Below are 119,833 nucleotides of genomic sequence, written 5' to 3' on the forward strand. Positions count from 1 at the left end.
ATGGTCGCGGGTTCGATTCCTCGTATGGTGCAAACATTTGTATTCACGAGTGTTATTTTTTTTTCTATCGGTCTAGGTTTTTTTTATGTATATTATGTATATATTTACAAAAAAAATATTTAAGTGTTTATATCAGTTTTCTAGTACCCTTAACACAAGCTCAGCTTGCCGTGGGACTAGATGGCGCTGTGTTCATTGTCCAAGGTTATTTATTTATAAGACTAACTACGAAGTCCTTTATGTAATTATAAAATTATTTAAAAGAGCAACACGCAAGTTTCTTGCTCGTTCTTCTTGTGATGAGACAGCTTTCCGAACGAGCGGTAGATAAAAAAATGTAATGACTATTCAAAAGTGCTTCAATGTAAGTTTATTTGAATAAATGATTTTCTATTCTATTCTATTCTATTTTTTAAACGCGTACAGACCTATCTTACCTTTAATAATATTGATAAAGGTATCCTTCAAACTCGCAGCCACTCAAGTGTTTTACTCGCTGACGTCGATTCCAGAAATACCTATCAAGATATTGAATCCTAATTAATATGCCAATAAGTTATTTTTTCTTACTAAATAGCGCGTTTAAGTACCTACATATAATTATAACGATATTAACAATTGTATATATTGCATTGTATATTATATTTTCTAAATAGGTAGACGCCACGGATACGTACGTGCGTATACGTGGCGGTGACCTCGAAACATCTGATAAACTTAAGATGAAAATCGATACAACAAACTTGAGAGTCAACTTTGCAATCGAGTAAAATGCCACATACGTTGTTGAACTCTGGCTTAACTTTAACCCACATAACAAAGTTCAATGTAAACACAATACGGCAAAAGTTTTCAAAGTTTGAGTTCACGGCCGCGCCGCGTCGCCGCCGCCCTCCTCCCGCACCGCGCCGGTCTCACCCTCTCACCCCCGGCGGTGGCACCCCGCCGGCCCACCACTGCGCCTGTGGCCGCCATGCGACAGCTCACTCCCTTTATTGCCTCCGACTTCTTTGCCTCTTTTCAATGATACGTGGCTACAACTTTCACTATGCAACAATTGAAATGGAACGCTTATTGCCAGGACTCGATTCATATTACACATTCCGCCTTATATCCTACTTTCAACTAACCAGTTTTGTTGTAAGTTTGCGACAATTTTTATTAGTAATTCCCTATTTCAAGTAGGCATTCTCAATCCCTGTAATGGATCGGTGGACTGTATGGGTGTCTAAATGATGAAAACATGTAGTTTGCAATAATATAATATATTAATGTGTGTAGTTGCGAAACTATGAAAAGACAATAAGAGAATAATACAATAAATTGAAGTATATCAACTAACATGACATATAAAAAATAACTCTTCAAAAATATAAATTTAAAAATAATAAAAATATCAAAAGAGTTCGGCGGTCGGTCACCCACAATCCCTTTAAATAAATTTATTATATTCACCAATTTTTTTAAATAGGTCAGAATTCAGAATGTATCTTCATTTCTATTCCAAAATATGTAATGAAGCTACCCCATAGTAATAGTAGCGAGTGCGTACCGATTTCTATGTTGTTTATCGCATGCCTCTTTCTTGTTAGACTGTGATTATTTATATAAAAAAAATATCTCTTCAAAAGAGCAACACACAAGTTTCTTGCTCATTCTTCTTGTGATGAATCAGCGTTCCGAATGAGTGGTAGAATCAAAATATGACTATTCAAAAGTGCTTTTACAGAGTTTATTTGAATAAAGATTATTTCTATTTTTTAAAACGGAACAAACATACGCCTTGACAATCTGTAATCACTGTAAAAAGAATAGGCACAGTATGCAGTCGTAGGTAGCTAATTAGGTTTCTCTGATAGGTGTACTCTTTGTAGGTTTTTCTGTGATAATATAAAAGTTTACCAATTAATACCTATGCCTGATCAGCCAATTATATATTCAGAATTGTAATAAAATATTATCTATTTTTTTTATCTACTACCTACTGAAGTGAGAGTTTCGTAGAATAATTTTGCAGTAGGTATAGTCTGTTATAATGCATCAATATTATAGTTTAAGTAGTAATCTCAATTTATTTATTTAAATAAATTAAAAATCATATTTACTGAGCAAAACTATCACTAAACGAATACTCGAATGACGAGCGTGTATGGCAATAGTTGTTAATGCACGGGATTTTCATTTAATGTTAGACATAGTCAGTATAAATACATATATGTTGTAAATAAACTGGGTTTTAAAAAAAAGTAATTCAATTGAGTTTCTTGCCAGTTCTTCTCAATTGGATATATACCGAACTGGACGGTAGAAAAAAATTATAATGTAAAAACTTGACGTTCATAAGCGGTTAAAGTGTCCTACATGAATAAATGATTTTTGAATTTGAATTTCAATCTGTTTTTAGAATTCTATTCTAGAATCAGCCGAAATAAAAACGAAGAAAGGAAACAATAAAACCAGGGAAGGTTTCATTTAGTTCAATCAATCAGTCAATTTAAAAAATATCAAAATCCTTTCTTAGGGGATGCCTTCGTCATAGTAGCTTTATGCATGCAAAGTCTCAGCCCGATCGGTTTAAAATTTACAAAGTTTCATACAAACTTTCATCCCCTATTTTATCCCCTTGGGGGTAGAATTAATCAAAATCCTTTCTTAACCTACGTCATAACATCTACCTGCATGCCCAATTTTAGCCCGATCCGTCCAGTGGTTTAGGCTGTGCGTTGATAGATCACTATGTCAGACAGTCACCTTTGAGTTATATATATTTAGAAAGGTGATATGACCATGTATTATTTCTGTAGTAATAGTACTATAGTAATAGTCGGCACTTTTAGGATATATTCATTTTCGTATATTATTATTTAGGTGCCTCCATTTACAAAACCAGGGAAGTGTAGATTAATTACCAGAGATACATAGATTGTAAAAAGTCGCCTGAGTTGGTACCTCAGTCTCACCTATTTCCGGCGCCAAGCAGTTTGATTTTGTAGGCTGTGTTTTGGTTGTAGGGTGGGATTGGGCAATGAATTACGGGATAAATTTCATGATACCATATTACTCTGGAATGACAACTAATAAGTACATAGGTGGCACACGATAAAAAATTTAAAGTGCTGTTCATGTACACGAGTATGGGTGACTTACCTTTAGGTAGGCAGCCCTCAGGTGGCCCCTTAAATCCCAGGCTATAGTGCCACAGGGCTCACTGGGCACGGGCCCAGGGCCCCGCGATTGTTTGGGGCCCCCTAGTCTAGTCTAGTCCCAACTCCATTACTAAAAGATAACCGACAGCTACTCTACTCTCGCCAGAAAATCAGTCTTAATAAATGCTTGTTTTTGCCTGGTTTGTTTTGAAGGTAGGCATCCTTATATATCTCTCAAGAGTTATGTTAAAAAATAACTTTGTCTATTCTATGAATGAGTAATGAGTAATATTTGAGTAATATGGTGAATGAGTAATATTTAGAATTTATAATGACTTGATTGATTTAATATTTGTACGCTGGAAACAGCAGAATATGATGAAACATATATTATATATACTTACCACCATTGTACATACCATATTCTGACAAATAAATATATTATTATTATTATTCTAACAAAATAGTGCTTTATTACTATGGTCATAGGGGCCCCCTTATTCTAACGTGCCCAGGACCTCTAATAGGTGAAAGACGGCCCTGGGTGGGGTTTCAATTTATTAGGCAGTTTAATTATTTAAAAAAAAGTACTGAGCAGTAACAGTTGTTTGTTTTGTAATAACAATATCTGTTGATTCATTTAATACTTGCTGTACTCGCGTTACTCCTTATTACATCAGCTACCGGGTCGGTAGCTTATTACGGGACTTTTATTGGTAGTCCCGTCAAAATCGGTCCAGTCATTTCAGAGATTAGCCGGAACAAACAGACAGACAGACGAAAAATGTAATAAAATATTTTGGCGTAAGTACCGTGTTTAAATTCATATGTACGTAGTAAAAAACGGTTATTTCAATTTTACAAACAGACACTTCATCATATCACATCACGATACAGATCATAAGTAACGATACTCTACCATTATAGAGAGCACCGAGTTGTCGAGATCTAATCCAACTGAATAATAGCTATATGATGTTAAAATAGTGCTTATATGTTATAAGCACCCCGACTTCACATGTAGATGTATTATATATAATTATCTTTCATACGTTGAATAATAATGTATGTAACCTGCTAGTTGCGCAGGTGCAATGATCAGCATTGCCACAGCACTAAATATACGTAATTACCTAAGTTTATCAGTATTTCTTATATTATACATGTATTATACATATAAACCTTCCTCTTGAATCACCTATCTACTTCGCAAAATCCGTTGCGTAGTTTTAAAGATTTAAGCAAACATGTTTTATATATATATTACTGTAAAGTTTTATTGAAATCTGTTCAGTAGTTTTTGCGTGAAAGAGTAACAAATATCCATACATCATCTATCCATACATACTTAGATATAAACTTAGGCGTTTATAATATTTGTAATAAGTAGAATGGTATGAATTTTATTTAGTCACTTCTACAGCTTAATTGGTTACTTTTTACCATTAGGGGCCCACCTAATGGTAAACCAAATGGTAAATCAGCTTACCATTCAAATACAAATTAAAAAATAATTCATTCATGTAGGACATTTTAGCCGCTTATGAAAGTCAAAGATGAAATTCTAATTATAATATACTAGCTACTCGCCCGGCTTCGCACGAGTTCGCAAAACTTCCTCTTGAATTACTCTAACTATAGAAAAAACCGCTTCAAAATCCGTTGCATAGTTTTAAAGATTTAAGCATACATTGGGACAGACAGCGACAGCGACTTTATTTTATACTATATAATGATGATAAAAAATTATAAAAATATCTATGACTTGACTTCAATTTATATTTAGGAGTATTTTTATAGTTATCAGAAAAATGTGATATGGCGTTTTGTAAAATGAGGTGTTAGACAGAAACATGGCATCCCTGCCACTTCAATATAGGTTGTTTATTCTGCAAAACTATTTGTGTCAATTAGTTAGAAATCTATATGTTTAAGTTTCACATTATCTACGCGAGTTGTCCACCTGTCTGTACGTGTGTATTCCAGAAAGCGCACACCTCTACTCTTATCACTTATCGTGTGACACCGTTTGATACGCGCCTTTTGTCACCTTATCAAGGTGTATCATGTCGAAATTCTTCCACGTATCACGGCTTATAGCTAAAAGTAAATTAAATATAACATTTATTTATAGCCACACATAAAATTTAGATATATTTGTAACTGTATTTCAACATTGTTAGAAAGCAAAATTAGTACTGCGGAAAGCTGTGATTTTTCTTTTAAATGAATTTATAATAAAGACTGTATTATTAAAGTATATTATAACTTTAAATCTTTTTGATATAATTGTTTTTTAATTTTGTATTACATAACAGTGTATAGCTGTAATAGGTAAAGTAATTATCTGTCAGCGAATAGATATAAAGTAGGCAATAAAGGTGTATCTCTACTGTAAACAAATAGCATGTCATGGTTGTGGCAGCGTCGTCTGCAGATAGCGGTGCGATGGCGGCAGCCCCGCACGGCTGCGCTGCCGCCCGACGTCCCGCCAGAGCCCCGGACTCCGGCGCCGGCTCCTGCAGCCCCGCGCCGCCGACTGCGCTCCACATCACCGAACCAATTTGTCAACGCGTCGCCGCTTATCTACGACACCTTACCGATTGGTTGAGTGAAGTGTTTGCGGCTCTGATACGGGCCGCGAGGACCAATCGATTTTCTATAATATCAAATCTTATCATAGCCATGGTGGACATTAATACTTCTGAGTCAGTTCCCTGATATCGTATCTGGAGATATGATCGAAACTATAAATATGAAGCGATCGATCGATCGGATCTCTATCGAAGTGTGAGCCGTGTATTCAATTGACTGTGGTGTCGAGCTCCGCGTGGTTCAGTGCCTCCCACCGCCACTGGCCAGGAACGGGACTTCACTCCTCTGGTAATTAGCGCATACACGTACGTACCTACTGGTTTATGTATCGTTCCACTATACTATTTTATAATCTGCTGCGTTGCTTTCAAATATTTGTCCGTAAATATGGTTGACGTGGCAGCGTACTGGTACCGGCATGGCCGCTGATAACACGACCGACATACCACACAAGTGATGTGAATCTCTCTGTATCCAACAGCTAAAAAGTATATTTAGTGTCTCGTATCAAACTAGTTATAGTTAGTATTATAGTGATTACGTAACAACATATGGTGTTTCGAGGCACATGTGTTTTCTGGTCCCATGTGATGTGCTCGTCGGAGTAAATTATTGAAATAATTGCTCTTAACACGTTTAAATATCACGCTTAGTGATAATTGTAACAGAATAGGTAGGACAGGGAAAAGCGTCGCTCTTATCAAAAGTACGTTAGCCGCACCTTTTAGATAGCGTGCGCGACTCCATAGTACCATATGCAACGCGTGCCTTCAACTGTGACACCACACCAACAGTTATTAAATAGCAAATATATATTTGGTCCATCTTCTTGAAGTGTTTTCAATTTATTTTTCAGGGTACATCGAGGTGACTACAACGCACTTGGCTATACGTCTGAGTTGGACAGGGGATCTTGACAGTTTAATCTAATGCTGCCAGATCTATCTTTCCAGCTCACGCGTGAAGCTATATCACGTCATCACACTCGCTTACCAGATTTACTACAAGTTTCTGTTCAAGTTCAAGATAATAAAGCGTAAAAGATTAAGTGGAGGTGTGATCTCTTCACTTTTTTTGTTTAAAGTGAGATTCAACTCCTCCAACTTAACCCTGAAGCGCAAATACAACAGTGACAAGAGTTTTATGAAACCGTCTGTAAAATATATTTCGTAAAGTGTCTAATTTTAATATATATTATAAATGAATATTATAAATGTTGCACGAAGGATGTCCATAGTGAATATTAAATTATTACCCTAATTTTTTGTTTTATTTGATACCTGTTACGCCTTCTCGCTCGCCAGTTATCTTCTGATATCGTGGGAATTTATACCATTATTTAGTATTTTAGTAAGTATCTATAGAAAACTTATGCAAAATTTCATGTTACAATATTTTTATTTTCGCCCGTCAGTTAATAAGTTGTTAATTGTTTGATTATAAAAATACTATTTTTTTAAATAATTATCATATTATTCTTATTATTAATACATGTATATATACATCTATATACACCCGTAAAATTAAGGTTTAACTATTCTCACAATGAATAATAAACTACAAGGAAAATACACTCTCAGAAAATCGAAAGTTGTCGTCACTCGCCGCGCGTATTACAAACTTAAATGTTGGCGCCACTGAGCAAGCCACGTTGGAGTATTATGGAGGACCTAACGGCACAGACTAGTACGAAGTGCATCACAAATCACAAAAAAAAAATCACAACAGCCAAAACAAAAAATGGGCAAAAAAATGTTGGTAACACCGGTGCGCTAAAAAAGCTTGCAAACTTCACGCACCTAACCTGCGCTGGACATCGACTCGTCCGTATCTCTAAACTCGGGGAAAATGTATATTGATTTTTCAAAGAAAAGTCAACCGATGTAACAAAACACCGTTCGCGAAGTGTTTATACGCGTATAGAAGCGTCGCGGTCAATGTGTAGTGTCGTCGAGATGGTGCGACGGTGTTTCTCGTCGCGTTTCGAGTGAGATCGGAGAGAGTGTCGCGTCGCTCGGCCGACGGCCCGGAGCCCGGCCGCGGCCAGGGCCTGGGCGCGCCATGGACGCCGGCGCTGCTGACCCGCTGCGAGCGGCCAGGCCGTGAGTATCGAGTCTCGACTGCAGTTCTGCACCCGCTTCCCGCAGCCCGCGGCGGCCGTTCCGCCCGCGGACTTACGTCGTGGATTATTTCGGTCTCCGTGAGCCCATCCGAGGTTGCGAAACGTCCCGTCCGCGTTCGGTTCTCGCTCGCAGCGGACATTCTCTCGCTCGTGCAGCGTCACGGCCTCCGTCGCGTTGCGCCATTTCGAAACGGTCGCATCGTCCGCGAGGCGAAGCGAGCGAGGACACGGCGACGTCGTGCGTCGCGGCAGCGCGGCCAGGGCGCCGCCGCCGTCCGATAGCGATCTCAGCGCGGCGGCCGAGCGTGACCGCCTCCGCTCCACGGCCCCGGTGCCACCCGTGTATGAATGACTCGGACCGCCGGGATCGTAAATCAGAATCGTGTTTACAGTTTTTGCGGGGCGCACGAAACCTGTCGCGCTGCCCTTTGTCTCGGGGGCGGTGCGAGAGGCGCGCGATCCGTCTCCGGCTCGGGCTCGTCGTGGCGCTCACGAAACGCCCGAGTCCGAGTGAGTTATGGCTAGGTGCATATATGCCTCGCTTTACACATGCATAACGTACGCGCGTACGTAGCTATAGTCAGTAGTGCAGTGCAGTGAAGGCTGCTAGTACCTAACTACTCAAACAAAGCATTTTGCCCACAAATCCATACTGCCAGTCTGCCGTGGCTAGCCGCTCGGTTCTTTGTGAAATTTCGCGACAAACGACGGTGGGAGTGATGTCACGTTGTGAATATTGTATCTCATAACATCTGTGATTGTCAATTTCAATTTTTATGTGTAACCACTTTGAGGTTAGGTTGAGAGATTTTAAAACTATTGTTACTCAAACACAGTAAATGTGACAAAACCGTGATAAGGATCATTCCAAGTGGACAGTTTGGTGTGCAGAGTGTGTTCATAACAGTGGCAGTGTGGAGATTCTGAGAGTGTCCACGGCAGTATCTTGACAGTGTATTGTGTGATGTCACTTAGCTGCTGTCAGCGGGGCTTGTTATATTCTTTAACGGTTTTGTTTAGTGTTAAATGTGATTGTGGAGTGCAGTGAGTTGTGGGACAGTGTGGCGCTCCATGTAACAGGCGGCCCCATGATCAGGTGAAGTCACTGCATACAATGTCTTAGTTGCTACTTAGTCCTTGTTGCTCGGTTCTATGAGCACACTCATCTGTGTTACCTGACAACAATGGCATTTAACACTATTCCAACTATATACATACACCGTCAACTTTTAAATATATTTTGTTAGGTATATCTGATAAATTAGATTATTTATGATGATGATTGACTTTGTTGAATATTATCTTCTAAACAGTAAACAAAAACTGCTCTCTGACAGATCCCAGGCAGCAAATATCTCTCACTGAAGATTTTGAAACCTGTCTTTGTTCTATCCATTGAATATCTGCATTTATTTACTAATATTCACTGAGATCTTAGTGTTTATACTTTGTGCACAAGTCCAGTATATATTACATTGATTTGATAATATTCTTAAGTATACAGTGGTTTTAGAGTACTACATTAACTTCGATTTGGAGTCCCTTAACACTTCCGATAACATCTGTGCATGCATTGGTTCCTGAATGTAGTTGCGAAACCAAATCTCATTGGTATTTAGTGACAATAATATTATTAAGTGGGATATTATTAATGTTCCTGTATCTCTGAGCAAGATAGTATTAATAGTGTCAATTATATATTGAAGTATACAGGAAAATGGCTTATTTTTGACTTTGGCATAAATAACATACCTACTTGTGTATAATAGGAGGAATGACTATTAACAACATATTAAGTCACTGCTCAAACTGTCTGTGGTGGACTGATAATAGGCTTGCAGGAAATCTACACTAATCACATGCCAAATAATCTTTTACTCTTCTACAGCACAAAATCATTAGCACAGCGGTTAAGCAGTTTTACAGCCTTACTATCTCAGCTTGTTTACCATTCTAATAACATAAACTACATATTATTATTGATGAATTTGAAAACTTTGTCAATAAATTTTAATAATCAAGTTCATTTAAAAATTTTCTTCACATTGTTAGGATAGTCCATAGTCTAATTATAAGATGGACATCACTGTAAAACTTGTACATACTTGTAAAAGGATGTGGGCACAACACTAGTCATGTCACACATAAACTGTAGATTCACATTTCTAACATTTTTGTGATAACTTATTAAATATAACTTATTAAATATACTAACCCATAACACAAGCTTTAGCTAGCTTATCTTGGGTCTAGACAGTGCCACTGTGTGAATTGTCCTGAGATTATTATTATTATTGTTATATCTTACTAGTGTCAATCAGAAAAGTATATTATTTGGCCAAACTACACACACATAGAGCAACAAACAAGTTTTTTGTTCATTCTTGTGATGAGTTTGTATTCTGAATGAGTAGGAGAATAAAAAAATCTGACTATTCAAAGGTGCTTATATTAAGTTTATTTGAATAAGGATTATTTCTATTTCTATATCACTACCCGTGCCACCTGCCTATGAATCTGTCATCATCATCTGCTTCTTCCTTATCCCATTTATTTGTGCCTGTTGTAATATGTTTTTCTCTTCCATTCATCTCTGTTCGCAGTCATCTTGTTATTTACTCTCTTTCTTACCATATCATCTATCACACAGTCCATCTTTTTTTCGGCCTTCCTCTGCCCTTATAACCATCCACATTCATATGTAGCACCTTCCACTCCTCTATGAACTACAATCCTTCTCTATGAAACTGCCTAGACTACAATTATTTATTATTTTGTTATACAAATAATTACAATTGTGACATAATTTATGTAACTGATAACGATCACATCTACTCAGTGGCCTATAAAAACCTAACAGTGCAACAATTTACAAAACTGTTGAATGTATTTAAAACATATATTTTCTTTTACATTTGTAATGCATGTTCATGACATGTGATGTATGAGAGAATAAACTTAAATCTTATAGTTTCTTACTGAGTTGTTAAACACTGTTGAGTATTGACAATAAGTTTGTGTTACTATAACATCCATATACAGACAGATTTTTTGAGATCATAATCCTATAGGACTCTGTTGTAAACATACATTGAAAAACAAGCTTTACACAATTATTACTATACATTATGCTTATGTACTGAACTCAGCTGTAATTTATAAATAGCTTTTTTTTTCATGATATTGAAATTGTGGTCCTACCTACTCTAATGGTATATGTTTGTGATTCATCAGTAGGATGAGAATGAGGCCAGGTCATTCAATCCATAATCCTGTCCATGACCATGCCTGTTTAATTCATAAAGGCTTGTAGAGGTGATAGCATGAAATCACACTAGCAATAAACCAGTCCCTATTGGTAATAAAGAGTAAAAATTCATGAAAATAATAGAGATGCCTGTATAGACGGTTATTATAGCAGAGTGCAGTGACATAAGTAATAATAAAACAATTGTATAAAAAGAACTCTCATATTTTAAATATGGTTAAGCGAATATAACAACTGCCAGTGACATAAAGCCCTCATCAGTGTATTTTTTAATTGATGATGATAACCACTCTCGTGACCAGCCACCAGTGAGGTCTGTAAGCCGTTAACGCAAAGTTTAGTGGAGGTTGTTAGGATGAACATGAGGTCATCACGATAGATTCACCAGGAATTTATCATGATGATATCAAGAGGAACACTTTAATGTAACATGGTACATAGCTAGCAATGAGATTGTTAGTCCCATCACTTACAATCACTTTCCCCACTATAATTAGGTGTTACCTACTCATTTCCCCAGCAGTGATTAGTATAAAATGTGCACACTCAAGTGTAGTACCTGATATCTGATATAATACAATTAGAAACAAAAATAATTAACATAAAATATGATTCTTAGAATAGATTAGAAATAATCGTTATTCAAATAAACTAATTTTTAGCATTCTTCTTGTGATGAATCTGCATTCTGAATGAGTGGTAGAATCAAAATATGACTATTCAAAAGTGCTTGTAATGAGTTTATTTGAATAAAGATTATTTCTATTTCTATTTTTATTAATATTGAGTATATTTAATTTAACATTTAAACATCCATACAAACTTATTTTTTTTATATTAATGTCAGAAATATGATTATTATTATCAAATACGTGGGTTATTGACCTTCATTGAAATTGCATTGTACTCAATAACCAAACATTCAAGTATTGGGACCCTGACATATTGAACCCAAATGTCCTATGATAAGGAAGCCTCTGATAATATTGTTATTATCTAAAAAAATTATGATCAATTATTACAATTGTATTTTTTTATTATAATATTCTGTTTTGATATATAAAATACTAGCTATGCCCGCGGTTTCAGCTGCAAGAAATTTATAGCCTATGTGTTAATCTGATGTATAAGTTTCATACAAAGTCGTTCAGATGTTTTTGGATATATCCTATCCATCCATACATTCATACTCACAAACTTTCATATTTTTATAAATACGATTATATTAATAGAATTTATTTTAATAAAATAAATTTATATATAATACAAACTTATTTATGTATACAATCATAAGTAACTTGTTAATGGACAAATAACCTCTTAATGAGTAACCCTCCAATTTTTTGAGTAGTTTCTGACTAACTCTCTGATGATGGAGACAGTGATAACAGGCTAATGCTATGCTGGAGTGAAATATACTCAACATATTATTTGAATTACTTGTATATTGATTGTTTGTTTGTTGATGTCTCTGACTAAGCCTTTAATGATATAGTCGTGAAGTTATTTGTCAATAAATTATTTAATAATAATAGTAAAACATATTTGAATTGAAGGAGCACACTCTTTGTTAGTTAGTCTTTTGTTGTAGTCCTGCAGTTGACTCTCTTATTTGCAATATACCTACTGATTTTCTTTACTGATATAATATTTTTTTGTTTAGATATACATCTTTATCTAGATTTAATCTTTGTTTATGAGCTAAATGTAGCTATTTGTAATATTATTAAAGCTGTTTCTTTATCACTTCTTCAGTCACTATGTTTTGAACTAACTTGTTCTTGCGATTTTCTGCTCCCTCCTCTATTTCACCCCTTTACAGATTATTTCTTTAAGATGAAAGATAACTTATGTTGGTCTTCGTCCACGTCCTCGTCCTTCCCTCCCCTGTTTCACCCCTTTCCAGAATATTTTTTAAGATAAAAGATAACCTATGCTTATTTTCGTCCTTGTCCTTGTGATATAGTGATGTAGTTGTGATATGGTTACAAATAGACATACACACATTCACATTCTTCTCTAATGTCAATAGCAACTTAAATATACTCTTTCAAGTTTGGGGTGTTTATGGCGTTTTCGGTCGCATTAAGGAAAGGAAGGAAGATCTCCTTTGACAGGAGGGTAGGTGGCCCGTATTTGGTAACTTTGACATTTATAATTTTAGTATGGAAGTAATTGAATTGGCGATAGATTTGACTTATAAGAGTCATGACGGCCTAGCGGTTTAATCACAGCCTTACTTGCGATGGTCTCAGGTTCGATTCCTCGCACGATACAAACATTATATTTATGAGTATGATTGTTTGTATCGGTTTCGGTGTTTTTTATGTATATTATGTATATATTTACATCAGTTGTCTAGTACCCATAAGACAAGCTCCCCTTAACTTGGGACTGCGTGAATTGTCTTGAGATATTATTATTCTTATCATAGGAGTCAACAGCTTAGATCATGGTTAGGTACATAATCAACAAACATTAAGAATCATCTATACATATAAATAAAATTGGAGTGTCTGTTTGTAATATTGAAATAACCGTTTTTTACTACACGCATATGAATATAAATAAATACGGTATGGTACGGTAAATATACCAAAATAACATTTTTTACAATTTTTGTCTGTCTGTCTGTTCCGGCTAATCCCTGAAATGGCTGGACTGATTGTGACGGGATTTTTATTGGCAGGTAGCTGATGTAATAAGGAGTAACTTAGACTACTTTTATTTTAGAAAGATGAAGTAAAAACCAAGTGGACGAAGTCGCGGGTACAGCTAGTAGTTGTATAAGAATGATCATAAAATGGTTGGTACACAAATTATAATGTTCATAGATGATATCAGTTTATTGGTACCATAACATTTTAAAGGAATTCTCTGAACTGTTATCAGTGAGATGATCACGCTACATTTGTTTGTGATAAATGTTATCAATCAATATGTATCAGGATCAGTTGTGTCGCTAGATCTGATAATGACCCACGTGACTGACATCTGGGATGAGTGTGTCAGTTTCGTTTAACCGACTTCAAAATTAAATAGTACTTGTTTGTGTGTAAAGCATTTTAGTCACGCATTTTTTTTATTATTTATTTAAATCATAAATCTCGCGTATGTATAATATTATGTCCAGTCCTATTTAGCTAGCTAACTACTAACTAGCTGTACGCGCGACTAGGTCCGCGTGGAATTTAACTTTATTTTTCTGATATAAAAGTAGCCTAAGTTACTCCTTATTACATCAGCTACCAGCCAAAAAGAATCCTGTCTTAATCGGTCCAGTCATATCAGAGATTAGCCGGAACAAACAGACAGACATACTAAAATTGTAAAAAATGACATTTTGGTATACGTACCGTATTTATATTCATGTGTATGTAGCAAAGAACGGTTATTTCAATATTACAAACAGACACTCCAATTTTATTTATATGTATAGATGATGATTATATAATTAGTTTTAGTCAGCATGTGACGCACATAACATCTGTCTAGTATTTTAATATAATATATGCAAAAGTAAAAATCGGCGGGAAATTTGACAGTTTTGTATTACACGTCCTAATTATTCAAACTACAATATGGATGCCAGTTAAAGGTCGCAGGTCAATGTCTAAGCGCGGGGACACACTGTTTGCTTCTTTTTTTTTAATATTTACGGCCCTGGCAATTAAGTATCTTTACGGGCTTGGAAATTCCCGTTCAGCCAAACAATTACATTATACACATATCTGTGTATGACGACATCGGTGGTCTAGCGGTCTTGCACACCGCTTTACGACCGATGGTCGCGGGTTCGATTCCTTGCACGGCACAAACATTTGTATTCATGAGTATGATTGTTTGTAGCTGTCTGGGTGTTTTCTATGTATAATATGTATGTATTTACAAAAAAATATTTAAGTATATGGATCAGTTATCTTACTGTTGAAGACTACCTACTTCATCAGGGTTATGTGTTTTAATTTTGGTATATATATCACTAACTCAACACAAGATTTACTGTTAATTACTTCTTCATACTTAACACTTCATTATAAAACTAAGCCGTAGTCGCTGTCTGTTTGTTTGTATATTTAAATTACGCAACGGATTTTAATACACTTTTCAGCAATAGATAGAGTGTTCGAAGAAGTTTTGTATGTACAATACATGTATACCCACCCGTGCCAACCCGCCGTGCCAACCCGCGGCTAAAGAACTAAAACTTATTTTGTTCGTCTTAATTTATTAGTTCCATTAGGTACTGATAGGTTCAAACTAATACATTTACATTCTACATCATCCCTTATTTTATCCCCGTACGTGGGTACCTAGTTACTAATAAATGCGAAAGTATCTCTGTCTGTCTGTCTGTCTGTTGTATAGCACCAAAACTACTTAACCGATTAATGAAATTTCGTACCCAGATATTCTAAACCCTGAAAGGACACAGACTTTAACGCAAAAAGGGATCAAAGGGAGATGAAAGATAGTCTAGACCCCGAGAAAGGACATAGGCTTCTTTTTAATGCGAACAAAGGGTTTTAAGGGGTTGAAAGGGGAGTTGAAAGGTTGTATGGAAGTATCGTAATTTGTAAAGCAAGCTGGGAATTTATTTTTAAAGCAATTGAGATACTATGGCTGTCACAAATTCATTTCGTCCGCGTAGAATTTAACGTTATTTTCCTAAAATACCAGTAGCCGACGTTACTCCTTATTACATTAGCTATCTGACTATAAAAGTCCAGTCAAAATCGGTCCACCCATTTCAGAGATTAGCCCGAACAAACAGACAGAAAATAACATTTTTTACAATTTTTGTCCGTCTGTCTGTTTGTTCCGGTTATTTGAAATACAAACAGACATTGCAATTTTATTTATATGTATAGATGTATAGATTTACGATCGTGTCTACTAAAATATAATGATGTTATAAAACGGTCTCGTTTGTTTGTAAACACTGGCACAATGGTATGACACAGTGATTTAATACACGAGAAAGACTTATTACCTCGCTCTCGCTCTTACATATAAATAAAATTGGAGTGTCTGTTTGTAATATTGAAATAAACGCTTTTTTACTACATGCATATGAATATAAATACCGTACATACACCAAAATAGCATTTTTTACAATTTTTGTCCGTCTGTCTGTTTGTTGATCTCGGTTCGGTTTCGTTTTTATTATGTAAAGCTAACTACACACGACATCGTCCGCATGGAATTTTATTTTATTTTTCTAAAGTAAAAGAATTTTTCTAATGAAACGGTCTCGTTTGTTTGTAAACACTGGCCGATTTTGCACACAATGTGTATGACACAGTAATTCTTAGTCTTAGCTATAATTTCCGTTGTACTTACACGAGACACACTCATTACCTCGCTCTCGTTCTGGTACTCGAGATACGCATGTGTTTTTACGATTTTAGGGTTCTGTAGGTTCCGTATACGGCAGTTATATTGTGCATACATTGCGATGGGGGGTTTGACAGCTCCTAGCTGAGCAAAAAATATGAGAATATAATAGAAAATAATTTATTCAAATAACCTTACATTGAAGCACTTTTGAATAGTCACATTTTGTTTTGTGTTTGATCACAAGAAGAACGAGCAAGAAACTTGCGTGTTGCTCTTTTAAATAATTTTATTATTACTTTACATTTTATGTTGAAGTGTGTGAATACAAACTACCAATTACCACTAATTAAATTCAATACTCAAATAGAAGAAATATTAAATATACAATCAACTGGTTAAGCAACCAAATAAGAGAAAATCAGTCGTAGTGATTAGAGATATATAGGGTGCATACATTGTAATGGGGGGTTTGACAGCTCCTAGCTGAGAAAAAAATATGGGAATAGAATAGAAAATAATTTATTCAAATAAACTTACATTGAAGCACTTTTGAATAGTTACATTTTTTTTTAATCTACCGCTCATTCGGAATGTCTCATCACAAGAACTTTTATACTATGTAATAATAAGATATACTCAACAACATCGTCTGCTTTTTTAGCGTATGTCAGTCCTCGTATTACAATCTATATTTAGTCATGAAGAGGTACCAGTCAGACAGACATACACTTTCATGATATATTAGTATAGATACAGATTGTGTAGTTACTATCCATATCTATATATATAAGCTAGTAAAACTGGCATAGTCTTCTTATTCTTCTTCCGGCCTTATCCCATTTTCATTTGAGGTCGAGAACTTTTCTCATCAAGTATAGTCAAACAACTAAGTATATATCTGGCCGGTATAGTCAAAATAAAAAAAGTAAAAAATTATAAAGTGGATAAGTGACCAAAAAAGTACTTTCACTATTATGAACGTTCTGTTATGTATTATCCAATTGCAAATATCAATTAATTAGTAAATTAATTCAGTTACAAAAAGTAGGATCTAGATTACCAGTCACCTAGGTCTTGATTATATAATATAGTTACAAAAATTGATAACAGTTCATACATACGTCCGCACAATATATGTCGCGTCAGCACAATTTATAGTTTACTATTTAACGCCCAGGTTTCGCACGGGTGTACATTTTTTTCGGACTACTCTAATGCTGGTGGCCGCAGCTGGCCTTAACAGCTTCGTCGGACGATAGGGGGCGTGTGCAGATGGCACTCCAAACCAAAGGAAGGACTTATGCAACGGCTGAAGATCTACTCCCGCCTGACGGATACGACTTTAGTCTGAGGGCACCGCTAGAGGTTAGAACCTCGGGTCAGGCCGTCGTAATATCGATCTCCGTTTGAATTGGACGGGGAATCGATCGGAGGGGGCGGGTGTACTCTTTACTTATGTATGACGTGCATTAAAGTTATTTAAATTAAAAAATATATATATAACATCTCAGAACAATTCACACAGCGCCATCTAGTCCCAAGCTAAGCAGGGCTTGTGTTATGGGTACTAGACAATTGATATAAATACATGGAAACATTTTTTTCGAAAATAATTACATATTATACATAGAAAACACCCTGACCGATACAATCATACTCATGAATACAAATGTTTGTACCGAGCTAGGAATCGAACCCACGACCATCGGATAGTAAAGCGGTGTATTAAACCACTAGACCACCGAGGCTGTCAAATGTTTAAGTAATTTAATTTATTTTAATTATGTAAGATAGGTTGTTAAATAAATGCTATTATTATTATTATGATTTGACATAAAATGTAAATTTGCAACAATTATTGAAATGAGTAACACGCAAGTTTCCTGCTCATTCTTCGTGTGATGAGTGTGAGTATGTGAGTGAGATAGACAGCATTCAGAATTAGTGGTAGATTAAAATTATAAGTTTACTAGCTGTTCCCGCGACTTCGTCCGCGTGGATTTTACATTTTGCGCATTTACATTCTGCATCATCCCTTATTTTATTCCCATGGGGTTGAATTTATGAAAATTCTATTTAAGCGAACGTCTTCATCATAGTATCTCCAATATTTAATTTCAATTTAATCAGTCGAAATCTAAGAAGATTTATACAAACTTTCATTCTCTATTTTATCCCCTTGGAGATAGAATTAATCAAAATCCTTTCTTAGCGGATAGCCACGTCATAACATCTACCTGCATGCCGAATTTCAGCCCGATCCGTCAGTGGTTTGGGCTGTGCGTTGATAGATCACTATATCAGTCAGTCACCTTTGAGTTATATATATTTAGATTTGAATAAAGAATTTACTATTTATCTGTAATCCGTAGTATATATAGTTACCGTGTGAAAGTACAGATTTTTTTGGCGTCGTTTGGTAGTAGCAACAAAGTTAATTGAAACTAATAACTTTCGGCGTCGTCCTTGAACAAGTGGGACGTACCTGCCGGTGCACGGATGTGTGGTAACCCCAGCCTTGACGTCTGACATCTTTGTCAGGCCATAGAGTTTTAACATGTCTCTATGCCACACTCGTTAGCCACAAATTCATGTTGGCAAATAACTGTAATGACCCTGAACAATTCACACAGCGCCATCTAGTCCCAAGCTAAGCAGAGCTTGTGTTGTGAATACTAGACAACTGATGAATATGCTTAAATACTTTTTTTTAATGCATACATTACGTAGCTTAGAAAGATTCAAATTCAAAATATCTTTATTCATGTAGGTCTATTACAGACTCTTGACATATTATAAGACACTGTAATAGACCTACATGAATAAAGATATTTTGAATTCAATTTGAATCTTTATTCAAATAAACTTAAGCACATTTTTAAAACAGTAAACCACCGGTTTAGTAGTTTTAGTATGAAAGCGAGACAGACAGACAGTGTTACTTTCGCATTTATAGGGTAATTAGTAAGAAAGTATTAATAGGTTTATAATACCTATATAAAATTATACTATTACGTTTTGTTTGTCACATAGAATTGATTACAACAAAAGTTAGTAAGTTACGCGGTCGTTATTTAATCATATATAAATAATAAATAAATGAATAACACTGGATAATTAACACAGCGCCATCTAGTCCCACGGTAAGCAAAGCTTGTGTTATGGGTACTAGACAACTGAAAAAAATATTTCCATATATTTTCTTTTGTAAATCATATACATAGAAAACTCCCAGACATATAGAAACAGTCACACTTATGAATAAAAATATTAATACCGTGCGAGGAATCGAACCCGCGATATTCTGAAGTAATGCGGTGTGCTTGACAGAGTTCGTCAAATAATACAAATATTTGTATTGTTTCGGAATCGAATCCGCAACTATCAAAACGTGAAGCGGCGTGTTAAACCGCTACACCAATGTCATCAATATGCATTAATACTGCACGAGTTAATCTACCATACTAATTACAGGTTTCGCTCGGTTTCGAGACGTGGCCTAACTAGTCTAACTGTAGGTACGTTATATATATGTGTATATATATATATAGAAGGCACGTAGCAACATCGATTTTGCTCGGTTGTAGGATGATAGGAGAGTTTTTAGGCAAGCCGGCGTCGAGATAGCGAGAATTTCGGTTAAACGATGTTGGTTCGCAGGTTTTAATCCCTCGTCGCCTTTTTACTGGGATGCTGTGGCGAGTACGCCTAGTATATATATGTAGGTACATCTCTAACACTTACGATCAAGTACTTGTACTATAACTAATACTAGCAACTCGCCCTGGCTTCGCACTGGTGTACATCTATACATATAAATAAAATTGGAGTGTCTGTTTGTAATATTGAAATAACCGTTTTTTACTACATGCATATGAATATATACACATACCAAAATATATTTTTTTATAATTGTTGTCTGTCTCTCGGTCTGTTTGTTCCGGCTAATCTCTGAAATGGCTGGACAGATTTTGAGGGTACTTTTTTTGGCAGGTGGTTGATGTAATAAGGAGTAACTTAGGCTACTTTTATTTTAGAAAAGTAAAGTTAAATTCCACGCGGACGAAGTCACGGGAACTGCTAGTGTATTGTATAAACCTTCTCTTAAATCACTTTATCTATTAAAAAAAACCGCTTCAAAATCCGTTCCGCAGTTTTAAAGATATAAGCATTCATAGGGACAGACAGCGACAGCGACTTTATTTGATACTATGTAATGATTATAAACTCGAAAGTTTGTGAGTATGGATGGAGTGAGTTACTCTTTCACGCAAAAAACTACTGAACGGATTTTGTTGAAACTTTACTGTAATATAGCTTATACATGAGAATAACATATAGGCAGGTTATATATATAGGTTTGCAGGGGAGACCGCGTGGATTATCTATGTCAAAACGTTGTTTAGTTTTAGTTGTTATGAATAAAAAGGGGGTGAAAAGTGAGACGCTATCCAGTTTATTCCTCGTTATTCAGAATGCTAGTAGTTGTGAATAAATAACTACGTTCTTGGATATTGCCCAACAAAACTTTCGGTTTCCGCCGGCCCCGGCGCTTGGTTTTGGTTTCGATAATAAATTAATTGGCTTTACTACATAAACTGGTATCTTTGGAGGAGGCCTGTACCCAAAGTGGGGTTCTTGCTAAATATATGTAAATATACAAATACATATAGTAAATAATAATAATAATAAATGAAAAACTAACAAAGTATACAGATCTAGTAATAGAATTAAAAAACAATGGAAAGCACGCACCATCCATATAGTACCAATAGTTCTGTCATCCACAGGAATTAGATCCTCTACAATAGAACTATTACAAAAAGCAGTCATTCTCAACACATGTCGTATAGTAAGAAAATTTCTTTCTTCATCATATAACTCATCCATTCTTGGCTAAGGCCGCGTGTTTAGAATAGATTAGAAATAATCTTTATTCAAATAAACTTAATATAAGTACTTTTGAATAGTCAAGTTTTTTTATTCTACCGTTCGAAGGTATTACCCCCGTAAAATAGAATAGAATAAAATAGAATAGAATAGAAAATCATTTATTCAAATAAACTTAATTTAAGCACTTTTGAATAGTTATAACAATTTGTTTTTTATCTACCACTCGTTCGGAAAGCTGTCTCATCACAAGACAAAATCAAAATAGGAGATATATAAAATATATAATAATAATAAAAATACTTGAATAATTATAAATTAACAAATAGAGATAAAATATATTTCTAAGTTACTAACACCATAATTTTGTAATAAGCAAGGCTTTTTTCTTTTATTTTACTTAAACTGGTGATATACTTAATATCGATTTTTAGTTTAAAACGGTTGTCTGTCTATCACAATTATTATTATTATTAATAGATAGAGTGGTTCAAGAGGAAGGTTTATATATATATAATACAGGTACACACGTGCGAAGTCGAGGCGAGTAGCTAGTAATATAATAATATGAAGGAACAATAATACGCTACAAAAAAAATGTATTGAAAAGTGCAGAAAGGCTTTTTTTATACCTAGTGTATCTCAGAGCTCAGACGTAGTACAACTTTTGCCTACACTATGTACTATAATATATATGTAGGGCCTCCTTCAAATGGCGACCTCGTCTGGGACGAGATATATAAAACATTCTACATATACAAGCTGAGTTGTAGCGGTGAAAAAATATTAAATAGATGAGAGTCCAAACAAGCTATCACCACCAGGGCACCACTGCAAATCCGTTTGCTTTTTTTTTTTAACCAATAACACACTATCCTAGATATAAATTGAGCATTGTATATTGAAGTAGCTTTTGCCTGCGGCTTCGCTCGCGTTAATTTATCTCCTTAGAGGTGAAATTTATGAAAATCCTTTCTATGGGGATGCCTACGTCATAGTACCTTTATGCATGTAAAATCTCAGCGCGATCGGTTTAAAATTGACAGTTTCATACCAACTTTTATCCTCTATTTTATCCCCTTGGGGGTAGAATTAATCAAAATCTTTTCTTAGCGGATGCCTACGTCATAACATCTACCTGTATGCCAAATTTCAGCCCGATCCGTCCAGTGGTTTGGACTGTGCGTTGATAGATCACTATGTCAGTCACCTTTGAGTTATATATATTTAGATTGTATACAATGCTCTGGAGATGGGCGCAAATAACTGCATCACAGTTTTTCATAAACTAATGTAGTTGTTTACGTTTAACATGTTATTGTTATAACTTTGTTTTTTTTTTGTCTAAATAAATTCTTTAATTCTTTAAACTTCATGCTTTTTTATATTAATTAATTTACTAATTTATACTGTTTACAATTTTTATCGTACCTAATAATTGCTATTTAAAAACATACAGACTATTTAATAAAGGGTATTTATATATTTTTTGGTTTTTTTATTTTTCTTGTACAATTAAATATTTAACAATCTTATTTTAATACTATTTACATATTTTTTTGGTTTGTGTTCTTGTAATACATCTGAATAAATTCGCCGTCTTAGATACATCTATACATATAAATAAAATTGGAGTGTCTGTTTGTAATACTGAAATAACCGTTTACCAAAATAACATTTTTTGCAATTTTTGTCTGTCTGTCTGTTTGTTCCGGCTAATCTCTGAAATGGCTGGACCTATTTTGACGCGACCTTTATTGGCAGGTAGTTGATGTAATAAGGAGTAACTTATTACATTTATTTTAGAAAATGAAGTTAAATTCCACGTAAACGAAGTCGCGTGTACAGCTAGTCTTTCATAAGTATGAGGCCTGAAGTATATGATTGAAACAAAATGATCTAAACTCTAGCGAAGCGGTTTAGTCAGTACGCACAGCTCATGGCACGAATGTAAAACGAGTTTTCCTTATATCTATAAACTTTCGTCATCAACAACAATATCGGCAGCTATTCTTATGCTAATTATTGCATTTTGAGTATCAAACTGTATTGTGATCGAAGACGCGGAATTACAAACCGAACCTGTATAGATAAATGTGTAATTTGCATATCTAGAGAACCTAGTGAGTAGAATAGCTACGTCTACAAACCATGTGGATTCGGCAGGGCCTTTACCAATCGGGGCCTTGAGAAATGCTAATAAACTTGAGATAAAACGTACCATTCTACTGATGGCCGGTGCTTGGCATAGAGCTTTAATTTCGTTGATTGCGATTCATTTAGTTCAGCCATGACACTAACATTCTAGTGTTCACTATAATAATAATAGCCTCGGGACAATTCACACAGCGCCATCTAGACCCAAGTTAAACTAGTTGAAGCTTGTGTTATTGGTACTAGATAACTGATACAAATACATAGATATTTTTTTTTCGTAAATACATACATATTGTACATAGAAAACACCCAGATACAAACAATCATACTCATGAATACAAATGTTTGTGCTGTGCGAGGAATCGAAACTGCGACCATTGGAAGTAAGGTGTGCTAAACCGCTAGACCACCGAGGGCGTCAATCATATTCTAAATGTTTTACTATCAATGTTTTGAACTAAATTTGTGCTGTATGTAAGATATATGTTGTATATAAGAGATTGCTTTAAGCGATAAGGCCGCCTTTTGTTTGAATATCTTTTTTTTGTAATCATTTGTTTCTTTTATGCACAATACAGAGTTATTATTATTGTTATTATTAAGTGCAAATTAATTAGTGCTAATTCAATCGCAAACATTGCGTCACAACTGAAATCAAGTTATCAGCGCCGTCCTTGGGATGAGACCACAATCCGGAGTTCACTAATGACACGTCCGCTAAAACCGCAGGCTCTTTTAAATATATCCCCAACGGCGTTAGAATCATATTTACGTCAATACACGATGGTGCGGCCGCTAAATGTCAACACGACAAATCGCCGGTTGACTGTACCGCGGGACAATTAAGTGGACAATTCAAAGCAACACAACTGGCCGGTACAGTCAACGCGCGATTATTAATTGGACAATGTCATTCGCACTTGATAAAGTTATTATAAGCAATTAGGCATAAATTTGAGTTTATAAACAAAGCGTTGTGGTACAGTGGTTTACTACCACGACCGTGACCGTGTGTTCAAAATTCTTTATTTAGGTAACACAATTTTACAACTACATTCTACAGTTGTTGAAGATTGCTTTTAAGCATAAAGATGCCTGTGCCAGGAGGCTCCAATCTTCCATAGCTTATCATCATCTGCTTCTTCCTTATCCCATTTATTTGGGGTCGGCGTAATATGTTTTTCTCTTCCATTCAACCCTGTTCGCAGTCATCCCGTTATTTAGTCCCTTTCTCACCATATCATCTTTCACACAGTCCATCCATCTCTTTTTCGGTCTTCCTCTACCCTTATAACCATCCACATTCATATGTAACACCGTCCTTAGGATATGATCTTCATTCCTACGCATTACATGCCCATACCATAATAAAAAACAAATGTGCCTAAAAATTATTTACTATCAAATACTATAGAAAAAGATGTTTTTCGTTGGAAATTCTAGAATAGAACGGAATAAATCTTTATTGCTGTCTGGTTTAATTGATTACTATTAAAAGCGGTTTTCTATAATAATAATAATCGTCCTTAGGATATGATTATATCAAACATTTTTTTTTATTCTTTATTGCACTTTTAAAAATTGTACATTTTGACGAGCTTAATGCCATACGGCATTTTCTACTTGCAAACCATTGGGTAAGAACAGGAAGCGGTTGATGGGCAGCGGTGGGAAAGGAGTAACCTATAATTTTACCTAACATAGGTAAATAGGTCTTTAAAACTACTTACAAATATACATACGTAAATATATACCTACTATATACGATACATTTATACACCAATAAAAATTAATAAAAGAGATATTTACATATATATTATGACAACTATAGATAATTAAAAAGCGTTTTGTTTCATTCAAGAGATAATCAAAACTTTTCCGTTTGAAAACAGGCTTACTCTGTGCTGTAAAATGTTTCTAGTTTATTATACTATAATTAAAGTTATATAATTCAATTTTAAAATGCATTATATCAAAATGAATTTCTATTTGTATCTTAGAATACAGGTTGAATTACAAGTAGTATAAATTATAAAAAAATTAGATCATTACTTTTGAATTATTAATAATTGAATATGGGTAAATCTGCATGCGTGTCACAGCAATACAAAATGGCTTATAGCTAAGTATGGAGAAACACTAAATGAGCAAAACACAACTAACTGATTAACTCTTCTACTGCTTTTTCGACTGACTAACTCTTGGATGAAAGAAACTCCGTTAACAAACTACATTGATCCAAGAGACGGCCGCAAGCTCACTTGCTCCCTACCTCACTTGCCACATAGCTTTTATTAGATATATACTTAGAAAACGTATCAAGTACAGTGTTCTCCGACGTCGATAGTTGATAATGTCTCTGACTACCCCCTCTAACATATCAGTCGTGAATATATATTATTAAAAGTTGTGATACACTTTCTAACTAATCAGATTACGATAAAGTTTTCCAGCTAACCTTAGATGTTATTTTTTTTAAACACAAAATACCAGAGTCTGGGTTAAATCTACCTGAAAAAAGATTTAAATGTCGTATAAAACAATTCCTTTGTAAATAATTAAAAAAGCGTAAAATTCATAAAAATATTATCTGATTGCACTAGAATGAAGCGATTTCTATGTTGATTATCGCATGCCTCTTATAAAAAAATATCTATTCAAAAGAGCAACACACAAGTTTTTTGCTCATTCTTGTGATGAATCTGCGTTCCGAATGAGTGGTAGAATGAAACATATGACTATTCAAAAGTGCTTGTAATGAGTTTATTTGAATAAAGATTATTTCTATTTCACAAAATATAGTACCTAGATATTTGTTGATTTATGAAATCCTACGCATTCGTTAACATTACAAACAGATAGATATGTGGGTAATGTAGGTGTACTCATATAGATGAAGCCCTATCTAATTATTATTATAATAAACGTAGTCCGTCCCTGAGCATCCCTGTTTCTACACCGTTTCCGAAGGCACTGCAAAATGGCAGCTATAAGGGCGGTTCCACAGCACGCGGATTTCTACTTCTTATGTTTATTATAACATTTTTTTTACTAAGAATAGATAATATTTATAACTAATTGTTCATCAACAGCGACATCGACCGTGTAGAATTTAACTTTATTTTTCTAAAATAAAAGTAGCCTAAGTTACACCCTATTACATCAGCTACCTGCCTAAAAAAGTCCCGTCAAAATCGGTTCAGCCATTTCAGAGATTAGCTTGAACAAACAGACAGACAGACAAAAATTGTAAAAAATGTTATTTTGGTGTATGTACCGTATTTATATTCATATGCGTGTAGTAAAAACGGTAATTTCAATATTACAAACAGACACTCCAATTTTATTTATAAATATAGATATGGATAAACGAATATAAAAACTGCCAGTGACTCTCGTTTTATGTCTAACATAAAATAATTAGTTATATTTTTTATAATATGTTTTATAATAATAATAATAATAATCTACTATCTAACACAGCGCACATCTAGACCCAAGTTAAGCCAGCTAAAGCGTGTGTTATGGGTACTAGACAACTGATACAAATATTATTTTTTGATAATTATTTTTTGGTTAATACATACATATATACATAGAAAACACCCAGACCGATACAAACAATCATACTCACTAGCTTACCCCGCGCAACTTCGACCGAAGTCGCGGGAACAGCTAGTTTCAAATATTATAAGCGTATATTCAGAGCGCTTGATCTAACCGTACTCGAGATATTGTTAACTAGTACCAAAAGTTTTGTTTTTATAAAATCAGACTGATCACTAGAGATCAGCTGATTTCGCTATTTTGTACCCCTAGAACAGTTTTGTTTATAGTCCTATTGGTATAATACAAACAATAGATTTTAAGTGAAGCTTAGCACAATATATTAGTTAAAACCGCATCCAAATCCGTTAATCCGTTTCTGAGATTATCTCACACCAACGCACAGACAAAAATTGTTTTAGTTTCTATTATGTATAGACCCCCAATTATAGTTTTTTTTCATTTAGCTATTGCTATTTGTGAAAACCTGTGAGTGGCTTAGTTTGTTTCATCAATTGTCTGAATATATACTGTTTTATACCATAGACTATATATTACTAGCTGTTCGCTCTGGCATCGCACGTGTATACACATATTATACATACAAACCTTCTTCTTGAATTACTCTATCGACTACTAAAACGATATTAAAATCCGTTGCGTATTTTAAGAGATCTAAGCCAACAGACAGCAGAAGTCAATTCTTTTTATACTATACTAGCTACTCGTCACGGCTTCGTCCGGGTGTACATGTATTATCCATATAAACCTTCCACTTGAATCAGTCTATCTATTAAAAAAAAGCTCATCAAAATCCATTGCGTAGTTTTAAAGATTTAAGCATACATAGGGACGGACAGACAGCGACAGCGACTTTGTAATGACTAGGTGTGCTCGCGGTTTCACTCGCGTTAAATTTCAATAAAAAATATAGCTATGTTATTCTGATGCATAAGCTATATTACTGTACACTGTAGTTTTTGCGTGAAAGAGTAACAAACATCCATACTCGCGATCTTTCGCTTTTATAATATTACTAGCTACTAGAATCACTCTGTCTATTTAAAAAATACGGTCAAAATCCGTAGCGTAGTTTTAAAGATTTAAGCATACATAGGGACAGACAGCGACAGCGACTTTTTTATACTATGTAATCATTAAGATAAAGATTAATTAGATGGTTTCGTTGATTATAAGTTACAAATACGATCCAGGATTGTTAAATTCGTTGCTGTTGTGATTCATTTACAAGCATTTCATATCTATACATTAATACTTATAAAATTGGAGTGTCTGTTTGTAATATTGAAATAGCCGTTTTTTACTACCTATATTTGAATATAAATACAGCATACCAAAATAATACTTTTTACAATTTTTATCTGTCTGTCTGTTTGTTCCAGCTAATCTCTGAAACGGCTGGACCGATTTAACGGGACTTTTATTAGAAGCTAGCTGATGTAATAAGGAGTAACTTAAACTTAGGCTACTTTTGTTTAAGAAAAATAAACTTAAATTCCATGCAGCAGATGGTTTCGTAGATATAATAATCATCATCATCATCAGCCCACTGCAGTCCACTGCTGGACATAAGCCTATATATATATAGCCCTATATATAATAATATAAGTTACAAATACGATCTCGGATTGTTAAATTCGTTGCCGTTGTGATGGGAGCTTTATGTTCGTCAAAGACGAGTGCGCAATGCAGGCAGGGCGATGTGAACTCGCCCCAAGACTAGTTTGTGCGTCGCTCACGGGCCTGCCCGCCCCCAGCCCCGGCCGGGCCCGACACTCCTACGTACAAACATATATACATACAACCGCTACGTATAGACGTGGCGCTCGATAAATTATGTGCATGCTTCCAAAAGCACCTCTAGTTTTTGCCCGACCACGGCGAAATTAGAGGTTCTGTGTTTAGTCATTGTTTTGGTGAACTGAAGAACTGTATAGTAATAGAAATAGAAATAGAAGTCATCTTTATCATTGCATAGTATAAAATAAAGTCGCTGTCGCTGTCTGTCCGTATGTATGCGTAAATCTTTAAAATTACGTAACGGAACTTGAAGCGGTTTTTTTGATAGATAGAGTGATTCAAGAGGAAGGTTTATATATATGTAATACATGGTACATTTGAATAAATAGAGTGATTCTAAAGGAAGTTTGATATGTATAATACATGTACACCCGTGCGAAGCCGGGGCGAGTAGCTAGTATACTATAAAATAAAGTCGCTGTCGCTGTCTCTCCCTATGTATGCTTAAATCTTTAAAATCACACAACGGATTTTGAAGCGGTTTTTTTTAATAGATAGAGTGTTTCAAGAGGTAGGTTTATATATATAATACATGTACACCCGGGCGAAGCCGGGGCGAGTAGTTATTATTCAAATAAACTCATTACAAACACTATTATCATATTTTGATTCTTCCACTCATTCGGAACGCAGATTCATCACAAGAAGAATGAGCAAGAAACTTGTGTGTTGCTCTTTTGAATATATGTTTTTTTATATAAATAATAATTACATAATAACAAGTAAGAGGCATGCGATAATCAACACAGAAATCGCTACGCTAAGAATGAGCTTCTTAGTGCAATCAGATAATATTGTCAGCGGTATGGATTTTAAGGTTTTCTTTTGTTTAAGAAATATAAAGTTAAATTCCACGCGGACGAAGTCGCGGGAATAGCTAGTTCATCTATAAAAAAGTATCGTAAGTTGTTAGGTTTATATTATTATTGTTTATTTGTTTTTATAAGTGTTTTTGTTATAGACGTTGGTGGTTTAACAATTTGGCATACTACCTTACTTTCGTTTGGTTCCGAGTTCGTTTCCTGCATAACGCAAACATTTGTATTCATAAGGGATCTGGGTGTTTCTCTATTATGATGTTTCTCTATTCTATATATATATATATATATATATAGAGCCCGCGACTTCGTTTGCGCAGTGCACGCAACGGAAGCCCTCAAATCTGAATAATTTTCCCGTTTTTGCAACATTTTTCACTGATGCTTCGCTCCTATTGGTCGTAGCGTAAGGTTATATAGCTTAAAGCCTTCCTGGACAAATGGACTATCCAACACAAAAATAATTTTTCAATTCGAACCATTAGTTCCTGAGATTAGCGCGTTCAAACAAACAAACTCTTCAGCTTTATAATATTGGTGTATATGTAATAATTGTTTACTACCCATAGTATAAGTTTTGCATAGTTTTGGACTAGATGGCGCTGTGGTTCAATTCCCGGTTGTTTATTATTATTACTTACAGAAAGTAGTTTAAAACTTCCGTAACTTGCTTTGCATGCAAGTTCTGATCTGAACGTAAGTGACAAGTGACGTTAAATTAATTACAAAAGTTACATTCGAAATCGAACCCGTATACCGTTATTACAGTACAGTAAAGTAGATTGCATTCAGAAACGAGTTGAAATGGCGACACACTTAAACAGTTCAAAGTTCATTTTAAGTAAGATTTCAAGTTTCAGGTAGGTACAAGTCATCCGTCATACTCGAGAACGGGTGCTTGTGGGGACTGGTCTGTTCAGGTTGCGAACACTGATTACATTTTTTGTTTTTTGCAATAGCATATGCTGGTGATCACTCTATCGTCCCAAATTTGACTTTAAATGAATCTGTATTATGGTAAATATGTACAACATTTATTAAAAAAAAAAATACGAGCTGAGTTTCTTGTCAGCTTGTCAGTTCTTCTCATCTCGATATCATTCCGAACTGACGGTAGATTTGACATATCATAAGAGTCTGTAATATACCTACATGAATAAAGATATTTTGAATTTGAATTTGAAGTGTTCCTGTGTAGGTTTTACCAAGAAGGTATTTATTTATTCTTTTACACACAAATTTGTAGGTATACAGGGTGGACTGCCTGATGGCATTCTCTACCAGTCAACCCTCGCGTTCATCAGAGATAGTAAGGCTAAGAATATGATGATTATAGAAACTAGAGATGTGTCAACTCGAGTTAACTCGAATTGCGCATAATTCGAGTTAAGTCGAGTTGATTTCTGCCAACTCGAGTTGGAAGAATTCAACTGGTAAATGAATAAATCAAGTGAAAGAGCAAGAGCATGATTCTGTCATCGAACTGACAATGACATGAAATTTTCTGATCATTTCATATCATACAATTTTCACTCGTCACAAATATTTCAACATTGATTTGAGGTTTTTATTTTTTTTTTCGCATATTCGTCCGATTATGTTATCATTAAAATGATTATGCGTTCTATAAGTCCTTCCGCGGCTTTAAAGTGCCATTTCTACTCGCCCCCTAAAGTTCGGTGAAGCTTTCAAGGCTAGCTGCGCCCAAAAACATTAGAATTGTTCGAAAAAACAAAATAAAAAGAGTTTACTCGAGTTAACTCGAGTTACCTGAATTATAACTCGAGTGATGTTTATTACGAGTTAGCACATCTCTAATAGAAACCACAGTTATTTACATACCTACTCATCTTTATCCTGGAGTCATAGTACTAAAATAAGTTAGGAAGGGAATTGTTAGAATTATAAACTAATAACATATCTCTCACTGTACCATGTTGACCTCAACTGATAAATTCCTGGTGAATTTGTCACGATGGCCTAACTGACCTGACCTCATGCTCATCTTATCATCCTCCACTCATCTGCCCCGTCAGCGTATATCTTCACCGGGTGCACCATTCTATTATCAGACAATAAAAAAAATAGTGTAATCAATATCAAAGCTGTCCGGAAGAATGAATTGTTTTTTTTAGAAATTTTACTCTGTTGGTAATATGTAAAGTTAAATATTAACGATTTTTAAGCTCTGGAATTAGAATCTGGGCGACCTTTCTAATTCTTGTAGAGGAAAAACAAATCACGTCGTCAGTTAAGAATGTCGAAATATTATTTATTAACTGTATTTTTTTCATCACAATTAGTTCAGTTGTTTTTAACTAAAATGCTGACATAGATGATGGTTTCCAAAACCTTTGTTTTCTGTTTACTATAGACTATACTAAAAACAGATACATACACACATGATCTGACGAACCACCATGGATCCACACATGATCTCGAAAATGATTCTAATGATTTCTATGAAAATTTATACTTTGATATTAGTTTGTTCTAGTTATCTTCCTGGAAAACTGTGATAGTACGAAAAAAACGCAGTTCAAAGCTCAGTCGCCCAGGTACTATAAGGGTTATACATACTCCATAGAGTTTATTACGTATCTCTCGCTGAGGGAGGAATATGTAATGGAATACTCACGTTTACCGGATAACCGGTATATATGTACCGGATGACTATGTTTACCGTTAGCGGAAAATATAAGTAAATTGGTAAATAAAGCGAATTCAATACAATGATATATAATTATGTATATCATAGTTTTTTTAGATACTTTATACATAAGATATAAGGATATTTCAATATTATTATATTACTAGCTACTCGCCCCGGCTTCGCCCGAGTGTACATGTATTATACATATAAACCTTCCTCTAGAATCACTATCTATAAAAAAAACCGCTTCAAAATCCGTTGCGTAGTTTTAAAGATGTAAGCATACATAGGGACGGACAGACAGCGACAGCGACTTTGTTTTATACTGTGTAATGAAGGCGAGAAGCAAAAAGTTCGTACCTGTTTTTTAAGAAAATTGCGGTTTTATTGATGCGTGTATGCAATTTGGCAACCACCCACGGAAATTTGTAGCCTATATGTTATTCTTTTAATACTGTAAAGTTTAATCAAAATCCGTTTAGTAGTTTCTGCGTGAAGGTTTAACAAACATCCATACTTATAAACTTTCGCATCTATAATATTACTAGATATAGGGAAGGAGTGCAGAAGGCTAATATTTATTCAATATTATACATAAAAAATACATTATATGAATAACAAACATTACACATTACACACACATAGAAATATTGTCTCTCATAATAGAACCTTAATAATTTTCAAACTTAATTACAGTTAATTATGGTTGAATTTCGAACATAATAATAATAATCTCAGGACAATTCACACAGCGCCATCTAGACTCAAGTTAAGCTAGCTAGAGCTTGTGTTATGGATACTAGATAACTGACACATATACATAGATATTTTTTTGACACCCAGACCGATACAAGCAATCATACTCATGAATACAAAACATCGGGCTACTTCTAGTTAATTGTTTTTTATTACAATATCTAAAAATTTCTCGACTGTATTTTCACAGATAATTAATAATAATCGTTTGGTTTTGTCTGTATGTGTAGGGTGACTACGTATACATCGATTTTATAAATATAGAGAACATGTCCTAACCTTGTCCGAACTGCGAAAAATATATTTCAGTATATAATACCTTACAACAGTTATATTAATGAATACAAATAACCGTGTACAAATAACTGGCTTTAAAAAAAAAAGTAATTCAATTGAGTTTCTTGCCAGTACTTCTCAATGGATCTATATACCGAACTGGACGGTAGGGAAAAAAATATAATGTAAAAACTTGACGTTCATAAGCGTCCAAAATGTCCTACAAATAAAAAAAACTATAAATGATTTTTGAATTTGAATTTGTGTAATGCTGATTCCGAAACTGCGACCATCGAAAATCGAGGCAAAACAGACTTCAACATGGTCGTGCAAAATAAAATTGAATCACTAACCCTACCGCTTTGATGTCGGTTAACAAAGCATTATCTGCACAGAACGCGGGGCTTTATCTGCGACTCGCCCGCACAGAGCTGCGGAGGCTGTGCGCATGTCACAGATGCAGTTAACGGGTTTCAAGATGACGCCGGAGTAGTGGCTGTCAGTACGTCGCGCGGGCTCCATGTACTATGGCAACAGGGGTCGAGCGACCAGCCGATATAATATGAACTGCGTATGCTCGAACATTAGATGGTGACGACCTCGGTAGTCTAGCGGTCGCGGGTTCGATTCCTCGCACGATGCAATTTGTTAATGTAAATTGAACTCTATTCTCCGCGATTGGTTCATCTGGCCGTTTGTGCGTGTACAAACATTTTATTCATGATTATGATTATTTGTATTGTGTTTTCTATGTATGTTGAATTGACAACACTTTTTTTTTTATTTTTTATCACGAAATTGCATTACTTAATATTTTTACATGATTCGCAAAAACATACATGGTTTAAGTTTTTTTTTTTAGTATATATATACATATGTATTTATTTAGAAAAAAAAATATATTTAGCCTTTTTTTCTTTATTTTCTGTACTTTATTATCTGTAGTATAAGCTCTACTTAGTTTATGGGACTAGATATTTGCATGTTTTGAAATTTAATTAATATCCATACTATATTTCGGGTGGATGTGCTCCCTCTAATATGGTTGACTGCAATGATGGCTGGCTCATCCGTCATACTCGTGAACGGGTGCTGCTTGTGGGGACTGGTCTGTTTAGGTTGCGATCACTGATTAGATTTTTGTTGTTTTTTTTTTTCCAATAGGTGGTTACTCTATTCTCCCAAATTTGAATTTAAATGAAATTGTATTATTGTAAATATGTACAACATTAAAAAAAATACGAGCTGAGTTTCTTGTCAGTTCTTCTCATCTCGAAATCATTCCGAACTAACGGTAGATTTGACATATCATAAGAGTCTGTAATATACCTACATGAATAAAGATATTTTGAATTTTTTTTTTAATTTTCAACCGATTAGTAAAATGAAGATTCTCAATTCATACCTTCACGGCTGTTATCCCATAGGGGGTAATAGCAACATATAACGTGTTCCATCGGGTTGCTAGTTCTAGGTAATACGCTGATATATCAGTCATTCCGTACGAACCTATATAATATACATATATACTACTAGGCTAAGATGTACCCTGCATATATATGAAGGGTACATCTTAGTCCTCCCTAATCTCCATAATGGATGACGAGTTTTACACGATGCTGTTCCTGTATCGGTCAACGGTACTTACCATCAGGTGAGCCGTAACTTCTTCACCATTCCAGTTACATTAAAAAACTATAGATTACATACGCCAGTTATAAATAAGATAAGATAAATCCAAACTTTAGCAGGAAATTCAGTAATGTACTGGCTTAAAACCGGTCCTCGCGCCCTGAACGGTTTATGAGGCGTACGTGAAAGGATATACACACGTTTCTAAGCTATAAGGCGCTGTAATAGTTAACGGGTGGACTTAATTAATTATTAATCTCAATATGATTATCACATACTAAACATCTAATTATGGGTGTTAATATTTCTCTTTGTAACTTGTCTTTGATTTATTATTTAATTTTTTATTATAGCAGAATTATAATAATTTGTTTTTTTTTTTTATTTTTGATAATGGAATGGTGCACCCGCCTGTGCTTACGGTTTACGCTGGCGGGGCACCAGTGAAGGATGATAAGATGAACATGAGGTCAGGTCAGTTAGCCAATCGTGACAAATTTACCAGGAATTTATCGCGATTGTTTCCAGGGGGAACCAGGGGGGGGTGCATTGCTAGTAATGGGATTATGAGTCCTCATTACTAACAATCCCCTCCCCCCCAATAATTTGGTTTACCCGTCTGGGTTATTGGGATGCGATAGCGGGGCACTGATTGTAAATGATTGTAGTTGTTTTAGTTAGTTTATACATATGGTATAAGGCTATTTAATTCTTATATTAACACGCGAAGCTAAAATTTCGAGTCTACGAAATTTGCGCGACCGTCCGCGTAGAATTTAATTTCATTAGTCCATAAAAATATCTAAAATAAAAGTAATCTAAGTTACTCCTTATTACATCAGCTACCTGCCAATAAAAGTCCCGTCAAAATTGGTCCAGCCATTTCAGAGATTAGCACAACAAACAGACAGACAGACAAAAATAGCAAAAAATATTATTTTGGTTATTCACATTCATATGCACGTAGTAGAAAACGGTTATTTCAATATTACAAACAGACGCTCCAATTTTATTTATATGTATATATTATGCATATAAATACATTAAGTGAGTTTAATGTAGAGTTATAATTGTTTGGTACAGCCGTCTGGTTTGTTGGGATGCGTTGGCAGGGCACTTGTGGTAGATAAAATGATGAAGTCGGATCAATTAATCCATCGTGGCGGATTCAACAGTGAATTTACCACGATGGTGGTCAAAGGTTGTGGAGGGCTACCTGACATCGTACATTGCTAGCAATAGACTAGCTATAACTTCCCATTTAAAAAAAAAATGAAAGTTGGCAATCATGCATACGGCCAATCTGATGGTAAACGGTTACCGTAGGCGGACGAAACACATGACTAATCCCCTCTTCACTGTCAACTGTCGTCGTGGTGACCACAACATTGAAATCTATATTTGAATCCAATATGGTGATTTGTTACCAGTGTTTTCATTGCTGATCCAAATTGGAAAACAAAGATTTTTATTATCGGCTACATTAGAACTTACGACCTTTTGGTCTAAGGATAACCACTAGTTTACTACGGCTGTTGAAATCCTATACTACTATAAATATATATACATATAGTAATGAGAGACCTTCAAGATCCTTAGCTTGCGGGAAAGAGACCTGAAGCACTCTCTCTGTCGGAATCCTTCTAAGGTATTGAACGGCAACTGTGAACGAACTGTACACGTACATAGCTATTGTTGTGTATTTTTTCTACATTGTGTTGTGTTGTGTATGTGTATGTGTGTAGTGTGTATACAGTGGGTAAGCAAGTGATAAGCGACCTAACTAACTTGCAGCTAGGGTTGTCAAATTTTATATGTGATGTCTGACTCATATGGCATACTTGAGAACGAGCTACTCGGAGGGACTGGTCTGCTCTAATCACTACGACTGATGTAATTATTCTTATTGTATATTTGACCCTAATAAATTAGTACTAGTTGGTAGTTCGTATTCACACGTTTCGATTTGCATGACGTAAATTTACAACGATTATTTAAAAGAGCAACCCACAAGTTCCTTATTTGTTCTTCTTGGACGGTAGGGAAAAAATAAAATTATAATGTAAAAATTTTACGTTCATAAGCGGCTAAAATGTCCTACATGAATAAATGATTTTTGAATTTTGTGATGAGACAACTTTCCGAATGAGCGGTAGATTAAAAAAATTTTTATGACTATTCCAAAGTGCTTAAATTAAGTTTATTTGAATAAAAGATTTTCTATTCCATTCTATGTTTTTGTTGTGGTAGATGATAATGGCAATCACCGGCGTCCTAGCTGCGCTAATTCTTTTTAAAGGAGAGGCCATTGTACTAGATTTGTTACTTGAAAGATATGCGAAGGTCATCAGAATTCCGAAAATATTTTATGTACTTTATATCACTTTAATCTTGTACCGAATATATTAAATTCTCTTGTTACAGTGTTTGTAACGGAAATCCTCCGAAACGGCGCGACCGATTCTTATGAAATTTTGTCTGAGAATAGGACGCAAACTATTTTTCATACCCCTATGTAATAACGGTGGTTCATTCCTTTTTTTAATTTTATTTTTGGATATATATTTTTTTATATTACTTGTTTTGTGATACGGCATTAAAATACATACATATACCCTTTTATCATCAACCACTATTTTTTATAGCGATATTAGTGAATTTATATAGCAAAAGCATGAAGAATTTATATAGGATGGTATGGTTATAATGTGGTTATATTATTGGAAGTAAAGGTAATTGTTTAGTTTATTGACTTAACATGAAAACAGCTGTTTACTTGGGAAAGAATTTTAAACTGATTTTTTAGTTCACTTATTATGAAAAAAGCGATCTTTCTTATGAGACTCGAATTGGGATTACAAACGTTTTTATATCAGAATTAGAAATTCAAAATTCAAAATATCTTTATTCATACAGGTCTATTACAGACTCTTATGATATGTCTCTCGATCTACCGACAGTTCGGAATGATTTCGAGATGAGAAGAACTGACAAACTCAGCTCGTATTCTTTTCAAATAAATGTTGTACATGTTTACAATAATACAGATTCATTTCAGGAGAATAGAGTGACCACCAGCATATGCTATTACAAAAACAAAAATCTAATCAGTGTTCGTAACATAAGAACAATGTATATCGGATAAAAATTGCAAAATAGGACCAATCTGGGATATAAATTCAAATATCATTTATTCATGTTGGACATTTTAGCCGCTTATGAACGTCAAGTTTTTACATTATAATTTTTTTTCCCTACCGCCCAGTTCGGTATATAGATCCAATTGAGAAGAACTGGCAAGAAACTCAATTGAATTACTTTTTTTTTAATCCAGTTTATTTACAATGCATAGGTATTTATATAGGTGTCTATGTCTAACATTAAATGAAAATGCGGAACATGAAAACTATTGCCATGCACGCTCGTCACTCAAGTAATCGTTTAGTGAGTAATAGGCCTTGCTAGATATAAGATGTGTGAACCCTAGCGGCGGCTAATCAACGTGCCAATATCTCCACACTCTTATCTACGTAAGTGGGTCGTTGGACTTGCATTTCGCTAGTACGCAGATATGTACCATGACGCACTGCAACTGCAACACATGGAGACTCCTTCGAAACACTAAACACACAATATGCGAACATACTCAGTAGGTATTGTTTTACGTAAATGCCTGAGTCAACACAACTGTGTCACATTTATAACAATTAATAATAGGACAATCCACATAGAGCCATCTAGACCCAAGTTAAGCTAGCTACACTAATTGTGTATTTATATTATGGATCTGTGAACTGTATGAGTATTTAAATGATGAAGACACGTAGTTTATAATAGTACTAGTTTTGCCCGCGGCTTCGCTCGCGTTAATTTATCCCCTTAGAGGTGGAATTTATCAATATCCTTTCTTAGAGGATGCCTACGTCATAGTAGCTTTGTGCATGCAAAGTCTCGGCCCGATCGGTTTAAAATTGACAAAGTTTCATACAAACTTTCATCCCCTATTTTATCCCCTTGGGGGTAGAATTAATCAAAATCCTTTTTAGCGCATGCCTACGTCATAACATCTACCTGCATGCCAAATTTCAGCCCGATCCGTAGTGCTTTGGGCTGTGCGTTGATAGATGACTGTGTCAGTCACCTTTGAGTTATATATATTTAGATAATATATTAATGTGCAGTTGCGAACTATCAAAAGGACAATAATAGAATAATTGAAATGTACCAAAAAACATGATGTATAAAAAGAACGATTCTAAAAATGTAGATGTAAAAATAATGAAAATATCAAAAGAGGTTGCGGTGGCCGGCCAACATTAACTTACTCTTTAGGTAGCCCATCAGCTTCTTTGTGATTCCAGGTATATAAAAAAACCCGAAATACGTCATAGTAATAATAATCTCAGGACAACTCACACAGCGCCATCTAGATCTAAGTTAAGCTAGCTAAAGCGTATTATGGGTAACTGATACAAATACGTAGATTTTTTTTCATAAATACTTGCATATTCTATATAGAAAATACCCAGACCGATACAAATTGTACCGTGCTAGGCATCAAACCCACGACAATCGGACGTAAGGTGGTGTTCTAAACCGCTAGACCACTGAGGATAACAATTATATTATTAATGTCAGAAAACAAGGTTCTAGCAAAAGGAAGATTGTTATTGGTAATAGTAATAATTTTCCCTGTAGTATCTCTAGCGGGTTTATTTCTGTGCAATATTGTTTTGTAACCATCGTGGTTAATTACAGTTGAATCTGCCATGATGCAGGAGTGGAATTTCTTAATGGTAGAATGGCCTAGTCATGAGTGTACCAACTTACCACACGGACACCTCGGGTTCGATTCCCACCATCGACTTTTGAGTACGAGTCTCACACACCACCTCGCCATCCCTCCGGCGGGGTGACGGTCTTTCGAAGATTTTTCCACACGTTAAAAAAAATGGAGTGGAACTCCTGACTCAGACCCTACATAATATACTTAATCATAGAAAAATTATTTCCAAGTTACTTGGTACTTTCTAAAATGTAATGCTGTAACTGACGTTCGAAAAAAGGGTTCAGTTTTAACTGTTTGTTTTTATGAATGACTAGCTGTTTTCGCCACTTCGTTTGCGTGGAATTTTACTTTATTTTACTAAAATAAAAGTACCCTAGCCTCCTTATTACATCAGCTACCTGCCAATAAAAGTCCCGTCAAAATTGTTCCAGCCATTTCAAAAATTAGCCGGAACAGACAGGCAAAAATGGTTAAAAAATGTTATTTTGGTGTATGTACCTTATTTATATTCATATGCATGTAGTAAAAAACGGTTATTTCAATATTACAAACAGACACTCCAATTTTATTTATATGTATAGATGTAATGGGGAAATCAGCCTGACATGGTACATTGCTAGCAATGAGATCATCAGTCCACATTACTAACAATCCCTAAGGCTCGACCGAGATCTCGGTCTCGGCATTCTCGGCTACAAATCCAACTTGTCTCGGTTCTCGGCTAATTGTAGCCGAGATTCTCGGTCATGACCGAGATTATAACTTTGTTCGGATCGGCATTCAAATGTCATTGGTGTAAGTGCGAGAGGGTTGAATTGTGATTGGATGAAGTCCCGGCTGACGAACTGCGGCCTAGAATCAGATTCTCGTGAGACACATTTATTCTCGGTCTCGGTCTTGTTCTCGGCCGAGAACGAAAAACCTATCTCGGTCGAGCCTTAACGATCCTCTTTCCTCCTCAATTCCACAATTTTTTTTTTAATTAATTTTATTTGTCTCTATTGTGTTTATTATATATCACTTTTTTTTTATTATAAATATATTATCTAGTACTTCAGCCGCGATTTGATACGGCCAAAGTTTTAATTGCTTAATGTGTTCCTCTGGAAGGGATTCTAAATTAGTATTCACATTTTTTTAACAATAAACATCTTTATTTATTGATGGTGACATTTTGTGCCACTCGCCTGCATTACTACCAGGGTAAGGCATCAGAATAAAGCCATGTAATTTTTGATATTGCAATGTCATATAAATTGTCACATGGACATTACTACATATTACTAACTATATCCTTCCCCCGTTAACTATTTGGTTCTAAAGATTACATTTTCATTGTATACATGAGTATAATCGTTTACCTCGAAATAGATGTCATTTTGAACTCTACCCAAGTGGCGGTAAGAAATGAAAGTGACTGGTTGCGTTGAGCCTGAAATGGACGGGGAAAGGTCAGCCGGCGTGTTTTCTAAGCGATTTCTGAATTTTAATTCGTTGTTCAAGCTAAATTATACAGGTTTTGTTAACTTTGCTGTTGTTTTGTTTTTATTTACTGTATAGAAAACTAACTGTTAGGTATTATCTTAGGAGACCTTTCGGCGGTGTTGTTTGCACCATGTTACGATCGCAGGTTCGATTCTAAAATAAATATAAAAGAACAAACAATTCAAAACTTTTGCCATTGTTGTCTTGTTTAAGTACTATGTTTAAAATAAGACAATTTGTTAAAATAAGTCTTTTCGGTGAAATGAAACTTTGATATGAAACCAAACTAATCAGAGATATAGCCAAAGCGTCTTTCTTCCATTGCCACATTGCATTGTATACCAAAGTGTGACAAGTGCTCCGTTCCAAAGCCAGCTTCTGATGCAGCCAAGTTATTGTTCTGGCTGGTATTAAATTAGTTGATTATTTCTTTTGTGTTATTTGCTGTAGGTACGATGGTATTATCATCGTTACCAATCCCATCGTCAAAAATTCTAAAAACTGCATTCACCACCTCTTCGATAGTGGAGGATGTTTCTGAACACTCCATCTCGGCTTGAAGTAGTGAAAATATAAATGAATTTCCCTATAAACAAATGTCTCGAATAAAAGCAAAAAGATAAAACATCGCATTTGCAAATGTATAGCCTATTCCTCACCTGCCCGTTCCCTTACGACGTAATGATATACCGCAGATGTTAGCGGAAACGCTAAGTGTGGTCATAAAAATACAATCATAATCCGTTTAGTGCATTTACGAGACGTACAGACAAGGACGGACATGTTTTTGCCCTTCTACTTCCACTTTAAATCCTTAGTATTACTCTAGAATAGCAGTTTCTGGTACCTCCACATAAATTTTCTAATGATATCGTACCGCTTCTTGAGGATTTAGAGACCTGTTATGTTTAGAAATAGAAATAGAAATAATCTTTATACAAATAAACTTAATATAAACACTTTTGAATAGTCAAGTTTTTGATTCTACTGCTTATTCGGAATGCAGATTCATCACAAGAAGAATAAGCAAGAATCTTGCGTGTGTGTTTAAAAGATGATCGCGGTGGTATGCCGGTTTAACACCCTGCTTCACCTTCCAATGGACCAGGGTTCGATACAGCATTTGGAATGTTACCTACTTTAACGTAAGACGTTAAATGAATCCCTACTGTAATTGTGCAGGGGTTCTGATAGGTTTTGTGAACTGTCGCCGTGTTAGCATATACTCAATATGCGTTTCAGACAATAAAATGGAGAAATCTATCTGTCGAGTTATCAAGATCAATGTTTTTGTAGTGTATGCTTATTAATTTAAAACTACCTGACGGAGACTACGTGTAGAGTCAGTAAAGTATTATGAGAGAATCGTCTCTTGGTTAGTAGATATTTTCTTGCTCATTCTTCTTGTCATGAGACTACATTAAGAATTTTGGAAAGTACTTATATTAAGTTTATTTGAATAAAAATCATTTCTATTACTATTTTTCGCAATCATTTGGTTTGTTACTATCATTTCTTAAAACTCAAAACTTGTACTCCAAATAACTGGTAAAAACCGTATTCCTCTTCAAGTTAAATGTTAGATTTCACGACATCGTATTTCCGGCTTGTTTCATCAAAATCATAATTTGTAATTGCTTCATTCGCATCCAGTTCGTTGGAGGCAGTACGTGCACATCGGCTAAGCAAGAAATGATGGCGGTCGTGCACGCATGCACCGTGTCGCACCGTCCATGTGAACACACTCACTTAATTGGTCGCCCGTCAAGGCCGGCCGGCGCAGTAAAAGTCACGAACGAGTACTCCTAGAAGCCTAAATGCACGCACACTCGCATTTGCGAATACTACACGCGTGCACCTAAGATTTTCTCGTACGAGCCGTCACGAGGCTGCAGAGTGCGGCTCAGGTCCAAGATGCGCGATAATTACTATGGCTGGAGTAATATGAATAAAATTAGTGGAGTAATTACTACGGGTGATTTGAGTAATAATGGAGATATAAGATGAAGCATTTAAGACAGGAGTGATGTTTATAAGCAACAGTAAAAGAACATGTTTATTTGAAACTAGCTGTTACCCGTGATATCGCGTGGAATATTGCCGAAATATCGGGAACGCAGTAATCTTTACATAGATCATCATCATCATCATCGCAGCTCGGAAGACGTCCACTGCTGGACATAGATACATCTTTAACACGTTTATGTGTGTGGCAGTTAAGGTCCAAGATGAGCGATTATCGCTGAAGTAATCAGTACCAATATTCTAAATATGAAAGTAGGGATGTTTGTTACACTTTTACGCAAAAACTACTGAACCGATCATCATGAAATTTTGTACACACGTTCTTGGAGGTATTGGAAGGAACATAGTATACCTTTTATTTTTAAAAAAATAATATTTAAAACGAAAACACAAAATATCAACATTTTGATACTTCAGCCAGTAATGAAGTTATGCGAGCGAAGCTGCGGTTAAAAGTTATTTCATAAAAGTTGGTACAGTTTTACAGAACAAACAAAAGATCAAAAGTTCTGAAAACCAGTCTCTTGGTTTACCATCGTCTGTATCAATCCGAATAAAAATATTTCATGTAGATAGATACACGGTTAGCGTTCGTAAACAATATGCTTGCGACATGTCTTTCGGAAGATTGGGCTGCGATTTATGCACTCCCGTGGGCGTCAGTGGGTTTCATAAAATATACACTATAAAGAGTGCACATTTTATACGTTTGTTTGTACGTATACGAATGAATTTTCGTGTCTGAAAATTTACTATTATATTTTCTATTCTATTCTAGAATAGAAAATTGAAGCACTTTTGAATAGTCATGACATTTTTTTTTAATCTACCGCTCATTCGGAAAGCTGTCTCATCACAAGAAGAACGAGAAAGAAACTTGCGTGTTGCTCTTTTAAATAATTTTATTCTTACTTTACAATTTAAGTTTAAGTGTGTGAATACAAACTGCCGATTAGCACTAATTCAATTAAATAAACAAATAGAAAAAATATTGAATACACAACTGGTTAAACAATTAATAAGAGGAAATCAGTCCCTGAATCAGTCCAGAAATAGTGATTAGAGCAGATCAGTCCCTGCAAGCAGCACCCGTTCACGAGTATGACGGATGAGCCAGCCACTGCGCTCGACCATATTTTAGGGAGCCCAATTATTTCAGTTGGACATAGGTTATAATATTAGGTTCAAATTGCGATCTGGGACAAAGAATAATCAAAAAGATCCAAATATTGTATAGACAAATCATTTATCTATAAAATTTTTATTTAGTCATCTATCTAATATATTAGAAAAAGAATATTGAAATTTTGTGTTTAACGCCTTAATGCATATTGCAATTTTCTGTCAACTACTCTTTGGCTCAAGATTTTCAATTGACGATCTCGTACAAGCAAACGCAATATAGGCTTGCTTGCCATTTCTTTCTTCTTAATTTAAGAGCTCTCTGCTGCTCTCTTATCTGTGGAGCTCTTGCTATTTCCCTAGATTTATCGTCAATCAATTTATTTTTTCTAAAATAAAAATTAGCCTAAGTTACTCCTTATTACATCAGCTTCTTAGTCCAATAATAGTCCCGTCAAAATATGTCCAGCCATTTCAGAGATTAGCCGGAACAAACAGACAAACAGACAAAAATGTTATTTTGATTTATTTACCGTATTTATATTCATATGCATATAGTAAGAAACGGTTATTTCAATATTACAAACAGACGCTCCAATTTTATTTATATGTATAAATGTATAGATGATTAACCCGTGTTGTATAGTAGTTCCGATAGCGCATTTCACAGTTGCAATATCAGAAGTTGTATATTTGATTCTATTTACCTGTTCCACAGTCGTTCCTTGCGGAACAGCTACAGCAGGTGGTCTTAAATCTACAGCTAAGCGACTTCTATTTAACCTCATCATTTTTTATACGGCACGAATGGAGCTATTTAGTATTTTTATTCAGTCTCATTCGATCCGCGCCGCGCAGTCATTGTTGACTGTTAATAGTATATTTTCGTGATGTGGTAAGAGGAAATTCAGAAAGCTAAAAGGAAACTATCTAGACCAGTGTTTCTCAAAGTGGTCTATATCGACCAGCAGGGGTCTATGACAAACTGTAAAAGTCTACGATAGCGGTCATCTTGTTGTTTTTAACATTAAACTTTACTTCAGTTCGAAATCAGTACCAGGTAAGAATGGGGGGTCTACCCAAAACCGAAATATATGACAAGGGGTCTATGACGCAAAAAAGTTTGGGAACCTCTGATCTAGACGGTGTACGAGGTGTTTTTTTTTTGGATTGATTTTGTAGAAAACAACAAATGCACGGCTACACAAAAGTACTGGCCGGATCGTAGCGTTAGACGTGACGGGCCCCAATTTATACGTTTTACAATATAAATGCAAGTTTCATGTACCTGTACATTGTTTTCGTTTGTCTGAGTATGTAGTGTTATCACATTTTTAACCGACTTCAAAAAGGGAGGTTCTCAGTTCCACTGTATTTTTTTTTATGTCAGTTATTTCATAACTATCACACACATATATAAACGTCATTTATAAACCTTGTTTTATTTGAATAATGCATACTCGCATTAAGATTTTTTTGTGTTTTATCAGTGTAGGGATTTTGTAAAGAAAGAGTATAGGTACTTTAACATTGATCCTATTTTTTGACAGCCTCGGTGGTCTAGTGGTTTAGCCGCTTTACTATCCGAAGGTCGTGGGGTCGATTCCTCGCACGGTACAAACATTTGTATTCATGAGTATGATTGTTTGTATTGGTCTGGGTGTTTTCTATGTATAATATATATTTATTTAAAAAAAAAATGTATCCATGTATTTATATTAGTAGTCTAGATGGCGCTGTGTGAATTATTATTATTATTTGTGTTATTGGAATAGGTTTATTTTTAAGAATATGATTGTTGCAATTATAAAATTTGGCGCATTGTATTATATTACCTTTCTTCTTGTTAATTCCAATAATTGTCATAACTATCAACTTTTTGTTTATCACAACATCGACAGTTGATAATGCTTCTGTCTACCCCATTTTAGATAATAGTTACTGTATGTTTGAATGAATTAATGAAACTCTTTATTGTTCCTCTCACAGAAAATACAATTACATTATACAATTATGTATAAAATGATAAAAAAAATACAATAAACAAGACAAAGAGGTAACAATGGGCGGTCTTATTTAAAAAAAAAAGCGAACTCTTCCAGGCAACCTTAGGATGGAGAGAAGTGATTAGTATGTTTATACGTTGTATTAGAATGTTTCGCCCGGATATAATGCAGATACGAGTAGGTATATAGAAGTAGGAGGTTATGAATCAGAGATAATACTAACAGACAGACATAATACATAGCTATAGATATATATAGCTCCCTCCGATCTATGCCCGTCCAATTCAAACTGAGATCGAAATTACGATGGCCGAGGTTCGAACCCCTAGCGGTGCCCTCAGACTAAAGTCGTATCTGCCAGGCGGAGTTGGCCTTCAGCCGCTCTATAAGTCCTTCCTTTGGTTTGGAGTGCCATCTGAACTCGCCCCCTATCGTCCGGTGAAGCTGTAAAGGCCAGCTGCGGCCAACAGCAACTAAGTTCTGTCGCCCTCAATCGGAGACTCTGGTAAGAGTACTCTCGATTTCAGACACAAGCTGTTCGCGGTTTGCCTCCACAACGGAAAGAGGGATGTTAGCACGGCCAGTGTAAAACGCGTCTGAACTGAGAGTAGTCCGAAAAAAAAGGTAGCTGCAGCAGGGGGTTCTTCCGCAGGCCCTTTTGCGCCGCCGGGGCTCGAGCATATTGGTTCCAAAAATATATAACAATTTAGATGGGTTACAACGAAATTCTAATTTAAGTAGACCAGTACTAACGTCGAAATTAAAAAGGGCACTTTTAGATAAACTTTAAAAACAAAAATTTATAATTGCTATTGTATGTAATTATCTGTAGAAACGTGTATTTATGTATATAGATATGGGTAGATAAGTATTTAAAAAAACAGCGATATCTCGCCAACAAACTGTTTTACAGTTTGGCGAGTCAATGTATAAAAATAACTGTACATATCTTTATTAAATAAATTAAAATATATATATATATATATATATCTATATATATTTATATATTACCCGGCCATACTGCTGGGGTGGACCACCCCAGCGTCGTTCGTTTACGCCGTTAGTTGGCGCGGCTATTATTATGTAACCGGCTATAAAGGTAGCTAGTATTCGGCACTGGCTACACTATATCAAGTAACTAGCTATTACCCGCGGCTTTGCTCGCGTTAATTTATCCCCTTAGGGGTGGAATTTATCTTCAATTATTATATTTATATTAAATTAAAAAAAAAAACCCTTTCTTAGAGGATGTCTACGTCATATATAGTAGCTTTATACATGCAAAGTCTCAGCTCGATCGGTTTAAATTTGACAGTTTCATATAAACTTTCATCCCCTATTTTATCCCTTTGGAGGTAGAATTAATCAAAAACCTTTCTTAGCGGATGCCTACGTCATAACATCTACCTGCATGCCAAATTTCAGCCCGATCCGTCCAGTGGTTTGGGCTGTGTGTTGATAGATCACTACGTCAGTCACCTTTGAGTTATATATATTTATATAAAGCAATTGAATGCACAGTTAACTGTTAAGACAATAATATGAACGGTTAAGATTGTTACTACGCCGTTGACTTGTCGGTACAAATATAAATTGAATAGTGAGCAATAATTCAACTTAGCATTTATGAATGGAAGTTACTGAATGCGCTGCACAGGGCTGACACTTATTGCGTCAATCAAATTGAAATTAATGTTATACATCTATACATATAAATAAAATTGGAGTGTCTGTCTGTAATATTGAAATAACCGTTTTTTACTACGTGCATATGAATATAAATACGGTACACACACCGAAATAACATTTTTTGCAGTTTTTGTCTGATTGCCTGTTTGTTCCGGCTAATCTCTGAAATGACTGGACCGATTTTGACGGGATTTTTTTTGGCAGGTGGCTGATGTAATAAGGAGTAACTTAGGCTACTTTTGTTTTAGAATAATGAAGTTTAATTCCACGCGAATGAAGTTGCGGGAACAGCTAGTTTTTAATATATATCTTCGTTTTGTAATAGTTCATGATTCATTCGTTTATTTATTTATTTGTTACATGTAGGTAAGATCATCATTACATAGTATAAAACAAAAGTCGCTGTCTGTCTCTATGTATGCTTAAATCTTTAAAGAATTACAATTTCAAATTTATACAGCTACTAGCTACTCGCCCCGGTTTCGCACGGGTGTACATTATATATATAATCCTTCCTCTTGAATTACTCTATCTATAAAAAAATAGCTTCAAAATACGTTGCGTAGTTTTAAAGATTTAAGTATACATAGGGACAGAGAGCGACAGCGACTTTGTTTTATATATATATACATATTTCGAAAACCATAATTTCGTAACTGGTAACTGGACAGCTGAATATGACGAGCGTTCTTAGCAATAGTTGTTCATGCACTTGATTTTCATTTAATGTTAGACATAGACACCTATATAAATATACATTGTAAATAAACTGACTTTTAAAAAAAAAGGAATTTAATTGAGTTTCTTGCCAGTTCTTCTCAATTGGACCTATATACTGAACTGGACGGTAGGTAAAAAATTAAAAAATATAATGAAATAATTTGACGTTCATAAGCGGCTAAAATGTCCTACATGATTAAATGATTTTTTAATTTTAATTATGTTGCTCATCTCTGTCTTAAAATAGCAATGCATAGTTTATTATGTCAGTTTGCACGTAAATCTGTAATATAAGTCGTAATCTAATAGACTCGTTTGTTACTCACTATCGTCACAGTATATTCTGTGATGATCAGTGACTTTCAGGAACTAATTTTGTTAATTAGTTATTTTATTTGATATCTTAAGGCGTTTCGGTTACTACGCGAAACTGAAAACAGTCTAATTATTTAGTTAACTTTATTTATAGATTCTGAATGATCTATTTTTATTTCTGTTACACATTATTATAGAAATAGAAATAAATTTAATATAAGTATCATTGAATAGTTATATAATTATTATATTATTGTACCAACTATTGGGAAAGCAATCTCATCACAAGAACGAGCACGAGCAAATTCAATAAATTTTCAATGAATTTTGAATTAAATAACATGTGTTATTTAATTCAAATATATATAAAATATTATGTTGTAATATATTTAACTACTCGCCCCGGCTTCGCCCGGGTGTACATGTATTATACATATAAACCTTCCTCTTGAATCAGTCTATTAAAAAAAACAGCTTCAAAATCCGTTGCGTAGTTTTAAAGATTTAAGCATACATATGGACGGAGAGACAGCGACAGTAACTTTGTTTTATACTATGTAATGATGTAAAGTTGTTACAAAAAATATATTGCAAAATATATCTAGGTTCTACTGTGGATAATGTGAATGGATGTAAAGGGAGGGGACGCCCTAAGAAAAGATGGATGGATTGTGTGAAAGATGATATGAATAAAAGAAGAGTATGTTCAGATATGACGACCGATAGAGAGAAGTGGAAGAGAATGACATACTGCGCCGACCACAAATAATGGGATAAAGGCAAGGCAATGATGATATCTAGGTTCTTCTACAAGAGCAGTCAGATTGTTAAAATCGTTTATAAGTATCTTATTTAAGTTTATTAGTTACAAAACAAATGAATGTTCATAATATTAATTTAATAAATATGTCCAAATGTAATATCTTTATTATAACTTATGGGTCATTTAAAGTCGTTACAAAAGTATATTGCAAAGTATCTGTATATACTACAAGAAATTCAAATTAAAATTAAAATTCAAAAATCATTTATTCATGTACATTTTAGCCGCTTATGAACGTAAAATTTTTACATTATAATTTTATTTTTTCCCTACCGTACCTTACTGTTTTCACCTTCCGAAAGAGCATACAAAAGATCAGTATGTTAAAATGAGAGAGTAGAATAGATTTTTTTATTCAAATAAAGTTACATTGAAGCACTTTTGAATAGTCTACAAGTTTTTCTTTAATGTATCGCTCAATCGGAAAGCTGTCTCAACAAACCAGAGCGAGCAAGATCAGCAATGAACTTGCGTGTTGCTCTTTTAAATGTCAACAATATAAGTAGTAATAATTAAAAATGGCATTGCATTAATTTAAATTGCATTTAACAGTCTATATGTGAACGGTTCATAACTCTAACTTCAAGAAATTCGACCTTCTAAACATATTTAATAGCAACTGTACACGCGGCTTCATCTGTGTGGGATTTAACTTTATTTTTCTAAAATAAAAGTAGCCTAAGTTACTCCTTTTTACATCAGCTACATGCCAATAAAAGTCCCGTTAAAAACAGTCCAGACATTTCGAGATTATCCGGAACAAACCGACAGACAGACGAAAATAGTAAAAAAAAATATTTTGGTGTATATATCGTATTTATATTCATATGCGTGCAGTAAAAACGGTAATTTCAATATTACAAACAGACACTACAATTTTATTTATATGTTAATTTTATATACATTAGTTGTGTGTGTGGCAGCCCTAGCGATGTTTATTACATGTGGCATAATATGGATGTTAATACGTGCGAGCGATATATCGTGCCGATCAGCTGTTTTGAATGGATTTGTGTATCAATATTTACAATAGTAAACACTACATGTTTATATATCTTAATGTTTAAGTGTACAATTATTTTCATAACAGTGATAATTGATAAAGACATCCATGGACGGTACGATTTGTTACGCGATTAGTATTCTCTGTACAGATGATTAAGTACGTAGATACGTGTATGGAATCGGTGTAAAATAACAGAATAATAATCTCAGGACAATACACACAGCGCCATCTAGACCCAAGTTAAGCTAGCTAAAGCTTGTGTTATGGGTACTAGACAACTGATACAAATACATAGATTTTGTTTCGTAAATACATACATTATATACATAGAAAACACCCACCGATACAAACAATCATGAATACAGTGTGTCGTGCGAGGAATCAAACTCGCTAATTCAAACGGGGATCGAAATTACGACAGCCTAAGCCGAGGTTCGAACCCCTAGCGGTGTCCTCAGACTAAAGTCATATCCGTCAGGCGGGAGTTGACCTTCAGCCGTTCTATAAGTCCTTCTTTGGTTTGAAGTGCCTGCACTCGTTCTCTATTGTCCGGTGAAGCTGTGAAACTGCGGCCAACAGCATTAGAGTATGCCGAAAAAAAATTAATAGTGATGATCAGTCAGATGATCAGACCAGTCCCTACTCCTGTACTGCTACTGCGTTCACGAGTATGACCTTTATATCAGATTCGTGTTTATGGCGTTAATGCAGTACTGGTGAACATAGTTCTTGGGCTGAGGCCAGTTGCGGCCAACAGCATTAGAGTAGTCCGAAAAAAAAACTCGTCGTATCATTGGTGGACAGCGTTAGTAGCCACCACTCACACGACCGGTGTGGTAGCGTGATGGTATGTATCCACGACAGTGAAATCGACCATTGCATGATCTCCCAAGTCGGAACGCATGGACCTAAAACATTTAGATGCATTTGAAATTCAAGCCAGTTTTTTTGTGCAACGACGGAGCGATCAGGTATATCGCCGATATAGTTTTTAATCAACCTACTTTTAAAAGGAAGGATTTCACAATGTTACAGTTTTTTTATAGTCCATAAATCCTATTAGTATTATAAACACGAAAGTTTGTCATATCCACATTTTTTTTTTATTTTACGGTTTTTTTTTAAAACAATTTAATAGACTAGAATAATGTTAAACAATTATTGCCTATTCTTACTTCACACAGTATAAAACAAAGTCACTGTCGCTGTCTGTCCGTCCCTATGTATGCTTAAATCTTTAAAACTACGCAACTGATTTTGAAGCGGTTTTTTTAATAGATAAGATTCAAGAGGAAGGTTTATATGTATAATACATGTACACCCGAGCGAAGCCGGGGCGAGAAGCTAGTATGTTATAAACATATTTTGTTATAATAGATGGATGTTTGTTACTCTTTCACGCAAAAACTACTGAACGGATTTTGATGCAGCTTTACAGTAATGTAGCTTACATATCAGAATATAGATCCAATTGAGAAGAACTGGCAAGAAACTCAATTGAATTGCTTTTTTAAGAGCCAGTTTATATACAATGTATATTTATATATGTGTCTATGTCTATCATTACAAGAAAATCCTGTGCATGAACAACTATTGCCATGCAAAATTATATTGTGTATATTATTATTATATATATACAGATAGCTAGAATAGGTATAATAAAAAATAATATTATTTGTAGGCGGTTTAATATGAATTTTGTATACTTTATTCATAAAAATAATGTAGTTGTAAAACTCAAGTCAGGTATGAAATAACAGCCTCAATCATGACCCAACAGTTCATAACAACTACAATAACGTAATAAGGAAAACATAAACAATAACTAACAAGTTTTATAAAAGTGTTTGTTGATAATGTACTCGTCTAATTTAAATATTATTTGGGGGGCTACCCGCGTTGGTTTCATGCCTACAATGTGGCTGCTAGGTCTATATACAACTAGATGTACTCACGACTTCGTCCGCGTGGAATTTAACTTTATTTTTCTATAATAAAAGTAGCCTAACTTACTCCTTATTACATTAGCTATCTGTCAAAAAAAGTGCCGTCGAAATCGGTTCAGCCATTTCAGAGATTAGCCGGAACAAACAGACAGACAGACAGACAAAAATTAAAAATGTTTCTTTGATGTATGTACCGTATTTATATTCATATGCATGACTTTACTGCATAGTAAAAACGGTTATTTCGCTATTACAAACAGTCACTCCAATTGTATTTATATGTATAATAATAATAATAATAATCTCAGGACAATTCACACAGACACACAGTTGTACAGATGATTAAGTACGTAGATACGTGTATGGAATCGGTATAAAAACGACATAATATCTCAGGACAATTCGCACAGAGCCATCTAGACCCAAGTTAAGCTAGCTAGAGCTTGTGTTATGGGTACTAGATAACTGATACATATACATAATTTTATTTTTAAATACATACATATTATACATAGAAAACACCCAGACCGATACAAACAATCATACTCATGAATAAAAATGTTTGTGCCGTGCGAGGAATCGAACCCGCGACCATCGGACGTAAAGCGGTGTGCTAAACCGCTAGACCACCGAGGTCGTCATATTATTTAGGTATATTTGTTTCTCACGGTACAGTAAGCTCTACCAATATTATTAGTGAGTACAATAAATTCCCATACAAAGTTTTCAACAAAATTATTTTTTTTGTTGAAGGAATATTGCAGTGGTTGATTTGTTTTAAATTGAAATAAAAAGAATATTTAGAATGTATTGTACGGAGGTCTTTGGGAGAGGCCTATGTCCAGCAGTGGACGTCTTCCGGGCTGCGATGATGATGATGATGATGATTGTACGTTGATTTTAATAATGACGTCACGGAATGTTCGAGAAGGAGTGCTAAATTGTATATAAAATAACATTGATGTTCTGGGCCTGACATTCAAATTTGAAATTTTGAAATTTTATTTTTAAATGAAGTAAAGGGCTATTTGCAATAGCAAACATTTATTCTTAGATAAGTCTTAACTGTATGGTTTGTATTAGGACAGAGATTCTAGCGAAATCGGCTAGAATTGGCAACACGTTGTGTAACGTACACACACCAAAATATAGCACCAACTCAAACAGTTCCTCCTCTTTTTGAAGTCTGTAGGAAAGCCAATTAAAGCAATGTTCAGGCATCGCTGCGCTGACAGCATTGAATGAGGCCTTTGATAACGATATCGAAAGCAACTTTCACGTGACCAGACAGCTAACCGATCCGAACCAATTTTTTTCTTTATTTTAAACTGTGTATAGAGCATGACATCATACCTACTCAAATCGGTAAATCATTTTCGTAATCACTCGATGCTTTTGTATAATTTTTTTTCTTGTTTAGTAATTTGACACTCTCTCTTATCGGCGTGTGCTCTGCCAGGGTGCTGGTAGGATTCTTTTTCGTTTTTAGTTACACATTTTTATACCGATTTGAACGATTTTCAGTTAGTTTATATTAAACTAGTCGACCCGTGCAACTTCGTCTACGTTTCATTTCACTACCTTTTGCAATATTTTTCATTACAGCGCCGCTCCTATTTGTCGTAGCGTAACGTTATATACCTTAAATCCTTCCTCGACAAATGGAGTATCCAGCACCAAAAGAATTTTACATTTCGAACCAGTGTTTTCTGAGACTAGCGCGTTCAAACAAACAAACAAAGTCTGAAGACTAGCGTTATAATATTAGTATAAATTAATTAAATTAATAATTAAGGTGTTAACTACTTTAACTTGTTATGCTTGAATAAAATAAAGGTCGGAATCTATTTCATTTGTAGTGAATTTGAAAAAATAATTATATGCTATACTCACACGGATTGGGCTCTGTAGTCATTATTTAAATCAATTAATAGTAATTTAATCAAATTAATCGGATATCATACTTTTTAGCTCGTACCGAAATAATCTCACAATTTAGAAACGTTCTTAAATGTTATAAAATGATTATATATTTACCCACTTCTTTTTGCCGTGAACTGAATAATTTTAAGATTTTTTTTTTATATATTAATGGCTATGATTTAGACATTATTGTATAATTATATTACTGATTACGAAGATTTAATCATCAGTCCTCTTGGACTGCATGAAGAGTACAATGGGTAACACAGTTTTTTCTGAGCAGCCTGTTGTCGTGCTATTAATGTCTTAATTAATGTATTGTCATGTCCATAAAAAACAGTTGTATAGTCAGAATATTTACCATTTGTATCGTACTAACATGGTATTGCATGCGTGTTCCAGGGAGGAGGGCGAAGACAAACCGAAGCCGACGGAGAGCCAGGACGACGGTTACGAGACGAGCAACAGCGGCGAGGCGGCGCGCCGCAAGCCCTCCAGCGCGGAGGGCTCGCCCGCGCCGCCCCCCGAGCCGTCCCCACCTCCCGACCCCCCCTACGAGCCACTTCTGCGTCACTATCCAGATCCTGAGCCAGAGCCGTACCGCCACTTCGAACCCCCCGCGCCCCCGCAACCCCAACCCGAACCACAGTACCAACACTTCTTTCCGAAGTACAACGACCCGTACGCGTTCAAGCGCGAGCCAGATGCGCCGTACGACATGAGCCAACACCATCAGCACCAACACCAGCACCCGCATCACCAGCAGCACCAGTATGGGCCGCCGGGGAAGCGGGACGAAGACTTATACAACGGCATCAAGAGGGAGTGCGACGACCCGTACTCGTTCGTCGAGGAGGAAGCGATGTGCGCGATGCTGGGCCAGCCCCCGCACCACGGGATGCCCCCGCACATGCAGCACCACGAGCAGCACCCGCACATGATGCACCCGCAGCAGATGATGCTCAACCAACCCAAAAAGAGAGGGCGCAAGAAGAAAATCAAAGACGAAAATGGGTGAGTTGTTTTGCTTCATTAAAATAACAAATAATCGACCAGACAGTGTTTGGTGAGGTGAATAGGTTCCTTGTTGATCATAAAATTATATATTTTTTATTATAACACTGTAATTGTAGGCTCACCTGCCTGAATGGAGTATTTTTTACTTCTTGGCGAGGCCCAAGTGAAAAATTGAATCAAAATTCAGTACACAGTGTATTACATGTAAATTCGTTACGAATTATCAAAATGACTTTAGGCATCAATTTGATACGCGCCGCGTCCTCGCTATTGGATACAGGTTACCAGAAGCCTGATATCGGGAGAATTAGATATTATTTAGATGCAGAAGTCAAGGTACATAATTCGCTATCCCGTGTTCATACTCACGTTTCATCTAACAGAGTCTTCAACGAGAATCCTATATATAGGCAACACCACAGTCACAGTGATAATTAACTTGTAAATGAAAAAGAAATTTGGAAAATCGAGTTCGATGTTAAGACAGATAGAAAGTTCACAAAAAAAAACCCATTTTAACTTAATGCAGTCTATAATAAATGTACGATGTATATTATAGGTAGATATATGTAAGGTCGTAGGCGGTCAGAGTGTATGTGAACCGTGTAACTTTAGTATCGACTACTACTTTCGTGCAGAATATAAAAATCGCGTGACTCTTAACGAATAAGTCGTTTACGTTACTTAAAAAGTAAATAGCGGTGATTCGCGCCTTTATGATTTGAACACTTCGCATTGCATAATTTTCGAAATTTTAGTACAACAGGAAGTGACCTTATAGGTCCTAACCATGCAGCAATTACTATGGAAATTTGATCTCCTGTCCCATTCCAACGGGGCTCGAAATTTCGATGACCTAAGTCCAGGTTCAAAGACGATACGGTACCTACAAATTAAAGTCAGATCTGTCAGTCCTTCCTCCGGTATATATTGCGTTCTGCACTCCACAGTGCGGTTTTCTAGAAACTTTTTGCCACGTACAACCACACTGGAATCATCATCATCATCATCGCAGCCCGGAAGACGTCCACTGCTGGACATAGGCCTCCCCCAAAGATCTCCACGATGATTGGTCCTGCGCTGCTCGTAACCAATGCCTTCCAGCGATCTTGACCAGATCGTCGGTCCACCTTGCTGGAGACCTTCCCACGCTGCGTCTTTCGGTCCATGGTCGCCACTGGAGGACTTTATTGCCCCAACGGCCATCTGTCCTACGAGCTATTTGCCCTGCCCATTGCCACGTCAGTGTCGCAATTATTGGGTCTATGTCGGTCACTCTGGTTCTTCTGCGGATCTCCTCATCTCCGAGCATAGCCCTCTCCATTGCCCTCTGAGTGACTCTGAGCTTGGTCATGAGGCCCATAGTTCGCGACCACGTCTCTGTGCCGTAAGTCATCACTGGCAACACACATTGGTCGTAAACCTTCGTCTTGAGACACTGCGAAAATTTGGACGACTGGCGACTGAATGCAGTGTCTTGTTCAACGAAAGAGAATTATTCAACTACCGATCTCCGTATTTATAGACCCAAGTCAGTGTTGTAGGGAGAGAAGTAACGGTTATCTTATGACAAACAACTTAGTACGGTCTATAAATACTAGATGGCGCTATATACAATATTTGTAATAATCTTTACATTGGGTACTTCATTAGTACTAAACACAAACTACCTTCTTTTAATATCTTTTTAAAACATCAGATTTTTCTACAATATAGATGTGAACCTTAACGTATTAATACTAGTTACCCGCCCCGGCTTCACACGCGTGTACATGTATAATATAAAACTGCCTGTTGAATCACTCTATTGCTGAAAACTGCATTAGAAGTTGCGTAGTTTATAAGATCTAAGCGTACAGACAGCGGAAGCGATTTCGTTTTGTACTATGTAAAGGTAAATACTAAAAATACGACAGTCGGTCTGTTTATTAAAATGGCGTCTGCGGTCACGTGACGATGTGTCGTATACAGCGATCTGTTGGTAACCTTTCCGTGAAATGTAGCTATATCCTTGAAGGTTTTAAACCTAAGTGGAAACCCAAGGTAACTGTACTCGGTGTACAGTCCGACTCAAATACAGCGCAGTATCAAGGAAAAATTAATTTAGAGGACTCAAATTCAATTTGATGTACGCAGCCAGAATATATAAGTTTGAGGACATCGGTGGTCTAGCGGTTTAGTACTACTTACTTCCAATGGTCGCGGGTTCGATTCCTCGCACGGTACCAACATTTGTAATCGTGAGTACGATTGTTTGTATCCCTCTGGTTGTTTCCTATATATAATACTAGCTACTCGCCCTGGCTTCGCCCGGATGTACATAGTATTATATATATAAACATTCCTCTTAAATCACTCATCTATTAAAAAAACAGCTATAAAATCCGTTGCGTAGTTTTAAAGATTTAAACATACATAAGGACGGACAGACAGCGACAGCGACTTTGTTTTATATTATGTAATGATTAGCTCTATCAGCTATTTAGTACCCATAGCACTAGCTCTGTTTAATTTGAGATACGATAGCATTATAGCAACGATAATGAGTGCAATTAGGCGATATACATGTATAAGTATTAGTCTAGACCAGTGATTCCCAAAGTGGCCTATATCGACCCCCCAGGGGTATATGACAGACTGCAAGGGGTCTACGAAAGCGGTCATCTTGTTGTTTTTACTTTATGTTTTTAACAGTAAACTTTACTACAATTTGAAATTTACAAAAATCAATACCAGGTATGAATGGGGGGGTCTACCCGAAAACGAAAAATATGGCAAGGTGTGTACGACATAAAAAAGTTTGGGAACCTCTGGTCTAGACCTACGTGCCTTGTATTGTATAGGCTATGAATAGAATATAATAGAAAATCATTTATTCAAATAAACTTACATTGAAGCACTTGTGAGTTTTCTATCACATTTTTTTTAATCTACCGCTCATTCGGAAAGCTGTCTCATCACAAGAAGAACGAGCAAGAAACTTGCGTGTTGCTCATTTAAATAATTTTATTGTTTCTTTACATTTTAAGTTGAAGTGTGTGAATACAACTGCCAACCAATTGGCACTAAATCAATTAAATACTCAAATAGAAAAAATATTAAATGTACAACCAACTGGTTAAGCAACTAAATAAGAGTAAAGTCGTAGTCATTAGAGCAGACCAGTCCCCACAAGCAGCACTCGTTCACGAGTATGACGTATGAGCCAGCAATCACTGCGCTCTACCGTATTTTAGGGAGCCCAATGACCCGGCCCACCACGCCGCCACATGTCTGGACATTTTAGTGAGCATGACTACTCAACACATTAGACCACGTCACAGCTACTTAGAATTACAGTATATATTCGTAAATGTAGACGTTTTCGTGAACTTTGTTAATTTAAAATGCGTTACTATCAATTAATTAACCGCTGATAATAAATAAAACAAGGCTCTCCACATTACGAACCGTCCTTGCGGAATAAGGAATAGAATAGAATAGAAAATCATTTGTTCAAATAAACTTAAGCACTTTTGAACAATCATAACAATTTTTTTAATCTATCGCTCATTCGGAAAGCTGTCCATCATAAGAAGAACGAGCAAGCAAATTGAGTGTTGCTCTTTTAAATAATCACATTTTACAAGTCGAAACATGTGAATACAAACTACCAACCAGCACTAATTTATTATAGTCAAATATAAATATACAATAAGATTAAATCAGTCGTAGTGATAAGAACAGACCAGTCCCTACAGATGTAGAGACAGCTTTCCGAATAAGCGGTTGATTTAAAAAAATGTTGACTATTCAAAAGTGCTTAAATTAAGTTTATTTGAATAAATGATTTTCTATTCTATTCTATTCTATTCTACAAGCAGCACTCGTTCACGAGTATGATGGATGAGCCAGCCAGCTCAAACACTAGACCACGTCATAGCTACTTAAAATAAAATATACACATATACGTAAATTTGGTGAACTCAGTTAATCTACAATGCGTTACTATCAATTAATTAACCGCTGATAATTACAAGGCGAGCCTTGTAATTACGTATGGATGTTCTTGTAACCGTTGCCTTGTGGATAAGGTTGCCACCAACTGCAGTATTTATTGTCAAATGCTACTACTGTAAGGAGCACTAATTATGATGACTGATGACTGAGGCTTTGAAGCCGGCTACCGCAAGGGAAACCCCAAGTAGCGCCCGTGACTTGTGACACGGGTGTAGGTTTAAAAGGCCCTTTTAGAATGCATTAACACTCACCTTCACTACTTGCAGCTTCCCCCCAGGCCCAACTAAGACCGGGATAAACCCATTTCTAATACAATTCACTTTAGTATCCAAAACACAACCGGCACGCCTTGCGCTCGTCGACTGAATGCCGTGGCTCACCCAACGAAAGAGGATTATTCAACTACCGACCTCCGTATTTATAGACCGAAGTCAGTGTAGTAACGAGAGAAACGAGGGTAACGGTTATCTTATGACAAACAACTTAGTACGGTCTATTAATACTAGATGGCGCTATTTACAATATTTGTAATAATCTTTACATTGGGTACTTCATGAGTACTAAACACAAACTACCTTCTTTTAATATCTTTTTAAGATGTCGGATTTTTCTACACTACTAACTTCACGACTAGTCCTAGTGGGTTAGGCAGAGGTATTAGAAACTATCGCCATTTTACGGTGTTGTTTGTGTTAGTATGTGCTTTCTATATAAGAAACTTGTATGTTGCTCTTTTGAATAGATGTTTTTTTTTTACTGTAATTACTTATATAAAAAAAAACATTCAAATGAGCAACACACAAGTTTCTTGCTTATTCTTTTTGTGATGAGTCTGCATTCCGAATGAGTGGTGGAGTCGAAATATGACTATTCAAAAGTGCTTGTAATGAGTTTATTGGAATAAAAATTATTTCTATTTCTATTTCTATATATTTATAAAAAAAAAATGTTTAAGTATTTCTATTGCATAGTTGTCTAGTGCATAACAGAAACTTGTGCTTAGCTTGGATCTAGATGAAGTTGTGTGTCAAGTGAATGTAACACTAGACCGTAGATTTGGTTAGTAATTAGTGGATTTGATATCGAAGAGTTTGTTGGATATAAAAAAATATATATATACAAAGCTTTTTTTTTCCCTTAAGGCAGATTCATGTAAGCGACTTAATTTTATATTATACTAGCTGTACCCGCGACTTTGTCCGCGTAGAATTTTATTTTAATTTTCTAAAATAAAAGTAACCTAAGTTACTTCTTATTACATCAGCTACCTGCCAAGAAAAGTCGACGTCGACTTAGCATCAATGTGAGCGGAGCCTTATGGTGGTATAAGTTTGTTAGTATGTATCGGTGTCCCATTGGGCCGCGAGCCAGCTACAGGTCAAAGTGACCAATTTCCCGCCGGTTTAAAACTTCTATACTGGTTAAGGTAGTTGTATTAAGTAAATACTAGTGACGTCATCATAACTATTAGACAACATGTTAAAGTAAATTTTATAAATTAAAACTGAAATGAACTTTAAAGTTATAGCGCAGAAGGTCTATTTTTAACTAATTTCTTTTTAATGTTTGGGAGGGTGCTCCTTTTGAGAGTGGGTTAGGGTTGCTGGTTTACGTTTGGAGAATGGGTAGAGGACCTACTCTTGGAACTGTCACTGACTTTCGCTAGGGTTTTTTTTGTGGATGATAATGGAATGGTGCACCCGCCTGCGCTAACGGTTTACGCTGGCGGGGTACCAGTGGAGGATGATAAGATAAATATGAGGTCAGGTCAGTTAGCCCATCGTGGTAGATTCACCAGGAATTTATCACGATGGTTTCCAGGGTCACGTGGAGGTCAACCTGACATGGTACATTGCTCACAACGGGGTTATTAGTCCACATTACTAACAATTCCCTTCACCCCTCTTTCACTAGGGTTCATAATTAAATTTAATAAAAGTTTTTGGGTGAGAGAAAATGATTGACGAATTTTGACTCTGGCTCGCGGACTACCCGTCCCATGGGCTATAGCGTGTCGTCCCCACCGTACACCGTGCACAGTAAGACTGTGTGACACAATTAGTGCGGCGCGGACGGTGACCCCGCCCGAATTAGCGATCCGCGCGCCCGCGACCCACTTGGGCCGGGACGCATGGAACCCCACACTTCCTTGTAACGTTCCAGAAACCTTTATGTCGATATATAAAACCTTATGTGGCTATATTGACGGCCTCGGTGGTCTAGCGGTTTAGCACGCTTCCGATTGTCGCGGGTTCGATTCCTTACACTGCACACACATTTGTATTCATGAGTATGATTGTTTGTACCGGTGTTTACTATGTATAATATGTATGTATTTATAATATATATATCTACTAGCTGTGCCTGCGACTTCACCTGCGTGGATCACCCTTGAGTGTCATATTTATTTATATTTAATCAACAGCATAAAAAGTAATTTTCAAGCTTCTAGCATTAAAATTTGAAAATGACGATACTTCTATAGAACCTTTCATTTCCCCTTTCAAACCCTTACAACTCAAATTTCGCATTAAAACATACCCTATGTCCTTTCTCAGGGTCTGGATTATCTGTGTACTAAGTTTCATTTAAATCGGTTCTATAATTTTGGCGTGAAAGCGAGACAGACAGACAGAGTTACTTTCGCACTTATAACATTAGTAAGGATCTATGTACTTGTATCAACACTAGCTCTGCTTAGGTCACGACTGCATGGCGCTGTATAAATTGTCCAGGGTTATTAATAGTACCTTGAATTTAAAATTTGAGTGTCCCACCAAAACCGAGACGTATGGTCATGTTAATCAACACGAATAAGTATCTGAGGGGTGACAAGGAATTATGAAATGAGTATCTAGAAAGTCAGGAAATGCCGCCGGTGACGTTACGTCACCCTCCGCCTTATCGTGGTGCGGCCATGTCGCGAGAACGGCCTCGACGGCATCGCCACGTAAACGATTCGTGGACACTTTATAATAATAATACGATAGCTGAAAAAATAATAAAATATAAAGTATTGAAAACTGAAATAACCCGACTGACACTTACAAAGATTAACAATAGTCCCAAACGTCCTCTCAACTACCAAAACAGATGCATCAGTCAATAAACAATTCGAACTTGCCTCCTAGTATGGACTGCCAACTACAGAAGGCTGTAATCCTAAATATTTGCTGCATAATCAGAAAATTTCTACAAACAGATTAGGCCGATATTTATAGTATACTAGCTACTCGCCCCGATTTCGCACGGGTATACATGTATTATATATATAAACCTTCCTCTTGAATCACAATATATTTTTAAAAAACCGCTTCAAAATCCGTTGCGTAGTTTTAAAGATTTAAGCATACATAGGGACAGACAGCGACAGCGGCTTTGTTTGTATACTATGCAATGATAATGAACGTGAAAATATAACATTGTTATGTACATGGCTTAGGCCCGTACATAACAAATTTACCTGCGAAAGCAGAGAAGAGAAATAATAAAATTTATTTATTCCATTCCGCTATTTTTTTTTATTTTTTTTATTTAAAATTTGACCGCGTTTGACCGCAATCTCACCTGATGTTAAGTGATGATGTGGTCTAAGCTGTTACACGCAAGCTCAAATAATACCTATTCTCTCTTAACTTGAAACACCCAATGTTGTAAGAGGCAGGAAAAATAGACGCTGATTTTTTTATGTATGAATGATAATAGAACGGTGCACTGAAGGTTTACGCTGGCGGGGCATCAGTGGAGGATGATAAAATGAACATGAGGTCAGGTCAGTTGGTGAATAGCACATCGTGACAAATTCAACAAGAATTTATCACGATGCTTTCCAGGGGAAACGCGTGGAGGTCAACCTGTACATTGCTAGCAATGAGATCATCAGTCCACATTACTAACAATCCCATAGGACAATTTACACAGCGCCATTTAGACCCACATTAGGCTAGGCTAAAGCTTGTGTTATGAGTACTAGATAACTGATACAAATATTTCTTTCGTAAGTACATACATATTGAATTAATTAATTGAATTATTGCTAATTGGTAGTTTGTATTAAGACACTTCAGCTTAAAATGTACAGTAACTATAAAATTATTTAAAAGAGTAACACGCAAGATTCTTGCTCGTTCTTCTTGTGATGAGCTTTCCGAATGAGCGGTAGATAAAAAAAAATGTAATTGATGTTTATTTGAATAAATGATTTTCTATTCTATTCTAGTTTGTACATAGAAATCATCCAAACTGATCAATCATACTAATGAATACAAATGTTTGTGCCGTGCAAGGAATCGAACCCGCGACCATCGGAAGTAAAGCGTCGTGCTAAGACTACTGAAGCCGTCACTGTCTGCACATAATGAAGCTCGTTCGACCAGTAATTATATGATAAATTCAAATTCAAATATCCATTATTCCTGTAGGACATTTTAGTCACTTTTGAACGTCAAATTTTTACATTATAATTTTCATTTTTTCCGTACCGATAATATCGCATATGAACATGTTTCACCGTGACCTAAGATCAAAGATGTCTTGCTCAATACTAAACAGTGGTAACACAGTTTTTCATTGAATACCACTAACCTTTAGACCTTGCGTTACTGAAAGCATGTTTAACTCATGGTGACGTCATATACGCAGTCCACGATCCAACAGTCCACTTCTCCCCTTCCAAGTGTAGCCTGTCTCTGATAGGACACTAACCTTTTGACCTTGCGTTACTGAAAGCATGTTTAACTCATGGTGACGTCATATACGCAGTCCACGATCCAACAGTCCACTTCTCCCCTTCCAAGTGTAGCCTGTCTCTGATAGGACACTAACCTTTAGACCTTGCGTTACTGAAAGCATGTTTAACTCATGGTGACGTCATATACGCAGTCCACGATCCAACAGTCCACTTCTCCCCTTCCAAGTGTAGCCTGTCTCTGATAGGACACTAACCTTTAGACCTTGCGTTACTGAAAGCATGTTTAACTCATGGTGACGTCATATACGCAGTCCACGATCCCACAGTCCCCTTCTCCCCTTCCGAGTGTAGCCTGTCTCTGATAGGACACTAACCTTTAGACCTTGCGTTACTGAAAGCATGTTTAACTCATGGTGACGTCATATACGCAGTCCACGCTCCAACAGTCCCCTTCTCAATTTACCATGTCAAGTTGACTTCGACGTGGTTCACCCTGGAAACCATCGTGATAAATTCTTGGTGAATTTACCACAATGGGCTAACTGACCTGACCACATGCTCTTATCATTGTCCATTGGTGCCCCGCCAGCGTATACCGTTAGCGCAGGCGGGTGCACCATTCCATTATCTATACATCTATACTTATAAATAAAATTGGAGTGTCTGAAATAACCGTTTTTTACTTCATGCATATGAATATAAATACGGTACATACAGTAAAATATTTTTTTTTTATTTTTTGTCTGTCTGTTGGTTCCGGCTAATCTCTGAAATGGCTGGATTTTGACGGGACTTTTATTGGCAGGTAGCTGATGTAATAAGGCTACCTTTATTTTAGAAAAATAAAGTTAAATTCCACGCGGACGAAGTCACGTGTACAGCTAGTCAGAAATATATATACACACAAAGTATTTTTGGTGTCGGCTGAATTCGCTTCGGTGTGTCATATTCGAACTCGCAACCTCTTGGATGTAAGTCAGAGTAAACCACTAGGCCACAACGCTCACTGCTCGATTCACGTGTCTACCGTGTTAATGTTATGTAGGTACATACATAAAGTATTGTGTGATAAATAGGGATGCCAACCGTGCGAGGATCCTCGTACTAATATATATATATATATATATATATATATATATATATATAAATTTATATACTAATATTATAAAGCTGAAGGTTTTGTTTGTTTGACCGCGCTAATCTCAGCAACTGCTGCTTCGATTTGAAAAATTATTTTTGTATTGGATAGTCCCTTTGTCAAGGAAGGCTTTAAGCTATATAACATTACGCTACGGCCTACTACCAATAGGAGCGAAGCTGCAATGAAAAATATTGAAAAAGTGGGGAAATGAAACGCAAAGTTGCGCCGGTCAGCTAGTATCATAATAATTTGCAATAGACCTACATGAATTAAAGATGTTTTTATTTGATTTCATTTGAATACGAGATTTTAGGGCTTTGGCTTCAGTACGAGGACGATTTCAACCTCGTACAAGTTTGTACGAGATATCCTACGAAAATCAGTCGCAATATTATGATGTACGAGTTGATAGTCTAATTTCTAAGCAATTTTTGCAAAAATATATGTGTACAATGTATGTATTTTGTACATCACATTGTCTATAAGCACTAGAGAACCTGTTAAAATTAATTTCCTAACCGAGTACTAAGCAATATTTGCTACACGCCGCTAAAGTTCTGCATACCATTAAAACGGACAAATTGAGCTAATGTACAAGATTTTATCAGATTAGTTATATCTTCTTATGAGGCTGAGTGTTTCAAAGTTGGCAACCCTGATGCTCAGCGCGCTGACTGACATCGTAATGGGCTTCACTTTTTATAGAAGTGGCGGCAATACAATTAATTAGCATATTAACATCGTGCACCCGTAATATTGAGCTAATGTACAAGAATTTATCAGATTTGTTATATTTTCGTACGAGGCTGTTTCAAAGTTGACAACCCTGATACTCAGCGCGCTGACTGACATCGTAATGGGCTTCACTTTTTGTAGAAGTAGCGGTCGCATAATTAATTAGCTTATTAACATCGTGCACAAGTAAATAGTGAGCATGTACAAGATTTTATCAGATTTGTTATATTTTTGTACGAGGCTGTTTCAAAGTTGGCAACCCTGATGCTCAGCGCGCTGTCTGACATCATAATGGGCTTCATTTTTTGAACAAGTGGCTTTCGCATAATTAATTAGTATATTAACATCATACACAAGTAAATATTGAGCTAATATACAATATTTTATCAGATTTGTTATATCTTCGAACGAGGCAATTTCAAAGTTGGCAACCCTGATGCTCAGCGCGCTGGCTGACATCATAATGGGCTTCATTTTTTGAACAAGTGGCGGTCGCATAATTAATTAGTATATTAACATCGTGCACAAGTAAATAGTGAGCATGTACAAGAATTTATCAGATTTGTTATATCTTCGTACGAGGCTGTTTCAAAGTTGACAACCCTGATGCTCAGCGCTCTGACTGACATCGTAATGGGCTTATTTTTTGCAAAAGTGGCGGCAGTACAATTAATTAGCATATTAACATCGTGCACACCTAAATATTGAGCTAATGTACATGATTTTATCAGATTTGTTATATTTCAAAGTTGACAACCCTGATGCTCAGCGCGCTGACTGACATCGTAATGGGCTTCACTTTTTGTAGAAGTGGCGGCCGTACAATTAATTAGCATATTAACATCGTGCACAAGTAAATATTGCCAGTATCTATTTTTAACTTAAAAGGCTGGTTATGAGAGCAGATCTCTAAAATGACATAGCCCACATAAAGTACTACGTCTACCGGCGTACGGCCGCTGCGTCATACATACATACAGACGCGAGAATATCCGTACAGAAATTTGCAACACATTTAAACTAATATTATATAATGTTATATCGGCGAGCTCGGTGGTCTAGCGGTTTAGCACACCGCTTCACTTCCGATGGTCGCGGGTTCGATTCCTCGCACGGTGCAAACATTTGTATTCATGAGTATGATTGTTTGTATCGGTTTGGGTGTTGTCTATGTATATTATGTATGTATTTACAAAAAAAAACGTCTAAGTATTTATATCAGTTGTCTAGTATCCATAACACAAGCTTTAGCTAGCTTAACTTGGATGCTCTTCAGTTTACCTGTGATCATGTCGATTGAAACACTGCCGAAATATCGGGAACTCAATAAATATAACGTAGCATTATGCTTGAGTCTAGATGGCGCTGTGTGAATTGTCCTGAGATATATTTAATATATATTGAGCATTGTATAGAAAATAATTTATTTATTTTAATTCGGATTACATCCATATTGTGTTAGTAAACAAATTATAAAACAATGTTAGTAACTTATAATATACAGATACACTTAATTCATATATCGGTGTCCACGTCCAGAAGCACTGGGTCCACAATGCAACGATATCCAGTGCCTCTGGAGCGGACAATCAGGTATATTTGCAACATTTGTTAGGATGCTGTTTGAGCTTCCCCCAATTCTAGATATCAGTGATGCAGCTCTTTTGCGCATTATGGCTTGATTTGTTTGAATAAACTTAATTTAAACACATTTGATTAGTCATAATTTTTTTTCTTTATCTACCGCTCATTCGGAAGGTTGTCTCATCACAAGAGCGAGCAAGAAACTTGTGTGTTGCTCTTTTAAATAAGTTGTAAGTTTAGAGGTAGGTTCATCCAAGAGGTTAGTTACCAGAACAGTAGTAGAAATCAGCCAGTCGTCAAGGCACGGCTGATAAGCCGGCGCGGCGGTGCGTCGGTGCGTGGCAGGGTTGCCAACCATAAAACACTTAGCATCGTACGAAGGAATAAAAATCTGATAAAATCTCGTATATTGGCGTAATTAAACTCTCTAACCTCGTACATTATTGTATTCTGACCGATTTTTTCGAGATTAAAATATATGTACAAATGTATACGGCGATGAAAATGGCCTCGTAGCAAAGTTCAAAAATGTCATATTTGTACTTGGATCCTCGTACAGTTGGCATCCCTGGTGCGTGGTGTTCGCAACGCGCACTGTTTACGTCGAGTATATTTTGGTACCGGAACCGATGGCCGAGCTATCGCTAGCCAAAAATCCCAGCGAAATAATCAGATCAAGGTAGAATCGTCGAAACGGAAAGAGTTTCCAAGAATTTCTAGTTTTTCGACATCGATATGATGTACATAGGTGTGTTCCAAAAAATTATAGTTGGTATTAAATAGATAGATAGAAGTTAAAGGAAATTGTAAAAATAAGATACTCAGTAGGTGAGTGAAAATATGACGTATAAAATGAAATTGATAGAAATGAAGTACCAAAGAAAGTGTTAATAATCAGAGTGGTGCATGAAAGAAGTCATGACTCTTTAAAAGACAACGATTCATAATTAACGAATAATCTATACATATAAATAAAATTGGAATGAGTGTAATATTGAAATAACCGTTTTTTACTACATGCATATGAATATAAATACGGTACATATACCAAAATAACATTCTCTGAAATGGCTGGACCGATTTTGATGGTCCTTTTATTGGTAGGTAACTGATGTAATAAAGAGTAACTTTTATTTTAGACAAATAAAGCTAAATTCCACGCGGACGAAGTCGCTGGTACGGCTAGTGCGTAATATGTAACTAGAGGCGTAGAATTCTCTCTACATACGAACTGAAAGTTATATAGTTACCTACGTACAAAATTAACATTAACATAAATATATTTAAAACAGTGTATGAATGTTGTGAGTTGGTGTGAGTGAAGATTAACCTTTTGAAAAATACTTTCACCATTTGAATAGAATATTATTTTGGATAGATCAGCCTAGACATAAATTTAAGTAAAGTAGAGGTCGCCCAGTGGTCGAAATTCGATAATAATTAATTTAGCATTCAGTAAGACTATAGGCAAATAATATAAAAGACAAACAATTATTAATATGTTCTCATATTTGTATTCATGAGTATGATTGTTTGTATCTGTCTGGGTGTTTTCTATGTATAATATGTATGTATTTACAAAAAACATATCTATGTATATGTATCAGGTATCTAGTACCCATAACACAAGCTTCAGCTAGCTTAACTTGGGTCTAGATGGCGCTGTGTGAATTGTCCTGAGATTATTATTATTATTGTTACACACCGTGTGTTTCAAATACACGGTGTGTTATGTTCTTTTTATTAATTTAATGTATTTTTTATGCATAATTAAAAAAATATATATATTAGCATTTTGCACATATTCTCTATATAAATTTCTAGCTAATCGGCTTCACACGGGTGTACATATATCTTTTATAAATTAATATTCTCGTGTCACAGTAGAATAGAATAGAATAGATATTTTTCATTCCCCTAAATGTTAGGGGTAGTCCACCCCTAAATTTGTATTTTTATTTTTTAGACAAAATTGTTAGTTTCTATTTTTTTATGATACAACATACAAAAATACATACAATCCTAAATTTTCACCCTTCTATCATCAACCCCTATTTTTTATAGCATTATTAATTTATATGGCAAAACAACGTTTACCGGGACAGCTAGTTATATATATAAAACTTCCTCTTGAATCACTCTATCTATTAAAAAAACCGTAGTAGTTGCGTAGTTTTAAAGATTTAATACATAGGGATGGACAGACAGCGACAGCGACTTTGTTTTATAATATATAATGGTAAGTGTGAGAAACTGTATACTCCACCGTCCGAAGTGCTACAAAGTTTTGCTTTGAATTAATATATGGATATGTAACTCGCACAAAGTCGGGGCGGACCGCTAGTGCTTACTAGATTAGGTAGGCTTAATAATCCACATTAAAATAATTACCGATGTAATTAATCCCCAGTCTCTGATGGCGCTGTCTCAAATAATTTAAACAAACCAGATCTGGCTTCATTGAAGTAGACGGCTAAAAACTGACAAGTAACCGTACACTTCAATTAATTCCGTTCTTGTCTTTTATAAGACAGGGCAAGACTTTGAACAAAGTCATCCCTATATTACGCAAGTTTTTTTAACATTTTCTGTGTTCATCCTATTTGGACCCTGGCCTGATGATGGATAAATTAAAGGGCCTAATTTTATATTTTATTATTCAATTCGAATTCAAAATATCTTTCTTCAAAGCCTGTAATAGACCTACATGAATAAAGATATTTTGAATTTGAATTGAATAATAAAATATAATAATCATTTTAAAAAAGTTAACTGTAGTAATAATTTTATAATATTAATTTATGTGGGTATGTTGCACGGTTTGTGTTGCTTTAGTATATAGAATTACCTCATTAAATAAAAACAGTTCGAGAATGATCTGACGTTTTACTACATGGTGACAGCGGTGTTCTTACGAAAAATAACATTATTATACTCTAAAAGTACTGATATTTTATACTTTAAAGCGTAATTTTGTAAAAAATAAGTTCAGTAAGTGAAGTGTTATAATAATTATGGAACACGCACGACCACCATCGGAATTAGTACTTGAAGGTGGTCCGGCTGCAAGATCCGACGCGTGGCGAAAATGGTCTAAACAATTTATGGTGTTTATGAAGGCCTCTGGAGTTTATAAAGAGAGTACGGATGTCAAATCAAGTTTACTGGTGAATTTGATTGGATCCGACGGGTACGACATATACACAACATTTAAATACGATAAAAATGAAAATCAGGAGGACTTTGATATTCTCATAAATAAATTTAACGAACATTTTGGTATGAAAAAGAACACCACTATGGCTAGATTCAAATTTTTCACGAGAAACCAAGAGAGAGGTGAAACTATAGATGAGTATGTGACCGCTCTGAAGCTTCTTACGCAGTCGTGTGAATTCGAACATCTGGAGGAAGGTCTCATACGTGACCGAATCGTGTGTGGTGTGACCGACAGCAAGCTGCGTGACCGTCTACTTAGAGAAGACGATCTCGACCTGGGACGTGCCGTGAAAATCTGTCAAGCTAGTGAGATGACCGCGGAGGAACAACGTCAGATAGAAAACGCCAAGTGTGGGACCGAAGCGGGCACATCGTCGGCTGTGGACGTAGTATATGGAGCACGAACGGAGCAACAATGGGGAGCCAGCAGGTACCCGCGCGGCGGCCGCCAGGCGAGGCGAGGCCGCGGGCGGCTGGGCGCGCCTGTTGCGGACGGCGCGGCGGCGGCGGCTCGCGGGTGTGCGGCCTGTGGCTCGGCGCGCTGTCAAGGAGGTTCACAGTGCTCCGCCAAAAGTGTTAAGTGTTTTTCGTGTCATGAAATAGGCCATTTCAAACGGATGTGTCCGGGTAAGCGTTATAAAAATAAAATATATCATATAAAAGAAAGTGCTAGTGATAGTGACGAGGAACTATATTACGTTTCTACACTGGACGGAAATTCTGGCAATAAGAACTGTAAGTGGTACGAAACCTTGTCATTAGTTAGTAATAATAGTAAACAAGTATTCAAATTAGACACAGGGTCGGATTTAAACGTCATGTCAATTAAAACTTTTTTAAATTTGGGTTTGAATACTTCATGTCTGTCTCCTGACAAAACTAAAGCACAGTCTTTTTGTGGTAATTATATTCCTATCATCGGGTCTTGCTATATCGACTGGATTTATAAAAATCGTAAATACAATCTTTATTTTATAATCTCTGATCAAAATTGTCAGAGTGTATTGGGCAAAAATGCTTGTGATGAATTAGGTTTAGTAAGACGAATATTTGCCATAAATATAGACGATTATGATGATCTTTTTCAAGGTGTAGGGAAGTTACCAGGTAAGTACAGTATTATCACAGAAATAGGAGCACAACCAGTAGTGTGTCCAGTGAGAAAAATACCTTTAGGTGTCAAGGATAAATTATTTTTAGAATTAGAACGAATGGAGAATCTGGGGGTGATTAGAAAGGTAGCACATCCGACACCGTGGGTGAATGCTATAGTTGTAGTGGCGAAAAAAGATGGCAGCATTCGCTTGTGCCTAGATCCTCGATCACTAAACCGCGTAGTACACCGCGCGCATTATCCCCTTCCGACTGTTACAGAGATAGCTGCGAAATTGAAAGGAGCACGATTTTTTAGTAAACTGGATGCTCGTTCTGGTTTCTGGATGGTTCAGCTAGATAACCGAAGCGCAGACCTATGTACGTTTGGAACGCCTTTTGGCAGATACCAATTTTTGCGTTTACCGTATGGTATCAACTGCGCTTCGGAAGTGTTTCATGCAAAGGTACGGGAGCTCTTAGAGGACCTCGTAGGCGTGGACTCATTCGTAGATGACATTATAGTCTGGGGATCTGATAAGACACAGCATGATGAACGGTTAAAAATGTTACTAGATAGGGCACGTCAAGTTGGTATAAAATTTAACAGAGCTAAATGTGAATTCTGTGTACCACAAGTTACTTACTTAGGACACAAGTTTAATTCAGAAGGTATGCATGTAGACAATAATAAGTTAAAAGCAATTAAGGACATGCCTAAGCCACAGGATCGGAAGTCATTAGAACGTTTTCTTGGAATGATAAATTATCTTTCAAAATTTATACCTAATTATTCTCAGGTAGCCTCCCCGTTACGTCAATTATTAAAAAAAGACACAGTATGGCAGTGGGACTCCATACACGACGCGGCTGTACAGCGATTAAAAGAATTAGTGTGCGGTGCGCCTGTGCTAGCTTTATACTCGTTGACAGAACCGGTCGTGTTATCAGTGGACGCAAGTTCGTGCGCGCTCGGCGCAGTGTTGCTTCAGGGAGGCCGTCCGGTCGAGTTCGCCTCCTCAACGCTCACCGAAACACAGAGTCGCTATGCACAGATAGAAAAAGAGTTGTTGGCGATAGTATATGCTTTAGAACGGTTTCACCAATATATTTTTGGCAGAAAAAATGTAGTAGTCGAAACAGATCACAAACCTTTAGAAGCCTTATTTAATAAATCTTTGAATTCTGTTCCGGCTCGGTTACAACGGATGATGCTTCGCGCACAAGCATATAATTTTAAAGTCATTTATAAACCGGGCAAATATATGCATATCGCCGATGCATTGTCGCGAGCGCCGTTAAGCGAATTAATGAAAGATCATATATCAGACGAAATAACAGAACAGTCTTGTTTTTTAATACAAAATATTCGATTCAGTGACAGTAAAATAAGAGCTGTGCGCGATGCTACTGAGAAAGATGATGAATGTAAGTCAATAATACGATACATAATGAGGGGATGGCCGAGTAATAAATTTGATGTAGACGAACTAGTTCGTAGTCAGTGGTCATACAACGAAAGTTTCGAATATATAGACGGTATAATTTTTAAAGACAACCTGGTGTATATACCGCGTAGTTTGCGCGCGGAAATGATTCAGCGGGTGCACGACGGTCACATGGGAATCGACCGGTGCAAGCGGCACGCGCGCGACGTGATGTTTTGGCCGGGCATGTCTCGCGACGTGGAGCGCGCCGTGCGCCGGTGCGCGGCGTGCGTCGAGCGCGCCCACCGCCCGCCGCGGGAGCCGCTCGTGCCGCACAACATACCGGACCTGCCCTGGGCCAAAGTCGGCTCAGACTTATTCCAATGCGGTAAAAAATATTTTCTTTTACTCGTCGATTATTTTTCAAACTTCATAGAAGTAAGTCCGCTGACTAGTATCAATAGTAAAGCTGTAATTCTCGCAATGAAAGATCACTTCTCTAGGCACGGGATACCGCAGGAACTCGTAACTGATAACGGTCCGGCGTATGCTTCAAAAGAATTCAAAATGTTTAGTGAAAGTTGGGATTTCGACCACACTACTACTTCACCTAATTATCCTCAATCGAACGGTCGTAGTGAACGTAGTGTACAGATTATTAAAAATATTCTCATTAAATCCATGAAGTCGGGTACAGATTTTTATTTGGGTCTTCTTAATTTTAGAGCGACTCCACGAGATGGTATAGACGCTCCATCACAATTATTAATGGGACGAAGGCTAAATACCAGGTTACCGTCGCACATTTGTAAGTTGTATCCGTTTCGTGATAATACGAATCAATATAAAACTATTATAAGTAAGCAGAATAATAATAAACAATACTACGACAAAAATGCACGCGATTTACCCGAATTACGGCCGGGGGAATCTGTTATAATGATAGATGGATACGGAAACGACCGAAAAAGGGCACGAGTGGATGCACGATCATCACAACCGCGATCGTATTTTGTTAGTGATGACTCGGGTAGGCGTTACAGGCGAAATAGGCGACACCTGATACAGGTTGCAAAAACTGAAATGGGCAAAAGTGATAATCTAGAAGGAGACGAGGAAAGATGGTCAAGTGCGGAGAGTGAGGGTGACGAATGTTATTCATATCAAAAGGTAGATAAAAATACAGCAAATACAGAACAAGATCTTGTAAAAAACCATTTGTCTAATTGTAAAAACCAGAAGCGTACCCCCAGACAGGCGGCAGCCGTAGCTAAGCATGAAATAAAAAAAATGTATAATTAAGTAGTAAGTATTGGAATTAAAATTTTAATACATATACAATAAATTACGATGAGTCAGTGTTGCTTAAAATTATAAGATTATTTAAAAGTGTTATTCTAAAAGTTCAATGATATAAAAAATGAATTGCTTAGTTGTATTGTAAGTATACATATATCACCTGTATGTAAGTGTTATAGATAATATTTATTACGATATTAGAATCTTGAAAGTGGCATGTTGAATATATATATGTATAAAATAATATTAATAACCTATTTCAGATTTAGAAATAGTGCTTATTCATGAATATATTACGTTATTACTTTAAGGGATACATGTAGTAATAATTTTATAATATTAATTTATGTGGGTATGTTGCACGGTTTGTGTTGCTTTAGTATATAGAATTACCTCATTAAATAAAAACAGTTCGAGAATGATCTGACGTTTTACTACATTAACTTGTAACGTCAAATGTTTTGTAATTGTAAGCACATCTTATATATAAAATTCTCGTGTCACAGTTTTCGTTCCCATACTCCTCCGAAACGGCTTGACCGATTCTCATGAAATTTTGTGAGCGTATTGAGTAGGTCTGAGAATCGGGCAACATCTATTTTTCATCCCCCTAAATGTTAGGGGTAGTCCACCTAATTTTTTTTATTTTAAGGCAAAATAACGTTTGCCGGAACAGCTAGTTTTAATATAAATGTTGTAGTTACCTATAATTAAGGTTTCGCTTAAATATTCAAATTCAATATATCTTTACTCATGTAGGTCTATTACAGACTCTTATGATATGTCAAATCTACCGGCAGTTCGGAATGATTTCGAGATGTGAACTGACAAGAAACTCAGCTCGTATTTTTTTAAAAATAAATGTTGTACATGTTTACAGTAATACAGATTCATTTATATTCAAATTTGGGAGAATTTCTTAGATATATCCCCTCTCAAATATTTCTGTAGCTTGCTTAGCAAGCTCTGTTCTTGTACCTGGGGTATAAGTCTAGGTCTAGGTACTAAGGTTTTATTCCTCTTCAGATATTACTCTTTAGTCTTCAGGATTACAACTCATGATGAATACCAAGATCTTTATACATTCATTTTCTAATGTCCATAAATCTCTTGTCGTGTCTATAATGCTGTTAAAGAATAAGAATCATTTATCAATGAAATTACATTTGAAGGTTACTAAATTTGCGGTGATAATAGGGCTCGTTTTAGCGAATGGACAGGATGTTTCTGTGCGGCGCTGGGTTCAACCGAAATTCCAAATTTGGTAGAATCCGGGCTCTTTTCTACCAAATTTGGTAGAAAAGAACCCGGATTCTACCAAATTTGGATGATGATTTTATTTTTTATATTATTTGAAATTTGGACATAATACAAAAAATGAAAACTATTAGTACTGTAATATTTATACATATAAATAAAATTGGAGTCTGTTCGTAATATTGAAATAATCGTTTTTTACTACATGCATACGAATATAAATACGGTACATACACCAAAATAACATTTTTTACAGTTTTTGTCTGTCTGTCTATCTGTTTGTTCCGGCTAATCTCCGAAATGGCTTGACCGAGCTTGACGGGACTTTTATTGGCAGGTAGCTGATGTAATAACGAGTAACTTAGGCTACTTTTATTTTAGAAAAATAAAGTTAAATTACACGGACGGAGTCGCGGGTACAACTAGTAAAAAATAAAAACATATCTACAAAACTTTAGCCTATTGGCCAGTACAGTTACCTAAAAAAACTATAAACTATGCAGAGACAAGCAAATAAAATAATAAAGATCTAAAATGGAAAGTTATATAGTTGCAAAACAATCTGTGGATAATTGCGAACGGAGCGCGGGTCGTGTTGCGATGGTCACGGTCATCCCTGAACGGCGGACGGCGGACGGCGGACGGTGGCTGGCTGTCACGTAATCGTTCACGGCAATTAACACCACACCACACCACAAACTTATTCTGCAGATATCATAAAAAGTCGGTTTTTTGGATTAAATCGCTAACTGTATACGCTTAAAATTACGAATTGAATGTACATGGAAATAACTACGGTTTTAATTTGTCCAAATATACTATTTTTTGTAATGTTAAAGATTACGAATTGAAGATGATATCAGTCAACTCAGGAAGCCAGTCGTGACTAATCCACATGGTATTAACTGCGATGCTTTATTTGTCCAAATATACGGATAACATTGTGACAGTGTTTGTAATGTAACAAAATGCATCCGAAACGGCTTGACAGATTCTTATGAAGTTTTGTATTTATATATAGTTGGTCGAGGAATGAGACCGTAAAAAGATACATACCCCTAATGTGATAAGGATGGTCCAACGCAAAAAATATTTTTAGACAATATTTTGTTTTGTTTTAACACTAGCTGTACCCGCAACTTCGTCCGCGTGGAATTTAACTTTATTTTTCTAAAAATCAAGAATTTTTCTAAAATAAAACTAGCCTAAGTTACTCCTTATTACATCAGCTATCTGCCAATAAAAGTCCTATCAAAATTGGTCCAGCCGTTGCAGATATTATTTAACTAGAACAAACAAACAGACAGACAGACAGAAATTGTAAAAAATGTTATTTTGGTGTATGTACCGTATTTATATTCATATGCATGTAGTAAAAAACTGTTATTTCAATATTACAAACATCATTATTATCATCACAGCCCGGAAGACGTCCACCGCTGGACATAGGCCTCCTCCAAAGATCCCCACGACGATCGGTCCTGCGCTGCTCGCATCCAATGCCTTCCAGCGAGCTTGACCAGATCGTCGGTCCACCTTGTATTTATATATATAGATACACAATTTTTTTAAGTCCATCAAAGGCCACCTTTTCTGTGTTATATCCTTTGAAAGCTAATGAATACCTTGTTTGTTGCAGCATGGAGATAAAAGCGGAGCCTGGAATGGAGGGCGCGCTGGTGGCGCGGCCGGTGAAGGAACGCAAGAAGCACGACCGGTTCAACGGGATGAGCGAGGAGGAGGTCTCCCGGCGGACGCTGCCCGACCATCTCACAGAGAACCTGGACATCATCATTGTGAGTATGATCGCCACTCACTACCACTTGCAACTCACTTAGTTAGCCATCCACCACCACACTTATCTTTATATATAAAAATTACGTGTCACGTTGTATGTGATAATGGAATGGTGCACCCGCTTGCGCTAATGGTTTAAGCTGGCGGGGCACCAGTGGACTATGATATGATGAGCAGAGTTCAGGGCAGTTAGCCCATCGTGATAAAATCACCTCGAATTTATCACGATGGTTTCCAGGGGGAACCGCGTGGAGGTCAACTGACATGGTACATTGCTAGCAATGGGGTCGAGAGTCCACATTACTAACAATTCCTTTCCCCCCGCACGTTGTCGATGCGATGGACTCCTAAACTACTGAATCGATTGCAAATTGGATTTGCACATTGTGTGCAGTTTGATCCAACTGCAAAGATAGGATAGCTTACATCTCAATCTATAGTTCCAATATTATTTTAATGCAAACTATTTTTATGTATAAAGAAACTGTTAGCCACAGCAACGCGTGACCGGGTCTGCTAGTAGATAGATAAGAAGCATTACTTTTCTCAATTTACACAATGTTTACATGTTTTCTCCTGCAAAACGCCCATCAGGATTTTACTTATTTGTAACCGACTGGATTCTGAACTGAATTTATGTGTTACGCGCTAATTATAGCATAGCTATCAAGTCTGTAACAATAATGACATATGTCACTGGGCAAAAGAACTGAGACATCGGGCTGTACGTGATGTCACTAACGGCAGGCACAGCGCCGTGATAGCTGTCACGGCAAATTATTTGGAAAAAAGTATAAGAAAACACTATTGAAGATAATGGCTGTATGGGCTGAGTCCTTTTGCCTTTCCCTGAAAAGGGAAAAACAGAACAAAAAAAAAGCCTTAAAAAGACAATTTGTGCATGATAATACAAGTTTCCGGAGACAAAACAAAATGGTATTTTCTGAAAATAATCTGTGCATGCTAATCTCAGAAACGGCGCAACTGAATTAAATGCGTGCTCAGTTAACTTCCCATAACATTGATATAAATAAATATATTGTTATATGTATTTAAATTTCCTAATAATAATTTATGATATCATAGTTTTATGATCATCTATTACGATAGTTTGTCTATACTTTTTTTGTAAAAAAGTAGAGTTCTCTTCCTCACATAATCTGTATAAAATACTTTAGAATTGATATTTTATTTGTTATTTCTCGTTTTATCATTGGACAATCTATAATATTAATGCATACTTTTTGAATTATAATACAAATGGATGTAGCGAGTAAAGTAGGTGAAATAAGAAAGCAGTAAAACTATAAAGGATATCAGATAACGGTCGAAATGATTTGCATCGAACATTTTAAAGAACGCATCCAACCAGGTGTATGCAGAAAACGACGCGACGTACACACCTATGTACGAGTATAACTAGCTGTACCTGTGACTTCGTTCGCGTGGAATTTAACTTTATTTTCCTAAAATAAAAGTAGCCTAAGTTACTCCTTATTACATCAGCTACCTGCCAATAAAAGTCCCGTCAAAATCGGTACAACCATTTAGAGATTAGCCGTAACAAACATACAGACAAATAAAATCGTAAAAAATGTTATTTTGGTGTATGTACCGTATTTATATTCATATGTATGTATGTAGTAAAAAACGGTTATTTCAATATTACAACATTCCAATTTTATTTATATGTATAGATATCAAACTCTATATATTTGAATCTTTATTACTCAATCAGTAAGTTAGACTACTGTTATTTTAGAAAAAATCTTTTATTATAGAAAAATAAAGTTAAATTCCACGCGGACGAAGACGCGGGTACAGCTAGTATATAACATTTCATGATAGTCTGTAAACGAATTACTAACAAATAAATTAACTTTTTCATTCATTTAAATCCAATAAGATATTTGTTTAGACTATACTAGCTACCCGGTTTCGAACGAATGTACATGTATTATACATATAAACCTTCCTCTCGAATCACTCTATATATTAAAAAAACAAAATCCCTTGCGTAGTTGTAAAGATTTAAGCATACATAGAGACGGACAGACAGCGACAGCGACTTTGTTTTATACTATATAATATTGCGTGAAAAATACAATCATACATAACGTTTCTTTTCGTCAGTCGGATAAAATGTGATGTCTCATCATCAATTATGATGAATGGTGGATATTGTAGTTGCCTAAATGAGCTGCTATTTTAATATTCATGAGCACGAGAAGGTAAGTTCACGTGATTTATGTATTCTGTCTTTGTGTCGCGACGCCTGCTGCCGCCGCTTGAAATTTTTACCTACTGTTATGCAAGCCGGTACAGACTTCGAGTCTAGAGTTGTGGTAACTCGAAAGTTGGGAGCTAAGTCATCATCTGCTTCTTCCTTATCCCATTTATTTGGGGTAGACGTAATATGTTTTTCGCTTCCATTCATCCCTGTTCGCAGTCATCGCGTTATTTACTTCCTTTCTTACCATATCATCTTTCACACAGTCCATCCATCTCTTTTTTGGCCTTCCTCTGCCTTTATAACCATCCACATTAATTTGTAACATCTTTCTTAAAATATTATCCTCGTTCCTACGCATTACATGTCCATACCATGATAGACGATTACTCTTCAACCTCTCTGACACCGGTGCCACTTTCATACTTCCTCTAATGTATTCATTCTTTATCTTATCCATTCTTGTCACACCACACATCCACCTCAAGTTGGGAGCTAAGTACCACGTTGTTAATACTATAAATGTATTGGCATCTGTTGCATTTAAATTCAAAAATGATTTATTCATGTAGGACATTTTAGCCGCTTATGAACGTCAAATTTTTTGTATTATATTTTTCCCTACCGTCCAGTTCAGTATAGATCCTATTGAGAAGAATTAACAAGAAACTCAATTGACTATTTTTTATAATGTTTTCCCTATAGTTTTGTATAGATCCAATTGCGAAGAACTGGCAAGAAACTCAATTGAATATTACTTCATTCATTCATACACGATCATCTGCTTCATCCTTATCCCCTTTATTAGTGGTCGGCGTAATATGTTTTTCTCTTCCATTCATCCCTGTTCGCAGTCATCGCGTTATTTACTTCCTTTCTTACCATATCATCTTTCACACAGTCCATCCATCTCTTTTTCGGCCTTACTCTGCCCTTATAACCATCCACATTAATATGTAATTCATACACGATAATACTGAACGGATTTTGATAAAACTTTATATATATAATATAGTCTATATTACTGTAAAGTTTTTCAGTAACGAACATCCGTAGTCACAAAGTTTCGAGTTAATAATATTAGTTAGTTATACATAGAGTTTAGTTATGCTTTCGTTAAATACATCAGAATGACATTGGCTACAAATTTGGTGCGGGTAAAACCGCAGGCACAGCTAGTATAGTACATTAACTGTTAAAGTAATATTACACAGTATATTATTGTATTTAAAGTATTATTTGCAATGATATATAACATTGTACATGAGTGTCTACCACGGTGTATATAACACAAGCTGAAAGCTAGCGTATCGATTTGTTAGCCCGAGCCCCGGACCGCACCAGTAACGAGACGACCTAGACTTACACATAGTACTCCCATATTTGGCACTAGCTGCACCCGCGGCTTCGTCCGCGTGGAATTTAAATTATTTTTTCTAAAATAAAAGTAGCTTAAGCCACTCATTACATCAGCTACCTGCCATTAAAAGTCCCGTCAAAATCGGTCCAGCCGTTTCAGAGATTAGCCGGAACAGACAGACAGACAGACAAAAATTGCAAAACATGTTATTTTAGTGTATGTACCGTTTTTATATTCATATGCATATAGTAAGGTACGTTTATTTCAATATTACAAACAGACACTCTTAATTTTATTTATATGTATACATGTGCTTATAAACAATTACCAGCAAGAATGAAAATATTAAACAATCCGTTATCAAAAATACAGTCAGATAAAGGTTTAGAAACAAAAACAACTTAGAAACAAAAACAAACTAACCCAAAAAAACAATGGAAAACATTTCATCGTTTTAGTTTTAAAAAAATACGAATTTCTATATGACCTTTCATCCCTTTCCTTGGCATTAAAAGGTGACCTGTGTCCTTTCTCAGCGGCTACACTATCTGCGTACAAAATTTCTATTAAATCGGTTTAGTAGTTTTGACGTGAAAGCGAGACAGACAGACAGTTTTGCATCTATAGAATAGAATAGAATAGAAAATTCCTTATTCAAATATACTTAATTTAGGCACTTTTTAATAGTCATAACAATTTGTTTAATCTACCGCTCATTCGGAAAACTGTCTCATCACAAGAAGAACGAGAAAGAAACTTGTGTGTTGCTCTTTTAAACAATCCTTGTAAGTTCACATTTTACAAATCGATACGTGTGAATACAAACTACCAACCAGCACTAATTTATTAAGGTCAAATATAAAAACACAATAAGATTAAATCAGTCGTAGTGATAACAGACCAGTCCCTACAAGCAGCACTCGTTCACGAGTATGACGGATATATTAGTATGTTCCTTTTTTAGTTAAATTAATATTTACTAGGAATGAGAATTAGGTTAAAACGTCTTGACAAGGTATACAATCAACATGCAATCTCATTATTAATAGAAAAAAAAACAACAAAGGTAACCGTCAAACGGGTGGTATTAAATCGTAGGTAGTTGTATGTATACATACAAAGTGAGCATCTCACATATCATTGTACCCTTAAGTTGTTTCTGTAACCTAATGAAATGACAATTACAGTGAAGATAAGCAGCTTAGCATCTTTCACTGTATGTACAGACGGACAGAGGAATACGGCTTATGAACGCCCGCTCGCAAACTGTTACGTACAAACACTTTTAAATTTATATTATTTGATACGAGCTATATATACTTATGACTAGCTTTTGACCGCGGCTTCGCTCGCCTTAATTTATCCCCTTAGGGATGGAATTTATCAAAATCCTTTCTTAGGAGATGCCTACGTCATAGTAGCTTTGGGCATGCAAAGTCTCAGCCCGATCGGTTTAAAATTGACAAAGTTTAATACAAACTTTCATCCCCTATTTTATCCCCTTGGGGTTAGAATTAATCAAAATCCTTTCTTAACGGATGCCTACTTTGTTTTATATTATGTAGTGATGTAGGAATAACGTATTACATCCGTGATAAAAACTCCTGCGTTTTCATTTTGTGAACTCACCTACACATTATTTCTATACTATACTACTTAACATACAACGACGAAAGTTATTTTTATATATTTTTGTATTTTTTTATAATTTGCCGTTCTGTTTTTATATACCGATTGTTTTCTAATGCTACATTCCTTGTCTTTATGTTTTTGCTCTGCTAGCTGAGTATTTTTTAATTTTCTAATTTTACCTCACCTAGGAATGTGTCTCATTTTAAACCGGCTTTATACAGTGCTTTACTTACTTACTTAAGTTACTGAGTAGTATAAATATAATTTCTTTAACATTTACTTACGACGGCCTGAGCCGAGGTTCGAACCCCTAGCGGTCCCCTCACACTAAAGTCGTATCCGTCAGGCGGGAGTTGCCTTTCAGCCGCTCCATAAGTCCTTCCTTTCGTTTGGAGTAACATCTGCACTCGCCCACTATCATCCGGTGAAGCTGTAAAGGCCAGCTGCGGCTAACAGCATTAGAGTTGTCCGAAAAAAAAAATACTTACGGTGATGTTTTATTAATTTTCAGATTGGAATCAACCCTGGACTGTTCGCTGCGTACAAGGGCCACCACTACGCTGGACCAGGGAACCACTTCTGGAAGTGTCTGTACCTGTCCGGCCTCACCAGGGAGCAGATGAGCGCTGATGAGGATTACAAGGTATCTTGCAAAGATTGCACTTTCTTTAGGCTTTGAAATGGCAAACATGAACGGGTGCTGCTTGTGGGGACTGGTCTGTTCAGGTTGCGAACACTGATTAGATTTTTTTTTTTGTAATAGCATATGCTGGTGATCACTCTATTCGCACAAATTTGAATTTAAATGACTGTGTATTATTGTAAACACGTATAATATTAATTTGAAAAGAATACGAGATGAGTTTCTTGTCAGTTCTTCTCATCTCGAAATAATTCTGAACTGACGGTAGATTTAACATATCATAAAAATCTGTAATAGACCTACATGAATAAAAATATTTTGAATTTGAATTTGAACAATCTAAAATCACGAGTAACATATTAAACGCACAGAGTAATATTATGAGGTACACGTTTTTTTTATGGATGATAATGGAATGGTGCACCCGGCTGCGCTAACGGTATACGCTGGCGGGGCACCAGTGGATAATGATAAGATGAGCATGCTGTCAGGACAAATTCGACAAGAATTTACCACGATGGTTTCCAGGGGGAACTGCGTGGAGGTCAACCTGACATGGTACATTGCTAGCAATAAGATCATCAGTCCACATTACTAACAATCACCTTTCCCCCCTGGGGTCCACGTTCCTTACGATGAGCACTTACTTTTATTTTATTCATTTACGTATTTCAGGTTAATGATTATAGATACCTTATAGCCAAACATACATTGTAATAATAATATAAATTGTCTATGTGGTCACGGCAATCTGCCACGGTAGCCAATGCACCACACCCTACGGCCAGTAGTGCTTCATCATGAAGGTGGTCAACATGTTGACTTGATACATTTATAAACTTTTGCTATTTTTAGTATTGCTATTATATTTATGCTATTGTAACTCTGTATTTGATTTATAAGCTATGTTTCGATTGAAGTGTGTGATTAGGCAACGAAATTACAGGACTACCATCATTGGCATTATCATTACATAGTATATAACAAAGTCGCTGTCGCTGTCTGTCTGTCCCTATGTATGCTTAAGTCTTTAAAACTCCGCAACGGATTTTGAAGCGGTTTTTTAAATAGATAGAGTGAATCAAGAGGAATGTTTATATGTATTATACATGTACACCCGGGCGAAGACTTACGTGAAAATTAAACATATTATTTTCTATGTGTATTAGAATATGATTATTTTTTATTAAGTTAAGAAATTCAATTTCGCATATGGCGACAAACTTTCGTTGGAAATCGCATATGATTTGAGGTTATAATTATATTCATTTCTATACGATAATTATATCAAATAATAATATTTGTTACAGTTATTGAACTTCGGCATCGGTTTCACGAATATGGTCCCGCGGGCGACCAAAGGCTCGGCGGACCTCACGCGGCGGGAGATCAAGGAGGGCTCCGCGATACTGCTGGAGAAACTGCAGACCTTCCGGCCCAAGGTGGCCGTGTTCAACGGAAAGCTTATATACGAGGTGTTCTCTGGCAAGAAGGACTTCTGCTTCGGGAAACAACCAGACACAATTGCGGGCACTAACACTGTAAGTTGGTATAGATTATGATTGTATCCTGGACTATTTCCACAGCGCCCTCTAGTCCTAAGCTAAGCAGGGCATATTGGAAATAGACAACATTTTTTTTGTAAATCCTTCATTCGTTTATTCATAATTTAAGAGCTGTTCTCTTGTCGGTAGAGGTCCCGCCACCCACCACGATCTTCTATCAGTCCTTTTAGCTGCTGATACGACACGACTCCAACTTTTTCTTTAATTTGCTTGATATAGCTGTGTCTGAATACTTAGACCGATACAAACAAATATATTCATGAATACAAATTTTTGTATCGTTCGAGGAATCGAACCCGCGACCATCGGAAGTATATAATTTCCAATTTGTCACAGGGTTTCTAGAAGGTCTCATAAAGCGTTATTTTAAACCGATGGAACACCATATCTGCCATGTTGCAATTTAAGTATTTAATTGTTAGCGTTATGGCGTTTATTTCCAATTCGCTACAAGGGTATCTAGAGGACATTTTGAGGTACATTCTCATGTACCTAGGAATCTGCTCCCCTTATGTGTAATGTATTAACATCGGTCCCTGCATTCTCTGTAATGGTAGAGAGATAGTATAGGGATAGCCCTATAGCTATGTCACGGAGCAATAGCCCTGTAACTCTATCATACACTGATATGACTGTAAGCAAGGATGTGTCTGCATTTTCTTTTATTGCATAATGGGATGATGCCCCCGTGTACGGGGCACAAGTGGAGGATGATAAGATGTACATGAAGTCAAGTCAGTTAAGCCCATCATGACAAATTCGCCAATTTATCACGATGAATTCCAGGGGGAACCGCGCGGAGGTCACCTGACAAGGTACATTGCTAGTGATGGGATCAATAATCCACATTACTAACGACCCCTTCCCCTCTGAGTCTCTGCATTTTTATTATGAATGTTAATGAAATGGTGCACCCGCCTGAGCTAACGGTTTACGCTGGCGGGGCACCAGTGGAGGATGATAGGATGTATATGAGGTCTGGTCAATAGCCCATCGAGACAAATTCAACGGCAATTTACCAATGGTATCCTGGGGGGAACCGTGCGGAGGTCAATCTGACATGGTACATTGCTAGTGATGGGATCAATAATCCATATTACTGATAGGATGTATATGAGGTCTGGTCAATTAGCCCATCGAGACAAATTCAACGGCAATTTACCAATGGTGTCCAGGAGGGAACCGTGCGGAGGTGGTTGTTAGTATGGGACACAGTCACCTAGATACATAAAATAATAAATGCATTTAATAATGTCTAGTAAGACAAACTCAATATTGTCTACTAGGCACTGCTGTATCTAAACTGTGTCACCCCACCTTACATTTTCCTATTGTTATTTAGTATATAAGATCATTATTTCTATGTACACATTGTCAGTTTATCATCATCTGTAAAACACATCGTCTCGACCAGCAACATCGTAATATTCACCCGCAACAGTGGTGACCCCGACGTGATCTGGCCGACGTGGTCGAGACGATACCTGGGAAAACGACGAGATCAAACAAGAGATCTCTGTCTGACGGCATCCTGCGCACCACCAACGATTGCACATTTCCACCGGCTTCCCAGAAGCGGGTCTCACCGGCTCGGAAATTCAAGAGGCATAAAAGTCGTTGGCAATACTGCACAACAAGGATCCTGCCGTGCTACTGACCCCCAGTAAACACAACTGCCTGCTGAATATAATCTCTGGACGAAAAATTGAAACTGGAAAAATAAAACAAAAATGCTGTCTACAAAAGTACAGCCAACAGTCACCGCCGACGTCATTGCACACCTGTCGTCACTAATTGCGACACTGCGATCAGAAATTGCTGATATACGCGAAAAGCGCTCGCCACACACAAACAGACGCAGCAACTACCGATCTAGGTCAAATTCGCACCTACGGTCATTGCGTAGTCAGAAAAATGACTATTATTTATATTATATCATCGCAAATATAAAGAAAAGGCATACAAATGTGACATGCCGCGCTCCTATAGACAACCGTCGGAAAACTAGATTCAACGCAGAATAAGACGGAACGCTGTGCTGTTCATCCGTCTAACCGCCTAGCTATAACCGACTCTAACAGTGGCTATAGAATTTTGGTGGACACCGGAGCAAAAATCTCGATGAATAAAAAACAAGCACAGACCAAAGAGAGCGCTAGCGAAATCAAATTATTCGCCGCAAACAATTAATATGAGCAAATGCGAGTTCTTCACAAATGAGTTAGATTTTCTTGGTTATCATATAACGAGCCAAGGGATGAAACCAACGCAAGAAAAATGGCAAGCAATCGACGAGTACCCTAAATCCACGACAGTCGAAGATTTACGTCGTTATTTGGGTATAATGAATTTTTATTGTTACAAAAGTTCATAATATCTTAAATTTTACATTTAACTTTTATAATTTTTTTGTGTGTAATATATATATATTTTTTCTCTCAAGGGGGGAATATCTATGGGACACAGTCACCTAGATACATAAAATAATAAATGCATTTAATAATGTCTAGTAAGACAAACTCAATATTGTCTACTAGGCACTGCTGTATCTAAACTGTGTCACCCCACCTTACATTTTCCTATTGTTATTTAGTATATAAGATCATTATTTCTATGTACACATTGTCAGTTTATCATCATCTGTAAAATACATCGTCTCGACCAGCAACATCGTAATATTCACCCGCAACAGTTAGTAATGTGGATTATTGATCGCATCACTAGCAGTGTACTGACATGGTACATTGCTAGTGATGCGATCAATAATCCACATTACTAACAATCCCCTTCCTCTTTCTGTCTCTGCATTGTTCCGTTTGTATTAGTATAGCCCTGTAACTGTATCACGGAGCGATGTGAGTGTAAGCTATAGTGATAGCCGTATACTAAGTGTGTTGTGGGTGTTCCCGTGCGCAGTACATGTGGGTGATGCCGTCGTCGTCTGCGCGGTGCGCACAGTTGCCACGCGCAGCCGACAAGGTCCCGTTCTACGCAGCGCTGAAGAAATTCCGCGACTACCTGAACGGACTCGTGGCGCACGTCGACGAGGCCGAGCTCGTGTTCCCCGACAACACCAGCCGCCGGCCACAGGAGGAGATGGAGATCCGCAGGTGACTACACACATTACGAAATTACAACTCATTTAACACTAGTTTCTACCCAAGACTTTCCACTCCGATCGATCCCCCGTCCAATTCAAACGGCGATCGAAATTACGACGGCCTGAGCCCAGGTTCGAACCCCTAGCGGTACTCGTACACTAAAGTCGTATCCGTCAGGTGGGAGTTGGCCTTCAGCCGCTCCATAAGTCCTTCCGCGGGTTTGGAGTGCCATCTGCACTCGCCCCTATCCCCCGGTGAAGCTGTAAAAGCCAGCTGCGGCCGACAGCATTTGAAGAATCCGCAAGAAAACCATGACTTTGCTCGTGTATTGATTGTATCATTTCCCCTTCCGAATTGTTACATGATATCATTGTATATCATCTTCTTCTCCCTTATTTTGCTCATTTAAAGCAGACTCTTTCTTGTAATATCTTCTTTCACAGAATCCATCTCTTTTTCGGCCTTCCTCGGCCCTTATAACCATCCACATTCATATATAACATTCTGTTTAAAATATTACCTTTAATACTATAATTATGTTATAATTTTGAGAAGGATAAAGCATAAATATAATAATATTAATTATATAATGAGTAAAAACCACGTGTTTACCTGCGATTTTCTTATGTATCGAATTTAATCATATTTGGTCCGGAAACTTCTGTATTTGCGCGTGATTTCTCAATAAAACTACAGGCTGTACTGATTTTTATTGTTATTTTATAAGTAATTTATAAATTTAATTGGACTATTTTATAACTTATCACAGACGATTACATATATAGCGGTAAAGCTTCATCCAGTTCTAATTGTTGCATAGCATCACAGTTACTATGAACTGTGCTGTTTCAAAAACTCATTGGTGGTGGTCACTCCAAATGGTGTATTGAATGAAAAATATTCACAATTATTTTCATGTTTTTCATGTTTTTATTTTAATAATTGAATCTAGATTCCAAATAAAATTGGTGTTTACGCTCTCACCCTGTATATATGTAGTCCACTATGATATTTCACTTCGTTCATAATTCAAACGTCGCGTAATTCTCACTTTCGAACCCCGTAGATAGAAAGTTAAAAGCACCCCCTACAACTGATACCTTTTGCTTCTTCTCAGACCACCCCACGTGAGATTACAATCGTGAGTTTTTTTTTAATCTATCAAAACGTGTAGTTTAAAACCCAAAGATGTCTATGACGTCATTTTACATTATCGCGGTTCGTGTGATGACGTAGCGTAAGGACTAAAATAGCCACCGACATCGTTACACAATCGTGTTTAGTTGGTAGTTTCCCTGTTTGTAACGGAGCACTTTACCTCATTATCAGCTTCACGCATGTCTATATACAGTCTATACTTATACAGCGTGTCCCAGAACTCAACGTCAAGCCGTATATACACATACACCCTGTATATAGGTACGGTGCTTGTAAATATAATGAAATGAAATGTTGCGGTCATGACGACGTCTGGACAGTTGATTTTGGGTCTGACTACCCCGTCTAAAATAACAGGCGTGGTGTTTTTATGTTTTGTTTGTTTGAACGTGCTCGTCTCTGAAACTACCAGTCGCTTTTCAAACAGATGTACATTAATAATAATAATAATATCTCAGGACAATTCACACAGCGCCATCTGGTCCCAAGCTAACCAACTTGTGTTATGGGTACTAGACAACTGATATAAATACATGGATTTTTTTTGTAAATAAATACATATTATACATCGATAACACCCAGACAGATACAAACAATTATACTCATGAATACAAATGTTTGTACCGTGCGAGGAATCGAACCCGCGACCATCAGATAGTAAAGCAGTATGCTTTACCACTAGACCATCGAGGCTGTCATTTTGTAACAAATAAGGACAGCACAAATCAGTGAAATGTATTAGTGAAATATTTCTAACATCACAATCAGTTGGGTTGAGATTTAGTACAATTTTGATCAGTCAATCAATCAAACCAATCAATCAGTTGGGTTAAGAGTTAGTACAATGTTGATAAGTCAAGTAAAACACTTTTAATTATTAAAACAATATAAACAGCAACAAAATGTAACAAAACAAACTGTTTTAGCCAATCAAAAGATTGTATATCTAAGTGGGCGTGGTCTCGGTAATGTTTGATTTTGTTAGATTTGTTTGCTATACATTTAATAACTTATATATATCACATAAACTGCTATTTTTTTTATGCAAATGTTAATTTTAAACTATGCTATATCTATACATATAAATAAAACTGGAGTGTCTGTTTGTAATATTGAAATAACAGTTTACTACATGCATATGAATATAAATACGGTACATACACCAAAATCTGTTATTTTGATAAATAGATAGAGTGATTCAAAAGGAAAGTTTTATAGATAAATGCGTCTGTCTGTTCGCTTAGATCTTTTAAACTACGCAACGGATTTTAATACACTTTATAGCAATAAATAGAGTGATTCAAAAGGAAGTTTTGTATCTTACTAATATTATAAACGCGATAGTTTGTGAGTATGAATGGATGTTTGTTACTCTTTCACGCAAAACCTAATAAACTGATTTTGATGTAACTTTACTGTAATATAGATAGATAGAATATACTTTATTTGCAACATACAGTAAAGAAAAAGCACAAATAATATAACAAATTACAATAAGGCGGGCTTATTACTGAAAGCAATCTTTTCAAGGCAACCATAGAGAAACGGATTGAAATATTGAACAGGTAGGTAAAATTACATGAACGGGAGAGAACTAAAAACTGTAGCTATAGCTTATACATCAGAGGAACACAAACTAGAAAAAATATATAATGTAAATTGGTCGAAATATAATGTTAAATGTCAAATAAGTGTGTTGCAGACGATGTCCAGTGGTTTGGGCTGTGCGTTGATAGATCACCATGTCAGTCACCTTTGAGTTATATATATTTAGAAAATTGCAACACTGATATGGCCAGGGCACACAGCTCGTAGGACAGATGGTCGTTGGGGTAGTAAAGTCCTCGAGTGCGAGGACCGGAAGGTCAGCTAGTCTGTAATATACATACATGCGAAGACGGGGCGGGTAGTTATATATATATTTGTTTAGGACTTTACAGTTTGTTTACCATTCAATTATGTAAAAAAAAACCCAGCGGTTAGTTACCCAGCCGCCAGACGTGTGTACAAACATACACGTGTCGCAGCTCGTACATATGCAAATGTAATGTACTCAAGTTAAAAGAACATGTCGTTTCAAGGACCTACATTAGTCACAACGCTAAGGTCGCCGCCGTTATTTATGACTAGCTGTAGCCGCGACTTCGCGTGGAAATTAACTTTATTTTTATAAAATAAAAGTAGCCACACCTTATTACATCAGCTACTTGACAAAAAAAGTCCCGTCAAAATCGGTCCAGCCATTTCAGAGATAAGCCGGAACAAACAGACAGACAAAATTTGTAAAAAATGTTATTTTGGTGTATGTACCGTATTTATATTCATATGCATGTAGTAAAAAATATTACAAACAGACACTCCAATTTTATTTATATGTATAGATAACATTTATTCGAAAGAGCAACCACACAATTTTCTTGTCCGTTCTTCTTGTGAAGAGTTCCAGTTCCAAATGAGTGGTAGAATAAAAAATATGACCACAAAAGTTACCTCTATTTCTATTTCGCTATAACGCACTTATAAAACACGTAGATATCAATTGCGGTTTATGTGGCGTATTTATATTCATATGCATGTAGTAAAAAACGGTTATTTCAATATTACAAACAGACGCTCCAATTTTATTTATATGTATAGATGATGCAGTCATTCACACGCCGACCGTGTTGTAACTATTCACTTAGGTCTCAGTACAACAGATTGTTTACAGTAAATTAATCTATATATATAAATATAAATATACTATTCGTTAGTCTCGCTAAAACTCGAGAACGGCTGAACCGATTTGGCTAATTTTAGTCTTGAAATATTCCTGGAAGTCCAGGGAAAGTTTAAACGGTGCTAAAATATGGATGAAATAATTATAACTAAATATTTTTGAGTTAATCCTTGATAGTAACTATGGATGTAATAATTTTAACTATATACTTTTGAGTTAATCCTTGATAGTAACTGTGGATGAAATAATTTTAACAATATATTTTTGAGTTAATCCTTGATAGTAACTGTGGATGAAATAATTTTAACTATATATTTTTAAGTTAATCCTTGATAGTAACTATGGATGTAATAATTTTAACTATATATTTTTAAGTTAATCCTTGATAGTAACTGTGGATGAAATAATTTGAACTAAATATTTTTGAGTTAATCCTTGATAGTAACTGTGGATGAAATAATTTGAACTAAATATTTTTGAGTTAATCCTTGACAGTAACTGTGGATGAAATAATTTTAACTATATATTTTTGAGTTAATCCTTGATAGTAACTATGGATGTAATAATTTTAACAATATATTTTTGAGTTAATCCTTGATAGTAACTATGTGGAGTTCGCGGGGTCATTTTGGGGTAATTCAGAGTACTAATATATATATACGTATAATAATTCGTTTGGGGTAGAAGGATAAAGATATATCGTGCCCAGAACTGTACTATTACTAAAATACTCGAACGCCTGCCCCAGTTTTGCACTTAGAGATGTAGTAAATTAGACCTAATCTTCTCTATAGTAAGATGTAAAACTAGATTGCATATTAATTCTAGCAATATTCTGGTATATGCAAAAATTTTCAATATATTTAATACTAGCGGCTCGCCCCACATACGGGTGTACATCTATTATACATATGAACCTTCCTCTTGAATCACTCTATCTATTAAAAAACCGCTTGGAAATCCGTTGCGTAGTTTTAAAGATTTAAGTATACATAGGGACAGACATACTACATATATACCTAACTATCCACCCCGGCTTCACACGGGTGTACATGTAGTATGTATTATATATATAAACCGTTCTCTAGAATTACTCTATCTATTAAAAAAACCGCTTCAAAATCCGTCGCGTAGTTTTAAAGATTTAAGCATACATAGGGACGGACAGACATCGACATCGACTTTGTTTTATACTATGTAATGATTAGAAATATAAATAAATACAATCGTCCTTCAGTACGGCAGGATGTGTTTACATACATTTGTAATTATTTTTCATTGACATGAATAGTACACTATAGTTCTGTAAATTGTCAGACCAATTTGTACGGTCTGCTGTATCGAATAATTGAAAATTCAGTGTCACTAAACAAAATGATTGAAATTATGTAAAAATAGTTGTAATTGTAAGGGAAAATACTATGTCGTACCTGTAACTTCTTAACACGTCTCGATGGGCTCTCAGTTTAAACAGTATGTTCCACACTATTCACTAATCGCAGTATAAACACGTTCAAGTAAACGCAGTTCAGCGTGAACTCGAAAAAATAAACGACATTGATCTCTATGGGACACAGTCACCTAGATACATCAAAATAATAATTGCATTTAATAATGTCTAGTAAGACAAATTCAATATTGTCTACTAAGCACTGCTGTGTCATCCCACCTTACATTTTCCTATTGTTATTTAGTATATAAGATCATTATTTCTGTGTACACATTGTCAGTTTATCATCATCTGTAATATACATCGTCTCGACCAACAACATCCTATTATTCACTCGCAACAATCTCGTTTAACTTTAAATGGAATTCACTAGCGTTATACAGATCGCGTTTACCAAAATAATATTTGATGCAATGGGTAATTTAAATAAAATAATTCTAACAAATATTTGTAATTCAATCATGTGATAATTAGGATAAGTTTTTTTAATTTTTAATTCAATAAGTACCGTCGACTACAAATTATAAAATAATAACGTTTTATAGGTAAACGAGTAAAAGATTATTTTATTGAGGATTTTTTTTTACACTACTGGCAATTTTCTTTTTATAATATTCAAATGTAGAAAATACGGACTCGACAGATTATTACTCATTCACGAGATTCAAGAGCACATTAATGAAGTACCGAAGTCTCTAGAAGAGATCTTATTAAGGCCTGCACTATTCAAGACTTTATATAAATTTATTTCCAACACTGGGAAGAAATTATATTTTTTTTTAAGGTTTTGTATTTTATGTTGGGCTAAAAAGGACTTGTATCCAGAGCCGTAAAATATTAAATAAAAAAAAATCCCGATATTATATTGTCAAAAATTTCATTGATGACTATTTGACAACTGACAGCTGCTTTAAATACGTTTAAAGAGTTAACTGGAAATCAAAAGGAAATCAAAAGTTCAGAATTAATAAACGTGTTTAGCGAAATTTATAATGAACCTTTGAACACGTTTAAACGTTTTAATTGCGTTTAGTTGGAACTAAACGTGATCAGTTTCTTTGGTGAAATCCGACCTAAAAGTTTTTTATTAATTTCAATATAGGATTAATGCGCACGCGTTTTGGCGGCGATACGGTCTGTTATCGGGAAAAGCGCGGGAACAGAACTAACGTCTCTAATATAATAGTCTGTGCTTACAATTTGTACAGAGTAGATTTTGAACAATAGTACACACAAGTCATCTACGAGCTGACATATAGAACCTAAATAAACAAAATATGTCGAGTCTACCATCAAGGATTAACTCAAAAAAAATTGTTTTAGTTATTTCATCCTTAGAGAGTTTTTTTATTAATGTAAAGCCGGGGCGCTCAAAAATATATTGTTTTAATTATTTCTTCGAGTCTTTTTGGTTTTATGAGTATAAAGCAGCCGTGTAAAAAATGTTTAGGAATTTATTAACCGCCTAACGAGAGTCTAACCTAAATTGCTAAATATTTTTTATGATATTGCTTACCTCATTACTAACGGTTAATTTCGACTTTATTCTAATTAAATCTATACATCTATACATATAAATAAAATTGGAGTGTCTGTTTGTAATATTGAAATAACAGTTTTTTACTACATGCATATGAATATAAATACGGTACATACACTAAAATAACATTTTTTATAATATTTGTCTGTCAGTCTGTGTGTTCCGGCTAATCTCTGAAATGGCGGGACCGATTTTGACCGGACTTTTCGTTGCGTAGTTTTAGGTAACTAAGGAACATGCAGAGTGTTATTAGTAGTTGACTCGCTAACGTTATTTTGCTATATAAATTATTATTGAATACTATTAGAAAGTTGATGGTAGAAAGCTGAAAATGTACACTACATTTTACAGTACAGAATTTATTTTTTAATCTCGAATTATAAAAAAAATCAGTCCTACTGAGTACACATACAAAGTTTTATCAAAATCGGTTAAGCCATTTCGTAGCAGTAAGGCAAGTGACAGGAGAATTTTATATATTAGAAAAATGATAAATCAATGAATCGTATTATATTGAAACGGGTTACGAAAGCGGCGGCCGTGAGTTAACCGGTTCCCCTTACAGACTGACGATGGAGCCGGAGCCGGGCGACACCATCATCCTCGAGGACGGCACGGAGGTCCCGCTCAAGAAGAAGCGGGGCCGCCCCAAGAAGGTGAAGCTGGAGAACGGCGAGGTGGCGCCCCCCGCGCCCCGCGCGCCCCGCCAGCCGCGCCCCCCGCCCGCGCCCGACGCCGACCAGCCGCCCAAGAAGAAGCGCGGCCGCCCCAAGAAGATCCGCCCCGAGGACCAGCAGTTCCTCCTGCAGCAGCAGCAGCAGCAGGTGCGTCTCATGGCTCCGTGTCACTTTGTAGCTTTACACATTTTTTTTATTTTTTTTATTGAGTTGTTTGGGGAATTGTCAGGTGCTTGGACCTGTAGCACTGCGACCTGCATAGATCTATTGTGCTCGCCCTTTTTCAGACCCGTCAGGGACAACAATTGAGGGATATTCTTAGGAGCGATGGTTTTTATCTCCTCAAAATAGAATGTAAACTTTCCAAAGGAGAATACGTTTATGCATGACACGTCACTACACATCCTATGTGGTTGTAGCCCTCTCATATAGTGGCAATTCCTCTAGTTTTTGTGTTTCATTAATATATTACCAAAAGATACCAAAGGATATATTGGAATTACCCTTAAATAAATTCCAAACATCTGTTAAATCATATTTACTGAGCAAAGCCTACTCACAAAACGATTACTTGAATGACGAGCGTGCATGGCAATAGTTGTTCATGCAGTTGATTTTCATTTAATATTAGACATAGACACCTATATAAAATTTATGTTCCAGTAAATAAATTGAATTGAATTGAATTAAATATACATTGTAAATAAACTGACTTTTAAAAAAAACTTATTCAATTGAGTTTCTTGCCAGTTCTTCTCAATTGGATCTATATACCGAACTAGACGGTAGGGAAATAAAATTAAAATGTAAAAACTTAACGTTCATTAGCGGGTAAAATGTCCTACATGTACAGACAACAAGTACAGACAAGAATAAAGAAAGTATTGGAGTTACATGTGGTGCTATATTTTCAGCAGGCGAACGCAATGCTCCAACCACAGCTGCCGTCGCTGCAGCCGCTGCCCCACGAGGCGCCCTACCTCGGCCACAGCGAGTTCCAGAGTCAACTGCCGTCGCCGCTCGGGCAGAGCTCGCTGCTGTACCAGCACCAACAGCACCAGCATCCGCATCAACAGCCGCCGCACCAGCAGCACCAGCAGCCGCTCTCAGACGGCTCCTCGTACTTCCAGCCTCCAGGCTCTGGCGTTGGTGAGTCAAATCCTTTTAATGTGTTAAATGCTACACCAAAAAAAATAGTACTGTACTTACACTTGTAATTTTTCTGTCAACACTCGTCACCCTTCCATATTTACGTCTATACATAACTTAAATCTTATATATAAAACTAGCTGTCCCGGCAAACATTGTTTTGCCTTAAAATAAAAAAAATAAATTTAGGGGTGGACTACCCCTAACATTTAGGGGGATGAAAAATAGATGTTGGCCGATTCTCAGACCTACTCAATACGCTCACAAAATTTCATGAGAGTCAGTCAAGCCGTTTCGGAGGAGTATGGGAACTAAAACTGTGACACGAGAATTTTATATATAAGATTGTCGTAATTCATCCCCCTAAATGTTAGGGGTAGTCCACCCCTAATTTTTTTTTTATTTTAAGGAAAAACAACGTTTGCCTGGACAGCTAGTTCCATATAAAGTCAGTCCGCATTACGACTCCGCGTTGAATGTACGCGTTACTAATAAGTCATGTAGCACACTATAAAATAAACTTACTAATGTAGTTCAATTATTATACTGAGTATATAACTCACTACCTTGGAACTACGGGAAACAAATTATATAGCGACACTTCATCACGTTATATACAACGCTACAGTGATGAGTTGATAGCCACCGTGCTATATCTCCTACAAGCAGATTGTCTTTCACATATATTGCATTAAATTTTAAACTCTAAATTTGAATTGCATAAGGTCGATAATAAAAATGATTATTCCACAATCGAATATGGTTTTGATCACGCCTATAAATCGTTGCCTAGTATCGAATAATTTAATTTCCGAAAAGAACGAGGATTGTAATGTTCGGGGGGTGTCAGGGCCGGGCTTGGAGTCGCCGCTGGACGTGTCGGGCGCGCTGCTGGGCCGCGGGTACGGGTCGCCGGGCGCGGGGCCCGCGGGGCCCGCGGGGCCCGGGGGCGCGGGGCCCGGCGGCCCGGGGGGCGCGGGCTACGCCGCGTCGCCGCGCGCCGTGTACGCGTCGCCGCGCTCCCAGGGATACTCGCCCGGACCCGCGCGCCCGGCCGGCACTCCGCAACCACAGGTACGCATTGCTCCATATATATTTTTTTTGCTTATATGTAAGTAAACTAGCTGATTTGTGTTCGTCTGTGACTATTTTTACGACGGTTTTGTTACATTTTTATTGCAGCTTAAATTTCTATTATAAATGATTTAATTATATTAAAATAATGATTAAATAAAACAATATAAGAATTTTCAAAATTGGATCAGTAGTAGTGTCTTTTGACACAAATTTTAGTATAAATTAATAAACAATTTCAGACGAAATAATTTCAAATATTAATACAACAATTCGACGTTCTTAAGCAGCTGAAATGTCCTACTTGAATAAATAATCTCAAATTTTAATTATGACTAAATGTACTGAACAACCCAGACCGATACCAACTATTATACTTATGAATGTTTGTATCGTGCAAGTAATCGAATCCGTCAGACTACCGAGGCCGTTAGTTTTTATTAGTCGTCACTGTACTATACCCACTTGGTGTCGACTTCCGCAGTACCCGTCGAGTCCCGCGGCATTCTCCGCGCCGTCCCCGCCGCGCGCCGGCTACGGGTCGCCGGCGGGGCGCGGCGGGGGCGGGCCCGGGGCGGGCGCGGGCGCGGGCCCCGGCGGGGGCGGGGGCGGGGCGCCGGGCCCCGCGGGGGGCGCGTCGTTCGCCGGCCGCAGCCCGCTGTACTCGCACAGCCCGGCGCCGTACCTGCAGCAGGCCAGCCCGGCCGCGCCGCCGCGCTACTCGCAATCCCCGCACCCGCACCACCCCCACGCGCACCCCTACTCGAGGTCGCCCGCGCCACAGGTCACCATCACTACCGTTACTGTTACTATCGATATATAGTATCAATTAAGTGTATATATCTCTGTGTCTGTATATTTTAAGTTACTAAGATATTATAAATTGTTCACTAACACAATCTGAAATAAATAGCAGCTATTTCAGTAAAAGCAGGTTTAATAATGGATGAGAATTTCTCCTTCGTGTCGTTTTTTATGCTTGAAAATTGTTTTATACGTATTATACGAGTATACTCTACAACGCATTATTTTTTAAGTAGATTCATATGTGCTGACTAAGATGATAATATAATTATAATAAATTTTAATGGAGCGATGATGAATTTGACGATATATATCATGTATTTTTTTATGGCGTTGACAAGGCAGACAAGCTAGCGATCCACCTGATGGTAAGTGGGAACCGTCGTTTAATATATGAAGTACTCCGCATCTTGGAATTTCAGTTTTCAGTTTCATCCTATAACTAAAATAGAGCTCGTAAAGAAATTCCTTTACAGCTGACTGATATATGTAAGACAAAAATAAGTTTGTCTTAGATATCCCAGACCACTTTGTATGAGAAAGTCATCAAAAAATAAGTCAACCTGGTCTGATAAGTAATATATATACATGTAGACTGAACAAAGTTTAAATATTTCTTGATAATGATTCTATATAATATCTCAAGACGATTTACATAGCGCTATCAAGTCCCAAGCTAAGTAGGGATTATATTATGTATGCTAAAATACTGTTGGAAATAAATAGGTAAATATTTTTTCGTAATTACGTACATAATGTACATAGAAAACACTCAGATCGATGCAAACAATCATACTCATGAATACATATATTTGTTTGCGAGGAATCAAACCTGTGATCATAGGCAGTGAAGTGATAGACCATCGAAGTCGTTTTATTAATGTCCAAATCTTTACCATAAAAATATTAGCGTTTTGCTTTTCAATTACGTTGCATTGTATACGAGAGCGCAGTATTTGTGCGATCAATATAACCCGAGGTGAATGATCTACATCGTTGTGTTTGTGCAGGCGCAGGCGCGGCCGTACTCACGGTCCCCGGCGCCGGTGGGGGGCGGGGCGGGGGGCGCGGGGCCCGCGGGCGGCACCACCCCGTTCCCCGCGGCGTCCCCCGCGGGGGCGGCGGGGGCGGGGCAGGGGGCCGGGGCGCTGCACAGCTACACGCCGTCGCCCGCACACACGCCCTACAGCCAGCACTCCTCACCGGCGCCCGCCTCGCGCACGCCCACCTACGCGGACTCGCACCACTTCACGCAGGTGACGATCGAGATTACTCCCCTCCCGGTGAACGAACCCGTACTCCAGACGTCCCCGATAAAACTAAAACAATAATGGTCCTATGTGACCGGATAGTACGAGATTTTACTGGGTCATTCAATCGATAGGAACCCGTACTCTGATGGACGTTCCCGATAAAACTGAAGATTTACGCAAATATGGTCCTACGTGACCGGATAGTACGAGATCTTATTAGATTATTCGATCGATATGAACCCGTACTCTGATAGACGTGCCCGATAAAACTAAACATGACGTAAATTTGGTCCTACGTGACCGGATAGCACGAGATCTTATTAGATTATTCAATCGATATGAATCCGTACTCTGATAGACGTGCCCGATAAAACTAAACATGACGCAAATTTGGTCCTACGTGACCGGATAGTACGAGATCTTACTACGTTAACGTAACTACCGAAATGGACTGTTCAATCGATAGATTTTCTGTATCGCACAGTCGTGCATTTTACTACGTAGCGACAATTCGCCCAGGTGTACATTTATTATACATATAACACTTCCTCTAAAATCTCTCTATTAAAGAAACCGCTTCAAAATCCGTTGCATAGTTGTAAAGATTAAGCATACATAGGGACGGACAGACAGCGACCGTTTGTTTTATAAAATTTAAATGGCAAATGAGCTTATTGTGAACAGTACCACATAAATCACGTTGTTATATTGCATGCCTCGTAATTCCGAAGGACTAGGATATATCGTGTCTGACTGACTAATATTTTACTGCCGAATCTCACCCTACAACCGAAACACAACTTTAAGAAACGAGTGGCTTGGCGACTGAAATCGTTAAATCGGAGGCATTTTTTTTTCTAATGATGTTGGCCACAACTGACCTTTGCGACATTACTGAAAGATAGAGGGCGAGTGCAGCTGACAATTCAAACCCGCGGAAGGACTTATGGAGCAGCTGAAACCTAACTTCTGCCTGGATTTTAAATTGGTCTAAAGACCTGCATATGCTGCATATGTATAGGGAATCGAACTTCGGATCATGTCGTCGTAATTTCGATCTCCGTTTGAATCGAACGGGCGCTGGATCGAAGGAGCACCCATAGACGAATCTTTATAGTCTACGTCAGTAGAAAAATGATAGATAGAAAGCTTGGTGAGGGTGCGTGTGTATGGGATGGTATGGGAGTACACGATGGCGGTGCGGGGTCGGCAGGGAGGAGGCGGGGGCGCGTTCGGCGGCGAGCTGTCGAGCGACATCGGGGCGGCCATCTCGTCGCCGGGCCCCGTGTCCCCCGGCATGGCCGCGCTCGACTTCGAGCCCCCGAGGGACCCCGACGCCAGCCCCATGGGCAGCACCGACATGCACCCCGGCAGCAACAGCAACTCCTCGCTCTCCGACTACAACAAGGTGCCCTAACTTACCCAATACTTCCGGATAAACTACTGGATCGTTTACATTATCTAATCTTAATTTTCGTCTAAGATTTTTTCTAGCATTTCAATTTATGTTATTTGTTCCTTAGCCCATAATTACCTGTACTTCACGAATATATATTTTTATTTAGTTCTTTATTTAAGAAATAGAAATAGGAATAATCTTTATTCAAATAAACTCATTACAAGCACTTTTGAATAGTCATATTTTGATTCTACCGCTCATTCGGAATGCAGATTCATCACAAGAAGAATGAGCAAGAAACTTGTGTGTTGCTCTTTTCAATAGATGTTTTTTTATATAAATAATTACAGTGTAACAAGTAAGAGGCATGCGACAATCAACATAGAAATCGCTACGCACTCATTATTAGTGTAATCAGATAATATTGTCAGTGCTATGTATTTAAATTTTTTCTACAAAAACATTATTATCGTTAACGAACTCTTAAATTTTATAGTAAGCTTTTTTGCAAAGGAAGTGTTTTATTTGACATTTAAATCTTTTTTCTGTAAGTATAACAAAATCAATACAAATATATATACATCTAAGAGTACACAAACATATTTTTAACGTTACACAGACAATAAGTCTTTTTAAACATATAACAGTAGGAAAATAATATATACAATAATAGAAGCGATCAATATTTATTTATTTATTTATTTATTCATCCAAAACAATACAAATTGTGTAGGATAACATAATTGCAACATTACAATATATTTTTGTCAACAACATAATAGCAACTTAAATATTAAATCTAGGTATGTCAGCCAGCATAGTGCAGTAGATCCTTATAAGTCTGTATGTCCATCATTATAATAGTCATCTACGGAATAGTAACACTTATTCAACAAATATGACCTCAATCTGGACTTAAACAATGTGAAACTATAAACAGTTTTTAGATGTATTGGTAAATTATTAAACAATTTTTCAGATTGATATTTCGTACTGTGTGTAACTATTGTGAATTTAGGAATCATTTGGGATTGCAGATCTTTTCTACTAGTACTTTCATGGATAATTGTTTCTTCGTTAGTTTCTATCTGGGTTAAGTTTTTCATCAAATTAACTCTTTAAAAGTAATTATGTACGGTTTAATAGATATTACCTACATAATACAAAAATGAAACAAAAATAATATACAACCATTCTTAGAGCTACAAAAACGTTAATTTTGCTTGTGTCATGTCATGAATTGGCGATTTGAGAGTAGAAGTGTAATGTTTATTACTGTATACATCGAATGCAAAATGAGACCGGTCGGTCGCTCAGCAATAAATTAATTAATTTAAAAAACTTTTTTTTTTGCTATTGTGAAAGCAAAAAAGCAGACGGCCCGTCTCATGGTAAGTGGTAACGGTTATATGAACAGCACTAAGGACATCACGTAATACTGGACCATACAAAAATGATTTTGTATGGTCGTTCCGGTTGATTAAAATGTTATGCCTTCTTATCTTATTTGTGAAGAATAGACGACAATTATACTGATGCTTTTGTTACCTACTTAAAAAAAGCCCCACTGCTGTTCCTTTTAGCTTTTAAAGAAGCAACAAGAAATTGCTTTCTTTTTAAACTGAATAAATTTAAGAACAAAAAGATAGGATCAGATTTCATTATACAAAATCTATATGAGTCTGCTGTGACCCATACATTTTGGACGCTATGATTCCGTATGAATGATGAGTTCCGGAAAGCTAGCTAATTTGGTTTATCGAGTACACAATGCTCGAGTGTAGACTGCGTGTTAAAATGCTACAAAATGAATCAAATTGATAGTGAACATTATAAGGTGTCGGTTAGTTGAATGTGAGTACTGGTGACCGCAGACGAACCCGGGCGTGAGCGAGATGTCCCCGGCGGGCGTGGCGCCGGGCGGGTTCGGGGGCGCGCTGTACGAGGGCGAGGCGCGGCTCGGGGCCCCGGGGGGCGCGGCGGGGGGCGCGGGGGGCGCGCCGGGGCCCGCACCCGCCGCGGGGCCCGACGCGCGCCTCTACCACCACGCGCTGCCCCACCACTCGCCCGACCACGACAAGACCGACCACTACCACTACCAGGACCAGGGTGAGTGCGCCCCTCGCTTCGACCTGCTTCGAGGTTCGAATTCTATTTAATTTATCTATATATATAAATAAAATTGGAGTCTGTTTGTAATATTGAAATGACCGTTTTTACTACATGCATACGAATATAAATAGGGTACACACACCTAACATTTTTTACAATTTTTGTCTATTTGTTCGGCTAATCTCTGAAATGGCTGGTTGGTTATAAAAGTGATCAAAGGTGATTGACATAGTGATCTATCAACGCACAGCCCAAACCACAGAACGGATCGGGCTGAAATTTGGCATGCAGGTAGATGTTATGACGTAGATATCCGCTAAGAAAGGATTTTGATTAATTCTACCCCCAAGGGGATAAAATGGGGATGAAAGTTTGTATGAAACTTTGTCAATTTTAAATCGATCGAGCTGTGACTTTGTATGCATAAATCTACTATGTAGACGTCCCCTATGAAAGGATTTTGATAAATTCCACCCCTAAGGGGATAAGTTGACGCGAGCGAAGCTACGGGCAAAAGCTAGTTTGTTATAAAAGTGATAACTATAATAAGATTGTATGGTTATTTAAGTTACATAGCTCTCACTTTTAGCAAATACATATATGATTTTTTTTAATTTGACGCGGTAATTATTATATACGTGTAATTAGTAAAAATCACGGGATCTTACCACGTTTTACATTTATTTACTAAGTTCCCAATATTTCGGCAGTGTTTCAACTGCCATGATCACGGGTAAACAGTGTTTATATATACGTATGTAGTTTATATATATGTGTGTAATTATACGTATATATACATATATGAATTATTCAACTATTATTCGTTAGTTCTTTCCTTTGCCTTTTCTCGTAACGAGTTTTCAGTTGTAATACGCCCTTACAAATTTAGATTTAAATTTAAATTCATTCATGTAGGACATTTTAGTCCTTTTGTTACACACAATTTTTTTATTTCATGAATATATAGTGTGCTAAATAACACTTATAAAATATATTACATAATAATAATTGTTTTCCCAACATCTTTCAGGCAATGGTGTGGCAGAGAGTCCACGGTTAGACCAGCTACATCAGCATCCCTCCATGTATCCTAGCAATTTTAACAGGTAAACATTCTTCTCTGTTTTCTTTACCTAGCAATTTTAATTTTTTTGTTCTCTATTTATTTAATTATAAACCCGTGTAGTTATGTAGATTCATTGCAATCTTCTGCTTCTATGGAAATGTTGTATTTTTTTATAGTAAAAGTCCAGGTTATAATTTTGTTTTGTCAAAGTCTTGTCCTATTGGTCAAATGAATAATATGGCTGGCACAGCCATGGTGAAGCGTTTACGGAACTATTTTGTTAAAGGATGTGGCTTGCTGTTATCCTCCTATCCTGTAATTTCACTGCCTTATCTCACCGTTCAACCGACATTTACAAGGCAAGTGATTCGCAGATGACTTTTTCCAGTGGTAGTAACATGTTGTGTGGTCGCAGGTCGACGCCCCCGGGCGGGGGCGCGGGGGGCGGCGAGGCGTTCTCCCCCGGGTTCCGCCCCCCCGAGCACCACGCGCCCGCCTCCCCCGCGGAGTACGCGCCCAAGACCAAGTCGCAGGACGTCGCCTCCAAGTCGCTGTCGGGGCTGGAGTCGCTCGTCGACCAGATCCCCTCCATCGCGGAGGGCCCGGGCGGCGCGGCGGGCGTGGCGGGGGGCGCGGGGCCCGTGGGGGGCGCGGCGGGGGGCGAGCAGCCCCCTCCCGCTCCCGCGCCCTCGCTGCCCGACTACGCGCCCGCGCTCTACGGGCCCTACGGCGCATACGGCGGGGCGCCCTACGCCAACAACGGGTCAGACCATTTACACATGTGCTTCCTATCCGATGTCCATTAGGATTGCTTTTTATATTATATAAACAGACCTATGATGGGCGGTCTCTGAGACGGTGGTCTAGCGGTTTAGCACACCGCTTAAATTTTGATGGTTGCGAGTTCGAATCCTCGCACGAATATTTGTATTCTTAAGTCCGTGTGCATACATAGGTGTTATTTTAGGTATATGTAAAATATGTACGTATTAAAGAAATGTATTTAATACCCATACCAAAATTAGATGGCGCGGTGTGAGTTGTCTAAGATTGTTATTATGTCAGACACGTGTACTTTTGACCTAGTAATTTTTCAGCATATTATCTAATTATGATAGTCTATCGTTCAGTAAATAAAAATACAAACATTCTTGAGATAACCTTTACTTACTTAAATGAGAAATTTATCAATTAAGCCAAGAATAAGTTTGTTCTAATTAATTTATTTCAAGACGGGGAGAATGTAGTACGAAACGAAAGTAAATAACGTAATAGTAACAAAGTTATATTTTTAACGTATAAGTATTCTTGAAATAATCATTACATAGATAAGAAATTGATCAACTTAATAAAAAGTGTCGCCAAAAATATCTTTGTTCTAAATAATTTCTTTAGATTTTTTAAGATGGGGAGAATGTTAGTATGAAATGGAGGTAAATAACAAAGTTATATTTTCTAACAAATTGACGTCACTGTCGACAGTCGAAGCATGTTACTGGCCGGGCGAGCTGGTGTAGTGTTCTGTAGCTGGTGTGATGTGTACAGGTACGGCACGCCGTTCGTGGGGTACGGCGGCGGGTGGGGCACGGCCGTGATGCGGCCCACGCCCGGGTACCTCTCCGAGTGGCAGTACGGGTACCCCGCCGGGGTGCCCGCCTCCTACGCGCCCTACAACGCCACCTACTACAACGGCTACGGCGCGCCGCCGCCAGCGCACCACCAGCAGGTACGACTCCGCCCCCCGGGCCCCGCCCCCGCCCCCGTGCTCGCCTCCTACTCGCTCATCCCTGCAGCCTCCGCCCCCACCCATCACTAGCAGGTACGCCCCTATCCCCGCAGCATGAGCACCGTACGGCTGTGGTCGCCTCCTACGCTCCTCCTACGACACCTGCGCCCCTTCCTGCGCCCCCGTATTGTATTTTATAACAGAAAACAGCAACTTACAAATATAGTTTATAAGAAGAATAGAATCAATAGAATATTCAAGAGAGACGGGAACAGAGTAGGTCGGTGTTTCTCTAAACGTCTGAATAGATGGCGCTAGTGTTTAGTAGCAACACCGCGTCCCCGCCCATCACTAGGAGGTACTGATCCCCCCGCTGCCCGCAGGCCCACTACCTGTCGGCGCCGCCGCTCATCGACCTGCACAAGAACGGGGACGCGCCCGTGCCCGCCGTGCCCTCCGTGCCCTCCGTCGGGTTCGGCGGCTTCTGTTAGTGGGAGCGGCCGACGCGGCACGAGCCCCCGCCGGGGCCGTCCCGACCGGGGCCCCCCCACCGGAGTGGAGCGATCGCCGGTGATGTGATTTGATCTTTTTCAACAGAGGAGCTTAATTTGTAGTGTTTATTTGTAAATATTGTATGTATTCCGTTTCGGTCCATCGGTCGTTCGGCGGCAGCGCGCGGGCCGGGCCGCGGGCCCTCGATATATTCGGAATGTCTGTGATCTTCGGTGTCGTCTAATGTATTATAAGTTTGGCCGCTCGGGTCGCCATACGAAAGTGCTGTGTTCGAAAATTTCGCACGATCCGGCCCGAAGGATCGTGCCGCGTCGTCGTTCGAAATCTTGCCAGTGGAGTGTTTCGCGTTCTAGTCACTTACTAATTCGTGTCGGCTAGTCAAATTTTGATAAAAAAAATTGGCCCGCGCCCGCCCGCCGCTCGCGCGCGAGTCGCCGAACGTAACATAATTTTTCTAAGTCACAAGAACGGCCTATGAGATATATGTTGTATACTTTGTTTAGGTTTTAGTTACTTACGTCACATGGAACGGTGGCACTATTTATAATTCAATTTTAGCATTTTTTATACATGATATAACTATTTTTACAGTCACAACGAGGCGGCCATTTTGTCATAGCGGCCATTGACCTTCGTCCTGTCACACAAAGTATTGAGTCGTTTCCAGTGACCGTGGACGGTCCACGGCTAGTGTTAGTGTAACGTTGCTCGACTCGACTCGTACGAACGGTCCGTGGCCGCCGCAACATTGCCATGCACACCTTGCATTTGACTAAATGTTACCGATCAGTTACATAGCTTCGGATCGCTAGTGAATAGCATAATTTTACATAAGAATATAATCTATATTTTATTATACACGCGCCATTTTAATGTAAGTCTACTTACTTGATGCTAAATAATAACTGACTTATCAATTCGACTGTGTATTATGACGCGTCTGTCGATGTAACGAGTCGTTTCAAACGTTAGTTATTAATTAGCTATCTGGCAATTTGTTGTACCGAGTGACTGTTTACTTTACGTTGTAAGTTTAATGCATAATATTTATATAGGGTGCTCATGGGTTCGTTGTTTCGTTGTCCGCGGACGCGCGCGTACGCGTGCGTACCGCCGCGCTTCACGCAATCTTATCTCTTAAGTCTTTAGTATGTTGTTGAAGTTTTATTTCCACTTTTGATGGTGTTTAGTGGTCGGTGTATAGTCCAGAACTAGGAAGTGAGTGCTCGATTTTAGTACTTTGTCGATCTGCACCGAGGACTATTGTCTCCGAAGCAGCATCGCTCCGAGGCGGTCTATGAGGAATCTTGTACAAAAATATCTTAAATTAGTAAAATGTTTCCTTTGCACAAACAATGAAAACAAATCTTAATATCTAGGCTAAAACGAAATAACATACGTAATAAAGACATATACGTTAATGATAGGTTTACTCGAAAGAATTTATATTGTAGATGGAATGTCACCGCGGAGGGTCGCTCTCGTCGATCGGTCGCTCGTGCTCAATCGTGCGACGTCGCGCGGCGTCGCACGACATCGCGCGGCGTCGCACGACATCGCGTGACGTCGCACGACATCGCGTGACGTCGCGCGGCGTCGCGTCACGCTCGGTGCTGCGGTGCACATATCTGACACCGGCGTCTGTGTTGGCGTATGACGTCTCTCGCGAGGTTGTCTCGCAGCGCGTGTGTATTTTTTTATTTATTTATTAAATCTATGGATTCTCAATTTTATACATATATGTATATAGAAGTGATATATGGAATCGGTAATGTTCGTAGTACATAATATGTGAAGGCGTCGGAATTAAGGAATCTCGAGATTGAATCGACGGTAAGAGAGCGTCGTAGCGGACCACAGACGCCGCGCGGTAGGTGCGAGTGTCGGTGTGTTTTCTACATTAGACGTTTAATATTCGTGTGATAAATTAACAATTTGGATGCTTATTACCCCACTCTGATACTCGCACTCGCATATCGCTCGTGTCCCAGAGCAGGGGTGGCCAACTTGATTGAACCCAAGATCTGTTTACTATTGAAACCCTGTGCGATCTACCAATTTCATATTGAAATCTTAAATGAAACACAGTTTAGTACACAATTATGTAGTATTTTTATATTTTATTAAGAAAACATAAATGTGAAAATTATTCTTAGTAACTAGGTACTTATTTACCTTTATCAGTGGGAATATAGCGTCTGAGCATCTTCCACTAGTTCAGCATAATCAAGTTTGTAGTCGGAAATTGCCAACCTTTTTTACGATTACGTTGCGCAATCTGGTTAATGTATTTATATTTTTTTCTTGCCACGATCTACTGGACTAACTGAACTGTTGGCCACCCCTGCCATAGAGGTTACCATTGATTTACACGTATATTTACACGTTCTCGACTCACGGTCGCGTGCGGTACGCAGCAATGATATGTGCATCGCTGCATTGATTTTCTTTTATTTTTTATTTGATACTGTAAATGGAGAAATTTTAATTTCTAAAAATGTTATCAACAGGGTATTTAAGATTGCTTAAGATGTATTATTTTATATTTATTATTATATGTTTGGTGTGCCTCGCGCAGTTTGGTTCAGTGTTACTGTACAACCGACGTTTTGTCCACTTGGGTCCCTAACCGTAGATCCCCGAAAGGGTATATTTAGCGGATAGTGTCTGATTATTCTTTATTGCCATTTTTATAGCCAAGTATTATTAATACCAAGCTGTTTACAGTCCAGTGTAGTCCAAAAAGGGCCATTTTAATTTAAGAAATAGGTTTAGATCTCTAAAACTAAATTTTAATTTATTATCACTGTAGAGAAAAAATATTATAAAAGCTAAAGATCGGTATGGAATAATTTTTTTTTTGTAAACTTGCTATTATATTATATATTACCTTTGGCTTTACTCGCGCGGTACCGGTTCTACCATTCTTATGCGAAATATGAAACTTTCTTACTATTTACATAAGTAAAGTTTCGAGCTTCTAAACTCTACAGTTTTGCAAATATTACATTTGCGTATAAAATTTTATACAATGAATTAACTACCATTTTAAATTTAATATACATGCCATAAATGTTTTTTTTTAATCTTATTTAATAATATATTTATATGTTTTGCACTAACTAGTTTACATCATGACACTACCGAGTCTACGCCCAGTGAATATGGGCCCATTTAGACAGAATCTCATAAAAGGAGTAACTGAACGCTCTCGGGCAGTTAACTAAACGCAAATTATTATATTTGTCGTATTAGGTAGCTATCACAGACCGTTCTTTGTAATAAAGAATATAGCCTGAAGGGACAAATTGTACAGAAATAAAGCGAAATAAGACGAGTTAGTAAGTAAAATCAGGAAGGTTTAGTCTAAAAGAACAATGTATAAAATATACAAAATGTTAGAGAATGCTGTAGAAATCATCATCATCTGCTTCTTATCTCATTTATGTGGTCGGCGTAATATGTTATTCTCTTCCATACATCTCTGATCGCAGTCATCGCGTTATTTACTCCCTTTCTTACCATATCATCTTTCACACAGTCCATCCAATAGAATGATGTAGAAATATGATGTTAAAATGTAAATTACTAATTTGGATGCCTCAATGGATTAATATATATATATACATAATTGATATAAATATTTGTATTCTGTTCACATTTGATAAGGTAAAAACAGATAGACGTACATTTATAATATTAGTGTAAGATAGCCATATAAATATTACTTGAATTAGTAGTGTTTTTTTAACCAAATATTCTAGATTTCATTTGAAGTGCTAAAATTTGGGCATTATTCATTTTAAACTTTCGTGTTTAATATACATTATTTAAATTATTAACCGGGTCTTAACACGAATAATTTTATGGCAAATAAAGGTAGTTACTCCTTGTCCGGGAGGCGATTGACATTAAAAAACATCCCAATTTCAACAGAGAGGATGGCTTAAAATTATCATCTGCGTGGAATCCAGTCATAAATAAATTCAAGCAAAGTTCAGTAGCATCAATAGTCAATAAGTGTACGGATACCGTGAGTGCTGTGTCGCGAACTTTCGTTAAACAATCTAGTGACGGTAGATGGAGATAAAACTGCTGTCACCTATCTACATTGACATCGCTTTTGCTCCAGTCAGCTCGTGACCACGGCTAGTGCAACCTAGTCGAAACCTCGAGAGAGGTAAATACCTTTATATGCCATAAAATTATTCGTGTTAAGACCCGGTTAATAATTTAAACATTCATCATCATCATCATCGCAGCCCGGAAGACGTCCACTGCTGGACATAGGCTGCGATCCCCCAAAGATCTCCACGACGATCGGTCCTGCGCTGCTCGCATCCAATGCCTTCCCGCGATCTTGACCAGATCGTCGGTCCACCTTGCTGGAGGCCTTCCCACGCTGCGTCTTCCGGTCCGTGGTCGCCACTCGAGGACTTTACTGCCCCAACGGCCATCTGTCCTACGAGCTATGTGCCCTGCCCATTGCTTAATTAAACATTATTCATTGATAAATTGCATTCTCTAATATTTTTTTACTTTCATTATTCTCGTAGTCTAAACCTACTTAATTCTACTAGCTGCTCTTATTTAGTCTTATATTTGTTAGTCTTTTTAGACACCTTTTATTGTATTTATATTCGCACTCCATCGCCTGGACCCAGTCATCACAGTTAGCTTATATAAACGTTTCCATATTTATAGGTTCGATTCCCGAGTCGTATTAAAATATATTACGTACTTAATCCTTATTTATTAAGCGTAGTATTTATATCGAATGGTATACCGTTTTTATAAGTTAATTGTAAACCGTACAGTTACCCGAGTTAGTTAATTTGATCACGGATAGTTTAAGATGACTGTGCAAGTTATAGTTAACAAGCGTATAACTGGATATACTGCTGTGTGAAGACATAATTGATCTTAGTTAACTGGATCTTAAAATGTTTGTCTATGTGTCAAAGCTTTGTGTAAGCGAGACAGAAGATATATTAGAGTCGTTTAAAATAGAAAGAGAACACACTTGACCATAGAGTATAATTGAAATACAGATAAAACAATGAAATAAACTTCGATTTTATAATTATTGATGCAAGATATAATTTCCCGTGTTTTATTTATGGTGTAATATTTACTATGATGTACATTTGTTTTTAATATAACTAAATAGTTTTACATATATTAAATGTATTAGATATTATTTAAATACATCACAATTTATTTTTACCATATTTATGATTGTAAATTTTATTATAAATGAAATAATATTTTTTTTTATATTATGAAATTGTTTATTACTCCATACTATTGAATTATAAGTAACAGACAGACACTTGCATTATATATAATTAATATAATGCACTAATAGAATGTGATATGAATTTTCTTAAACATACAACATACTATCAGACCCGGCCGCATTGCTTGCCTAAGGTTCTTGAATAAAATAATATTGCGACTATAAATTGAGATGTAAGCTATCCTATCTTTCAAGTTGGATCAAATTGCACACAATGTGCAAATCAAATTTGCAATCCGTTCACCAGTTTAGGAGTACATCGCGTACGAACAACGTGACACGTAATTTTTATATATAAAGATGATATGAATTCAAACTGACATCAACTATATCTTCACGGTGAATACAGTATATGGGTGATAGTATCGGTTGATTGGCGACAGTCCGCGTTACAGCTCAACAAACGGATGTACAGTAACACTCGCGTTTGTATATAATGAGTGCTTTATTACGCTTTTTTTTTTGATATTATCTTTTATTTATAATTACATTAATTCTAATATTTTTCGCTTGTGTATAATAATAAGCTGTATTCGTATAGTGTGTACCACACTGGCTCTTTGTCTGAAACGATGTTTTAATGAAATAAAATTAGTACCCATTATGTTTTGTCTGTGATACACATTATCTGAACACTCGAATATGCTAAATCGTTGTATGTACTTAAATTTTATATTTATAAGTTCTTGAAACAAACTATGCGATGTTTATTAAGATTATAAACTGGCGGTTGCCTGCGACAGCGTCCGCACTTTTGTTATTTTAATATGTAAGTTTGTTGCGTATCAAACTCTGATCCATTTCATATTTACAGCGTTTCAAGATTTACACGTAAATTTTCATAAAACAATTCAACTGAAGCGTTGTCTCTCTCTTTTTAGGTTCATTCTTAAATCACCAAGTGACAAACCTATTTATTATTACGAAAAAATAATTTCTTAAAATGTCATTATGTCAAAATGGCGGACGACGTCGCAAGCATCAGTTATCAATAAACAAAACACCAATCTCTATAAGTTATATAAAGTATCAAGCTTTGTTTAATATAACTGTAACGCAAACTACTAACGCTGAACGAAATAAAGGCCTACATTGCCACTGTCGCAGTCTGGTGCCAGCGTGCGCTCCTCACTCCTCACTTCCCACTTAATACCCACTGTTACCACTCCTATGCTGTAAAAGCAATACCTGCAACGGTCGCGAACATAATATCTGTCCCTACACACCCCATAGATTACTGTCTAATAATTTGACGGTACATTTCAACATTGGTTCAATTTATGAGGTACATTTGTAACATTTTAACCTTAGTATGATTCTTGGTCTGGCACCTAGACACACTTAATTTAATACTTATGTGTGCCTGTTACAATAGACTTTCTCGCAGTGAAACATAATAATTGCTATGATATGTATTTTTATTACATATGTTATACTTTTCATTTCGTTGGAACTGTTTCTCTCTCGTAACTCTCAGAAGTACTGAATTTTGTTAAAACTTTACCATGACGACCGTCGAAATCATATATTAGAAACATGCAAATAAATGATCTGATAAATTTAATTGATATTTTGTTAGTCAAGATTCTCCTGTTATTTACCATGCACCTGGCACTAGACATGAAAAAATGATAGTGGATGTACTTGTTTATTGTAAAAAAAATAACTGAAATACTTTTTTAAGGGTCTTAAATAGCAGAAATATACAAAACATCAGGCGTTTAGTTTTTTTTTTACACTATATTCTGAATTTTAAGACCACTGAAAAGTATATACTTCGCTTAATTATTTTAATTTCAAAATTAATACCACTAAGCTTTTTATATCTGTACGTTTTATAATGCTGTGTATTTTAGAGAATCTCCTGTTATAATTATGTTACGATGAATATTTTTTATTGTATAATTCTTGCCCTGCACTAATATCTAAACGTAAGACTGTTCACACAAGTGCAGGGAGCCGTCAGTCTGTCTCTGTCTACCCGCAGCACAAAGTTAATCAGCGGTCGTGTCGTATGCATTGTGTACGTTTAATTCTTATAAAGTTGTATTTCATTACATGTTTTCTCTATGTGTAGTAGCCAATTCTTTGCTGTGACGGTGTGCAACGACAAGAGAACAGCTCTGTCTCTGATTATTGTTATTATATTTAATTAAATCGTGTGTATCGATGTCGTTAGCACGGAACCGTTCGGCAAACTCGAGTGACTTTCGACTTTCCTACCAGGTGCATAATGATAAAGTATGGTAAGTAGGCCGGTCGCGCTGGACTAAATCGTAGCTGTTAGTGATAAGTCTCTATCAACGAGTTAGTGTTAGTCTCTATCACTGCAGCGGCGCGCCGCAGCCCTCGCTCGCCCGCACTCGCACCACACGTTAACTTAGCACATATAACTGTCGCTTCCATTAGGACATTTTCTCTCCGAACGACCCTCCAATTCAAACAGGGATCCAAATTACGACGGTCGAATTGCTAGCGGATGAACCGTCAGGATGGAGTTGGCCGTCACCCGCTCTATAAGTCTTTTCTTTTGGAGTGCCATCTGCACTCGACCCTATCGTCCGGTGACGCTGTAATGGCCAGCTGCGGCCAACAGCATTAGAGTAGCCCGAAAAAAAATATGCTAAATGAAAACATATATAAATAGTAATTAAAATAGCAAATAAGAAAACCAATCAAAAATGCCATCTGTATTTTTGATTGGCTTTGTTATTTTGGATAGGGGGTTGACAGTTAATGATTAGCTTTTATATCACAGATAGTCAGATTATAGTATTGGTGCGTGTGTGTGCGTGCGTGCGGCGGCGCGGCCGCGGGCAGTGAACCTTGTACTTAAGTGCGGAGGGCGGGCCGCCGCCGCCGCGCCTGCGGGGTGACCAGTGTATGCATTGAGTCGCTCAACTATTTGTATAGTATGTATATTTTTGTATAATTCATTCTGACTCGTGGCAATACATTATGAAAATTTTAAAATTCCTCTCTGTAATATTAAATATTAGTACAATTTGTTATACAAATTATTTGATATATATTTTCGTTGCATCGTTTCATACGTAAGTACAATAAGAGATCCGTATGAATGAAATTTATTAAGAATACCAATCTATAGTTACAATTGTCGATTGAGACTCGCTGAGTTGTAGTGTTTGCAGTCTACTGCTTTATTTATTTGTTTAAAGACGTCAGTGACGTACTATATACATTAGAGATGAAACGGATAGCAGTTTGGCCGGATACCGGATATTCGGTCAACCATGTGACCGAATAGCCAGATATCCGGCGGCTCTTAGCTAACTAATAAATTAATTTTCTTTCTATCACAGGCCGGATAGTATTAAGGCCGCCGGATAGGCAGGATACTGGATAGTTACCGGATATCCGTTTCATCTCTAATATACATCCGCTATTTTGAACTGGATGTTTCTATTTTATGGACAAGAAATCTTTAATTTATGTAGTAAATGCATTTGTATAAAAATCCATAATGATCACCTAAAATTATAGTTGCACGACTCACGAGCCCGCACTGTAGTCTCAACAGCTGAACATTCACGAGTTTGTTGTTTTATATATATATATATGAATGTTTAATTGGACGGTGTGCGAACTCGTGCGGACGCGTCTGTATGTTCGTAGGTCACGTTCGTCGCGCACGTGCGCGGCGCTTGGTTGTGAAGTAGTGTCGCCAGTCTCCTGGGGGTCTCCCCCACTCCTTCTGCACTCGGCTCTCGTTCACATAGCAGTATTGTCGTGCCAAAACATACATAATGCAGGAGCTTAAAGCAATAAAGTTACGATTAGTCTCGAATGAAAGCAATAATAGAAACGTCAGTGACTCCTACGACTTGGTCTCTCTACGCGGAGTCGAGATCCGTGATCCGGTACGATAATGCATAGTTTATACGACATATTGCCTCCGGTTTTATTAATGTTTTATCTTTTAGTGGTTAGGAGTTATCCGCCCGGAGTGCTGTCGCCAACGTTACTTGTTTACCTGTAAAATTTCTACAAAAGCACGGTAATGTTTGAAACTTTTGATCACATCTCGATTATCGTATTTTTCTTAAGCTACTATGTTCTACTGCGGTTAGGGTGCCCTAACTGGTCCCCTAACTGACCTGAGTGTTGCCCTGTTGAGATGCCCTAACGGTGTCCACACTGAACTTAGTGTTCAACTTGTGACCACCTGCAACTATAAACATTAATTCATAACAATAATCATTATGATAAATTCAGTGGAAGGTAGTATTATTCTCAGATATGTTTCCATGGTACAATGTCAGATTTAAATTTTACAGTCAATGTTTTAATAATTACAAAAATAAAGCTAACAAATCTTAAACTTGATAATATATGTTCGGCGGCAGCACTCTCGTTCAGGTAATCGTCCTAAGGCCTGTGCACACAGTTATGGTTTCCTTGGACATCGATATTGTGGTTGACTGTACCGTACCGTACTGACGTAGTACCTAATACGTCCACGAAGTGTCTGCGTGCACAGTCTTAGTGGACATTTAGTTGCAAAGGTTTGACATGTTAAACACTTGTGTGTGTCAAAACTTTGATCAATGATTGATGGAGAACTTAGCTCAATTTTATTGATACTTAATTATTATGTATTTGTACTTGCTTGTTATGCCGTTTTTACATAGTTGTGCCCAACCTTGGCTGCCTGACGAGTACTGACAACTTAGGCTTAAACCTTTATAAGTTACACTAAGCTAGTGGATAATATACTTTAAGAAATATTGTACATTTTGATGTTATTCAACTCTGAAGCGAAATACATAAGATTGATATTTGAATGTACCTATCCATATACAGTACGGTACAGCCAAGGCGTGCCCCCGTGCCCGCAGTACTCACACAACTCGCATTTCATTACGGTGCTTATTACGGAGCGGACGACGACGCCGTCACCCTACACTCTACCCTCTGTCTCTAAATTCCCAAATATATTATAGCAAATCATTTTATAGGACTTACATTTAATTATCAATAATTACATTTATTTGAACTTTCCATTTTTTTTATTGGCAGTGTTTGGGCTATTGTCAGATGCTAAGACAGGTCTTACCATCTGACAATATACTACGACCTGTATAGATCTATTGTGCTCGCCCTTATTCAAAGTTCGCTACCTAGACCCGTTTCCTTTCCAATCACTGGAATTAATTTATTTCTTAATTTGTGACAGTGTAGTGAAATTGTATAATGTCAGTGTGTGTAGGTGGTCGGGTGTGGTCGGGTGGCGGTGCCGCTCGTCCCGCATGGCGCGTTACAAAGTACAATTTATTATATTATACTTACCTTAATCTATTATTAATTAATTAATGTTTATACACTATTGTCACTGTTGGGCGATGTCGCGCGTTCTCCGACCGAGACCGGTTCGTGTGTCCGTTTAATATTTACGCTAGCGGTAACTTTAAAGTTGATAATGTTTGTACAGTTTTAACGATATTCTCGTAGTGGGCTAAGCAAGAAATATTTTTTAGTATAATAAGATCTAATCGAATTACATTTAGTGTAACATAATGAAGTCATCGAGGTCGTTTTGAAAATTAATTTGTACACTTTGTACGGCATTTGGTTTATTTGAATTTTAATGTCTCATCTAAAACTGACTCCGTGGAATGTAATTAGAAATTTAACAGGAAAATTTTAAATATTGAAATACAACATTAATAACGGTTAAGTAATGTATTATAAATAGCAGTAAGGTAAAAGTTATTAACACTGTATGGAAAAATTGTGACAAAATTATAGTCATTTGTAATATTATATTGTTGTTTCATTATATACTATTATATACTACAATACTCAGGGGCGGATCGTGGATATGTGAGACCCTGGGCTAAATGTACTTAGAGGCCTACCTAATTATATTACTCAAACAAAAATTACACCGACCAGAAATTTCCCTTTCCTTTCAATAGACGTGCTCTTTGAGATCTCAGGGTTGCTAACTAGGTTTTTTAACATTCTAGATATTTTATTATATTCTAAATAACGTTTCAGTGGTAACTGGGGACCCTTTGATCCTCGGGGCCCTGGGCTGCAGCCCAAAAAGCCCTTAGGTAGATCCGCCCCTGACAATACCCAAAGTCAAGTCCAGCTTCAGTTCGAACTAAGAAAAACTAACAAGATACCCGGCTCTTATTCATGAATACATTCATCCCACTACAATTTTATATTTGCAGAAATGTCCTGCAAATTACTCAATTTATCGACAGGATATTTACAATACTACAATACACTCTTTAACACTCATAGCAATGCTCCTGTTTATCTTAAATTCCTCTTTCGATTCTTACTCCCTCCTGCTAGACCCAGTCGCCTTTGCTAAAACCACACGAAAATGTTAAAACTTTCACACAGTAAGTCCTAATTCTTAGATTTTTTTTTAATTCGCCCTGCTCAGTTGTAGAATAAACTAAATTTACAGATACAAAAGTCCATCAATTTTATCTGTATTGTTTTAATTCAATTAAAAAATATCCGTCTCATGTTTTTTTTATATTAGGGAGAATGTAGTGACCAACAGCAATATTGCATTTTTGTCAAATTGGAATGATTTAATCAGCAACCGTAACCAGAACAGCATCGCAAGCAGCATCCGTTCACTTGTATGATAGATAAGCCAGCCGTCCTTGGAATATGGAGAAGATCAATCATTGACGCTTTATATTATAATAAAATTAGAAAGCGCTTCTATCTGTGCTTCTGTGTTAATGCCGAAGAACTTATAACGAGGTAATGGTAAAATAAAATTACAAGCTCTTGAAATACTTGTTATGCCTTCTTAGCAACTTTTTAGACTGGCAACACATTTACGTCCAAAATATCTAAGAGCCGTAAAATATTAATAAATAAATAAAAAAATCTACTAACACAGAACCTAAAAAAACTTGTCGGCCTCGTTGGTCTAGCGGTTTAGCACGCTGCTTTACTTTTCAGTGGTCGCGGGTTCGATTCCTCGCACAGTATACTTTGGTCTAAGTATTTTATACGTATATCATGTATGCATTAAAAAAATGCATTTATATCAGTTGTCTAATACCTATAACACAAGATCTGCTTAACTTGGGATTAGTCCTGAAATAAATGCTATATAGTACAATATGAATGTGCTTCACGAAATATTATTTACAAGAATCGCCACTAGATGGCGATCTATACAAATTCTGAATTCAATTGCAGAAATTTTGAAATTATCATTTTGCAAGTGTCAAAC

The 119,833-nt window shown here is 36.8% G+C and overlaps 1 protein-coding gene across 1 annotated transcript; it reads left to right on the forward strand.

The window, feature by feature from the left end:
* The first annotated feature begins 7,259 nt into the window (after positions 1–7,259).
* LOC131842484 (collagen alpha-1(I) chain) lies at positions 7,260–107,275 on the forward strand. Its single transcript, XM_059191020.1, has 17 exons — positions 7,260–7,843; positions 55,272–55,883; positions 77,969–78,125; positions 83,860–83,991; positions 85,302–85,532; positions 88,473–88,666; positions 96,090–96,360; positions 97,116–97,350; positions 98,201–98,424; positions 98,909–99,208; positions 100,239–100,484; positions 101,668–101,889; positions 103,755–103,989; positions 105,023–105,098; positions 105,474–105,821; positions 106,604–106,784; positions 107,168–107,275. The coding sequence occupies exons 1-17, from the start codon at positions 7,803–7,805 to the stop codon at positions 107,273–107,275; spliced, it is 3,813 nt and encodes a 1,270-aa protein (XP_059047003.1). The 5' UTR covers positions 7,260–7,802.
* The last annotated feature ends 12,558 nt before the right edge of the window (positions 107,276–119,833 follow it).

The sequence above is a fragment of the Achroia grisella genome, unplaced genomic scaffold (assembly GCF_030625045.1).
Source record: "Achroia grisella isolate CSIRO2021 unplaced genomic scaffold, CSIRO_AGI_Agris_v1 utg241, whole genome shotgun sequence".
Classification (NCBI taxonomy): domain Eukaryota; kingdom Metazoa; phylum Arthropoda; class Insecta; order Lepidoptera; family Pyralidae; genus Achroia; species Achroia grisella.

What these genes read in the sequence shown, in the direction of transcription:
- LOC131842484 (XM_059191020.1), top strand. Translation starts at nt 7,803, where the DNA reads ATGGACGCCGGCGCTGCTGACCCGCTGCGAGCGGCCAGGCC. An exon ending in CCGCTGCGAGCGGCCAGGCC is followed by an intron (nt 7,844 to 55,271) that starts GTGAGTATCGAG and finishes TGCGTGTTCCAG; the next exon opens with GGAGGAGGGCGAAGACAAAC. An exon ending in CGAGGTCGCCCGCGCCACAG is followed by an intron (nt 99,209 to 100,238) that starts GTCACCATCACT and finishes GTGTTTGTGCAG; the next exon opens with GCGCAGGCGCGGCCGTACTC.